General features: G+C 46.1%; 5 protein-coding genes, 1 long non-coding RNA gene and 1 other non-coding gene across 14 annotated transcripts; 4 read left to right on the forward strand and 3 right to left on the reverse strand.

Annotated features, from left to right (window-relative positions):
- Positions 1–8,964: 8,964 nt before the first annotated feature.
- On the reverse strand, positions 8,965–18,075 carry ZSCAN21 (zinc finger and SCAN domain containing 21). 2 transcript variants are annotated; one of them, XM_006181255.3, is made up of 4 exons: positions 17,963–18,075; positions 11,849–12,331; positions 11,380–11,572; positions 8,965–10,200 (listed from the first exon to the last, which is right to left on the reverse strand). In XM_006181255.3, exons 2-4 carry the CDS (start codon positions 12,236–12,238, stop codon positions 9,365–9,367), a joined length of 1,419 nt encoding a protein of 472 aa, XP_006181317.2. In that variant the 5' UTR covers positions 12,239–12,331; positions 17,963–18,075; the 3' UTR covers positions 8,965–9,364. The 2 variants fall into 2 exon arrangements, with proteins under 2 accessions (XP_006181317.2, XP_032315639.1); XM_032459748.1 differs by having other exon boundaries at positions 17,888–18,009.
- Positions 18,076–21,962: 3,887 nt separating this feature from the next.
- Positions 21,963–41,886, reverse strand: ZKSCAN1 (zinc finger with KRAB and SCAN domains 1). Of its 3 annotated transcripts, XM_006181247.3 has the most exons (6): positions 41,755–41,886; positions 34,154–34,671; positions 33,759–33,912; positions 31,546–31,637; positions 31,149–31,275; positions 21,963–29,037 (listed from the first exon to the last, which is right to left on the reverse strand). In XM_006181247.3, exons 2-6 carry the CDS (start codon positions 34,577–34,579, stop codon positions 28,145–28,147), a joined length of 1,692 nt encoding a protein of 563 aa, XP_006181309.1. In that variant the 5' UTR covers positions 34,580–34,671; positions 41,755–41,886; the 3' UTR covers positions 21,963–28,144. The 3 variants fall into 3 exon arrangements, with proteins under 3 accessions (XP_006181309.1, XP_032315637.1, XP_014411829.1); XM_032459746.1 differs by lacking the exon at positions 34,154–34,671 and having other exon boundaries at positions 41,755–41,873; XM_014556343.2 differs by lacking the exons at positions 31,149–31,275; positions 31,546–31,637.
- Positions 33,254–33,325, forward strand: TRNAA-UGC. Its single transcript has one exon. It is a non-coding gene; the product is annotated as a tRNA-Ala (tRNA).
- A 20,813-nt stretch (positions 41,887–62,699) lies between the features above and the next one.
- Positions 62,700–72,662, forward strand: LOC116657474. 2 transcript variants are annotated; one of them, XR_004312577.1, is made up of 4 exons: positions 62,700–62,802; positions 70,288–70,412; positions 71,410–72,087; positions 72,466–72,662. It is a non-coding gene; the product is annotated as an uncharacterized LOC116657474 (long non-coding RNA). The 2 variants fall into 2 exon arrangements; XR_004312576.1 differs by having other exon boundaries at positions 71,410–72,662.
- Positions 72,663–74,079: 1,417 nt separating this feature from the next.
- On the reverse strand, positions 74,080–100,829 carry AZGP1 (alpha-2-glycoprotein 1, zinc-binding). Its single transcript, XM_032459755.1, has 5 exons — positions 100,710–100,829; positions 79,738–80,267; positions 77,607–77,867; positions 75,402–75,677; positions 74,080–74,650 (listed from the first exon to the last, which is right to left on the reverse strand). Exons 2-5 carry the CDS (start codon positions 79,802–79,804, stop codon positions 74,325–74,327), a joined length of 930 nt encoding a protein of 309 aa, XP_032315646.1. The 5' UTR covers positions 79,805–80,267; positions 100,710–100,829; the 3' UTR covers positions 74,080–74,324.
- On the forward strand, positions 78,256–96,888 carry GJC3 (gap junction protein gamma 3). 3 transcript variants are annotated; one of them, XM_032459753.1, is made up of 3 exons: positions 78,256–78,354; positions 83,640–83,784; positions 95,495–96,888. In XM_032459753.1, the coding sequence occupies exons 1-3, from the start codon at positions 78,333–78,335 to the stop codon at positions 96,315–96,317; spliced, it is 990 nt and encodes a 329-aa protein (XP_032315644.1). In that variant the 5' UTR covers positions 78,256–78,332; the 3' UTR covers positions 96,318–96,888. The 3 variants fall into 3 exon arrangements, with proteins under 3 accessions (XP_032315644.1, XP_032315645.1, XP_006181319.2); XM_032459754.1 differs by lacking the exons at positions 78,256–78,354; positions 83,640–83,784 and adding an exon at positions 83,850–84,434; XM_006181257.3 differs by lacking the exons at positions 78,256–78,354; positions 83,640–83,784 and adding an exon at positions 90,040–90,385.
- Positions 100,830–100,903: 74 nt separating the features above from the next.
- Positions 100,904–118,251, forward strand: TRIM4 (tripartite motif containing 4). Of its 2 annotated transcripts, none has more exons than XM_032459751.1 (6): positions 100,904–101,579; positions 106,085–106,180; positions 106,849–107,079; positions 109,322–109,344; positions 109,595–109,692; positions 112,314–115,378. In XM_032459751.1, exons 1-6 carry the CDS (start codon positions 100,917–100,919, stop codon positions 112,334–112,336), a joined length of 1,134 nt encoding a protein of 377 aa, XP_032315642.1. In that variant the 5' UTR covers positions 100,904–100,916; the 3' UTR covers positions 112,337–115,378. The 2 variants fall into 2 exon arrangements, with proteins under 2 accessions (XP_032315642.1, XP_006181320.2); XM_006181258.3 differs by lacking the exon at positions 112,314–115,378 and adding an exon at positions 115,406–118,251 and having other exon boundaries at positions 100,910–101,579.
- The last annotated feature ends 458 nt before the right edge of the window (positions 118,252–118,709 follow it).

A 118,709-nucleotide genomic window follows, 5' to 3' on the forward strand; every position in this document is an offset into this window, starting at 1 on the left:
CCTCAGCCCCCTCTCTGCCGGGTGCTGGCTCCGCACCTGGAAAAGCCTTCATGACTCACTCTTCAGAGCATCGCAAACAAACCTGAGGCCGATCAGGCCATTGCGTGGAAAATTGTTTTCCAGGTGTCTTTGAAACAACCTCTGGAACGTTTGGTTCACCTGACTCTCCTGATTACTCGTTCCCGTTTCTCATAGTGATTCCTCTTCTCAAGTGCCCACCTGAGCATTCCTTAATGTCCAGTCATGGTATTGGTGGTTTCTATGCCAAGGGTTATTCTTCGAACCCATTTACTCTCATGGCCTCAACTATTAACCTCTATTTAAATACATTTTAAATCTACACAGTGTGGTACTGACCTCTTCCAAGCTCTGGTTTCAGGTCTCTAGCAGACTGCAGGGCATTGACACTTGGGCCTCTAAAAGTTTCAAATTACTTCTTTCAAACCAGATACATTTTTTTCCCCATAAGTACCCCTTCTCAAAATCTCTGTAAACCTCTCAGGGTCAAAACTTTCAAGTTTGTTGATGCTCATCCTCCTGCATCGAACCAGGGTCAAGTCCTGGGCACGTTTCCTGAGCAGGGGGTGGAAAGATGGACTGCTGCGGGGGGAGGGTGTTGTGGTTGAGGTCGTGGAGGCGGTGGGGTTTCCAGGTGAAGGTAATAATAGCTGACACGTGGCCTAAAAGGGCCTTCCTGGCCCTTTTCCAAGTAGTTTTCATATATGAAATCACTTAATCTTTACAACAACCTGTGTGTGAGGCAGGCGTTAGTGATAACTGCGCCTTACAGATGAGAAACGGTTGAACTTGCCCTGTGGTCAGCGCACAGAAGGCCTCGCCTGGGTTGCTCTGCTTGCTGGGAGGCTGGACCACGTGGCCTCCGTGCCTCTGATGTGAGGGGAGCAGGCACGTGTGAAGAGTAAACCTCATCCAGGCAACTGCCTCGTCCTGTCAGAGGATTCTCCAGTCTCCTTCCTAGTTCCTCAAACTTCCTTTGCTGCAAGTCCCAGAGTTCGAGTCCTCATGACTTCTCCCTGGATGACACAGTCTCCTAATGCATTAGTATCTTTATTTTTTCTCAAGCTTACCTCTCCAAAGCACTACACCCATCTTGTCACTCTTTTATCAAAAAATTTTCAGTGGCTTCGCCCTTAAAGGATAAAATTCAAACTCCTTAGCCATAGAGTCAAGGCTTTCCTCGAGCTGGTCTCTACATAACTGTATTGCCTTCTCTTTGAGCTCCTCCTCACATTGGAAAACCAGATGTTGAAAACCCGGGGATGGAGAGTCGTTAGGGCGGTAAAAACAGATTTTATTCACAGCTGTTGTAACTGGGCTCGATTCTGAGCACAGCGCAGTCTGTGGGGATGCACAGTAAGGAGCAGGCTGGGCGTCAGTGGGTGGAGACTCTCAGGGGAAGCATCAGGGGTAAGGAGTCTTGCTGAAGACAGGCTGGGGTGGTCAGACATCACCCTGGGGCGACGCAGCAGGATGAGGTATCTGATGAGATACTGGGGCGGGTCAGATGTGAAGGGCGGAGGACTCTTGCCAAACTGATTTAGCACGGCTCTCGCTAAAACTAGAATTTACAGGGAAGCACACACGTGGGTCTAAGAAAAGGTTTGGGAGCGTGAGGAAGGTTTGTTAAAGCAAAGAAATCTTTGTCACATCAAATAGCACGGTGGTAACAAGGCCCCAAAACATACCCGCCTCCGTGCCCTGTGAGTTTGTTCACTCACAGTGTCCCCATGTCCTGCTCCAGCTCCTTACCTCCCATCAGTGAAAATCGGAGTCCAGGAGGGCCTTGGAAGCCACCTTCAGCCTCCCGCTCCGTGCAGATGCTTCCAGCAGCAGCCGCGGCGAACGGCTCTCCAGTCTCTGGCGGCGCCTTCAGGGAGAGGCGGCTCGTTGATTGTGGCACCGGGCAGAGGCAGGTGACTCCACTGATGAGCATTCCGATGGCTGGGAGTTAAGGAGGGCTGAAATCTGCCTCCTTGTAAGCTTCTGCCTTCCACTGTTAGCTTTGCCTTCTCACCTGTGAAATGATTTCCAAGGACATTAGCAGTCCCAGCAAAGGCAATTTGGTCCCTGGTGCCTCCAGCCCATCCCGAGTCATGCCTGTTCTTTGAGATAGAACTCAAGATAATTCTGAGAGAGGATATGTTCTAAGTTTCCAAGTAAAGGGAAAGCTTGGTTTTACCTGAACATTTCAGCCGACAGAAATGTGAACCATGGAGTGGTGGTGGGGAACGTCTTAACAAATTGTTCCTTTTTAATTAAAAGATTGCTTTTTAAAAGCTCCCCAAAGATATTTTCCCCCCATAAGTTGTTTTATATAGAGTTTAAGTTTTTTTCCCCCACTTCAGAAAATAAAAGAAAGCCCAGTCAGGTGCATTATTTTAAATATAGCAATAATGAAGAACTGAAGTTTTTTTAATGAATCAAAATTCCCATGGACTATTTTCTACCTACGTGGATAAATGCGGCCACCAGAGGGGCTTCTTCACGAACGACAAAGGATTCTTAGCATCTTCCTCCACAAGCAGTGTCCCTTGAGTTATCCCTGCTTTGGTTGCTGACATCATCAGCTTCCCAGTCAGCCACGCCAGAAAGCTGGGCCTGGTTCTGGATGCATGGATTCTCCCATTTCCTCTCCCCTCCAGTCTGTATCTCCCGCCCACCCGGTCTTGCTCACTCCTGTGACTCCTGCCTTGGCCCAGGCCGTTCCTGACTCGTTCCTCGTCCCCTCCCACGTGGGTTATGCTGGAGCGATGCAAAGCTGGGGTGACAGCCTCGCGAAGACAGTGCAGTCTCTCTGTCTCTGCACGTGCTAACACCCTCCCCTCCTCGCCCACCTAACAGACTCCTACTCATCTGTCAAAACCTCCTCCTAAGCTTCACCTTTCCGGGCATGGTGGATGCCACCCTCCACCCCCACCAGGTCCATCATTTCCCTGAGCTGCATCTTGTACACACGTTTATTACCGGGCTTGTCTCCCCATGTCCATCTTTTACTTATCACTTGTTCATACCTCTGACTCCCTCCCTCTGGTGGGGGTTTTCCTACATTTTCACTTTTCTACCAAAAGTAAGTATGGCATTCATAATCAGAAAAAAATATTTTTAAAAAGAGATAAAAGTAGTAAGAAGTAACATCCATGGAGCCATCACTGTGTGTCAGGCATTGTTCTAAGCGCTTTATATGTTAACTCCGTTCATCCATCACGATTCTGTGAGGTAGGTACTATTATTGCCCCCATTTTTATTCCCTTTGCTTCAGGAATGAAGGAAGGAAGGAGAGGAGGGAGGGAAGTTCTCCAGGCACAGTAACTGATACAGTGAGATTCGAAGCCCTTGGAGCCCGAAGCCCGGGCTTGACCTCCCTCATCGCCCTCTCCCCAGACCCCAGAGGGGATCCCAGCCCCTCCTCTGACGCCCCACGCCACTCCCTCGTCCTTGAAGCTCTTGGCCAGCAGCTCAGGGAGCACGTAGGGGATACAGAGATGAACAGTCCGTGGTTCCCCCGCGGAAGGAGGCGCCAGTCTCGTCGTCATGATGGCTGGTCTCACTGACAGCTGAGCCCCGTGCCAGCGCGGACTGTCTCCAGTACCGTCAGCCTTGTCTCCCACAATCACAGGGGCTGTCAGTCCTATTAACATCCCTCTTTTTACAGATGAGAAAACCGAGACATGGTTAGTAGTAGTGGAGCCGGGGTTCAAACCTAGGCAGTCTGGCTCCAGAGCTTGGGCTCTTAATGACCCTGCTGTCCTATCTCTTGATAAATGAAATGGGGGAACTCGAAGAAAGCTAGCTTGTGTTCTGCTTGGGGAGGGACGAGGCACAAGGTGGTCACAAAAGGCTTCACTGAGGAAACAGCCTTAAAGCTAAATAAGAGAACGGGATAGCTAAAATACAGTCAGCCATTCCTCGTTTATTCTCCAGTGTTTGACTTCTCTTTCCCTCAAGGCTCCATCAGGTTCCCCTAGACACTGCCACAGGCTCTCTCAGCACCACACAGACACTGCCATCTTCTCACCCAGGAGTCCCTGTGCTGCGTGCCATCCTGTGCGGTGTGTTACGGCCATGGGCAGGCCTCATCAAGACAAAACTATCCAGAAACATGAAATGGCACTGCCACCCCCACCTCCCGTCCCTGTCTGCTTCATCACAATGTGGGTGCCAGATGAAAAGTCCCAGTGCAAACGAAGTTTAGATTGTCCTTCTGTAGGAAGACACCAATTCACCATCAGAATCATAGGGTAGCAAGTGACTCCCCCTCAAATGCTTTCAAAGCCACTTACATCACCTGTCTTGTACCCTGAATTAAGCATATAGTTTCTTCATAATATTGTTCTGCTCTGATTACACCATAGAGAAACCTTACCCCAGCTGCTGCCCAGGGTGCCCTGGTGTAGCCCCTTGCCCCATTTTCTTCACGTCTGACACCCACGCAGGACCGTCGCACCACCTTGTCACGGATTTCCATCACCTACTCCATGATCTGCCAGTAAAAGCCTCTCAGCTTATAGCCTCCCCAGGGCCCCCAGCATCTTCTCGCACAAGTGAGACTCTCACCACCCGGCCTTTGCTGGTGCCGCTCCCTCCTTTCCCTGGCTGAAAATCCTAGTATATTAACATCCAGGGAAAAAACATCTCACAAAGAACAGCAGGTGCACAGGCCCTTGGAGAGGACCGCGCTTACCACATTCCAGGAACAGCGAGGAGCACAGCGATCCAGGAAGGGTTGCATCATGAAAGTCAGATCATCAGATGTGAGGGGCTTTTCCACACAGAATCCTTGATCCTTCATTCCGTTGGAGCTCTGGTGGAGAATTTCCCTACAGCTACCGCATGCAAGGGTGACTGCTAGTACGAATCCTTTCACGTCAAGCCACGCCTGAGCCCCGGTACAGCTCCTCCCAGCACGCAGTGGCACGCCTGGGCACCCGTGGGTCTGTTCAGTGTGAATCCTCCACCGCTCCACCAAGGCTGGCCCCTCCGCGAAGGCTCTGTCTTACGCCCCCAAGGTGTATGTGTGCGTGACTGAGTTTGTGTTTTTTAAAATAAAACTTTATTGATGATTCACACACCATACAACTCACCCATTTCAAGTGCACAATCCGGTGGTTTTTAGTATCCAGAATTGTATAACCAACCATCACAATTTGAGAATAGTTCATCACCCTAAAACAACCCCATACCCTTCAGCAGTCTCTCTCCATTTCCCCCCTCCTCCCCCATCAGCCTGCTGTCTGTCTGTGGACTTCCCTGTTCGGGACACTTCACATACGTGGAGTCATAACCATATAGTATGTGGCCTTTTGTGTCCGACTTCTTTCACTTAGTACAATGATGTCAAGTTTTATCTGTGTATGTTGCAATGTGAATCTGTAATCTTTTTTTTTTTTTTTTAACAGCTGAACAATACCTTGTTTATCCTTTCACCCATTGATGGAAACATTTCCCACTTTTTGGCTTTTATGAACAGTGTTGCCTTGGACATTTGTGTACAAGTTTTTGTGTGGTATGTTTTCCTTTCTCTTGGGTATATACCTAGGGTAGGAACTTCTTGGTCAAACACTCTTTTTAATCTTTTTTTTTTTTTTCCAGTGGAGGTACTGGGGATTGAACCCAGTTCCTCATGCATGCTAAGCACACGCTCTACCACTGAGCTATACCCTCTCCCCTAAGCTTTTGAGGAAATGCCAGACTGTCTTCCACAGTGGCTGTCCCACTTTACATTCTCACCAGCAGCGTATCATCTCCGGATTCCTCTGCCGCCTCAACAACACTGGATGTTGTCCTTCTTACTACAGCCAGCCTCGGGGGTACAACGTGGCCTCACGGTGGTTTAGGTTTGCGTTTCCGTCACGGATGTGTTGAGCGTCTTTCCATGTGCTTCTTGTCCATTTGTCTTTTTTGGGGAAATGTGTGTTCAGATCCTTTGCCTATCTTTTAACTGGCTGTCCTTTCATCACCGAGTTGTAAAATAGGTTTTCCCAGCGCCCTAGCACGTACACATGCTTTGCAGGGATTGGCTACCACTCGGTGGGTTGTCCTTTCACTTTCTTGATGGTGTCCTTTGAAGCACAGAAGTTTTTAATTTTGATGATGCCTAGTTTGTCTATTTTCCCTTTGGCTCCTTATGCTTTTAGTATCTGTATTAGATTAGACAGAGAGGTGGCATTGCTGCTCACGCATACTGGGGGTAGGATTTCCAGATAAGATGTCCAGTTACATCTGAATTTCAGATAAACATTGAATAATTTTTTTTAGTATAAGAAGTATGTCCCAAATATATTGTTTACCTGGAATCCAAATGTGCCTTTATTTGCTTAATCTGGCAGCCCTGGCCAGTGGTCCACTGTACGTGTGTGTGCGCGCGCGTGTGCGTGTGTGTAAATGTGTGTCTGTGTGATGTGATAGGTGGCAATGCTCACAAGCTTCTTCAGACCAAGCCAGCCTCAAAGTCCCCCAGGGACAGTGTCCTTCCCCAACTACCAGGGAGGCCTCACCCACTCCCTTGGAGCCAAGCCAGCACTGGCCTCCTACCCATGGAAGGTGGGCACCAGGACTGGAGCAGAGCTCACATATACCAGCTTCCCTTATTTGGTACCGGATGCCTCTGAAGGTCCCCGGCAGAGGTGAGCACTGGCTGTCTACAGAAGCACCAGCTCAGTAATGCGTCCATTACTGGCTTTTCCTCCTCCCTCCTCTCTCTCCCTGCTTCTTCACTCTTGCTTCCTTGAGTCACCTCCCTATGAGCTCTCCGCCTGCAGCCCTGCTCCAGGGGAAATCCAAACTGCGGCAGTTGGTACTGGAAGTGGCCCTAGAAATCAAGCCCTCTGGTCAGATGGCAAAAAAGTCCGGTGATAAATGCATCCTATCCCTTGGCAGTGACTACGATTCTCACTAGTTATGGCAAGAGATGAGGTTCAGGTCCAAGGGAAGCGCTGGCTTAGGCGATAGTAACACTGCTGGGACAGTGGCAATCCTTAGGGCTGCAGAGCTTCTCACGCTTTGAAGAATGAAAATGATGGGCCACTGTCGACTCAGGGCGTCGTGAAAGCCAGAGCCCCCCTCCTGCAGCGAGAGCAGGCTGGCCTGAAACCAGGCGCAGGACTGAGTCTCAGGACAGTGGAACGGCAAAAGGAGCTCGCCAGAGCACTGGTGCCAAAGCTCTGGGCCGACTGGGAAAGATCAGGACCCTGATATGCGAGACACTGAGGCAGCTGTGCTCGTGTACCTGGACCCCTAAATTCTCCTGAACCCTCCGGCCTAACAAAAGCCTCTCTCTTGACGCAGGAGACCATGACTCTTTCTGCCTGGAGACCATGCAAACGTCACACCAGAAGCAGGTGTCCCTCAAGATAATGCTCCTTCTCCTCAAAATCTGTCCCCACCTTCCCCAGTACATACAGACTGCAATCTTGGGATTTGTAAGAAGTATCTGTTTGGTCATTCAGATGAGCTGAGCAGGCCCAGAAGTCACAGGCGTGTCAGCAGGAAGTCAGACCCCCGTGTCTCCTACCTTTGCTGAGCTGATGCCTCCCCCTCTGCTCACACCTGTGGGTTCACAGAAGGCTCCCTTTGACTTGATGGAAGAAACAACTAGGGTGTTTCAGAGAGGGATCAGCTCAGTATTCTGGGGTGTAACCAAAATGTGCCCATTCACATGGCCTTCTTCAGGAGTGGCCCTGAAGGCCAGAGTGAGGGCACCTGGGGGGCTATGCTGAGAGCAGGCTACCTGGCACCAGCTTCTCATGGAGGAAGAAGGGGCCCAAGGGAAAGACAGCATGGCCTCCTGGGCTGCAGTGAATGGCTTGTCTAGACAAGCAATAAGGCAAAAAGTCTGGAGACTAGGAGATCTGAGGAAGACTTCAGCTCACAGATGGACCGATGGGGGCTGAAACGAAGCATGTGGATCTCGTGTCTTCCGTTAATGCCTATCAGAAAGTACCACTGCACAGTGTCAGGAAGATCGGGGGCAGCACAGACTGGGGCCCGCGGCCTGCTCACGGGTAGGACAAGAGGCAGGTCTCCGGGCTTCTCCTCCCCTCGTCAGCTGGAGCAGCTGCAGTGGTGGCCCACAGACCATGAGCTGCCGCCCAATCGCTAGATTGTGTGTGGGCCCCCGTGCCAGTCAGGACACAAAAGGACAGCACATGTGTAAGGCAAGGATACCCAGGCAGTCTGCAGGCTACCGGAACAGGAAGGACATTTCAGACTCCGAGCACTACTGATTCTTTTCCACTAGTGACCCCTTGCCCTGATATACCTGGCCGGTGCATAGACTCGTTACCTGCAGTCTGATCCTAGGACGGCACAAAAGGCAGTTTGCAGTGATCAGAGCTACACCAGACGTCACGCTTCCTTGCTGTCCCCAATCCTGACGCGTCGTCTGCCTGACCACTATGGCTACAGCAGTAGAGAGAGAGAGATTTCAGTGACTACTACTAAGAGGTAGAAAAAACTGAGAATATGAAAATAAGTGACATGAGGGAAGAGCGAAGTCGCTGGGTTTCTAGCTAACAGGAGGTCCCAGGGGCTCCTGGCCACTCTTAAATCTAAGAGCCTGCAGGCAGAAGAGTCAGGATGGATTTAAGGTAATCATATTGTGTGTTGTTGGCTCCTGGAATTCAGAAGGAAGCATCTCAGGGAGAGTCAGATTTTCACAGACTTTGGCAGAAACAGAGCACACATGACCAAAAAGCACACAGGCTGACAAAATGTTCCCAGTGACGGAAAACGTGCTCAGTGTGCAGGAAAAAAGCACGACGTAGGCCAGGATGCAGCTACGCCACCCAGTGTACCGCAACCTCCTAACACGCATGTTTGCAAGTGCTCAAAGTTCTATTTACCCCAAATCCAAATTTTCTAAAAGTAAAACCAGTAGGAATAGTTCTCTCTCTAGAATAGTATTGAATAACTAACATTGTTTTTTATAGTAATAGTCCTAAGGCATTACAAGATGTTATAAGTTTATTCTAAATCCGATTAAATTGTGTTCCATGTGGCTCAATTCTTTACAAATCGTAAGTCTTGAATATATGTTAAAACAGTTAAACAATTTTAATGTTTCCTCCTTGATTATACTGGATACACAGCAGTTTAACTCAACAAAAGGCTACAAAAGGCGAAGCCAGTGTGGCTTTCGGGGCCTGTAGTGCGGGGAGGGGACCCTCCCCCACAGGCTGGTGGGTCAGGAACCCGCTGTGCCCCGCCTGAGCTCTCACTCCTCTGCCTCCCTGATGTTGAGTGAAACAAAATCTACCCTGGAGTTTACACTGCAATTACTGGGCTTTCTCCCTAAGACTCACGTTCTAAAGGTAAAAAACAAAAACCACCGAGAGAGACTTGAGCGTTAAGGCCCTTCACTCTCCGCAGTGTGGACTCTCTGATGTTTGGAAAGATTTGACTTACTGCAGAAGGTTTTCCCACAACTATTACACCAGTAGGGCTTTTCCCCGGTGTGGATTCTATGGTGTTTATTAAAATTTGAGCTGTGGTTAAAGGCCTTCCCACACTCCTTACATTTATACGGCTTCTCTCCAGTGTGGAGCCTCTGATGAGAACTCAGGCCTGCGTGCTGACTAAAGCTCTTCCCACACTCGTTACACTGATACGGCTTCTCCCCGGTGTGTATTCGATAATGTCGAATGAGGCTGCCTTTCCCGCTGAAAGCTTTTCCACAATCTTTACACTGATAAGGTGCCTCCTCAGTGTGCATTCGCTGATGTTTAAGGAGGTCCGAGCTCTGACCGAAGGCTTTTCCACACTTACAGTCATAGGGCCGGTCTACCAAGTGTGTTCTGTAGTGAAGGGTCAGGTTTGAGCTGTGGCTGAAAGCTTTCCCACATTTGGTGCACACGTATGGTTTCTCCCCAGTGTGTGTTCTCCGGTGTTTAGTGAGATTTGAGCTATTACTAAAGGCCTTCCCACACTCAGCACATATGTAACGTCTCTCTCCTGGAGCAGGTTTAGTAATTAATTCTCTACCTTTTGGGGAACCTTTGTCTTGGAGAGGGGATTTTGTCCCTCTTTCCTTTTCAAGACTTACCCACTGCCTTTCTAACCTGGCCTCACACTTATTGGCAATAATCATGGGAATACTGTCCCTGACGAATCCTTCTGCATGAGATTCTTCAGAACCTTCCTGCTTATCTGTTGATTCCTCATTCTGGGTGTTCAATTCACAATCTGAAACAATAAGGAAATAGGACATGTCAGTTGTTTCCTGTTCTGAGAAGAAGCTGTTAAATGAGAACTAAAATCACCAGGTGACACTGGCGGATTCTAAAGGGTAACCAAGTATCGCTCTATGAAGTCACAATATCACACTGACACACGTTAAGTCATCGTCAAATCTAGTTTACAATGCCAGACTTTCGCACAAGTCCCCTAGCAGACACTATTATGGTCTGAGGAGTACGTGGCTATCTCTGCCAGGAGAACTTCACACACAGAGGGCAGTCAGGAAAAACCAAGCATGCTGGGGCAGCGGCAAAGGAGATGGGTGATGCTCAGGCAGAAAGAAGCAAGCAAGAAAGACTGTAGAGGGTCAAAGTTGATTAAGGAAAATAAAAAGAATGATTAAGGAAGAGGAGGCTAGTGGCAAACTCACATTTCACCAGGCAGTTGTACTTCTTAAAAGTCCATCTAACTGCCCACATACACAGAAAAGTGGAGTAAGAGAAATTTACACTGAAAAACGGGCTCCCTTTGAGAAGTGTCACCCCTCCGCAAGTCCAAAAGCTTTGATCAACTAGGTACTTTCCCTGAACCCCTTTCTCCTCGTCCCTGTCTCTCTCCGCACCCGACCACCTTCCTTCCTCTGCTGTCAGAGCTTCCAGGCCCACCCCTCCTCACTGCCTGCGTGACTGCAGCGGCAGCAGCTAAAACTGCTTCCAGCCTCCATGACGAGCAACCACGTGGCTACATGGACAGGTTTCCCTCCAAGTTGCCAAGAACTATGTGTGGGAAACAATTAACCTCTTAAGAGTTAAACATTTTAAATGGCCTAATGAGGCAGAAGTTGGAAAAGAATTTACCAGGGACCATTTCTGCATAATCCAAAAATGATTATAGCAGGTTCACTAAGTCATGAACAAATGAACCAGTACCACCTCTTACTGGTTCATTCACCTGTCCTCACCTCCTTTATTAAAAGCTCACTTCAACTCTCCCTTTATGAGGGTGTCATCTGTTCCCACGCCAGGACTCTGTGACACTCCGAGGGAGGAAAGGTACTCATTCTGCCTCGTCAGCCAGACCCGTCGAGTCAGTCTAGGGGGTCACCCCACAACCAGGGATTAGTTATTGTTTCTTCAACCACAAAAGCCTGGGGCACTGAGCAGCAGCCCAACAGATGGTCCACACCTTGAATCTTTCTCAGCTCTGGAGTGAGATCCTGTTCTTCACCAGTCTCTTGGATGTAGAGGGGACCCCAAGACTCGTATCTGTGACTGGTCTCCACAGACTGTGCCTCTGGGCTGCTCAGGGATCCCTTCATGGTTCCTGAAGATGACATCTTCTCCCACGACTGTTTCTGTTCACTTGGAGGCGGTGAGGCCTAGAGACAATCAGGAGTGGCTGGGTCTGTGCACAGCTCATTTTAAAAACCAGAATGAAAGAAAATCTCTGGAGAGCTATGTAGAACCTCTAGGAAAAGAAAAAGAAAAAAAAAATCCATCCCACTCAATTCCCAAGGGCAATTCCCTAATTCCACCTAGGACAGCAGAAGAAAAATAGGAAGAAGCTGGTCTGACTCAGCAGGCGGTCATTCAGCTATTCTAACCGTGGGCAAACCAGCTCCCAATCTCACAGAATAAAAGGTCCCCCAGCCCACCTGCTGTGCTGGCTCATCCAGTTCTCGCTCCAGGTCTTCCAGCAGAGTGACGGCCTCTTCAGCACTCTCCGGGCAGTGCTCCTGCACCCAGGCCTGGAGCTCCTGGGGCAGGATGGTCAGGAACTGCTCCAGCACCAGCAGCTCCAGGATCTGCTCCTTGGTGTGGATCTCAGGCCTCAGCCACTCACAGCAGAGCACCCGGAGTTGGCTAAGGGCCTCCCGGGGGCCTGGCGTGTCATGGTACCCAAACTGCCTGAAGCGCTGGCGGAACAGCTCCAGGCTGGGAAGGCACTTCCCTCTCTCCTCCTCCTCAACCTTCACAATCACAGGCCCCTGCTCCCGTGGAGGCCTAGGGCCCAGGACGGTGGCCATGCTCAGCACCTTGGTCATCACACAGGCACTCCAGAGACTGAAGCTGGGGTTCTGTGTAGCAGGAGTACTGGTTCCTTCGGGTTTCTGGTTCTTTAGGGCTACACGTTAAACCTATGAAAATACGGTTACCATAACATTAGCAAAAAAAAAGGTATGCTTTTTGGTGTTTACAGCCACACCTTTAGCACAAGAAATTGTGGAAATTATGGCCACCATAAAACTACCATATAACAATGACAGTCAGAATCTTTCTGGAGTCAGCTCAGGATATCCTGCTTTGATCTGACTTTGTCTCCACTCTCCAAAAAAGTGCACTGTGGCTCAATTCCAATCTTGTGTATATATTCACAGGAAATGAAAATGCTAATTCAAAAATACACAAAATACACATGCTAGCCACTATACATAAAAATAGGTTAAAAAAAATTTTTTTGTATAGCACAGGGAACTATGTTCAGTATCTTGTAATAACCCTTAATTGAAAAAAATATGAAAATGAATATATGTATGTATATGCATGACTGGGACATTGTACTGTACACCAGAGATTAACACATTGTAATTGATGGTACTTCAATTAAAACACAAACAAACAAAACAAACAAAAATACACATAAACCCCAATGTTCACAGCAGCATTATTTACAATAGCCAAGATATGGAAGCAACCTGTGTCCATCAACAGATGACTGGATAAAGAAGATGTGTACACGTGTACACACACACACACACACACACACACACACAGAGGAATACTACTCAGCAATAAAAAGAAGGAAACTTTGCTATCTGCAACAACATGGATGGACTTGCAGGGTACTGTGCTTAGTGAAATAAGTCAGAGAAAGACAGATATTGTATGTTATCACGTACATGTGAAATCTAAAAAACAAAACAAACTAGTGAATAACAAAAAAGAAACAGACTCACAGATACAGAAAAGAAACTAGTGGTTACCAGTGGGAAAGAGGTAAAAAGAAGGAGCAAGATGGCGGTAGAAAATTAAGAGGTACAAACTACTATGTATAAAAGAAATAAGCTACAAGGATTATTATTGTACAGCAGAGGGAATACAGACAATATTTTATAATAACTATAAATGGAGTATAATCTTTAATAGTTGTGAATCACTATGTTGTACACCTGTAACTTACATAATATTATAAATCAAATATACCTCAATTTAAAAAATGCACCATGGCATAATTTTAAAATTAAATTTAAATTAACCTTGCTCCAAAACTTGTTTCAGAATCTTAGAACTCCCGAGATCTCAACAGGCCATCTACTGGCCAAATGCAATCTGTCTAAACCTACAACTTTTAGCTTCAGCATTAAAAATTTACTAGTCAAGTGACTGGACTAGTCAGCATAACCAGAAGTCATGTTAGAAGGCTAGACTAACTAGCGTATTTGTAAACAATTGAGCATAATCAGGGATGTAACTTGAGCTGCACTTGACCCATTTTAAGAGGAGCACACTCATGTTTTTAAATGCCCTTTACGTTTAGCTTTCACAGAAGGGCAAGTGGAATGACAGATTAGACTAAAAGTAACCTGTGTTCTGTCAGAGGTATTTCTTTTGATGAGATACTGCTGAGAAGAAACTGAAGGGAAAAATTAAATCACAATTGACGATACAAACCAAAAAATGTTCAAAAGTATTATTTCTTTTAAATTTTAAATATTCTAGGTATTTCAGTCAGTTGACACATTAGAATACTGAAAACATCTGTAGTAAATATAATTACTTCCTGTTTCTTCATTTGCCAAAAAAGTGAGATCTATCCACTCAACACTTGCTGAATAGCTGCAATGGGCCGGATGCCAGGACGGCAGGGATGCACGAGAAAGACACATCCCTACCCTCACAGAGCTTTCAGGCTGGAGTCAGGCGCTGGGGGGAAGCGGGGAGGGAAAAGTGAGTAGACAGACAACAGACTCAGTCTGTCACTACTGGCATTCACTAACCATACATTTTGAAAGAAAACTACTTAAGTTAGTTAATCTTACAGGCTTGTGACTGGCCTTCCTGGTGAGCATGTTTTCAAACTCTAAGCAGCATCTTTCCCACCACATAGGTGTTCCCACACTGGATTTGAATAATCTAGATCAGGAAAGCCCCAGTAGTCTCAATAAAGAGCCAAACACATAAAAATCTACGTGGGTGCTCGTTACATGACATTACATAGATAACAATGGTAGAGACCATAAAAAGGATGTATAAATAGTTTATAAAAGCTGAAGATGAGGGAATAGGAGTTGCAGACAATCTAAATTTAAGGCGTTTAAAAACTTGCTCATTTCTAACATGCATGTCAATCTCCATGGATCTGGCTTGATAGCACTTGAAATATCAAGTCTCACACACTCATAATATTTACACAATCACACTGAAAGGAACAGGAAAAATCACTAAAAGTGAAATTTCTGGGTTACAGAATAATGGATGATTTCAATTTTTTTAACTCTTTTTTTTGACTTCCCAATTTTCCTATAATGGGTATTATTACTTTTGTAACCAGAAAATCATAAAATCTTTAAAGGGATCATAAAACAATTTTTAGCAAACAAAACAGATTTTATTTCTAATGCCCCAACTTCATGGCCTTCAAAGAAAAGCCCAAGAAAACAAAAAAGCAGCAATTCCAGCCCATGCAGAACCTCCCCAAAAAGGTACATTTATGTTACAGCTGTATTAAAAATGTGTATTTTCTATGACTATTCCCCTTTGTTTACTTTTGTGACCAATTTTGGTAATTAAAAACATACAAAATGGGATTCTAGGAATAAAAGCTTAATACACAAATGTACATGTATAACTGAATCACTTTGCTGTCCACGTGAAACTAACATTGTAAATTGACTACACTTCAATAAAAAATAAGAATTAAAAAAAAAAACCCTTAATATGCAGCCTTGCTTTTACAAGAAAGTAATTATCAGCTAATTAGTTCAGAATTCTAGGGATGCTAGCTGGGACTTCCCTCCACCAATTCTGAAGCACCCTATGATGTGCCAATAGGTATTCTGACACAGTGGACCAGAATCAGCATGAAACACTCCCTTATGCTGTCCTCTGCGTCCAATACACTGCTGAAGCTCCCAAGTTCAGGATTACTTGAAAACTGACCCAGGGGAGAGGCACAGCCATTTAGCCTCTTAAAATAAAGGCACTAGCACCAAATGCTAAAATAACCTAAATATAAAGGTAGTAGTGCTGGGAGCATTCCTTAGAAATGCTTCCAAGGGGACTTCCTAAGTGTTGGAATAACTTTACATAACTGGTTACAAATTTTCCCACTCTATCCAGAGGAGGGCACCCCAAGAACAAAAAAGACTTGGAACTTGTTTGGGCAGCTCAGCTTCTGGGATCCAGCCTGGGAAACTCAGCAAGACACTAGGAGTTATAATGCAGGCAGGCAGCATTAAACAGGGAGTCTCCTATTATCACCTTCATGCGGGATCTGTTCCCAAAACTTAGTAAGTCCCAACTCAGAGCTGCCACTGTACCACATGACGGCCTTTACAAAAACACATACACAGTCACAATTAAAGAATACAAAGTTTCCCTAGATGCTGCTGCTTGGCAACCAGCTGGGCTGGCTCACCAGCTCAGTGATTTATTCTACGTACCAGTTTCGTAGTGCCCAACAGTGCAAATTCACACCCCAGAGAGGCCACAGACAAGTGGAAGACTGGGTGCTTGGACCCTTACTGCACTCACGCTCCTTGGAGGTTTCATCCAGTCACCTGGCTTTAATTACCATCTATATATTCACAACAGCCAATTTATCTCCAGCCTGGACCTCTCTTCTGAACTCCAGATTCATACAACCAGTATGTCTTACGTATTTCAAGCTTAACATGCCTGAAACTGCACTTCCCATCTTTCCACCAAAGCTGCTCAACTCCGTTAATGGCAACTCCATTGTTTTGTTTTTTTGGACCAAAAGAAACCCAGTCATCTGACTTCTTCACATCTACACAAAATTCATGAGCAAATCCTATTAGCTCTGCATCTGAGAGATTCAGAGTTCAGCTACTTCTCACTACCTCCAACACTGTTGTCCCAGCCCATCATATCTTGCCTGTTACACACAAATCAGATAACAACATTCCTCTGCTCACACCTTTCAAGGCTTCGTCTCTCAAACAGGGTAATACCCAAAATCACAAGGCCAACAAGGCCTCAAAGATCTCAGACCCTGTTGCCTCTCTGACCTCATCTTGTCCCTCTCTTCCACCTAACAGACTGGCAAAGTTTTGTTTTTGTTTTTTTTTTTTTGATAATGTTCTATCCACTGTGCCCCACACCCTCACCCCAACCCGAGTAAAGCCAGTATGAGGTTATGCTGAGTTGTCTAAAGATTCCTTTAGGAATGACTTCCAGTCTTGGATTCTAAGTTTTTCTTAATAAAGCATTTATAAAATTAAAAAAAAGTATATGAACAGAAAACAGAGGCTTCATTACTCATATTGTCCTCAACCACAATGAACTACTTTCTTTAAGATATCTAGAGTATTTAGCACAAGAGGCCCATCAAGCAAAAGTTCATGGTCTAGTACAAGCAGCAGTCTTTATTCTGTTCCCAGTTCCCCTCCACCTCTTTTATGCTAATTTCCCAAAGCTTATATGCCCTTATGAAAGTGCCCCAAAACCATTCTGGAACAAGATGAGGCATAAATAAACCAAATTATCATAAATTCTAACAACTTAATGGGACTTAACAATTAATACCAGACTGCTTTTAACATACTCGTTCTGTACCTGAAAACTCCTATGCAGGCAAATTTGACCATTAAAAATTTTTTTGGAGGGGGAGAGAGGTAATTAGTTTTGTTTGTTATTTTAATGGGGGTACTGGGGATTGAACCCAGGACGTCGTGCATGCTAAGCATGTGCTCTACCACTGAGCTATACCCTCCCCACAAATTTGATCATTCTTGAGGCACAGATTTCTACTGCTGGACAGTTCTGATTGTTACAAAGTTTTCTTTAACCCGCATCAAATTCTGCGTCACTTTTCATCTTCTTTCTTTACTGATCCTAGTTCCATCTTAAACCAAAACTGACTTTTTTCCATAGTTGCCTTTCAATACCTGAAAACAATTTTCTTGCCTTTTAACTCTTTTCTTCAGTTTTTTTCAACTGTTCCTTATGTAACAGGAGATTTCCAAGTACCCCACTCACCAGATCACCTTTCTCTTGACAAACTATAAATAAATGGCCCTTTAAATAAGTGTTTCCAAACTTGAGGAAAACCTGTTATGTGCTTTCGAACCTGAACAAAGCCCAAAGGACTGTTTCTTCCTTAGATCAGACACTGCCCCAAACTTCTGAGGCTATTTCTCGCAGGCGGTCCCTAATCTCCTCGGGCGCATTCTTATCTATTAGCCTCGAGTTCGGGCCGCCAGTTGAGAGGCAGGGAAAAGAAGGCAGCCCTGTTCAGACTGACGGACGCCTCGGCTCAGGGAGTGGAGAGAAAAACTGCTCTAGAACGCGAAAGAGACCAACTTTCAACTCTTAAACCCCTGGAGGTGGAAAAGTCTTTCAAGGCACAAATGCCTCCGCCGTCTGGGGCTGGGCAGGGACAGAGGGCTCCTCCCACCGCCCTCTCAGGACCGGTCTGGGGGGTCCCCAGGGGACACAGCTGCCTAACACACCCCTCCTTCTCCGCATCCTTTCGACGGAAACTCCCTCTTCCGCCTGCCACGAGAACCGGGGACCCGGAGGCTCACCGCGAGTCACAGCCGTTCAGCGCGCTGGAACACCTCGACGCTCACCGCGGCCGGCGCAGCCGGAAGTGCGTAATAGCCCCGCCCACGGAGAGCTGTAGGGTAGGGGTCCGCAGCGGCCCCTCTAGGAATCTGGGAGGTCTTCGGTCATCTCGGTGTCTCGGGTACCTGGGAGGTTGAGGCTCAGCAGCAACTAGAGTTAGGCGCCCCCGCAATGTGAACGGGCGGGGACCACGTCCCCTCTCCATTTTTTTTAAACCAAGGAGGAGACGACCAGATGAAGGCTTGGGGGTTCTCGCAGCCCGCCCCCGACGCCCAGGGCCAAGGAGAGGCGTGAGCTCGGCGCAGCGACCTTGGTCCCCTTCGTGGACTTCAGAGGCCCGTTCATCTGTGACCCTCAGGTCGGTCACGTGATGAACCCGGTCCCCGTTTACAGACATAGAGCCCCACGCTTATCCCACGAAGCCAGAGATTCAAGTACCATCCTCAGAACCAGGTCACAGCGGCATCAACCTGAAGTAGCTGTGATCTTGGGGGCTTTGCGGGTTCTAAACTTCCTGGACAGAAATGTCTGAGGCTGCCGTCTAAGTGCTCCTGATGCTGCAGGACTTTGTAGAAAGGTCTTTGCCTACCTCCACCCCCACCCCTCGGCTCAGCTGCGGGTTTCCAGACTGTACATTCTCAGTGTTTTCGATCTCAGCCCCACCCCTTATGGCCCCCACTGAGTTTGCTTTTGCCTGGTCCCTCAAAAGGCACACGTGTTAAGGGACAGCAGCGTGCCTGCGCACTGAATTCCGTCTAAATGCATTATAGATTTGTAGAGATGAGACAGCATTTTCCCCTATGTTTTCTAGGATCATTTAAATTAAAAAAATTTTTTTCAAAGACATACAGAAGTATGTAAAGTAAAACAGGTTAACTTAGGTGGTCCATTATCGTCTCGCATTAATATTACCATGACCAGATGACAAAACCACAAGAGAGCAAAGGAAAAGTTAGCCGGTGTGACTGGTGGCTCACTGTAATGTGCATTTCCTCTTCAGAATGGTTTTGATTTCCAAGAACCTCCTACTCTTCCAATGAATTCATTCAACAAACTTAAAGAAGCTACACTCTATCAGGCACTGTGTGAAGGCACAAGAAGAAAATGAAAAATGAAAAATACACGCAGTTCTTGGCAAATATGTAAACAAATAATTATGGACATGGTCAATGGTAATAGAGAGGAGACCATTAAATGGTGACTGAGCGAACGTGTCATCTTGGGGATGCACAGCCTAACATCTCCTGACATGCAAACATCCTTTCTGTGACAGCCCTCTGCTTCTAACTGCTTCTGTGGCTGGGAGCTGACTACTTTAGAACAGTTCCCTCCTTTTGGAGAGTTCTGATTGCTAAAAGTCCCTTAAATTAAAGCAAAAACCTGCTTTCCTGTAATTTCAACTCACTGACTTGATTGTAGTCCTGATTACTTCTTTTCTCTCACAAAATGGCATGTAGTTGTTCTTGTCAGCCCTTGAAAATATTTGAAAACTCTCACGTATGATTGTCCCAAAGATCACCAACAAGGGGGTTCCATGATCTTGTCTGAAAGTTGCTTCTGGGTCTTGGAATGTAAAACGTAAAACGACCCTGAGAGTCCATGGCTCCTCATTTAAATAACATCCCTACTCTCCCGCTTTACTGTCTCTACATTATTCAGTTCTCTTTTGTCTTGAAGGATTATTCAGTTTGAAAAAGAAAGGGACCCCCTCCCCTTTGTAGCAGAAATCCAAACGGGGAAAAGCTATCACTGGTTACTTAGGTCCTGGTTCCCTCCCTCTCCTTCCAGCTAGGTGTCACGGTTCTCTCTAAAATGGTTGCTTTCTGGATTTTCCTCTCTCAGTCTCACCATCACTTATTTTTGCTGCCATCCCTACGTTTGGCCAGCAGAGGGCAATCAAACCTTGATTTCTCTGCGAATTTGCCAAGCTCCTCGCCTGTTACAGCTTCGAAAACGTCCCTTTTCTTCTTCCCAGAGGAAGTCCACCTGTACAACATGTTGAGAAACTGCAAAGACATTCATTAGGGTAAACACAATGAAAGGAAGAGAATAAAGGTGATGTCGTTAGACAACCCCCATAGATTAGAGCTGGAGCTCTCTTGCTAATGAGCCTTGGGGACCTTGGATATGGAACTTAATTGTCTGGAAAATGGGCATCATAATAATCTGCTCTGACAACGTTAAAGCATTTGGATCACATGAGATCACTCTGTTCACACTGGCTTTGTAATTTCCTATACCAAAAAGGACAGGGAGTTGTACAGTTGTCACAACTGGCCAGCAGAGGGCAGTCAGGTGCCTTGAGGAAGGGGTGCTTTTTTTCCAGTTTGCCCAAAGTCCTGGTAGCGGCTGGGCAGAGCTGGTTTCACTTACCTGCCTTACTCATGTGGTCTCTCTTTTTTATTATTCCTGACACCCAGCACATGGCTTGATAACATTTGTTGAAAGGGATTCAGGTCTATTTCTTGGAGTCATGCAGACTAAATTGAATCCCTCTTCTAACATGACAGATCTTTAGATAACTGGAGGGCAGGGACCAAGTTCTGATGAGTTTTCTCAACAAACAAAACCCTTTATTGCAGACATGAGGTGGTTTTGTTTTTACCATCCTGCAGTTGGTCTGTCTCTCTTTTAAAATGTGGAGTCCAGAACCAAATGCAGGGCGCACGATGACAGATAACCCAGGCAGGGTAGAGTCAGACTAGCACCTTCCAGGTTCAAGGATCTGCAGTGGTCATACTGAAGACATCTCAGAACTGGAGGCAGTGGCGGTGACCACTGGCAAAGGGACATGAGTAGTCTGGGAAGAGAAAGGCCTCTTAAACCTGTGTGGCACTTTCCAGCATTCCAGAGGAAATACCGTTCCTCCTCAAGAGGATCTGGATTTGCAAAAGGTCGAGGACTGGGGCAGGGGAATGGACTGAGTAGAGATTGGGGCAATTTGGGAGAATCACAGAGGCCATGTGAAATTCTGTCCATCACATGAGATTGTAATGGGGCCCCTGTGTTCACAAAGGCTTGATTTCAAGGTTGTATTTTTTAGGGACTCACGGGATGGGGGACACTGCCAGGATGTTTCACTTACAAAAGGGAGATTTTGGGGGAGGGTCTAGCTCAGTGGTAGACCATGTGCTAAGCATGCACAAAGTCCTGGGTTCAAGCCCCAGTACCTCCATTAAATAAATAACTTCTGTTCTCTGGAATTATTTCCTAAAATAAACCATCTTCACACAAGCCTTCACCTCAAGTTCTATCTTGGAGTCCAGGACAGGATGACAGTTGGACAGGAGAGGGTAAAGTGCCCCGGAACTAAGGTTTGGCCATGAAGTTACTGTAGTAAAAATACACTGTTTTTTCACATGTGCACCTTTATTTACTTTAAAAAATGTTTATCCCACCATAGGCCTGGAAAGCAAGCAGGGCAGGGGGTTAGTATTCCTTAAGGATCCAGAAACTGAAGCACAGAGGAAAACAGAACACTCTGCACCTCCCTCTGGTTTCTTAATAGGGTGAAAAAAACTTATATGAGACAAAGTGGGGAAGAAAACCCAAATGGAGTGTTTCTATGAGTTATGAAATAACAAAGGTTTTTAGGTTAGAGGTCAGAGTTTGAAGGTCTAAACTATCAGCTTTACATGCTGCTCCTGCCATTAGGACGTCCAGCTTTCTAAGTTTCATAAATTGGTCAAAGGTTATTTTAATGGTTCTATCTTATGAGAAAATTATGTTTTGGGGGGATCGTTAAAAAGCAACTTTTATTCCACGGCTTTTCATTCTGTGGCCGTCTTTCCAAAAAGCTTCCTAGAGCTCTCAGCTCTTGTGAAATTACTTAGAACGTGACATTTGGTGAGGATTGTTTTGGGTCACAGTTCTAGTTTTTGACTTTGAAATTATACTTTTCTCTTTACCCAAAACACGCGTTTTACACAACCAACGACAAAAAACAAATGCCACAAACACTGCCACCTAGAGATGATTAATTTATTGTTTTACCATGACCCAGAAGAGAAACAACATAGAGAATATTACAAATCCCCACAACTTCCTTCCCCGACCTCACTACTCTAATTTGTCAGACACCACTGGCCTCCTAAAATGGACCACTGACTATAAATGCATATAAATTTTATTTTGCTGCCATTTCTCACGATTGGAACTTTAGTCCTTGATCAAGTTTTCAAATTATTTTCAATGGAGGAGTTTCCCAGCTTAAAAAAAAAACATTTTTCTCTAAGATTTCATTATTTATTGAAAGCCTTTCTAGAAATGTTAATGAGGATTAAAAATAAACAAATTCAATTAAAAATCATTTATTGAACATCTACCAAGCATCTGGACTCTATGAAGACTAGAGAAATGAAAAGGCCAGGTTTTAACAGCAATAACTTAACTCTGCGGGGATACAAAGACAAGTAAGTTTCTTTTGGTCTAATTTATTCTAAACTAAGAAAACCAGGAACTGACAAGACAGGAAAGGTTTGTTTCAGCCAGTCTACAGATAAACAAGACGATGCCTGAGTTAGCGCTATATATAGATTTAGGCTTATGTTGACCTGGTTGTAATAATCTATATTTAACTAAAAGTTAATAAAAATATGTTTGTTTTAAAATAACTGCTGCTTTTGTTTGCATATCCCACCCTTTCCCCCCAACCGGTATCTTTTTAGACCAAATTCTCCTGTGTCATCACAACCTACTTCCTCCCACCCACCTCCTCACATATTCATGCTAGAACCTCTGCGGCCGGCGGAAGCACCTCTGTCTAACATGCGTTGTCCTTGCTTGGATGGACTAAAACCTTATTCACACTGTGAAGCAGCTGAAGTGGGGGGAAGGCGGGTGAGCACTGCTCCGCCCATCACACCCAACAGTCTCTCTCCCCTCCTTCCCCAGGTTGCCTCATTACCCTGCCCAGTTGGGAGTCCCGGCCCTTCCCACTCTGCCTCCCATCTCCTTGCTAACACACCTGACCTTATCAGAAGACCAACTGATGGTGACATGGGGCGACTGCAGCTGCCCAGACCCTTCCCTGGACCCGAGAAGCCTGAAACCCAAATCTGAAGCTGGAAAGAGATCCCAGTTTCAATACCACCTTTCAAACACTCACAGAACTTATTCTTTGCATCTAAAACCCCTCAGCCTGACTGCTGAATGAATGCCTGCTGAAGGGAGAAAATTTAACTTTAAGACCAATTAACTTTGCTAATTACAGTGTAATGTGAGGTGAGTCATGATTCTTTAGTAAGTGTAGGTGAGAATCTCAAAGATTAAAAGGGAGAAAAAAAAAAAAAGGTTAAAACAACAGCAGACCATTGTCCAGAAGTCAACCGAATGCCCCTTCTATACCTTCCACTGTTTTAGGATAAGAGAAAAACATGAGGTTTGTGGTATCTGCTATTAAACAGAACCAGACACTGTGAAGCTAAGTTCTCGTGTTAAGACATTCTGTATTATGAGATGTCCAAAGTATTTCCCAAACTTTTCTTTGACCTGCAGAATTGGAGATGGCTTACCTCCCCTAGAACTTCAAGTTTGCTTTACAAAACTTTGAAAAGTAAAACAGATAATATCCTTCTCAGATATAATAAAAAATTAATTTGAATAGCAAAATAAGTAACTACTTTAAAATGTACAGTAGCATGTCCATTCTAAAAACGAAACCTAAATGTTAGGGAAACTTCTCAAATAATGCTTTTTATTATATTCTCCAGTAGTAGCTGAAATAAAAAATCTACTCTAACTTCTACGAAAAGATCTATTTATACCATTGAGTATCCTTTTCTCCACGTTTTCACTTTGCAATCTGCAGACCTGCACTGGGCTTCCCACTGGGGAACCACAGCCCCCTCATAAATGTTTCTGAGAAGTCGCACAGAGCGGGACACAGAAATAGGGCCCCTCTGACAAGAATCGCTGTCCCTGCTTGACTCCTGTTTCAATACCGTTACTCCAGTTTGCACAGTGAGCCTTCCAGGAGGATGGGAGGATGAACCTGGTCTTCAGGGGAGGACGTCAGGAGGACCAGACCCAGAGTAAAAGGTGATCAACTCCAGGATGAAAAGTAAGAAACAGTTCTTTCACGGCTATGAATCTTCACAAGGCCTCCTTCCTAACAAGCAGAAACCAGGGCAAGTCCGTCGGGGGAAGGGAAGCTACACAGGAGACAGCCAGAGGGAACACTGCAAAATGCTTCTAGAACCTTCCTGCCACGCCAGGAACTAGACACATCTGTGCCTGTTTTCTCCGTCTTGGTGTCTTCCTGGCTCTGATTTTCTAAGCAAGGATTTACGAGTTAGTGGGAGAGGCAGGCCTATGGTTAACAGCATCCAGTTAAGGTTAAGGGGTCCCACTGGTCTTCCTAAACACCCCCCACCTCAATGCAAAACGAAGACCTTCTCACTCCCCCTGACAAGCTCAGAGGACCCCCTTCTCTTTGCTTGAAACGCTGATCTGGCAGCTAAGAGGTCAAACTCCTGGCTGTGACGAGGGAAGTCCCAGGAAGCTGCAGATGTTTGGAGGAACTGCTCCATTTTAGAGCCTTGTGAACCTGCCTCTCCTAACCAATCTGCTCATCTCTCTTGACTTGATAAACTCCAAACTCTGAAGGTTTTTTGTTTTTTTGTTTTCTCTTTTCCCCCCTCCTCAGTTCTTGGAACTGACTTTTTTGTCTATAATCACAATCTTCTTCACTACTCACTCCCAGACGTTGCTTTTCTGGAGTGATGTGTTCTGTCAAATAGATTAAAATAAAATACATTATCTGTTTACAGGGGCTGTACAGAATAACAACGGGGCTGGAGGTACAAAACACAGACACTGACACCACGGTTGTACAAAACATATAGAAGTACCTGACATTAACAGTTCTTGTCAGAAGTCGTACATTTTGCTATTTCTCTAGCATTTCCCCACATTTTTTTTTTCTTCCGTGGATCCTTTGGAGTTAAGATTGAGCTTCCTCTGCAGTGTTTCTGAAATTCATTACATGATTGGAACAGACTGACGGAATTCATTTTCTGTCCAAAGCAATGAGTGCTATACAATAAAGTTTTCCTCACACATAATATTAGCAGTTTATTTACAGTGTAAGCTTTCTGATGCTAAGGGCTGAGATGCGGTTCAAGGCTTTGCCACACTCATCACATTCAAGAGTTTCCTTCTCGGAATGAACTCTATGATGGGAGATGTGACTTGTCTCACATCAAACGTGTCCACCTCTCTGTGCATACTTAGCACAGTTTCCCTTGTATGCCCTTAATAAAATCCTAAGTGCCTTACATATCAAGATGCCTCAAACCTCGACCGTCTCAGGCTTCAGCCTTGCCTTCCAGGATGAAGAAGACGCAACCCCCCCACAACCTGAAGGATTTCACGTCTCTTCCTGGCAAGATTAAGGTGTAGTTTTAAAAAACCTCCCACAAACTTCCACTGGGTCAGCCAGCATGCTAATGGTTAGCTAGAGAGCACTTCAACTGCTGACAGACTTCAGCCAGTCAGGAACTTCCGAATGACTATCCTGAGCACTGATTAGATGCTATAAGCCTTTAGGACTATGGCCCAGTTGCACTCTGCACTGAGCAGTTGATAAATGAATGCACTGTACATGGTTTTAATAAACAGCAGGAGCCTGTTTTCTTCAGAAAACACAACTTCAAATAGCTGCTTCAAGGAGTGTGTTGCTGAAGACCTGAAGCAACCCCGAGGGGCCATCCCCCATGGTCAGTACGATGTCCCAGTAAAACAGGAATTAAATGTGGGGGCACAGATTTTCTTTAATTTCCATTAAAGAAAAAAAAGAGGGATGAATGATGTCAGCGTGTAGCTGTGGCTCAAAAGGTGTAGCCAACGACCCTCCCCTCCTCAGTGCGGCCGGCGCTCCGCTCAGGGTTGAGGAGCCAGGCACCTCACGGCTGGCGGCTGCTTCCCGGCAAAGTCTTTGCTCAAGAGCACCGGCAGCTTTCTATGCTTCACTCTCTGAAGAAGATTCCTGAAAGCATTTCTTCCACCTTCGTGTTACTATAAAAAGTTACTTAGGTTCGCTCCTCTGGAGCATCTCTCCTGCTCTCCTCAGACTGGAGGGCACTCCGGCCACCAGCCGCCTTCCCCCGGCAGCACCGACGCAATCACCAGGAAGCCACAGGGCAGCTGTAGCCGGTCCAGGCCGCAAGGAGAGGCCAGAGGACAAGTGTCGTGCAGAAGTTCAGTTTAGCCTGGAGCCAAGGCCACAGCTGCCCCCACCTCCTTGGGTCCTCGTGAAGCGACGCTGTCTCACAGGTGTGGGTTGCTGCTTAGCGAATAGCTGACAAATGACAGTTTCAGTTCTTGACAGAAAATCTCAAACTCTGAAGGGGGTGGGGTGTCTCCCGTCATGGGCATGGTCTTCAGGTTGTGTTCTTAGACTCCAAGTCCCCGCAGGGCTGTGCAGGATCAGCCGCACACTCTCGTGAGCAGGTTCATCTCTGCCTAAGGCCCTGACGCTTTCTGACGGAGCCCACGGTGCTGTATGTGGACCTGAAAACGGCCTGTCACTAGCTTCCACACAGAAGCCAATGCAACCTCCTGCACAGGTGACGGGAAAGGTCAACGTTACATAACCTCGCCTCAGTCTTTAGTGACGAGAAACAGAAAAGACACCGTTGAGTATGACTGTGATACAACCAACCACAGCTTCACATGTTTGTGACTTTCTCAAAGCAACAAACACGTTTAGGTAATTGCCAGCTAATGATGTCAATTTTTTTAAATGTTTCTGTAAAGTGCAGGGAAAAAAATGCTCCCTACAAACGTTCCTCTTTCTGAAAGGCAACAACAATCACATCTTCTGAACCGTATTACTGAAAGTTACAAATGATTCAGAAAGTGCCCAGGTCATGTTGTTTCTGCAGGGGGCTGAAGAGGTTCTGGTTAAGATCTTTGCCATTGACAGGTACCAAAAAATGTCCTTAGTAAGTGTTCACATTTTTCTTCTTTAAGGTGATGACAGTGAAGTCATTTCTGACAGTCCAGTGTTTACTCGCTGATCCATGAGTAGGTGCAGTCTGTGCAGGCAGCTAACCAGCGCCTCTCTTTTGTGTTTAGGACGAGAACAGCATCGGACTCTTGAGCCTCGGCAGGCCTGGAGCCCTGAACGCCCCGACTGCCAGCCGGGCCAGGCTGGCAGATTTCAGGTGCCCGTGACTCACAGGGCTTTACCGTAAGTGTGCAAGTCCGGCTCAAAGTCAGGCAGGATGAGCGCTTCTGTGCTCGGCCCTGTGTCCAGGGCTGTCAGGGGTATGAACACATCCCCTGATGACAGAAGCATCTCTTCTGGGGAGTGATGGAAACTTTCACACACGGAACAATGAAGGGTTCAAAGACAGCACACAATCAAGTGCTAACTTGTGGAGAAACGCACCGAGGAGAGCGACAGTGCTTAGGGGCTCGGGGATTTCATGAAGGGAGGGAAGTGTTCTGAGTCACTGCTGCCGTTTCCGTAGAGCTGATCTCAGTGATGAGGACACACCCGTCTACGTTTGTGGCCATCCTCTGGAACCGCAGACTGGCGCACATGCCTCTCTTTCAGGAAGAGACAGAAATCTTTGGTTTGACACTGATCAGCACGGTCCTAGATCCCGATAGCTTTGGTAGGCCCCCAGTGCCCGTGTACATACCTTACCGTATATGGAACTAGTTCGAGCAGCATGTCCCAATGTGGTTTTTGTGTGGACTGTCCCTCTTTTTTGAGAAATAAGGTTCAGCAAGATGTTGGCCAAGTAGGGCTTGTTTGCGGCAAATAGGTTTTTAACCTCGGTGTCATCTTCACAGAGCCGATCTTCACCTTTCAATCCCATGTGTGGTTGTGGAGAGTCTGAGAGTGCCTGAAAGGTATCCTCATTTCTGAAAAGCCTGACGTTGGCCTGTCTGTGTGCTTTTATCTGGTGTGGAAACAGCATGTGGGTTATCCATGTGGTCAGCTTGGAGCAATCACACACCCGCAGGCCAGACAAAGGAAGAACACTGCTGATGTCACTGGAAGGATCCCAAGTGTGATTTTTTTGTCCTTTTAAATCTGTTGAGGCTGTTTTTTTCCCCTCCGTGGGCACACATCTCTGCAATAATTTTAGAAACAAAAGGGGGAAATGGCTTGTTGACAAATTCTCGCACTAGACACAGCTTTTCAGGAACGCTCCGAAGGCATCCAGGGAGGCGGGGCTGTACTCGGAGGCTCGCTCTCTGGTGTGGATCCTGTGGTGCAGGGTGAGGGTGGAGCTGCGGGTGAAGGCCTTGCCGCACTTCGTGCACTTGTAGGGCTTCTCTCGGGTGTGAATTCGCCGATGCAAAATAAGGTATGAGTTTCGGTTGAAAGCTTTTCCGCATTCGCTACATTCGTACGGTTTCTCCCCCGTGTGGATCCTCTGGTGCTTGGTCAGGTCTGAGCTCTGGCTGAAGGCCTTCCCGCACTCGTTACATTCGTAAGGCTTCTCCCCGGAGTGGATGCGCTGGTGCAGGATGAGGTTTGAGCTGTGACTGAAGGCTTTGCCACACTCGTTACATTCGTGAGGCTTCTCCCCTGTGTGGATGCGCTGGTGCAGGACGAGGTTGGAGTTAAGACTGAAGGCTTTCCCACACTCGCTACATTCGTAGGGCTTTTCTCCGGTGTGGATTATTTTATGGCGAATAAGGCTGGAGCTCCTTGTGAAGCATTTACCACATTCATCACACCTGTGGGACTTCGTTCCCGTCGGAACTTCCTCAGGCGCGTTGAAGTTGGAGCTCAGGCTGAAGCTCCTCCCCAGCGCCTTCCCCTTCTCCCGAGGGCCTCGACCTTCCGGGCTGGGTTTTTTCTCCTTGACTGCAGCTGGCCCCGGGTCTCTCTTTTCTTTCCCGGTTTTCTCCTCAGGGTTTCTTTGCGGCCTTTCTACTCCTCTGCCCTGCTGGTCACGTTTTTCTCCGAAATCTTTCTGGAACTTTCCTGCTGTCTCCCCCTGTGACGCTGGGTCATCTGCAATTTCAGCCTTTGAGGTGGACTCCTCATTTTCATTCCTGTTTTCACAACCTGACACAATAAACAGAAAACACAAATAGCACCTTTTTCTTTCGGAGATATGGGTTACTCAGGTGACACTGTTTTCCCAGAAGCTTCTACATGCCTGCAAAATGGTCTCACAATATGAACTGGAGATAAAATAGTAGAAAAACAGGGCTAACTGAGGGAGTGTGCAGAGGGCGGGAATGAGCAGACACCCCGGGGACTGAGCAGAGGGAACAGCATCCCGGAGGGAAGGGAGGGATGACGGACTACGGAACACAAGAGGTCGCAATTCACTATTCTGTAATTTGGTCACCCGATGATTAATTTGAAAGAATAAATACACATTAAAAAATCATGTTCCAGTTCTAACATAAGTATTTATGAGTTAAAAAGAGAATGGATGGGTCTTTCCTAGAAAATGTTAAATGGTATTAGGAGAAAGGAAGGAATATAGTTAATAAAGAAAAATCGAACACTGCCAATTCTGTGAGACTTTAACTGACAAGGCGACAGTTAACCGGTAAGACAAGGAACGCTGGACCTGGCAGGTTACTGGGACCTGGAGACACAGGAAAGAGCGTCTCTCCACTAGGGAGAGCAGCGCAGAGCTGACGGTGCTCAAGTGACAGGGATGAGGGCGAAGACGCTGGCTGGGGCATTAGTAATTGTAATTAAAACCTTCACTGATGGACAACTGAGAATTGCTAAGAACAGAAAATAAACTGAAGACAATTTCGGGGACAGACCATGAAGGATTTTACAAATGCAGGGCTGATCCTCTGATTTTAGCAACCTGCATATTAAAACACCGGAATATTTTTATTGTGGACTGCTGGATTCTGTGTACCATTTTGTTTTTCAGCAGAGACTGAAAACTGTTCAGTAAACATATTTTATATATGTTTACGTTTGTCTAGGAAAAAACCAACTATCCCAAATCTATTCTTGATTTACTTGGCCTTAAGAAACCATTCCAAGTGGGTGTGTTATCCCAAACAGGTCCCTGAAGGCAGCCACTGAAGGAGCTGAGTAACATCCAGCCCCTGACTTCAGTGATGGCATCGCCATAAACACTGACCCGATCACAAGGAAGAGGAAACTGGTCTCCTTCTTCTGAATTCCAAGCCTAAGTCCTTGATGATCTGGATAGTTCCCTGGCTGTTCCCAATGTTTTGTTTTGCTTTTAAGTTAGTACAGGGTGAGTACTACCTGGCTCATAAACACAGATCAAATTTTTGGCTTAATCTTCATCTGGTCCAAAAAGCAAGTACTAGGAAACCAACCACAAACACCAGTTATATCTATGGTTCAAAACAAAACTCAGAGTTTCTGTAGTAACATCCTTTCCTCACAGTTTCCCTTCCTCCCTGGGCAGAAGTCTTAGGAAGTGGCCTTGCCCAGGACAGGACTTATTTAAGAGCTTCCTCCACTAGTCTCCTGGGGGCTGAGATCTTACGGAGACACGTGCACTGCTTGTCAGCTGTGTCACCTTGTCTTGTCTGGCTGAGCCTCTTAGAATGTCACTGTTCATACTACACACTCAGGAGCCAGAGCTCTTCACAGAAGATCGCCATTAGGTTTAGAATCTGGGAAACCTGAGCAGAAGGGAGGTACAGGCACAAGTTCATGGAATCACACAAAGCTGTCTCAGAGCAGCGTTCCCAGGATGCAAGAAGACCGAAAGCCCACGGAAGGATGCTTGGTAGCTGCAGGAACACGTCCCAGGGTAGTATTGGACCAATGATCCGTTCTCACCTGGCCCTCTATACTAGGAAATACAGACACCTCACCCCTTACAAAAGCACTCAAACTGTAATCCACAGGGAAGGAGCAGATCCTCACTGGTGACAGAGTGGTTGAAGAGGTGGAGATTCAGAACACAATAGTATTTCTGCTTTCAAACAGCAAAAACTACCTAGAGGTGAAAAAATCCACCTGAAACCAGCAGTCCCAGTACCAGGCTTTTGGGATTAAACACGAACAGATGTTCTCATTCTCTCTCTGGTCTGAAGAAAGGGGCTCAGTTGTCTCTAAAAGCTTGTCAACACCCAACTGAACACATCAGAGGTCCCACAACTAACCAAAACAAAAGGGCAACACAATCTCATCAGACAGTAATCCTGCATCCGTCTTACCCTGGGAAATCACGTTCCCATAATTCTCCTGCCTGTTGTCCCTACTGGGATTCCTCCGAGCCAGGTTCTGACAGCCCCACTCCTCCAGGATGAGGGACACGGCCATGTCCTCGATCTTCACCATTGCCTGGAATAACATGAGACCCCCACACTCAGTTCCCCAAAGCTCAGGGACAATCCCACTGCCCGAACCTGGAGTCAGGGATGGAGGGACTGCAAACCTACAGGATGCTGGGGAAGAAAAGGTGACCAGGCTGGGCTCCGGCAGACAGGCGGGGAGTGGGGCTACTCTCTGGGCAGAGGGGTTAAGAGCGAGTGCCCTGGGTGAAGACTGCTGAAGAGCTCTGGGAAGAGAGGCAGACAGGGACTCCGGAGGGCAGAGGGGCCCACAGCTCACCTGGGAATCTGCCGTGAATAGTGCAGATGCCATCGCCTGGTCTCTGGGACTCCCCTCGTGATGAGGGGCAGGAACGTGGGTGGCAGGGAGAGCTGGGGGAGGAGAAAGGAGCTGTAAGTGAAGCCAGCTCTGCCCTGGGATCCCCTCAACGAAGGGCCCAGGGGCACTCTCCTTCTTGCATCTGGATGTTTGATGCTCAATATTTAATTACAGAATAGACAACTACAGAGAATATAAGAAAAAAAAAAAGCAAAACCTCTGACTTCCCGAGACCTCTGTTCTTAAGCAGGAGTAATAAGGAGTCATAAAAGGGTCCTTAAAATCACCTGGTCGAAACTCTATTTTAAAGAAGGGAAAACGAAGGCCCCGAGGAGGTAAATGACTTGCCTAGTGTCATACTGTTAAGAACGGCAGAGTTAGAACTGGAACCCACGCTCCTGTCCGCAGCTGCAGAAGGAACAGTGTACCAGGACTTCAGAATCCCGCTTAGTTGTGAAAAATGCAAGTGTTAAAAATCTTTAGTAGTACTGTCTTGAAACACAGGGTAGGAAGTGGGTCTTAGTACTTCTGGGTTAAGTTTTTGCCCTTTTTTGTCCCTCTACTTTTCTCCTTCACTTAGCCACAGTTTTTTTGATAAAATGTGTACATGGTTCACGTGCCGATGAGACATTTACAAGTGTGGAAAGGCATGGGCTGACACTCACCTAATAAAAGACATCTACATTACAGGGTCACGCTAGCTGCAACGTGTAAGAAAAACGGGAAAATTTTTAAACTGCAAAATTAAAATCCTCCCTTGCCAAGTAATGCTAGATTTGGAAACGTTACTGGTGATGATGTTACTGTGCTGCAAAGATACCAGAAAAATGAATTTGAAGTGGAATCACTAAATCTTGTAGCTATTTCAGACCACAGTGATAATGTAAGCTAAAGCACAATGTGCAAAAAGATCAGTACGCAGCTCTTTAACCTTCTGAGGGTTAGGAAGTACTCTGGAAGATGAGCAGCACAAAGGGGACACTGAGAGTAAGTGCACACGCCTCAATTCCCCGAAGAACTATTTACCAAGTGACAACTGTATGTGTCCCGGCCTCCAAAACTGTTACTCCGGGAACCTGAAGCCCTAATCCTGGCAATTTAAAACCTTTTAGATTTCCTGATTTCACCCTGCGGAGGGTGCAGAGAGCTCACAAGCCCTCGGAGGACATAACGGGACTGGGCTGACAGCAGTGGATTAAACATCATAGCACACTGGTTTACACAGATTTCTCCAGCATATGAATGCTGGTTATCCTCCCAGAATTCACGGAAGAGAATGCTTCCTTAAGCTCTAATATTCCTACCCTAAATATCATCATATCACAAATACACATTGGCTGAGGAATGTGCCTTTACCAACTCTTGTTGAACAACCATACTTTTAGCATGTTATTTTTTTAAACTCATACTCCATGTACCTACTTTTAAAAATTGGGTAAAGATATTGTGAGTATCTCACTCAAAGGAAAAAAAAGTTAAACTGATTTTTATTTATATGATCCTGAAATGATTGTTTTGGTCTCATGTTCTTCAACCAAAAACAGTTTTTTCCCCCCCATCCTTTCCCCACTCCTGGAATTTCTGAAAGTAATCTAGGCAAAGAGTGATGTTATACAGTATTTTATACGTTTTACATAAAATGAATTTTAAAATGACCCTTTTAGGAGGGGAGGGTATAGCTCAGTGGTAGAGTGCATGCCTTGCATGCATGAGGTCGTAGGTTCAATCCCCAGTACCCCTATCAAATAAACAAACCTAATTATGTCCCCCTGCAACAAAACAAAACAACAAACAAATGAAGAATGTATAAAAAAAATAAAATGACCCTTTTAGAGATAATTTATGACACACTAGAGTATTGTATATATATATCATCTCTTCCCAGCACTTTCCTGTGGAAAAAAATCTGCTAGACATCCAGAATGCTAATAATTCAATAAATAATACAATGTTCACCCAAGTTCATTATGCACATTTCATCTACTTCCTCAGTAACATTACTTAACTCCTGAAATTGGTCTGTAAGTTATATTTCCTCTGATATTTAGTAATAATGACAATAGAAACCAACATGCTTCTTTATTACAGGCACTTCGCAACACAGAGAGGTCACCCCCATCCCATATAGTCTGCTCCGCCCGCCCCTCTGCCCCGTGTGAAACCTTGCTTCTTACCCCGTGGTTGTAGGAGGCGGGGTTTCCGAGACGAATGTCTGAAATGGGACTGGGTAGCCTCATGATGAAGGTCAAAGCTGGAGGACTCCTGTACTGGATCCAGAGGCACCATCCCCCTCGCGAGCATCTCAGGTCCATGAACTTGACCTGGGACCTGAGGACAAACAGGTTGGGCTTGTGGGTAAATTACTTTTTAAACAGGAATTTAAGCAAATGAAGGGATAAGTGTACCAGTGGGTGCCGAAGGGAGAGGGCGGAACACTTTTCAATATCGAAGCAGAGCAGGATAAAAGCACCACAGAAACCATCAGAACCTGCTTTAAATCAGTAACCTCTTTGCTCCGGTCTCAAAGTCCACGCGATGCTCACACATAACAGGTTTCACCCCTCCTTACCTGCTGCCCTGACAGATCAAGCTCCAAATCTTCCAGAAGGGTCACAGCCTCCTCCCCACTATCAGGACGGTACTCCTGCAGCCAGACTTGGAGCTCCTTGGGCAGAATGGAAAGGAACTGCTCCAGCACCAGCAGCTCCAGGATCTGCTCCTTGGTGTTTATCTCTGGTCGGAGCCACTGGTGACAAAGTTCCTTCAGTCGACTCAGAGCCTCTCGAGGCCCAAAAGTGTTCTGGTAACAGAAGTGCCTAAAACGCTGGCGGAATATCTCTGGGTCGGGAGGAGGAGACTCCTGCAGGCTGGCGTCCTGCCCCCACATGTGCTCTTCCTCATCCTCCTCCTCTACCTTCACTATCACGATCCCGTCCTTCTCCTGGGCAGCCTGGGGGGACAGACCAGTGGCTTCCCTCGACTCAGCTGTCATCATTCAGGCTCAGGGACCTGACCTGATCTGAACAGGACGTGCGCTCTCCTTTCTGTCCCAGGAGATGTCTTCTGATACCTGTTTCCACGCTCTTCCTGAAGTAGTAAGAAACAGTTATGAGTGCCTTTATGAAGTGACCTGCGCTGTTAACACTTCATACGAGAGGCATCAAGGCACTAAGAATGCTTCTGAAGAGGAAAGGAAAGGAAAAAAGCCTCCAAGCCGCACTCTTTTCACTGTCACTTCACACACTAAGGTTTGCAAACAAACCTCCAACTGGTGGGTTCCACCCTCAGGGTGTCTGCCTGAGTTGAAGCGCCTTCCCTCCAGGTGGGGGGCAGGTGATGACATCATGTGTTTACAAGCTTAGCCCAGTGAGCTGAAGGTCAGCAGGCTGCCAGGGACTAGGTTTCACGCAGCACCGGCACCCATCTCCTGTCCTCCCAGGACTACCACAATCCAGGCCAGCACCTTCTCACAGAGGACACAGCCGAGGCTTAGACAACGGACAGCGACGTGCTCAGGAGCAGGGGGCTACCCACCTAGCGGAGTCAACAGTGGAGGCAAATTTGAAGCCCCGGGCTTGCTTGTCAACCATCTAGCTATTTTTATTATCTTTATGGGTGCCTTGGTCAGTACAAAATGATCCACTTTGGATACAGAAAGAAAGAGTCAGAATGTCTATTTGTATTTTAAAATTGAGAGAAAATAAACCATATTTAATGTGCAAAGTGACACTAATGAGCTCATTTGGTTCAAATGCTCAACTGTCGCACATCACACAGGAGACAAGCAATGGAGGGGAACTAGCAAAATGGGTCAAGTGATACAAACTTCTAGCTATAAAATAAGTCCTGAGGATGTAACGTACAGCATGGTGACTACAGTGAATAATTCTGTATTGCTTATTTGAAAGTTGCTAAGAGAATAGTTCTTAAAAATTCTCATTGAAGGAAAAAAAGTTTCATAACTCTGGTTACAGATGTTAACTAGATTTGTGATGATCTCTTTACAATATATACAAATATTGAATCATTATGTTGTACACCTGAAACTAATATAATGTTCTGTCAATTCTATCTTAAAAAAAAAAAAAAAGAAAAAGAGAGACAAGTAGTTTTAAAGATTCTTGCGGAGAAACTAGGTTTAGGGGAAATACTAATGATGGAAACACACAAACAAGAAAATGGCACAGCTGACGCTTCTATCCAGAGAAATTTTTTACTCAGCCAGATTAGCAGGTAAAAACTAATGCTGATCTATATCAACCAAGAAGTCAACCGATCAGTGAGAAAGTAGCAGCTAAAAAAAAAAAAAAAAATTTGAGGAAAGAACTATTATGAGAACAGATGTGTGTTATTACATAATTTTAACTGCCCAAAATGATATTAAGTATCCTGGAAAATCCTAATTACCTACACATTTAAAAAACTTGGAAACATTTCCTAGTATGTTTTAAAATCTTTCAAATGAAGAATTTTAGTGGGTCTTAAACCTATCTGTTAAAATGATAAAACATCTTTTGATTAGTTTGTAAGAACAGCTGATTTAAGGGCATGGAAAGTGGAAATGTACTAGCATACTTGGTGGAAGGATCAGCCATGAGTTACTAAGCAGAGTCAACAATGTGTTTCTTCCGTCTGAATTGACAAACCCTTGTGAAGCATCTTTTTCACCTCTACCGCCATCAAAATTAAGCATCAAGTTCATGTTTCAGAGGCAGTGCATCCAACTGTTGTAGCACAATGAGATAAGCCAAGAGTTTTAAGCGAGCAAAGCATTTTTAATTACATGGCTCTCACTAAAAAATTGTTAGTAATTTTGGTGGAAAAGGGATCATGTACATTTAAAGCACAAAAATTATTTTCAAATAGCACAGCTGAATGCATTTTTCATTGTACAAAACACTGGTATAACAGTACATGTCTGTAATTTTTGTAAATAGATTTTATTGATAGGAACGTGTAACCAGAAAACTTTGGTGATGGCTGTTTTAATCACAAAGAACATGATTTTAATCTGAGATTTATCACAGGAATACTTTCTTTCTCTTTTTTTGGTCCTTAATAAAGAACAAAAATCCTTATATAGCAGTCTATAATAACAATAAAGGACATTATATTCAAAAAGGCTTTCTGCGTAAATGTAAAAAGAATGTAGGAATTAAGTCACTTCTCCAGTTACTTTAAACTGGTAAAAGTCCTGTTGCAAACTATCTTCTAGCCCTTCCTGCTGACTCCTTCAGATTTACTTTGCACCTCTCCCTCCTTGCTGCGGGTAATAGATTTTGTTTTTCAACTTCAGAGCAGCTTTATCTGTAAAGTCCTTACAGCTACAATTATGCAATTTCCTAAGCACTTCTGCAGATCTACAACATGCAAGGGGTCCCGCTCGACTGACGAATAGAAAGACGAGGAGCACGATTCCTATTTTTACACAAATAATTATAGTACAAAGCAGATGTGCCAACGGTTCTAAGGAGGTTTCAACACCTCCACAGAGTGCTGGAGGGGCCCTGAGAAGTAACTGACAGCTAAAACGGCAGCTTCTGGGACCCCCCTCCGCCCCCCTCAGAACAGCCACAGTCAGAAAGGACCTCGAGAGGAAAAGGCCACAAGTAGGGAGCCCAAGAGACCCCTCCTTCGGCTAGCGTTTTCCCAAAGGGAGGCTAAATGGTTCCTATGAGCCTTAGTTTCCCTCATTTCATTCTGAGAAGTGAAAAGAAAGACTATCTTGCCCTGCTACGCGGCCCACGATTATTTCCCACCGCCCTAACTCAGGCTCCACATCTCCTGCCTAGACTAGTGCATAGCCCCATATGGTTTCTCTAGCTCCAATTTCTCCCTGTTCAAAATGAACAACATGCCAAGGTCAACCCAGTACTGCCAAAGTACGCTTCTGGTCCTTCCCTCCTTCCCCTCGGTTACTCTCAATGGGCCCTTGGTATCCACCAGTTGAGCCTTCAAACACCACACCCGACTCTGCTCTTCCACTTTTACCTCCTGTTACTTTTCTCATGCGTGAGCCCCTATGTTTCAGCCTGTCTGGCCCATTAATGTTCCCCAAGCGTAGGGTGTGACTTTCCATCTTCACCCGTTCGCTGTGAACAATCTCGCACCTCTAACAACTCTATTGGTCAAATTTCTACTCGCCCTTCAAGATGTACGTCTCCTGACATTACAAGTTAAATAAGATACCTTCCTCCTTTGAACACCCTCAGTCTTTTCTCTGTTCCTATCTTAGGGAACTTACACTCTCCTCGTGTTATCTTTACTTGAGCTGCAGTTCCTACCGCTGCCTCCCAAGTAAATCTTAAGCCTCTCAAGGACAAGGACTCTGGTCTTCTTTGTACTTATTTCCTAGAGAACTGAACAGACTTTAATTGTGTTACACTGAACAGAAGAATAAGAATTATTCAAACTATTACAGCCCCCCTACCATCTTCTTATTTAGTGGCAATTAGTGGTCAGATAGTCTACTAACATCTCCATCACTCAGGCTCAGAATCTCACCTTCCCTGACTCCTCTCTCCTCACACGCATTGACTCCAAGCACCAGAGAGAAGTAATGCTTTGTTCACACTTATTTTTCTATCTAGTCCTTGAAGTCCAGCTGCTTCTCTTTGGTTCCCTGCCTTCACTTTCTCCCTCCCCTCCCCCTCACAATTCGTCTCCCACCTTACTCTCAGATTCTTCCTAAAACTCTATCGCCCTGCAGTCACCTACTCCCAGCACCTGGTCCCAGTGTCCCCTCAAGCTTCAGTTCCCATCAATTTCTCCCCCTCCCCTGCATGAACCCTCTCCATCCTGGGTTGGATGAGTCTACTCAGCATTTACAAAACAGGCCTTCTATTTTGATCAGTCCTTTTCTCACATCACACTCAATGCCTGGGATTTTCTTCCCAGTCTTCTCTGCCTTTTCAAATCCTACTTATTCTTCAGAGTTAAGCTAAAATTCCATTTGCCCCTCATTGGTTCAATTCAAGAAGTCTCTAGTAGGCATAACAGCACAAACCAATGTTTACTGAGTGTTTTCTATGTACTTGTCATTAGGTACGACTATCATCTCACTTTATGAAAAACCAAGGTTTACAGATGTTAAATAACATACCCAAGGTCACAGAGCAATTAAATGACAGAGCCAGGATTTGGAATTAGGTCTGTGGGACCCTTCAGTTTACGCTCCAACCACCATACCAAACACGTGGGTAAGAGAGGGCTTCTGTGAACACACAGATTCTTTCTAAGAGGAAGGCCTATGAAGGATGACCCCTCAGCAAAGGGCCTCATCTGCCAACCACTGCTTTCACTGCAGAGCTGGGCGAGTTAAGAGACAGAGCAGGAGACGCAAGTGGGTATCATCTAAACTCTAACCAGGTGGGACCTTCAAACGGGACACCTGACCAGTGCCAGGGAGCCAGTCTAGCACCAGGAGTCTCCATGAAGATACTGCTCTGTCTCAGGTATATTAAGGAGAATACAGGAAAGGAATCTTGATTTTGTGCCCACACCTCGGCCAGAGCTTTAAAGAGCAGGAAACCCCTTGGGTCAGTGGGATTCAACAGGAAGAGATCCTGAGGAGAAAGTGAGCCCCAAAGGGACAGAGAAGAGGGCACGGGGACATCCTCTCCTCCCCCAATTGTGACAGGTCCTCCCCTCATCCCCCAACACTTCTCTGCTCCTACTCTGGGCAAGAGAAAAGCCACAACAGCAGTGGAAGGGTGGGGTTTTATTTCAGGTTTCAGATCACCTGAGCACACACTCTCTTCTCTCTAAACTCCCAGCCCTAATGGTCTCCACCAAGCATTTGCTATGAAGTTCTTACACTGGTTCTTTCTCTGTAATTTAATTTTTCATGCCATCCTCTTCAACTGGATTATTGTTAAGGGTACGCTTCTCTGTACCTCTTAGACCACTTAGTATGACCCCTTGCGAGTATTAATTTTTTAAAAAGACTTGACTGAATTTTAATAGTGTTACTCTTTTTTGCCCATGCATACAACTTTCAATGTTGCCCTCAAATTACAGGCAATTTAGAAGAGTTTTATTAAACTGCAAAACCACTTCCCAGCTGATCTTAGGTTAATCTATGTACAGATGTTTCCTTATCTGTACGATGGGGTTAAAAACAGTATTTATCTCATAGAGTAGCTGTGAGAATTACTGAGTCAACATATATAAAGCACTTAAAACAGTGTCTGGCATCTAGTAGGCACTAGAGAAGTGTTTTAATTTTTCTCAATGAACTTAAGAAATGTAACTGTACTTTCCAATTTTCAGCCTGCTTAAAAATTTAAGTGATGGGAGAAATCCTGTAATAGTGAAAGCAGCACACGTTGGAACACCTGAATTCTTGTCTCCCACGAATAAGGTACACATCCCTGGGTGAGTTATTTAATCTCTCTGACACCCAGTATCTCTACCTGTCATATGGGGAGGTGGGCACAGAGGGGGAGAAAACTACTTCCAGGGTCCCTCTGGGCTGAAAAACCATTCAACACACTATCTGATTTAGATAAGATTAACCCCAGAAACTGGTTCTCACCAAAGGCAAATACGAAAGATTTTCTTACAAAAAAGGCTTGGAGTTACAAGTGCAGTTTATTCCAAAGGCTATTTTCCAAACAGGCTGGTCTCTTTTCCAGGGTGTAGCCTTGAAAAGCTGAAACAAACTGCCTCCCTCTCATTTTTGAATAGAGCTCCAAAACGTTTTAAAACATGAAAGAGCTACCTTTAAAAAACAGCTGGCTACCCAAAGAAATACTGATACTATCTCAGAATGCAAAGGTGAGATTTAACATAACGGTCATCTGCCTTTAGATACAATATAAAGTCAGAGATGTAAATGCTTAGATCAAGAAGAGAATGAGCAAAAGACTATATCGTATTAAGTAGCCAGCTTCCCTGTTTATTTTTTAAGATTGGTGAAAACTGCCTAAAATAATGAACAAGAATCTTAGTAATTCAGAGACAACACAAACTTGGAGAAACATTCTGGGGCAAATCATCATTTTGGTTCACTATGTAATAAAGTTATTTCTTCACATTTGGTTAGCAAATACAGCAACAGTGCTTTGTTGACTGGTTACGATGAAATCGCCACAATTCAATTCAACAAGTATTAATTGACCACCTCCAATCCGCCTAGCATTGGTCTGTACAATAAATGCTTTCTTTGGTCCCAGGCCATGTAACAGCCACTCTCTAGAATGAAAGTATCTTACTGTGTACTGGTGGCACTGCAGCAAAGGGAGGGGAGGGGGGCAGTGTCAGGCTGAACTGTAGCCGAATTCTTCAGTTACATGGACCAAATCGAATCATCTCAAAATTGGAAGGGCTTTTTGAGAAAACCCAGTTAAACTTTATTTTTGACAAAACAGACTTGGCGGAAGTGTCTTGTCTAATTATCCAAGGTCACTCAGTTAATCAGTCTCCTAACCGCCCGGCAATTTCCACAAATTCCCTTCACTCTTCACCCATTCCAAGTCAAGCACAGTAACTACTTCCCAGAAATGAAAAATCCACCTGATCTTCCGGACAGCTCGTTCTCAAACGCCTTCGAAATATTCCATAAAGCTTAAAGAGTGGGACATACGTTATCTCTACTAGATCCCAGTGACTTCTTTATCCACTCTGACTAGGCTTCACTCTTTAACCACCGCTTGAGGGTGGGGTGCGGGGGAAGCAGGTGATCAGGAAACACGTATGCGACACCTCGAAACGTGTCCATATCTCGGCCTTCCGCATTTTTCACCTCGAGGTCCTACAAGGACCCCGAAAAAACTCTTTCACTGGAATCAAAGCAAATGGCGACGAAGGCAGGGCAGAAAAATCAGACAGGGGTTTGGTTCGCTAGCGACCGGGTTCTCAGAAACGTCCAGCGACGATGACGACACCGCAGGCCAGGGGCCCGCAGACGGCCTCTCCCCAGGTCTCCCAGGACCCCCAGCCAAGGACCGTCGCCACCTCCCGACCTGGACCCGGGGAGGAGTAGGAACGTCTCCCCGGGGAACGGCGCTGCCTACGGCCGGGACTGCGAAGGGGTCGGGGGCACGGACTCGCTTCACGCTGTGCCCGGGCCGCCCGGAGGGGACCCCGGGGCCGCAGCTGCAGAGCCCACCCCACGCACACGCCCCTGCGGCCCCACCCGTCCCCCCAGAGGCCGGCCCCAAGTCTCACCGTGAGCCCCGGGAGCGGCCTGGGGGCGCTGGGCGAGCAAGGGGAGCTGACTCTGGGGCTCAGGCCGGCCGAAGGGCGCCGCACACGGACCTGGGCCCTCCCGACGCCTCGACACAGACACAATGAGTCACAAAGGCCGGAAGTGTGTCAACACCTCGCCTTCCGGGACTGCGCCACACTTCCGCGTCCTCTCTAGGAGCGCGGGAGGATTCGGCGTCTCGGTTGCAGAACGCCGGCCCCGGCCCATGCCCTGCAGTGGTCAAGCCTCCCCCTTTGGGGTTCCCTCCCTCAGCCTGTGCGCCCCGAATTAAGGCTGGGAAGGAAGGAGGAGGGGATTCAGGCTTTCCGGGATACAGACAGACTGTCCAGCACAGGCACCAGTCCATCTAATAATTCGATTTCTCCTGTCTCTTCCACCTCGGGCAGCCCTTGTAGTAATTACAGTTATTATCCAGCAATAATAATACTTAGTAATTATATGTCTGTGGGAGAGGAGCTGAAAGAAGGGTGTAGACAGAGGAAGATCAGAGTGAAGCCAGGGGTGGCTGGTTTCATAACCCTGCCGTGTAGTTTCTCTCGGGCTCTGGCGATGTCTGCCAATTGAGTGGGTGGTATTTTCAAATACTTGGCCTGTGGACAAAGGACGTCTTTCCACAACCAAGCTAGTTCTAAGGTTCTGTGTTTTGCTCATGTGACATATGCTATTATAGCAGTTTAAAAGTTTTCAGAGTAACAGCAGACGCTTTTGCCTTACCTACAATTATGGCCTTCCCTTTTAACTGGCCTGATACAGCGGAACCAACACTCCACCTTCTGTGCCAGGGTCACCACGGGCTTTATGGTTGTGACTTTGCTCTGCGTTCCAAGGCACATTCATGGCAGGGACTGAACTTAGTAGCTTGGTTGCAGGACTCCTATTGCTTGGAAGAGATTACTTAAAAAAAATAATCTTGAAAACTGAAAGGCAATTACAGTATCATTAAATGACAATTGCAAAATGGAGAAAAAGAATCCCCTGTAATCCCTCCACCCTAACTCGACTATGATGGCTTCAATTTATCCCTTTCCTGTTTTCGTATGTATATGTTTTTATTTATTATTTTAGACATGGTTCAAAACTATGGTTGTATGCTTGAAGAACCTGCCACATTCATGTTGTGTGACCACTATTTGGACCCAGGCCAATGGGCTCAGGTTTGGGCACCTGATGGGAGCACAGCTTATAAAATATACATATGCTGGCCAGTGGATAATGGACATGGTCTGGTCTGAGAGCTCTGACTAATGGAACAGTAGGGAACTTAAGCAATCAGATCTCTTTTCTTGGGACATTTAAATGTGAGACACACAGAAAACTGGGGTGAAGCAGAAATCAGTAAGCAGAAGTCATTAGGTGATAGAAGCCACGGAGGTCATGAGTAAGCTGAGGTTTGAGTAGAGAGAAAAACCAACCGAGCTAGAGAAACAAAGAGGCTGGCGCATCCCATGGCAGAGGTCACAGAAGGGAGCCCAGCCACCTTGAACTGACGGCCCACAGCCTAATGAGATGACAGCCTGAATAACCTCCAGGCCCCAAACAAGGTTTTATTCTCTGCATCACTTGACTTGGCTGCAGCTGCCATTTTACCCTGTCTCCTGACTTCCGCGTGTGTCCTTACAATAAATCCTTCACCAGCAAAAGTCTCACTTTGTTCCTTGCCACCTGGGAAAGCCCGATGTGACTGATGTGAAATCACGTGTACTACTTCAAAATGCTTAATATCAGGCCATTGACATTCAAAATTTTCCTACACTTCCTCTGTTTCCAGACACGTCGAATATTTCCAAAGTTCTGCGACGTTAAGAAATATTTAAATGAAGATTTTTGTGCAAATGTCTTTTGGATTATTTAATTAGGACAGATTCTGACAAGTGGGTTTACTAATTTAATAGTATGAGCTTTAAAAACATATATACTACCATTATTTACAAATTGCCAAGATATGGAAGCAATCTAAGTGTCCATTAACAGATGAATGCATTAAGAAGATGTGATAACATATATATATGTATGTATACACACACACACACACATACATACAATGGAATACCACTCAGCCATAAAAAAGAATTAAATTTTGCCATTTGCAACATCATGGATGGACTTGGAGGGTATTATGCTTAGTGAAGTAAGTTGGACAGAGAAAGACAAATACCGTATGATATCACTTATATGTGAAATCTAAAAAATACAACAAGTTAACTAGTGAATATAACAAAAAAGACACAGACTCACAGATAAAGAGAATAAACTAGTGGGGACTTTATAGATACAGAAAACTTACCAACGGTAAGAAGGAAGGGGGAGGGACAATGTTAGGTGTGGAGGTTAAGAGGTACAAACTACTATAAATAAAATAAGCCTCAAGGATATACTGTACAGCAGAGGGACTAGAACCAATATTTTATATTAACTATACATGGAGTATAACCTTCAAAAATTGTGAATCACTCTACTGTACACTTGTAAATTATATAATATTGTACATCAACAATACTTCAATAAAAAAATATAGCCATATTTCTTCGCCAAAGAGGTTCAGTTCTTATCTTTATCTTGCAGCAAAGTTAATTACACCAGAAGGGTAGCAAATGTCCTTCCATTAACCTTACTTAACCTCTTGGGTCACATCGGAGTTATGGCAGAACTTACTTATTTACTCATAGCCATTTATCATCTATTATGTATCAAGGATTAATTTTGGAGGATACAAAAGTGATAAAGCACTGGTCTTCAAGCAATTTATTTATTTATTAAAAAATTTTAAAATCGAAGTATAGTCACTCACAATGTGTCAATCTCTGGTGTACAGCAAAATGCCCCAGTCATATGCATATACACACATACATTTATTTTCATTTTCTTTCAAGCAATTTATAGTCTGGTGAGTACAGCAGACCAATGTGTGGGTCACCAAAATACAAAGTGAACTGCTGCATATATCCAGAGCCACATAAATAAACCTGGCCCGGCTGCAGGTTTCCCAGGGCACAATTAAGGGTTCCATGGGGCCCCACTCCTGAAGGGTGCTCGCCGGTAGCAGGAAAAGGGTTGCCTCAAGCTTGCTCTAAGGTCAGCTGTGTTGCCCTTTCCCCTCCTGCTGCCCCAGCCTGCTGCTGTCTACTCTGGGTCCCCTGGTTTGGAACAGCCTGTTCTTCAGTTTCTGGACTTATGAAAGGTCCGTAACACATGACCGTTGTGTCCAATAGATTTCATCCTCAGTTTCTGAATCAATGAAAACGATTGTAACAGTGCAGACTGGAATCAAACTCAAGGTTTTCAACATTGGCAGCCATCTCAGCCATCAGGAATTTATACCTGCACAGCTCTCTAGAGCTTGGCCCCCTTTCAAGCCCTCTGTTTCATCCAGATCCTTCCTCACATCTTTCTTCTGTGATCCTAACGATCTCTTGGAGCTTATTCTATTGAACGTTGATTTCTCTTTATGTATGTCTGATGCAGGAAAATGGGGCATGAGAGGATGGTCATGTCCAAGGTCTTGGTCGTGGTCTTTCAGAAGAGAGAGAGGGAGAGGGAGAGAGAAAACCAAGGGGTGTGGGGTTGCTAGTTTTTATAGGCTGGTAACTTCATATGCTAACAAGTGGGAGGATTATTCCAAATACTTTGGGGAAGGGGCTGGGATTCCCAGGAATTTGCCGTCACTCACTCTTTGGTCTTTTACAGCCAGCCTCAGAACTGTCATGGCACCTGTGCGAGTGCCATTTAGCATGCTAATGTATTACAGTGAGTGTATATTGAAGCTCGAGATCTACTGGGAGTTCAATCTTCCGCCATCTTGGTGCTAACTGCTGTGTTATTCTTTTAAGGGTTGTGCCCTGCCCCCTTCCCTCCTGTCTCATGTCCATCGGCCCTACCCCCAAATGCCCCCAGGTGCCAGGCAGCCAGTGGCTGGGATAAATTTGTTACCTGAGTGTGAAGTGGGTCTATGGGTAACTGCCCACCTGTTGAGCACAGGCACTAGACGAGAGAGGTGATCACTCAGCGGGCTGCTGTTGCTGGGTGTGGACTCAGAATTACCAGAAAGGCTGATTTTTCCAAGGGGAAAAGAGAAGTGGGATGTTTCAATGAAGTGTCTCAATTTTCATGTGGTACTTAGCCAACAAACATGGGGCACACTTTGCACAGGGCATGTACCCATGCCCCCTCTGAGTTGGGTGTAGATAGATTTGCATGTAGGTGGCCATGTGTTACCTCTTGTCTAAGGAGCCCTATGGCCGAGGGGCCTCCCTTTCCTTAGATAAATTTCCTGGAGGGGTTTTCCTGAACAAAAAGCCATCTGCTCTGAGAAGTGAATGCTGGTCCTCCCCAACAGTATGGAAGCACTGGTGCAATTCCGCCCCATTCAGAAAATAGTCTTTCTTTGCATCACATGAGGAAATTGTACATCCTGGAGGTGGACTATCAGGCTTTCTGTGAAGGATATTGATGGTTGCAGCTGGTTGTTCTTAACCCTTGACATCACTGTCTTAGACCAGAACCAACCTTCCTGACTTTTTGTGGCCCTCTGCACACGGGGAGGGTGATGATCGTGAACAAACTCTCACGGAGTCTGCAAGCTGCCCTGCTTTTGGATGGCGGGGATGGAAGAAAGCCACAAAGGCGCCCTTGGATGGGTCTACCTGAGGAGACCTCAGTCAAGTCCTAGTCCACTTTCTGATTTGTGTGACCCCAAATCTCATGTCTTCCAGCGGCAGTAGGTCACGAAGAAAATGAAAAAAATGTAGTCCCCTTTCCACCATCCAGGACAAGATGAGCCAGCACTTGGGAAAGCTTCTGAGAAGTGCTACTCAAATATTGACTTGTACCGTGGTCAAGTAGGTTTCACTGAGACAAGCCTGTGTGAAGCACCTGTCAGGGGTGTGTGATGAGGGAAAGGGTGGAGACAGGGTGGGTGAATAACAGAAAAACCTTTCTCTTGCCCAAAGAGATGGAAAACATTTCCAGAAACCATAAGGAATTAAGAAACCCAGCTTGGAAGAGAAAATACATAAGCTTTGAATTTTTTTCCTGCTACGTCTGGTGGCTGCATATGAAGGACAGCAAAGCACACGATCCACTTGATTCTTAGGGTCAGACTGGGGTTTAAATCTTTGCTGAAATACTAACTCGCTGTGTGAGTTTGGGCAGTTAGTTAACCTCTCTGAGTTTCTGTGTCGTGGGTTGATTTGTGTCCTCCCAAAAGGTATGCTGGAGTCTTAGCCCCCACTACATCAGAACGTGACCTTTGGTGGTAGGGTCTTTAAAGAGGTGATTAAACTAAAATGAGGTCATGCGGGTGGGCCTTACTCCCATAGGACTGGTGTCCTTAAAAGAAGGAGAGAGTGGGACACAAACAAAGGGAAGACCACGTGAGGACACAGGGAGACGATGGCTGTCTACAAGCCAAGGAGAGAGGTGTCAAAAAGAACCAACCGTGCCAACACTTTGGTCTTGGACTTCCCGCCTCCAGAACGACGAGACAGTACATGTTTATTGTGTGAGGTGTGAGCCCCCCAGGGGCGTGGTGCTTTGTTACGGCAGCCCTAGTGGCTACAGTTCCTCAGTGACAAACTGGGCTCAATGGTGCCTACTGCCAGGCGACTGTTGAGGGTAACATAGGTCTGGCTGTTGAGGAAGGGACACCTTGGTTCTCACCTGAATCCACTTTGGGATTCAGGCATGTCTGGGCCTTTGGAACTGGAGGAATGTGTCCTCTGCAAGTTTATTTGCACGAAGGTTTGCGAAGCCTCCTGAGACAGGGTCCACCTCACCAGAGAGGCTGGCAGACAAGTCCTGCTCGGTGACGAGGCTTCAGTCTTCCGATGGGACTGCCCTTCTGGGCATGGCATGATGCTGCCTCTCAGCCTTATCCTGGAGCTAACTCCCCGTGGTCTCCTCCAGTCTCACAGCCCTTAGGGCATATACGTAGTAATAAAACCAGATTAAGCAGTTTCACTGAATGCTAGTGTGACTGGCCTGTCAGCCAACTTCTGCTGGCAGATTCCCAGACGTAGTTTCTAGAAGCCTTTCTCTGGGGCAAATCGGTTTCTGTGTTAGTTTCCTATTAGTGCTATGATAAATAATAGCAAATTTAGTGTTTTAAACAATACAAATTAATGTTCTTAAAATTCTGGAGGTCAGAAGTCTGAATTGAGTCTTACAGGGCTAAAATCAAGATGTCAGCAGGGCTGCGTTCCTGCTGGAGGCTTGAGGGGAGAATCCATCTCCTGTTCTTTCTATCTTTCACAGGCCACCTGCATTCCTTGGTTTGTGGTCCCTTGCCACTATCTTCAAACCCAGTAGCATAGCATCTTCAAATCTCTATCCTTCTCTCTCTGACCTCTACTTCCACCCTCACATCCTTACTCTCTGACTCTAAGCCTTCTGCCTCCCTCTTACAAGGCCCCTTGTTATTACATCAAGACCCCTCACCTTGAGATCCCTGATTTAATCATACCTGCAAAGTCTTTTTTTTTTTTTACACCACAAAAGAGAACATATTTACAGGTTTCAAGATCAGGACATAGATATTTGGCTGTGGGGGGGTTGTTCTGCCCACTAGTTTCCTGAGGGAAGAAACCTTCAAACCCTCGCTGTGGGCTGGACATCCAGCTCCCAGATCCTGGGCATCTGTGGACCTGGACCCCCGGGCCATTGCTTCAGCACCAGCTGTCAGCTCACAATCACCAACACCAAAGCTGTTGCTGCTGCCACTACCCCGCAGGAAATGACACCAGAGTCACCTGTTGGCAAAGGAGTCTGGAAAATGTAATTTACACAGTCCCAGATGTTTTCAATACAGAATGAAACCCAGAAGGGAGAGAATCAACCTTGGAGCTGAGAGCAAACAGGCAGAGTCCACCACACTCATTCTCACGGTCCATCCAGATTTAACTTCCACACGTCCACAGTAACAACAAAACATGTTACACTTTCCCTTAAGATGACGCAACAGTCCCTCATATGAATGAGATGCTTTCGCCCTTTTCCACAAAGCCCTGTCAGTCACTGTACTCACCACTGGGTGTGAATTTCTGGCTCGGTGCCAAGCTCACCTGTATAGTCTGTAACCCAAAATCTAAACTGCAAGTTAACCATTTCTGATGTTAAGATTAATAACACTCTTTATAAAATAGTAGGAGAAACAGAGAGAAGAAAAAAGACAGATCGGTGAATGCACAGAAATATATAAATACATATGCAAATATATAGTACAGGTAAGGAAGAAAACACGCGTAGTTGCTGCAGGTCTTACTTCCGTGACTCGCCGTGTGGGCGTGTGTTGGGGTAACTGGCAATCAATTTGGGGAACATAGAACATTAGATGTGTACTTACATCAAAATAAACTCCAGAAGGATTAAACCCTTACATGTCACATACAAAGTCACACGGGTAATAGAAGAAAAGAGCCATGACTGTCTGCACACTTTGGGAAGTGGGAGGTTGTTCAGCACGGCATCGGAGGGGGTAGGCATCCACTGGCTTGTCTGCCCAGCAGCCTCCTGTCTTCTGAGGAACCTCCCCCATCCTCCCACTCCCCTTTCCCAACCCTACCTCGCCCCGCCAGGGACATGTGGTTTGAACAGAGGGGTCCTCTCCTTACGTGACTCCATCTTTCTGGCCATGGCTGCTGGTCTAGAGGTGAGCTCCTCCTCCCATCTGAGCTAATCACTCCCCTGGCCACCAATCTGAGCTGCTTTGAGAGTCCTTGAATGCCCATCTCTGATCATGAAACTGAGGAGGTGTGTGCTCTGGCACTGCCTCTGGAGGTGATTCTAGCCTTCTGCATATAGCCATCATGAGAAAAGAACACTGATAAGGAGAGAAAAGCAAGGTGAGAGGCAAAGAGGTGGTGCCTAGCCCCTGCTTCCTGCACTGCTAGGTTACACCCTTGTCCTTTCCTAAATTCTGTCTCTTGCCTAAGCTTATTTTAGCTCAGTTTCTATCACCCAAAGTTCCAATTCAAACAATACCAGAAACAGGAACCATAAAAATGAACATTTTAAAATGAAAATACTGTTAAAACCAGTTTTTAAACAGAAAAAAAAACCTTGTACAAAATTAAAAGACAAGTGAGAAAAATGGGCAACATACTTGACAGTTACTTCTGGCAGTTTCCCCTCATGGTCCCAAGATGGTTGCCACAGCACCAATCATCTCCTCTTCATACCATATCCAGAGGATGGAAAAGGGATTGGGCTGTCTTCTGTCTTGCGTCCCCTTTTAAGAGTAAGAAAATTCTCATAACTCTTTCCCCCTGCCTCCATTCACCATAGACTTTCATGCCTCTTCAGCTAGAAGAATGTCAGCTCATGCCAACAAGCACCAGAGCACAGAGGATGAAATTACCATGACTGACTAAGACATATGAAGATTCACTACCTGGGATATGGTACCTGTGAGTTCTGTGTAAAGTGAGAGCCTAAACAAAATCAGGGCTCTACCAACCGGGGAGAAAAATGGGACAGCTGAGACCTGAGGGGCAGTAGGATTAGAGATCTGAAGAATAACCAACTGATCCTGCCACATTAGACAAGAAACTTAAATATCTAGGACACTCTTCTCTGAGATACTGCCTATTTCATGGAGTGATTAAGAGGAGGGGAGCTCCTTTTAAGTTTCATACACCAGGCACAGCGGACTTACTGAAAACGTAAAACTCCACCACTAACTAGTTATGTGTTTGGGGGCTTTTTAATAACCTCTCTAAGCCTTCAGTTCCTTCATATGTAAAATGATGATAGTTAATAATGGATCATTACTATTTTTAGATTTTTTCCTTGAGGCAGAGGGGAGGTAATTAGGTTTATTTGTTTATTTATTTTAATTTTTTTAACGGAGGTACTGGAGATTGAACCGAGAACCTCATACATGCTAAGCACATGATCATTATTGACAACAATTGACAATGGTGGTAATTATACTAACCTCATAAAGTCTTTGTGGGAGTTAATGACATAATGCATAAATAATACATAAAGTATATAAAGTACATAGCAAAATGCTCGGTACACAGTCAACACTCAAGGCACGTTACCTATCATTGTCATCATTATCATTATTCTATTCTTATCATCCGAATTAGAAGAGACAATAATGGAGCTTACACCCACATGGGGGAAAAGAGACAAGTAAATAATCAGGTAAGACAGTCCCACAGTGATGCTACGAGAAAAGCAAAACATCTTTGTGCACAATCACTAAAGGCATCTCTCATTATTTCCTAAGGGCAGATTCCAAGAAATGGGATTGCTGGTCCCACAAATAGTCAGAGGATCTCTATGAGATAGTGCTGGTAGCCCTGAGGTTCTAGACCTTTGGCAAACACAGTCAGCTAATGCGATCAGGTGGCATCACCCGAGAGTTTTGAAAGAACTTGAAGGTAAAAGTGTTGCACATACCGCTCAATGTAATGATTTCCTATTATAAAGAGATACTGTCCTCAAGGACTGGAGGGTTGCCCTGAACACATAAACGTTTCTGTAGGCACTCCAGAAACCATGGGCTCCCAAGTGTGACTTGGTGTGAAAGCTGGTGGAGTTAGTACTGAAAGGATGCAACCTTGAAGGTGTTGCTGACACCAGGCACTAGGGACCTTGGGGCTGTTTCATTGTGCGTTCCTGAGGGTTCTCTCTGTAGAGCCAGTTGAACCCTGGGTTTATAGTGAGAATCTGTGCTTGATTCAGTCTTGTGCCAGGAGCATTAGTAAGTCAGCATTGCTATAAGCCAAATTTAGCTAGAGATCGTTGGGGTCACTCAGAGAGTGTGATTTCAGGCCCCAGACCTTTGTGAGGGTGGTCTTGTGGCTGGGAATTCTCCAAGGCCCAACCAGCCACGCCACATTGTTTTCTTCTTTGGTGTGGCTCTCATTCACCCTTCAGAGTGTTGTCTCTTGAGGGTCGTAGCTTTAGGCAGAGGTCTAGGGCCCCCAGCTTTGTCTCCGGTCCCCGTCATGAGTGGCCTGTTAAAGCCTATACTCTGGCTGCCAGAGGCGAGCAGACACCTTAGGGAAAAGTCTCTCGAGGGTGTGCTTATTCCTCCGAATCATCATTTCCAGCCTCCAAGGAATTCCCTTACTTTCCAATCAGCTCATTCACCCATTAATAAAAGCTGCCTTTTTCAGGGAAGCCATCATTTTTCCATACATTCAATAGGGAGGGTTTCTCTGACCATCTTGTCTGCCAAATGGCCAGAAGCTGAAGTCCAGGAGGATATTATATGTAAGACTTGTAAGTCTGAGAAACTACAGGCTGTGTGGCTGGAGTAAAAAAGGCTTCATCACTAAATCTTGGAGCTCTAGAATGAAGAAGCTCGTGCAAAATACAAAGCACAAACACTTGGGGACAGTGCTTTCTAGAGAAGACAGTGATTTTCTGATCTTATTTCAGGGGGACAGGCTGGAGCAGAGTGGTCCTCAGTGAGCATTTGCTATATGAATGGAAGGCAGGTAAGGGCAGAGTTGGATGGATTTTTTTAGTTGGTTGAATTACCAGAACCAAGTTATATAAACAAATTCACATCACCTTTGAATGGAGTCTCCGGAGCCAGCTACCACTGGGTTCTGTTCCATTGTTTCCTGTTCAACAGGATCCTCTTACATGAGCTTTATATGACCAGCTTCCTGTTTTATCAATGTTTTGAGAATGTTGGTGTCATAAAGGTAGATTAGCACATGACCCTAAGCTAACAGTGTTAACTAGTATGCTGAAGGCAGAGAGGCAATTTCTGTCCTTCCTCCCCCATCTCCCCACCCCACCAGATCCACAAACAGGGGATGGATGAGTTAAAATGGAATAGGGCCAAGAGCTCTCCACGTAGGTGGAAAAGTCTATAAAATACCCCTGTGGCCACCATCCAAGATGGAACATCGATCTGGAAAAAATAAGTATGGAAGGACTGGAAATGGAAAGTGTGGCTTCCTGACAGCAATGTTAGTGAACAAGACCCAGGGCTCTTCACGGACTGAAAGCTCAAAGTGAGTCAAGAGCGAGTCAGTAAAAGTTAAATCGATCTCAGGCCCCATGAGCAGTAGCACAGTGTCCAAACACGAAGTGAGAGGCATGCCTTCCTCCTCAATGGTCGGGTCAACTGGGTGCAAGTCTTCACCTCTGAGCACTGGAACTAACCAGAGTGCAGGGAGGGGGAGGGGAGGGGCAGCCACATGGGGAAGGAGCAATGGAAGATCCTCTGGAGTTCAGCAAGAAGGGAAGGCTGAAGGTGGGGCTTGAGTGGGGAGCCCGTGCTAGACTGCTGGGGCCGCCATAACACAGACATGTATTGAATTATCATCTGAAGGCTAAAGTCCAAGTTCAAGGTGTCTGCACGGTTGGTTCCTTCTGAGGCCTCTCTTCTTGGCTTGTAGACGGCCATCGTCTCCCTGTGTCCTCACGCAGTTTCCCTCTGTGCTTGTGTCCCAATCTCTTCTTCTTTTAAGGACACCAGTCCTATTGGATTAAGGCCCAACCCTAATGACCTCATTTTAGTTTAATCACCTCTTTAAAGACCCTACCTCCAAATACACTTACATCCTGAGGTGCTGGGGTTAGGACTTCAACACACGCATTTTAGGTGGGGGAGGTACCTAATTCAGCCCATAACAGTGCCTGACTCTTGTTTCAACGTGTAGAAAAGGAAACAGATTTCTCTTTTGTGAGTCCAGTAGACAAAGCAAAGGTCACTGTGTGGAAGTTATTAAGAAAGCCAGTCGGGCTCAATAGGAAAATCTTTGCCTACCTGCTTCCCCATATCACCTACCCTGGGTTCCCAGCTAATGTCAGAGCCTCCAGCTACTTTGTGTGAGATTCTCAGTACCAATTCTATGTCTATCTGTCCCAGACCCTTGGGGCACTCAGTTTCACACCGGTAGGACGTCCTCCTGGTGTCCTCATTTGGGTTTCTTTCCTCTGCACCTTGACCCACCCACCTAGAAAGCCTAACTCCAGATCTCAGTCCTTCAGAGTGTGGCCAGTCCTTCCATGGGAAGGTGGGTCATGTCCAGCATTGTCTAAAGATAAGTCATCCAACCTGGCTTCTGAGACCTGAGAACAAAACGTTTCCCTGGAGAAGCACTTCCCTGCTAAATCATAAAGGCACCTGCCACGACTTCACCTAATCTTGTGATAGTTCTCCTTGGAACTGGCGTATAATGAGCTCTTCCTCATACACAAACTGCTCCGGATGTCTTGGTTGCTCTCAGTATGCAAAATCCATGGTTTTCCCCCAGCTCCCAGCTAGGAGGTCACAGAAGACTTGAAAAGGAATGGAACAGAATCTGCTTATAACACAGAGTTATTTTCATATGCAAATTCATCAGCGTTGATGATGAAAGAGAAGTGCCCAGAATGGGTATGTGAAACAAATCCCATTGGACGAGGCAAAAGCCCTCTGTAGGGGACTGAGGAACATGGTCTGTCCAGCCTCAGAAGACAACGGCCTGTACTTTCTTTCGCAAAGGTGAACCATCTCCAAGGATATTGTGGGGAAAGAGCTGGTCTGTGGGGTGGGAAGCAGAATCACCTGATGGCTGCTATAAATGTCAGAAATAGAGAAGATTCAGAGAAGAAGAGAAATCGACAATTTCTAAATAGATATAGTTTGGAGCTCCAGGTAAACTGAGAACAGAACTCCTGCCTATCTCAAAGAAGAGATGAGTGTCTCTGAAAGGCTGCTGTCAGGGGGTCGCCTCCCCAGAGGCCCTGGAACACAGACAGTGCCTGACCTGAGAATGTCTCTCCCCACTGCCTCCCCCCACCCCCAGCCAGACCTGCCAAGGCTCCCCCGCCCCAGCCAGAGGACAGCCAAATGGCGCAGCCCCCTCCCTCCCTGTGCAAACAGCTCTCACCCCGCCGAGTAAACAGGCCTCCCCCGGTAGCGGCGCCTCTGCGCTGCCTCTGTATGATGTAGCCCAGAAACAAGGAGGCCAAGCCCTGGGCTCTGGACTTGGGTTCTGTTTTTAATCCAGGCCCCCAGGCAACAGGGGTCATCCGTCTTGGCTCCTTCTCTTTTTATGTAAACAGGGCTGGGGGCCCATATGGTTTGAGTACAGCCAGGCCCCTGCTCTCACTCCTCCCCATGTAAACACATTACAAAGAATCTTTGTAACTGTCCAGGCGGAGCAGCCCAGCCCAGAGGAAGGGAGCCTGCATCAGGAAGGGAGTGAGGGTGGAGGCAGGGGTGGCTTGGGGAGGGGGGAGGGGGTGATGCCCACCAACACTCCCTGTACGGTGGGATGCAGATGGTCAGCTTTGCCCAGTCTGACCATGGGAGGAGAGGGTCTGTTACCTGCAGCAGAAACCAAGAGGAGGGGTATGAGAAAAGGGGGAACAGACCTGACATCCTTCAGCCTGATACCTTCCCTGCTGTAGTTCAGGCGAGGCTGAAAAAAGAAGAAAAAAAAAAAAAAAAAAAAGAAAGAATGAAGGCCTCCTCTTCAACCATGGCAGGGTAGAAGAAGGAGTATCATTTGGAGAGTCAAGAAAACAAATTGTATTCCTGCGTCCACCCTTAATGAGCTGTGTGACCTTTGGATGGTGCCTTAACCTCTCTGAGTTTCCTCATCTAGATAAATTGGAACTCTACTATCTGCCCTTGATGTGACAGGGACTTTAGGTATGTTATTTTACTAATCCACACAACTACCCAATGAGGCAGGGAATGATTATCCCCATTTTCAAGATAAAGAAATTGAGGCTCAGCAGGTAGAACTGATTTGCCCCCAATATGCACGTTAATAAGTGGCAGCTCTTTTCTCTGCCAAACCCCATTCTGCTCCTGCAGCTGAGAAAGGTGGGATTCCTTTCCTTGACCATTTGGAAGCTGAGACTAGAAGGTACTGGCCTACTGAAAACAACCTTTATTGCTGGAGACAGAAGTTCTGACTCAGATAAGCTCAAGGTCTGGGAGTCAGGGCTCTGTCTCAGGCCCCCCCACCTTCCCCAGCCATCTCCTTTCACTGCACTCCTGTATCACCTTGGGTAAAATCCAGGGAAAGAGAACAATCAACAACTTGTTCCACCCAGGGAAGGACTTGGCAGGGACTCTTGGCATCACTGTCACCACCTTTTCCATGCCAAGGCAATACCTAAATATCTAAATTTCCATAGCACGTCTTAGAGGCTGAGAGAACCAGGAACCCTTATACCTACAGACAGACTTAGCACTGGGAGGCATTGCTGAGGGGAGTAAGAAAGGTTCCCAGACCTTTGACAGTAAACTCTCGACTGTGATATTCCAGCACCAGGATCCGCAAACTTCTGCCCTTGGGCTAAATGCAGTTTGCCACTTTTCCTGTTGAGCTGGTGATCTTAGAATTTTATGTTTTTAAATGGCTGGGAAAAAAATAGTTGTTTATGACATGCAAAAATTATATTAAATTCAAATTTCAGGGTCTGTAAATATGATTTTAGAAGGCAGCCATGCTTTTCCATGTACACAAGTCTGTGGTTGCTTTTGTGCGACAAAGTTGCACAGTTGAGTGGCTGTGACATTGATCATGTGGCCTGCAAAGCCTAAAATATTTGCTATCTGTCTCTTTACTGAAGGAGTCTGCCATCTCCTGTTCTAGGAAAAATCATGTGCCTGGGATGGGGTTTGGGGGAAGGGTCTCACTATTCTGGAGGTAGATATTTATTTAACCCCTTGTTTCTCGTGCAGCCCCTCCCCCAACACACACACACCTCAGCAGTGCCTGGCGGCCCCAATCCAGCTGGGTCTAACTAGCAGCCTTAGGGGTGTGGCCTCTCAGACCCAAGGCTGACGAGCTCTTCACCCCCCCACCCTTCAAGGGTCAATTCCTTCCCTCCCCTGGCATCTGGAGTACTGGCAGCCAGGCTTCGACTCCTTAGGAGGGAGGCTGGAGGGTTTTCCCCTGGAGAAACTGACCAAGAGACAAGATCGAGATACTGACAGTTAGAAGTCCAGTTCCCACCAGATCTTCTAAGGGAAGCTCACAGTGGACAAGGCCTGCCCACAGCCAGAGTCTTCCAGGGAGCGTCCCAGAGTCCCATGACATGTGAGCGGACAACCAAAACGTGCAACAGTCTGGGACCTGAGACTCTACTGGAGTGCTTGCACCTGGACAAACACCTCCTCAAGCAAACAGAATACAAAGAAACTACAGGGACTGAAAATAACTGTCTGCATGCGGTGGCTGGGGCAAATTACCAACAACAAGATACAAAACGGCCAGAACCCAACTGTCAACTGCTGAGGTACCAGGAGCAAAAGCAGGGTACTGCGCATGATCCCTGCACACAGCACCACCCAGGGGGTGGGCCGACCACCTATACCACCCTTCCGGGCCCAAGCACTGATCTGCCTCCACCCTCACCCCATTTAAGAGACCAGCTCGCTGACTCTCAGGGAGCAAGCAATGGAAACTGTTACTTCTTTTCGCTCCCTTGGGCTATAGCGCAAGTCCCAGTAAAGACTTGCCTGAATTTCTTGTCTGATCTTTTATCAATGTCTGTTGATGAAAAAGTCCAAGCACCTGGGTTAGTATCACGATCTTCAGGTGTGAGAAGGGGGAGGCTTTTGTGGCTGATCCAGGAAGTGACAGGACGCGTGTCAGAATCACACAACAGGCTTCACTTGGGGGGAGCCTGGTCGGGACTGCATGAAAGAGACCTTACAAAGACCTTACTTACAGGGACTGATGTGGCACCCAGAGCGGCACAGGGCAAGGGGACTCCCGGGAGAGAGGAGACTCGGAGTGAGGTGGGAAGCCCCACTTAAAAAAAAAAAAAAAAGAGAGACCGGCAGGACCCCCAGGCAGGGCCACTACTCTGCCGGCACTACCCGGTTCCCTGGCCCAGGGGCTCTATCTCACTTCTTGCCTCTGAAAGGGCTTACTTCTAGGAAAGTGGAACTTATCCCTAAAATTCTATTGGTTCGCTGAGCTCACTCATGATTGGTTATTTTCTTCACTCCTGATTGGTCCATTTCTCTAACTTCTGATTGGTCCATTTGTAGTACTTTATTTGCATGTAGCTCACTCCTGATTGGGCCTTTCTTTTACTCTTGATTGGTCCATTTCCCTCACGCCTACTTGGTCCATTTGTAGTACTTCATTTGCATGGAGCTCACTCTGGTCCATTTCCCTCACTCCTGATTGGTTATTTCTCTTCCTCCTGATTGGTCCACTTCTACAAAGCTTATTCCTAATTAGACAACTTTTGTTATACCTTATTTGCATAAGTTGTAAAGTGTAAACTGGCAGCCTATAAAAGCCTGTGTAAACCAACAGATGGGGTCCAAAGCTTGGCGTGTTAACCCGTCTGGGCCTGTTGGTGTGCTCCTCGAGTGCTGCTTGGTCTCTCACCTGGATCCAGGTTGCTGCCACAACTGAGCTGTACCATGAAGCTGTAACATGTTTTTCTGCAGCAGTAGAGGGGATTTTTGTGTCTCAGTGATGGCATTATCGTGGGGAAGTTCTGGGCTAGAGAATTCTGGACGGCAGCAGCGTGTATGGGGCCTTTAATAGCCCAGGGTTCATCTCACCTGTGGCTGGCAGATGTTAAGTGCAGTTCTGCAAAGCAGGCAGGCTCTGAGTGGCTACAAATATCTTTGCTGGGGCTCCATTTAAGGCAATTGGATGTGTGGAGATTTGAGTTTAGTGCTGGTGGGCTCGGAGCCTGCTGTGAAGAAGTACAAAACATAGGGGTCATCTCTAGCCTACTTAAATAACAGCTTGTCATACAACAAGAGAAAGACCCAGGAAAACATGATGAGGCAGGCAGCAGAAGAAAACACTGAACAAAAAGCTCGCTGTTAACCTCCTCAGAGATAAGAGAAGAAACTGCAGAATGGGCTATAGAAGGTATATCCAGAAAACAAAAGGAGTATCTTAGAAAGGGAAAATATTGGAGTAAAAATGAAAAATTAAGTCGAAGAGAAAGTGAAGGAAATATGACAGCAATAGAACAAAAAAGACAAAGACTTTTAAAAATGAGTGAAAAAGTGAAAATCAGAGAATCAACCCAGGAGTTCCCACATCCGAACTTCAGGAAATTTGGAAGGAGAGAACAGAGAAAAATGAAAATTATCAGGAAAAGACTTTAAGACAATTTTTCAGAAATAGAGGACATGGACAGACCCCCAAATGCTCAGCAAAATGAATGGGAAAGAAAGAAAACCAACTCACTGATGTGAAACTTTAGAGCCCAAAGATTTCCAGAGATCAAAAAGAGGTCTCATACAAAGGACTGAGAATCAGAATGCTCCTGGGTTGCTTAACAGCAATTTTGGAAGTTAGGGGACAAAGTTCCAAGGGAAGATAATTTCAAAACTAAGAATTTTACACCTAATAACTCAAAAAGGGTTATTTTTAGAGGGGAGCAAAAAGACCTTTCCAGATATTTAGGGTCTCAAAATATTTACTCCAACAGGCACTGTGTCTCAGGAAGCTTTTTGGGGGATATGTTTCACCGAAGGGAGGAGTAATCAGGAGGGAAATGGGATCCAGAAACAGGAGATCCAAAACGGGGGAGGGGCTGGGGTTGGCGGGTGGGTCACGAGGTTCTCCAGGGGGCTGCTGAAGGGCAATCTTGAGATGCAGGAGCTGAGAAACAGCCTGGCTGTTTTGAGAGGAAGAAAGAGCTCCAGGATTTTTCAAAAGAGTAAAATACACATCTGTCTTCAGGCAATAAATCGAACTCTTAATCAAAACCTAAAGAAAACACTAGCCCCAATGTAAAAGGATTTCTTTACATTTCTTAAAAAGTTTTTGTCTTTTCTTGTTGTTTATTAGCAGTTTTCAAAAAAACAATCAAGTCCTTATGTTTTTTCACGTCATGTGTGCATCTCCTTGATAATATGAAAACGACAGAACTTCGGGTAAAGAGTAGTCCGCCGTCTCTGGCTATCTCCACAACTTAAGATCATACTACCTCCTTGTCTTAAATACTTTAATTTTCCTCTTTTATATCATGCAGTAGAACTCCACCCAATGCATGGAGCCTGGGGCTTGTTCTAAAACGTGAGCATCAGCCGGCCCGTCGTGGAGCGCTGGCCTGCTTCTCAGCCTGCTGTGCTGAAGCAGCGATGAGACTGTCGGTTAAGAACTTGAAACGCAGTTCTTGTCTTCATTCTGGGTAGGGAGGAAAGTCAGAGCCTGGATCTGGAAAAGGATTTTAGTGAAAAGAGCCTGAGCTTTGAACCCACACTAACTTGACTCTGCCACTCTGTAGCTGATCAGTTTTGGCAACTGTCTGCACCTCTGTTTCCTCATTAAGGTACCAGGCATAATAATCCCAATCTCGCAGGGCTGTTCTGAGTTTTAAAAATGATGCTATCGTGGAAACGAAGCACCAGAATTATCCCTGGTTCCTAGTAGGTGCTTAACACCTTGTGGCTGTGACAGGTGTTAATGTTTTGTAGTTTCCACCACGATTTCATCCATCCTTTCTCACTGCATCTTCGATGAAATGGGAGGACAGGTTTGATGCCCCCACTTAAAAACAGACAAAACCAAGGCTAAGCAACAGGCTAGCACTCTGGGACGGACCCTTTGGGGGCTAAGCATTTCTGGTCACTGGGCAATGCTCTAACAGAGACAGAGCCATCGGGAAGCGAAGTTCCTTCAAAGAGCAATCGTCTCCGATGCCCTGCCTTTCCAGCAGCAAGACCACAGGGTTAAGAACAACAGACTGTGAGTCCAGACTTGCTCCCAGAATGAGAGCATTTTCACATCCCAAGTGGGATCAGGAGGCAGAAGAAATGACAGGAGACAGAGTGGGTCCATGAAATCATGTTTTTATGTCCAGTGCCCAAAAGGAAATTGGAAAACAAGTGTGTGTGAATCCCTTCACTCTGGTAAATATGTTTACTACGTAGATGGGATAGGAAATACCAAGGCAGTCTGCAGTAAGGTTTCTGAAATAAAGATTAAGCCCCAAAGGATAGAGCTTTGTATTTTTAAACAGACTTAGAGTTCCTCTTTGAACATGACTAAGTAATCATTTGTGTCAAACTAGGTTTTTAAAGTGGCAAAAGGAAAGGGTGGTGTCAAAGATGCCATTTTCAACAAATTCAGACTTTTCAAGTTCCTTAGAGATAACTTAAAATATTTAGAGACTATTCTAATACCTGGATTCATATTTAATTGTCTGAGTGAATTATCTATGTATATGACGCTACTATTTCTTTAAAAGAAATGTAAGTGAAACTAAAGTTATGTAGGTAAGACTGTTTTGTGTAGGGCAAAGAACCCTGAGGGCATCATTGTGTAAAGGATGTTGACTAAGTCAGAAAAAAAAAAAAAGAGTTAAATCATACCCACACAGGAAGGTGTCATAAACTTTAGAACGATTTCCATGCAGAGTGATTAAAAGTGTTATTTCTGAAAACATTAGCAAGAAGCCAATAAATGTGGGTTGAATGAAGAAAAATTATTTACAGCAGTGAAATATCAAAGACTAAAATACTAAGATACATAACTGGTTATCTCTGACATACAATAATGTTCCAGTAGTCCATTTACAGATTGACTCGAGAATTTGGAGCTTATTTTCCCAAATAAACAGTGCTGTAGACATCAGTTACACTCTCACGAAAGTAAACGGGGCAAGGAGACTAGCTCAATGGTAGAGCACATGTTTAGCATGTACGAGGTCCTGGGTTCAATCTCCAGTACCTCCATTGAAAAAAGAAAGAGAGAAACCTAATTACTTAACACCCTACCAAAAAAAAAAATGTTTAACTAAAACATAATGTAGATAAATCCTTGTGCACCTGCAGTGAAAAACAGTAGAAATTCTAGCATCTAAGCGCAAAAGGAAAACAATAAAACTGGATTAGAACCACTGCATTATTTTGGATGCTAGTATTCAAGGATCAGAGGACTACTGAGAAAAGAAATTACACCCGTGGGGACTCTGAGCGAGGTATCTGGGCTTTCAGGTAACTGAGGTACTAGCACCCATGTGATTTCATTTCAGTCCCTAAGGCCTTCTCCTTTCTTGTTGCATGCATGCCTATGATTCTTGTTAGTCAAATCAGCAATAATTCTGGCTGTTTTGAAGTTCACAGATGAAATGAAAATGGGGAGAGGAAAAGGACAGTGTATTTTTTAAGATAAAAGGTAAGTGAGGAAAGAGAGGGGCCCATTGCAGGGACATGAAAGGGGAACTTGTGCACTCTTGTGAAAGGGCCTGAGGTGGCGACTGAATGGTAAGCAGGGATGGATAGGAGAAGGTGGCAATGAGCACATGGTTTCCCTGAGCTGGTGAGGAAGAGATGCCACGTCAGACGCCACCTTGAGCCTTAACTCTTGGTTGCTGTACATCACACTCCCAGAGTTTATTTACCTTGTGAGTTTGTACCTTTGGGCCGCTTTCACTAGTTTTAGCAGAAGGGATCTAACAATCTTAGAGCAAGGACTTGTGGCCACACATTCTTTAATCTTCACCACCTAGTGCAGAATAAACATTGATCACAACGGCGTTGAAATATTTTCCTCTCGCTACAGTTTCCCCCACCCTTTCACCTTAGTGCTTTTGCACCAGCTTCACTTGGAATGCTCTTGGCTGGTAAGGCATTTCCACAGATTCAGTTCTTACCCTCCTCCTAATACACCACCCACTTAGCAAGGTTTTCTGATTTGATCTCTGCCCTCGCGGCTCTTTATCTGTATCTCTCCACAATCTCTCGGTTGTATCTCACACTTATATAGACAACACACACAGGCCAGTTCCCTTGCGAGAGCGTCCCAGTCTGGGAAACCCAATAACCTAACCTGATCTTTATTTTGCCTATACCCTGGCCAACGCTCAGCTGGTTAAGTGGAAGAATAAAAAACACGGAAAGCCGAGGGATCCAGCGTGCGTCTTGCCGTTCAACAACCTGGAATTCCCATGTGGTCGTTTTAAAAGGAGTTTCTGTGGACAGCAACACGGACCCGGGGGAGTGGGGGTGGGGTGGCGGCCGCCTGAACTCCGCGGCCAGACTGGCTCCAAGGGGGCCTGAACGAGCGAGAGCTCGAACGGCCGACTCCGCCCTCGCCGCAGTCTCGGTAAGTTCCTCGACGGCCGGGGGCACAGACGGAGGGGAAGACCGAACACGCAGGAGTAGGAAGAGCGCCGTGGAGCCCGCAGCGGCCGGCCGGACCTCCTTGAGCTCCACAAGCCGAGGCTGGCGCCGCGTGTCCGGGGAAGCCACGCCTTCACCCTGGGCCCACCGCCTTCACCCTGGGCCCACCGCCCCCACCAGCCTCGCCTCACCGCGAGGCCCCGCACGGGAGCGCGGAGAGCTGCCCCCCTGGGGCCGCCGTCCATGGCGACACACAAAGGCCGGAAGTGCGCCCGCGTCGGCCTGGCGAGGCGCCCTCTCTAGGACCCCGGAGGCCCCACATCTCGGTGGTTCTCCAGACTTGAAGGTTGTGGGGTGGGGGTACCAGACCCCGCGAAACCCCGACGCCCTGAGCTTTTCTGGCCCGCTCTTTGGGCGGCAAAATGAATCGAAAGGTACGAATTAGAAATCAAATCACTTATGTGTGTGACAGAAACCCCACTTAAAATGTATCCAGGCCTGTTTCGGCCCAGGGGATTTCCCGCTAGCTGCCCCCAGGGGACGAGGGCACGGAGGGCTGGAGAGAGTCCTCCCGGCTCAGGGTCTCCCAGTGGCACAGAGGGTCAGAGCGCTGGGCGTGTGCTACAGCGGTCGGTGCGCCTTCCACTGCCGGGGCTGCCTCTCCTCAGAAACGAACACCGTTAAAGCTCACGCGGTGGGGGTGCAGCGCAGTTGCAGAACGCCTGCTTAGCCTGCATGAGGTCCTGGGTTCAATCCCCAGCACCTCCATTAAACAAAACAGAACAAAACTCATGCTTTCAAAATGGCAGGAAACACGTAACAGTTTCAAAGGTGACCAAATGGAGTGGAAAAGTCAGAGAAGCCTGCCTCATACCCATTAAATGGCTGGCTACTATTAAAAATATCCACCACCACCCACCCCATCCCCAGCCCCACCAAAATACTAAATAACAAGTGTAAGCAAGGATATGGAGAAATTGGAACCCTTGTGCGTGGCTGGTGGGAATGTAGAATGGTGCAGCCACTGTGGAAGGCAACATACACTAAAAACAAGACACCTGAAAGATAAAGTGAAATAGTCACATTCACAACAGCATCAAAAACAGTAAAACAAGAATAAACTTACGAGGGAGATGAAAGAGCTGAAGACTGAAAACTATGTCTTTGATAAAAGAAATTGAAGAAATCACAAATGGAAAGACGTCTGTGTTCAGGGATTGCAAGAATGTTGTGCAGACATTAAAATGTCTGTACTACACATTGCCCTCTATATATTCATTGTAACCCCTATCAAAATTCCAATGGGAGTCTTCACAGAAATAGAAGAAAAAAACCCCTAAAATTCATATAGATCCATAAAAGACCCCTAATAGCCAAAGCAATCCTGAGAAAGAATGAAGCTGGACGCACCATACTTCCTGATGTCAAAACTTGATTACAAAATATAATCAAAACAGTATGGTACTGGCACACAAAAAAGACACATAGACCAATGGAGCAGAATCAAGAGCCAGAGATAAACCCACACATAGACAAGATCTTCAACACAGATGCCAGGAAGACTGAATGGGGACAGAAGGGTCTCTTCAATAAATGGTGTGGGGAAAACCGGATTTCCACATGCTGAAGAATGAAGCTGGACCCCTATCTTATACCACTCACAAAAATTAACCTGAAATGCATTAAAGACAACTGTAAGACCTGAAACTGTAAAACGAATTAAGAAAACACAAAGGAAAAGACTTCCTGACATTGGTCTTGGCCACGTTTCTGGAGATGACACCAAAAGCACAAGCAACAAAAGCAAAAAAACTAAGTATTAAACTAAGGGACTTCTGCTCAGGAAAAGAAAATCCACAAAATGAAAAGGCAATCTATAGAATGGGAAAAAATATTTGCAAACCATCTATCTGTGGGCCAGATCTGTAGCCCAGGAGTGGGGCTAATTCTAGACTAGTTTTTCCTCTGAGCCACTACATGAAGCTGCCTCAGACTGATTTTCAGTGGCGAAAGCCACAAAGCCATGTTTGGAAACTCGAATACTTCTTAGGTGAAGCTACTCCCAGTTAGAAATTGGAGATTGAGAACTTCCCTTTCTTCAGAAATTAAATTCAATCCAGAATTTTCACTGAGTTAAAAATGGAAATTAGAGACTGAAGAAATAGCTGATTTAAAGGTTTGTTTTAAATCAGTATATGTTTGACGTTGATCTCTGTCCCACTATTGGCCATGTGTTGAGACTTCTGTCCCAAAAGCCAGATCTATTGGTAAAAGTATCTGGGTCCAACAGCCAGCTCTGGATTAAGCCAAGTTCTTCTGTTCCTTAGCATAATGTCCTCAAGGTTCATCCATGTGGCAGCATGAGTAAGGATTTCCTTACTTTCTAAAGTTGAGTAATAATATTCCATTGTAGGGATACATCACATTTTATCTGTTCACCTTTTGATGGACAATTGGGTTGTTCCCACCTCACCTTGTCTTACCTGTGTCTTCGGAGCACAGGGGATGATCGGAAAGGAGAGGCTTGCGAGGGCTGTGAATACCTGACTGAGGCGCAAGACAGGAGCAGTCTAGGGGGAGGATAGGGCCAGAGTCAGAGCATACATCCAGGCTGTCTGGGATGAAAGGGAGGGGACAGGAACCCCCTGTCCAGGTCTTAGCTTGGGAGGCTGGGAGGAGAAGGCGGAGGAGAAGGAGCAGGAGGAGGAAAAGGAGGATGAGAAGTTGTTTTGGTTTTCTTTGGGGATGGGGTTTTCTTTGGGGAAGATCAGGCTGGAATTTGGACTTGTGAGTCTGAGACATCCTCAGGACGTCCAGGTGGAAATACTGGAGGACAGGTGTGAAAATGAACTGAAATGACTTCATAATTATAAAAGCAATCAACAAATATAGTTGAAAAGAAATGTCCTTTCTCCTTTTACTCAGGGTTCCCTGTCAAGCCCCGCAGGTTCTTAAAGCTGGGAGTCCGTTGGCTGGACACACAGTGCCCTCTCGTGGCCATAAGATGCATCTGCAACCGAGCCTACCCACTAGGGCAAAAACCACTCTCCTCAACCCTGAAAGACGGCACTGACCCACACGATAGGTTTTAATATCTTGCTTGTAGGGATTGGGTGCTCAAGAGTCCAGAGAAGCTGGTCACTCCCTCAGCAGGTGCTGTAAGCCTAGGGGCACCTGTGGGACTGAGGCGGGAAGCCCCATGAAAAGACCAGCAAGACCACTAGGCAGGGCTGCTGCTCTCCTCCCAGCACCGTCCCGTTCCCCGGCCAAGAGGCTCTATCTCACTTTCTGCTTCTAAAGCGGCTAACTTACACCTGAAATTCTATTGGTTCCCTGAGCTCATTTCTGATTGGTTATTTCCTTCACTCCTGATTGGTTATTACTCTCACTTCTGATTGGTCCACTTCCCTAACTTCTAATTGGCCCATTTGTAGTCCTTCATTTGCATGGAGCTCACTCCTGATTGGTTATTTCTCTCACTCCTGATTGGGCTATTTTTACAAAGCTTGTTCTTGGTTGGTCAACTTGTTATACTTTATTTGCATACGATGTTGCAAAATGTAAAACTGGCAGCCTAGAAAAGGCCTGTCTAAACCTACAGACAAGGTCTGGAGCTTGGCGTGTTAACTCCTCTGGGCACGCTGGCATAATAAACCTGAGTTCTCCAACTCTCTTGAGTGCTGCTTGGTCTCTCGCCCGGATTCGGGTTGCTATTACAACTGAGCTGTAACACATTTTTCAGCAACAGGACAGCGAAATGGGAGACTAAGAAGGGAGGAACACCTAGCTTAAAGGAGTCCAATACTTTTTCTGTAAACCTTGTTGTTTATCTGAAATGTTGCAGAAAAATGTGTTACAGCTCAGTAGTGACAGCAACCTGGATCTAAGAGACCAAGCAGCTGCACTGGAAGAGTTGGAGAACTCGGGTTTGTTACACTAGCAGGCCCAGAGGAGTTAATACTCCAAGCTCTGGACCTTGTCTGTAGGTTTACACAGGCCTTTATAGGCTGCCAGTTTTACACTTTGCAACATCGTATGCAAATAAAATATAACAAGTTGACCAACCAGGAACAAGCTTTGTAGAAATAGCCCAATCAGGAGTGAGGGGAATGGACCAAGCAGGAGAGAACTATCCAATCCGGAGTAAACAAAATAACCAATCAGAAATAAGCTCAGGGAACCAATAGAGTTTTAGAGGCAAGTAAGCCTTTTCAGAGTCAAAAAGTGAGATGGAGCCTCTGGGCCAGGGAACCGGATGGTGCTGGCACGAGAGTAGTGGCCGTGCTTGGGGGCCCTGCGGGTCTTTTCATGGGGCTTCCCGCCTCAGAAACACATACAAGGAACCCCACAAACAAGAAAGAGCCTGGGAGGCTAGCGCTCGTTCATGCCTGTGGTCCCTGGTCCCTCGAGGGCGGTCAAGGCCACTGTGGTAATTCTATCATCTTTCTCCTCCAGGACCCTCCCGCAGCCCCGGCTCCTGCCTCCCTAGTCACACCTTTCTAGGAGGCCTGGGATTTAACATCTTATGTGTGGCGGGAATCCCAGCAGCTCCGGCTCCCATCTTCTCCCTCACTAGGAAACGTGCTGCGTCCGCCCAGCCCGCGGTCAGATGCCTGGTCAGATGCCTGGTATCTGCCGGGGTTCCCTCAGAGCTGAGATCTGAGGTGCCCAGAGCTGGCTGCAGCGCTTGGGGATTCGGAGGAGAGGAAGGGAGGGAGAGAAACAGCATAACAGAACCCCGGGAACAGTTTGGACTGAGCTTGTCGTCTACATTCTGAGCATTCTCCCTTGTCCCGTTGTCCGCAAAAGACCACGGTTTTGTCCTGATTGGGAGGCTTCGTGTGGCTTAGACGAAACGCTCGTTGCCAAAGCTCCGCGTCCCCCAGTGCGTTCTCTGCACAGATGCAGCCAAGCCTCCATTCCTCCTCCCACTCCTCCCTCCGCGGTCCCCGAATGTAGTGCCCGGCTCCCTGCTCCCAGCCACGTGGGCCAGCACCCACACTCTGAACTCAGCCTCCACCATCCCAGCCACAGACCCAGGGCTTCCCCTCACGTGGGAGCCTCAAACCGCATACTCCACGACCCACTGGGGACATGGAGTGTGTACAGGCAAGAAGGGTGTAATCTTGCCAAGGAGCCAGGGCTGCTGATAAAGCAAGATTTCCAGGCTCTGGCCCAGTTTACAGAGCAGAGAGAGGGACCCTCTGCGGGGGTAGGGGTGGAGAGGCAAAATCAAAATTAGGTGGGGTGGTGTTGGGGTACTCACAGCAAAGACCCCGGGGATAGATTTTAAAAATATGTCAATGTTGAAAAACTGTAATGTGGCTTAACGTAGGGCATTTCGCAAGCCTGATGGCCACAGGGGGTGACAGGTGGGAGAAGCAGTGAGAGGTAACTTAGTGGGGGCCTGTGCCGTCCTGGGCACCCTCCCCTGGCTCCTCTCTTCCCGTGTTACTTACCTGGAGGCCCGAGCAAGGGCTGGTCTGCAGGTAGAGGTGCACAGAGAAAGGAATCTTCCCCCTGTAGCCCACCTGAACCCCAGCTCTCCCCCAGGCCCTGCTCTGGCCACCACTTGGGCTTGCCTCCTGCCCTTTCATCTGCGCAGCCTCAGTCGGAGGAGGGAGGACCGGCAGCTGGAGAGCCGGGGGTGGGGGTGGGGCTGGGGGCTGCAGAATTACTCCCGGAGATGTTGGTGGTGCAAGGGCGGTGCCAGGAGGTGACGGCTGGGAGGGGCACCCTGGGTGTGGCTCTGAGTTTGGCCATGTCGGTCTCGGAGCCCAGGACGTGGAGCGGTCCCAGGCAGCAGGAAGGAATGCAGCCTCCCTGTTACCTTCCTAACCTCCCCAGCTTCTGTGTCACCTCTTTGTTCCCGCTGTCTACCGCTGTTCGATTCTTAGACCTTTCAGAAAAAACCTGAGCACTGACCATCTCCAGTTCTTGCCTCCCCATCCTTGCTCAGGCCGCGGCAACCTTGGCTGCGTTTGGTTCTCTTAACCAGTGGGGTGGAGAGGAAGGCTAGGCTACATGGGAGATGGGAGATGCCTGACAGCTGGAGCCAGGAGGGCTGGGGGAGCCACTGATTCTGGTTCCTAAAGAGAAATGGCATCAAGGAGTGGTCCCTGGACACAGCTTTGCAAGATCGGGCCTGTCACACTGACCATCGTGTTCTAAGTTGGCTGCCTCACACGTGGCACATCTGAAGTAACAAGAAGGCACAGTAAATAGAAAAGAGATGAGATGAAAGCAATCAATTTAACTGTCAGTAATCAGTATATTTAAATAGGTTAATTCCCAAGATTAAAATAGAGATGTTCAGGACTTAATTCTCCACTCCCCAAGATCCTTAAGAAGATATACTCTTACCCAAAAGCTTTTTCCTGTTTTGCACTGTGTAAAATAAGCATCAGCCCAGAGCAGAGGAGGCTCTGGGGCTGAGTCGCAGGAGTCCGCAATCCAATGGCTTTGTGATGGGCTGAATTGTTCCCTCTCCCCGAATTCATCTGTTGAAGCCCTAACTCCCAGGACTTCGGCATGTGACTGTATTTAGATAGGGCCTTTAAAGAGGTGATTTGAGTTAAAGTGAGGCCATTAGGGGGGCTCTAATCCAATACGTGCGGTGTCTTTACAAGAAGAGGAAACGTGGACACAGACAGCAGGGCGGCGCAGGCACAGAGGGTCAACTACAGGAAGACACGGGGCAGGCAGCCTCTGCAAGCCAAGGGGCGAGGCCTCAGGAGGTACCATCCTGCAGACTCCTGATCTCAGACTTCTCCCTCCAGAACTGGGAGAAGTGAATTGCTGTTGTTCACGCCGCCCAGTGTGTGGTGTTCTGCCCCGCAGGCCCAGGAAACAAAGCCCGTCTATGTGCAAGAACAGTGGGTGCTGAGAGGTTACAGGCAGGCACCAACAGCATCCGCCACAGGGGCCAGCTCATTTCATCAGATTCTCAAGGGAGTGATGATCTCCCAAAGTTGCAGAGTCACAGAGTAGAGATTTCTAACTCAGGTGGAGACAGAGAGAGAAAGGTAGTAAGTGTGCACCACCCCAGCCTCTGAGGCTGCTCACCCGGAGTCATTTGCCCGGCAGGAAGAGAACCCACTAGGAGGTGGTGTGTGGGGCAGAGGCTGATCTCCTAGAAACCACCAAGGGGCTGCGTGAATGAACTGGGACAATAACTACATAAAGGAAGACCCCAGCAGCCTTAGGCTGTCTGTGCACTTCCGAGTTATGATGAACTTCATCTCCATGCTGGGAAGAGGGAAATGAAATACAGTGAGGCTGCCTGTGGCGGGGCGGGGCGGAGTCCTCCCCCTTCTGCACTCTAGGGCAGCCAGGGACGAGGGCAGCCCTCTGACAAGGTGGCTTCTGGGAAAATTCAGTTGGGTCTCCTCAGTTTGGGACACCTGGGGTTCCTTCCTTTCTCTGCCAGCTCTTTAAGAATGATTGATAGCAGTTATTCATCTCCCAGGAAGAAGGTATTTCCACTTCCTGGAGCTCTCCTGCTGTCCTGGATCTTAATCCAGCCACCTTGGCTTCGCCAGATTCATGGGAGCCAGTGGATTTCCTGACACTCAAGTGGGAGACCTCGCCCGGGTGAGCGCAGCCTGCCTGCACCTTTGCGTTTGGACCACGAGGGGGCGCCCAGGGCCGTGCTGAAGCTGTGTCTGACCTGCCTGGGAGACGGGGCTGTTGAGGAGGATCCTGTCAGAGGGTTTGCAGGCAGGGTCAGACCAGGGAAGGAGAGGATGCGAAAAGCGGGGCGGAACTGGGAACTTAGCTTGCAGCTCGGGACAGAGGGAGAGAAGACGGAGGTCTGAGCTGTAGGAGCGAGGAAGAGCGCAGAGGGAAATGGCATGGATTGGATTGGAGGCTGATTCTTGGAGGAGCTATTCTGGGAACCCAAGCAGTGACTAGGGGCACCGGAAGTACGATTCCGGGTGGGTCATCTTGAAAATTCTTCCTCAGGCGGGAAGCAGGGAGTTGCTTTTCCTTATAACAGGGCCAGGGTTCAGAATGTCCCAGTCTCTGAAGCCACGTGGACCCCCAGTCACCGAGGACTGGGTGGTGGCTGTGGTTGAGGAGGGACATACTGTGGAAATAGGACCCACCGACCTGGTGATGGATCGGGCTTGGTGGGTAGGGAAGAGGAGAGCTTGGGGAGAACGTCTAAATATCTGGTTCAGAAGAGAAGTGAGGGCTGAAGAGAGAAAATTGGGAGCTTCCAGCAGATTGATGGTCTCAAGTCCATGGGAATGGAGTGAAAATCTTAGGCGAGGGTGGGAATGGTAAATAGAGGAGGGTCCCTGCATTAATAGTGAAAGGCAAACCGAGTTACCAAAACCCCCTCTGCATCTCAAAAGGCTTAACAAAATAAAGGTGTGCGGCCATCCTGTGTGTCCAGGAGGACTGTGGATTGGTTCGGTGAACACACAGCATTGTTTGTGCCACAGGGCAGGACCGAGCTTCCATCAAAGGAGGCTGAGGGAGGAGGTCTGTGTGCAGCGTGACAGCCTACAGAGGAGGGAGCTGCAGGAAGTGACTCAGATAAAAACCCTGGGATGCAAACTTGAGTCATGCCTTGTCTCCACAGCTCATATCCAACCCATCAGCAAGCGTGGTACTCATCAGACCCTTTTCTCAGCAAGTCCTGTAGACTTGAACTCCAGAATATTTCCTCACCTGGCTGCTGACTACCTTCTGCACTGCTGCCATTCTGGTCCGAGCCCCTCCCAGAGCTTGGATTAGTTTCCATGATGCCACCCTTGCATCACCGGGGTCAGTTCACATAGCAGCAAGAGGGACGTTTTAAAAAACTTAAACTAAATGATATTGCCATCTTGGTTAAAACCCACCAGAAGCTGCCATTTACAACAGAAATTCCTTCCCAAGCGGTACGTGGTCTGGCTTCTACCTGCCTTTTCAACATCTCTTGTGACTCTGGCTCATGATACTCCAGCCCCACTGGTCTATATTCTGTCTTTCGAACACTGAGACGGCTTCTGCCCCGGGGACTTGGCATTTGCTGTGCCCTCTGCCCCAAATGCTCTTCCCCCAGCTATCCCCATCTTTTATTTCTTCACTTTTGTTTCTCTTTCTTTTCACTTGGGAAGGAACAAAAAAAGAGAATCGGTGACGGCTGGTCTGGGATGGCTTGCGACATCCTTCAATGGTGTGGACAGTGGCTTCACTCAGATGTCTTTCTTGAAATCTCCCCTGATATTTCTATCTGAAAGAAATCTCAGCATGAAGACAATGCATGTTGGAATTGGTAATTGTCGCAGTGGTTGCGGGAGGAGGTGAGATTTGAGCTGGACCTTGACAGTGGGTACTGTTTCAGTAAGCAGACTTGGGGTAACCTCCATGCAGGGACGGGCTGTACCCACCTTGTTCTGCTGGGTCTCCAGTGCTTCTTAGGGGACCAAGCAGAAAATAGATACTCAGTATATGTTCTTGAATGGACCAGTAAATGAGCCAAGGAAACAGAGAGAAAATGCTAAACAGGTTTGACGACAGATAATAACGTCTGTTTGGCTGGAAGAGCAAGTTCTAGTGGGAAACAAGGGCGGAAAAGCAGCGTTCAGACTGCAGAGGGCTTCAGCAACGAATGTAAGTCCTCTGTCCAGCTGGTGTCTCTTGCCTGTTTCAGAGCACCCCACCCCTCCAGTCTGGCTGGTGGACTGTCCCCAGAGGAATCCTCCAGAGAGAGAAGGTAGTACTGAGGGGCAGAGGAATTGCTGAGGAGACAACTTGTGGCAGCGAGCCCCTCCTGTGGTGGGAATCCTCAAGCTGCACTTGAAGTTGGTCCTGCCTGCACGAGAATCTGTTGGTGGTTCTTGGTTGGGTGGGCAGGAGGGGACCACGGAGGGACCCACGTTGGTTCTCTGGACCCCTTCATCCTCCCAGGTGTGACCAGTCAATGCCCACGGCCCGGCCCCACCCTCAGGTTGCTTCCCTTGTCAAGACCTTGTGACTGTCACATCTCAGCTGCCTCACTCCTGAGCGGTCAGGAACGCTCTTTTTACCTCTTCTTGGCAAGCTGTCTTAGGCGTCCTCTGAAATCTGAATCCCTCCAGGAAGTTCCTCTGGGAGTCTGAGTGGCTCTGAGCCCTGTCCTTGTCCCCACACCTGGCTAGGACTCAGGTCTTCTGAGGTTTCCTCCCAGCTGCTCACCCCCACCCCATCTCTCCTGTTGCAGGGTGGGGCGGATCTCACATTCCAATCTGCCTCAGCTCTCACCTGCTCGCCTGACTCTGGGTTTCCTCACTGATCTGAAAATTTTCCCCTGTCATGTTATTCTTGACTTGTTCACTGTCTCAGAATATTTTGAGGTATCAATTGCTGTACTTTCCCATCTTGGCTATTTGAATTTTCTTCTTAGTACCTCCTGTGGGTCAGACAGGACTTTTGTTTTGTTCCAGAGGAGGAAAACGTGCTAGCACGTAGACTAAGGAAGCTATTTCTTGGCTTTGATTTTCAAACTGGATTAAAGTATTAAAAAAAAAAAAAGTATAGCCTTCAAATTTAGGATCTTAAGAAACAGAATTCTGCAGGCAGGGAATGACTTTTCTAAGGAGTTCAGCTTGGCAGGCTGCCTTTGGGGTAGTTGGGAGTGGGAGGCGGAGGCTGAGATGTGAAGGAAGGTCTTATGCAGGGAGGGAAAAACAGCCCTAGGCAGGCGAGTCTTAATAAAAAGATAAGGTATGAATGTTTTGCTCTGTCTTTGGGGCTTAAACTGCTGGATGGGGGTGGGTGACAGTTAAAAAACACACTCAGCTGAATTTGGAGGGTCTCCAGGAACATCAGGGCTGGTTCCTGCTTCCTGGAAGAGTGTCCTGAGGGAAAGAAACCTCTCAGATAAGCCCTGGTGTGCTGTTCCAAGGCCAGCGTGGTGTAGGGCCGGCCAGGGAGCTGGTGTGGAGGGCAGCGTCTCACAGGGACCGAGCGCGTGTCAGGGAAACTGAGGTGCAGAAGAGGCTTGGGTTTGAATAAAGAGAATGCAGAGTCCTACGGCTTCATGGCCAGAGGGGACACCAGCAGTGGGCACCCGAACACTGCCCAGGGGACCCGGTGGCCCGGGCCATGCTAGGGTGGATGCCACAGATGAGATGCCCAGTAAACACTGCCTGGAGTGGACACCAAGAATTTCAGATGAATCCAATACCTTGTTCTAATGTTAATACAAAATTAAAGTAAAATGTTCCTTGGCAATTAAAAAAAGGGGGGGGCATGATGCATGATAAACTCCCACATTTCTACAGAATTTGCAGTTTAAAAATACCTTTTTATATGCACGTGCTCAGCAAGGGGATGATTGTTGATTTGATTTTACAGATTAGATAACAGGGCTTTGCAAGGTGGTTTGGCAGTGAGTCCGCTCAGCGCCCGGCGCCCAAGCTTCCCGTCTCTGAGTCCACCACCACCTCCTGTGCGCTTCCCCGGGCCCGGCTGGGGATGCCGAGGGTGGATTCCAGAGTTCAGCTCCCTCACGACCCGCAGAAGGGGTGGCTACTGGGTCTGAGCGCCCACGTCGCCTTCAGCCCTGGCTTCCTGCCTTGCATCCCACGGGACGGTGAGGGGCCGGGCCAGGCTGCTGTGTTCCACGTGGCAGGAGTGGGGGGCTCTGTCCTGAGCGGGGACTCCCACCACCACCCAGGACTGGTAAGAGCCATTTCCGTTGGGAAGAACGTCTCCCCCTGACTCGGTCTCCTGCACGTTGCCGGGCTGAGTCCAGTGTAGACGGATTCCTCGGGGGTAGAAGTCATAGGCCAGGCACTTGAGTGTCCTGGTTTTTCCTGGGGCCACGTGGCTGGTGACTGACATAGAGGGGGATTCTGCGGAGGGACAGGGCGTGGATACCGAGGGCCCAACGTCTCCCTGGCCACGGCGTCCCCTCCCCGGCTGCAGTGGTGAGCGGAGCTCTAAGCGCTGTATCTGCCTCCTTGGGGAAGCCTTGTGAGGCTCCAGGAAGGCTGAGGCTTCTCACGATGCTCACCCATTGGAGCACGGAGCGTCTGTGGCTGCTCTCTTCCTTGCCCCCTTTCCAGCATGTACTGATTTTTTTTTAAATGGAAGAACTGGGGATTGAACCTAGGACCTTGTGCATGCTAAGCATATGCTCTACCACTGAGCTACACCCTCCCTGCTACCCCGTATTAACTTCTGATGTCAAGAAATTGTGAACGTGCCAAACATTTTCTGTTTTTTTCCCCCAAACCTCTGAATGAGCTCTGTGGCGCCATCTCCCCCAGTCAGTCCTCAGTCCCCCGCGTTCTCCATCCATCAGACCCGTCCCTGCTCCCTGCCACTTGACCCTCTTCCTCATTACTTCCCAGACCAAAGTCTCAGCTTGTGACAATCAATCCTGCTCACACCGATCCACACCTGTTTTCATCCTTCTGGGGCAGACGTTTTGCACACCTGCCTCCTCTCCACCAAGCCGGGAAGCACCATCGCGGAGAGGAATGACCAGAGGATTTGCCTGAGATGTTCCCTGAGCTCCCAGCCTGAGATCACCTTGGTCTTTCTCAGCTGAGTGAGGGAAGGGGGAGGTGGGGAGAGCCGGACGTAGGAAGCAGTGGGTACCTTGTCGGTCCAGGTGGGTCCTGCTGTATTTCAGGTACCTCCGCAGCATCCCTGGGCACTCCTCCTCCAGGTAGGCCTTGGCCCGCTGCACGTACACTTCTTCTGCCTCCCACTTCTGCTTGGTGTTCAGCGCTGCTGGGTCCAGAGCGACCCAGGCTGGGATTTCTTTGTTGAACTCGATGAAGTCCTGACCGTCGTAGGCGTACCTCCAGAACGCTCCACTGCTTTTGTTTCTCCGGAGCTCACAGCCAAACATTCCCTGGAAGGTGTGAGACCCTGCATCCTCCCCCCGCCCCCGGAAGTCAGCCAGCCCGGCATCAACTCTGTCTCAAGCACTCTGACACTTACTCCGCAGTTTGCAGCCCAGCGGGAAGAAAGGGTTTTGAAATCTAAGCGTGCGATCCCTTTCTTGTGGCAAATGGGTTATGAGTCAGACGCGCAGCAGATAGAGAGGGGGAGGCCGGGTTTGGTTTGGTGTTCTCGGCCAGTCTGAGATGAGATATATTTTTCCCAGCCAGAGAATCTCAGAGAGCTACATCCTTCAGATAGATTTTTTGGCTGCTCTGCGTTGTCTCATTTAACAATCTTTGTCTGAATATACTGTGCGTTCAGGAACCTGACGTGGCTACACTGAAGTGTGTGTCCATGTTCAACAGAAATTATTTGTTGCGTTATAGAGATTACAAAATCTCTCCTTTTTTTCTCAGTTCTAGGTGGAGTTGATGGCACCGCTTGAGTAAACATACTTTGCTCACTTCTCCCCTCTTTCCCCATGTTTGAAATCTTTAAGACAAATCTCTCAAGCCCCACCTCCCTTCCCTACTGGCAACAACTCTCAGAAGCTGGCCTCCTTAGGGAAAGGGAACACAGCCTTTTATTTTGATTATGAAAGTAGGTGTTTCCCCGAGGCTGACAAGTGCTGTCAGCCCGGGCTCTTGTCTCCAGCTGCCTGGGCTCCAATCCCAGATCGCTCCGCCCCACTGGGCTTGTTGCATGAATTTGAGCCACTGACCTCTCCGGGCTTCAATTTTCTCACCACTGAAATGGTAGTGGCGCTGGAACTGTTAGAGGGTTATTGTGAGCGCTGCGCGTGTTGATCCCTGTGCCTGGCACATAGTAAGTGCTCAATAAATGTTAACGACTGTTATCTTCCAACACCCTGTGCTCCTCTCTTCATTCTCCTTCCTTGTAATTACTCACTTCCACATTTCTATTCCAGCCAGTTGGAATGTCTCCCAGCGTCCTTGCGGGCATCTGTGCGGTATTCTTTCTTACTTTGGACACAGCCCAGGCCATTTTCCCACCCACCCACATCCTTCTCATTTCTGCAGAACTCTTGCCTCTTGGGGGAAACTTTCAGATACCACATAGCTTCTTGGGCATTTTTGTCCTCAGAAACCAACCCTATGGTAGGGGCAGTGTGGTTCAGGAGAAGGTGCTGGGCTGGGAGACTGCCCAGCTCTGTGCTGGCCCCTCACACCATGAGCCCAGATGACCCCCCCCCCCCGAGTCTGCTCGTTATCATCAGGAGGGTCTCTGTGGTCCCCCGTAACTCTAAGAGTCTGAGGTCTTGAATGCAGGCCTTACTGAGCTCCTCATGTGGGCCCTGGTTTATGCCAGCTCCTCCCGCTCAATCGCTCAGTAGATTTCATTTGAATAAGTCTTATTGGAGCCCTAGGGGAGATCCAGACAGACTATGTGCCAACCTTTATGGAATTTATGTAGGTAAGTTTGACCGATTCTCTTGGAGGCAGGTCTCAAGGCTCCAATTTTTACAGATTCAAAACAGATAACTAAGAAATGCATTCATTGTCAAATAGCTCGTGACTGGTGGAGCCACCGTGAACCCAGGACAGACTGACCCCAAGGTTATCTCGCTCTCCACCCCCCATCCCCAGGCAGGGGTGAGTCTGACACTTAGAGTGAGATCAGCCTCAGACAGGTTGGGGTGTGGAGCTGAGGGGTCAGATGTGCCTGGCTTAGCGCTGACTCTGCCATCACTTCCTGGGAGTGAGGATGGGGGAGCAGGAAGGCAGATGTGATGTGGGGTCGAGGGGGTGATGCAGAAACGCCTGTGCATTTCCGCCTGTGCTTCCCCATCCTCCTCTGGGGCAGGAGTTACTTCCGTCCTGTGGACATCCTGCTCACAACAGTGGGGTTGCCCCTTGAGCTAAGACCCTCCACCCCAGTCCGTGGTCCACTGACCTTCTCCGTCCTTGTAATGGTCCATGATGTCTTTCAGGGTCACCATGAAGATGTCCTCCCTGGCCTTCTGAAGTTCACTCTCCTTCTCCCAGTCCTCCATCCCTTCCACCTGGCTCCACGGGCCCAGGGGCTCGGCCTTCCTGCCTTCACTGTCGTAGTGGAAGAAGGGCTGGTCATTGAGGTAGGCGGTGGCCTGGAAGCTTGGGAAGCCTTTGCTGGGCCTGGACAGTCCCGTGTAGAGGAATCTCAGAGAGTAAGGTCCTGCAAAGGAGGAGAAGACTTTGAGGAGTGAGGTCCATGCAGGGGAGTCCCTGTGCAGGGCAGCAGAGGGCCAGGACAGGAGAGGCCACGGGGTCTTTTCCTCCTCAGCTCTCTCCAGCTGGCTGTCAGCCTCGGACCACTGGAGGCCCCCCCGAGGGAAAGGGCCCAGCTTCTGTCCTGGAGATGCTATCTCAGAGCCCGCTTTGTGCCTTTGCTACATCATTTCTTCTTCTTGGCATCTGAAAGGATAGTGTTTCTCAGCCTCCTTGTAGGCATACTGGGCCCATGTGACTGGGTTCTGTTGAAAGGAAATGTGAGTGGAAGTGATGTCTTTACTTCAGTCTGAGCCCCTGGGAGCTGCTTAGGCCCACCTCTCTCCCCTCCTTTTAGGCAGTGACTGTGGAGGCCACGGGATAAAACGGAGAAGTCCCAGGATGCAAATAACCTGGACCCCTGAGTCACCCCATGGAGGAGAGGAAATTGTGTGGTCTGTATCCAACTTTATGTGAGCAAGAAATAAATATTTTCTGGGTTAAGCTACCAAAAACTTTGTCACTGGACAAGTACACATAGTTAGAAAGTGTAGGAAGGGAAATTTACTAGAAAACTCAGGAAATGACCTAGAGTAGCTTGGCACAGGGTAAGACGAGGATGGCTCTCAGAATTGCCAGGGCTGTAACCTTGCATTTTGGTATGAGGGGAGGGCTTGGGGGGCATTCCCACAATTAATTCCATAATTAATTCATGATATAACTCACCTGGGTGTTCATAATATTGGAGGTCATATGGTAGATTCCTAGTTCAAGCACTGAAATTGTTTTTGCTAATTAGCTTCTGAACGTGATGACCATTTAACTCAGTAGACCTCAAGTAAAGCAGATTCCCCTCCAGAATGTGGGTGGGCCTCATCTAATCAGCTGAAGGCCACAGAGAAAAGACTGAGGTCCCCCAGAGAAGAAGGAATTCTGTCTCCAGACTGCCTGCAAATTCAAGACTGTAACATCAGCTCTTCTCTAGGTCTCCAGCCTGCTGACCTATTGTGCAGATTTCTAATTTGCCAGCCCAGCCCCCACAATCATGTGAGCCAATTCCTTAAAGTAAATCCTTTTTCTCTAACATCCGGTTAGCTCTATTTCACTGGAGAACCTTGAATAATACAGATTTTGATATAGGATGTAACAGTCTAAACATGATTAGTCATTATAGAACTAACATGAAACTCATACTGTGACAGTTTGTATGTGTAATAAACTTTAAACATGCCCAGTTTAACTTACATTTCTTCATCCTGAGACTCTGTATGCCAAAATACAGCCTCGCTCCCCTGTCCTAGAATTGGCCCTTGATCTTCCCAAGCTCCAGCTGGCTTCTTTCCCGAGCCACTCACTTGGCAAGCCCAGTGTAGTTTTGTCTGACTGTGGAGTGAGGGAGTGTGTTTCCTTCTAGACTCACCTTTCCAGTTAACCTTCCTTCACAGCCATCCCTTGGGGCTGCTTTTTCTTTCTCTGAAATTCAGACAGGTACATCCAGTGACTAGAAGGTGGGAAGGGAGGAGAAGTTCTTCCTGTGTGGCTCCTGCTCTGTCTTGGCTGTGTGACCCTGGGCAGGTCACTTCACCCCTCTGGGTCTTAGTTTTGTTTATCTGTAAATGAGGAGTTTCTGATTCTGATTCTGATTCTTTAAGGTCTTACTTTGCCCGAGTCCAGAGGCTCTCTGAGTTCTTCTGGAAGTGTTAGTTGACAGCCTTGGACACCCATTCCCATTGTACAGTTGGGAATCCCGGCTACATTGGAGCTCTTCTCCCGGCCTCGGTGTCCAGTTCATTACCTCCCCTCTGTTCTCCACACCCACCCCTTGCTTCCCCACTCACCAGCCTGGGTCTCCTCGGGGACTGCAGGACCGAGAAGGAGCAGCAGGGACAGCAGGACGGGCGCCATTGTGCCCACTGCCCCGCTGGGAGGTTCTGGACCCCTCGGTCCCGGAGCTCGGAGCGGGCTACCTGGAGACAGAGCCAGGTGTAGTTACGGGAATGGCTGGGCTTTCAGCCCAGTGCAGGGGAGGGGTGTCCGCAGGCCAATGAGAGGCGCCAGGACGGGCTCCTCCCCTGACAGCGAGAGAGAAGGATGCGCAGGCTGGGTTGGGCAGAGGGTGTGCTCAGTGAGTCCACAGCTGAACTGGGCTTGGGTTCAGGGAAGCAGATGCTCCTTCTCTGAGTCACATGTCAGCGCAGGAAAGAGGCACGCACAGCAGACAACCCTTTCGTGTGGTCTTGGCGGCTCCTGGGGGCAGCGGGGCAGCAGTAGCCCCGGGGGCATCCAGTGTCTGCTGGGTGATGTCACCGGTCCAGGCTGCGGCATCTGGTTGCCCCTGGTGGCGGCAGATGTGCTACAGGACCAGTGCCTGGCAGAAAGAGGACAATCAATGGACACCTAGAACAACAGATCAATGGACAAACGAGCAAAGTTGCAGAGAGATGGCATCAGACCTGCTTGAGGGTCTTTGAGGCCAGTTTGGTGGAAACAGAGTTCAGGAAGAAGCCTGAGGGCTTGGGCAGCTGGGATGATAAATTCAAAAGAAAAGTTGAGGTCAGAGTCTGGGGGCCCCATCCAATGAGAGGCCAGTGTTCAAAGAATGAGACGCGTTCCACGAGCCATCTTTTCCCTGCCAGCCCGCGCTCTCTCCTGCCCCAGCCCTCTCGGTCAGCACTTAGCCTTCTATGCCCCCTAGGCCTCTGCCAGTTATTCTCAAGATCATTTCTGTTCTTTTTAACTTAAAATTTTTATTTATTTATTTTCCTTCAAGAGAATTATTAATGCATAAAACAAAACACGCAGGATGCAGAGGAAGCCCATCACATGGAAATGCAGTTCTCTCTGTGCACCCTGGGGGCTGACGGGCTGTCTGCAGAGGGGTCCCCCAGATACAGAGCAACATGCTGTTCTGAAGCGGCTGGGGAATTGTCGAGAAGGAGACAATTTGTGGCAACAAGCCCCTACTGGGGTGGGGAGAGTCTGTTGGTGGTTCTTGGCTGGGTGAGCAGGAGGGGAACACAGAGGGACCCACGTTGTTTCTCTGGACCCCTTCCTTCTCCCAGGTGTGACCAGTCAATGCCCACCGCCTGGCCCCACCCTCAGGTTGCTTCCCTTGTCAAGACCTTGTGACCGTCTCATCTCAGCTGCCTCACTCCTGAGTGGTCAGGAACGCTCTTTTTACCTCTTCTTGGCAAGCTGTCTTAGGCGTCCTCTGAAATCTGAATCCCTCCAGGAAGTTCCTCTGGGAGTCTGAGTGGCTCTAAGCCCTGTCCTTGTCCCCACACCTGGCCAGGACTCAGGTCTTCTGATGTTTCCTCCCCCCTCATCCACCCCCGCCCCATCTCTCCTGTTGCTGGGGGGGGGGGGGGCGGATCTCCAAACTGCCTCAGCTCTGACCTGCTCACGTGGACTCTGGGTTTCCTCATTGATCTGAAAATTTTCTCCTGTCACATGCTTTTCTTTATTTGCTCAAAGGTCAGAAGTTTTGAACTATCACTGGCTGAGTTATTTCCTTCTGAGTTATTTGGTTCTTCTTCCATAACTAAATGTCAAAGACAGCATTTTCACATATTGCCCGCCGAGCACAGTGTAAGAAAAATCACTATTGTGAGAGAGAATTATAGGATCGTGGGGCTTATCCAGGTCAGTTTCTCCCTGGGGAGCTTGGGACAAGGACAGAATTTGAACTCGGGCCTCTTCCTTGAGTCTTAGGAGTGGGCTGGGAATGCCCCTCCCTGTCTCCATCCTTGTCCTGAACCCAGAGCTTTCGAGAGTACTTTTAGTGGGTTAAGCAGGATTCTGAGGAGCACTATTCCACACCTCTAAGCCCTCCTCTTTCTCTTCCACTGGTTCATCTACCCATTTACGTCCCCCTCCTCAAGGTTCCTTGTTCCGTCCATTGCTCATTGCTGGTGAGTAGAACAGAAGCAGTGAACATTTAGTCCAGGTAGTATGTGATCTCAGGGCACTCCTCCTCCAGGCAGGCCTCAGCCACTTCCATGAGATGCTCTCCGAGTCCCACTTTTTTTTTAAATTACTTTTTTAAATGGGGGGAGGTAATTAGGTTTATTTGTTTATTTATGCTGATTCCCACTTTTGATTGGTGCCCGGGGCTGCAGAGTCCAAGGGGACTCAGGCTGGGATTTCTTTGTTGAATATGATGAATCTGTCCATTGTATGCATAGTTCCAGAACTCTCAACCTAACATTCCCTGGAAGGTGTGAGACCCTGATGGGACAGCCTTCTGGACCCCAGTGTTCTGATGTCATTTCCTGCTTCATTCATGGCATCACTTCCATTTCTCTTAAAAATTTTAATGTTTCATTTCTATTATTTATTGTATCCCAGAAAGCTATAAAAGCAGCTGAGGCTTGAGTCAAATTTCTTGTTTTAAATACATTTTCACACAGGTACCTCTAATTACATGAACTATTTGCAGCTCTTCTCCCATACATCCTGGGCAAGTTCTAAATGCCCAGAAATGTCGTTGGCATGAAGGTCCGGGGTAGATCAAGAGATGCATCACCCTTGTCCTCATGAAGCTTACATAGGCTAGTTTTTAAAAACTGAATTCCCATAACAACCACGAGAAGACTTACTAAGGCAATGCAACCCAGATGATTCAGTCACCAAGAAACAGCCAGTGACTGGTGGAGCCACCACGTGTAAACTCAGGTCTGACTGACCCCAGGGTTGGCTCACTCTCCACCCAGTCTCCCTGGGCTGGGGTGAGTCTGTCATCTTCTAGAGCGGGGTCAGCCTCAGACAGGTGGGAGTGTGGAGCTGAGGGGTCAGATGTGCCTGGATTAGCGCTGACGCTGACATTGCTTCCCGTGTGAGGCGAGGCCTGGGAGTGAGGATGGGGGAAGCAGGAAGGCAGATGTGATGTGGGATCTCGGGGTGGGGGGAGGGGATGCAGAAACGCCTGTGCATTTCCACTTGTATCTTTCAGGAGCTCTGATATTTCCTTCCTGCCAACTCCCCTTTTCATGCCTATTTGGGATTGACCCTTGAGCTTCTGAAAACAGCATATCCTTACCTCCCAACCACAGCCCTCAGCCCACAGCCCACTAGCCTTGTCTGTCCTGGGAACAGTCCATGATGTCTTTCAAGGTCACCATGAAGACGCCCTCTCTGGTCTTCTGAACTTGACTCTCCTCCCATCCTCCATCTGCACCGCTTGGCTTTAGGACCCCAGGGGCTTCCTGCCCTCACAGTCGTAGAGAAAGAAGGCTTGATCGTGGGGGTGGGCAGTGCCTAAAACTTGGGAAACATTCCATGGGGCCCAGAAAATCCGGTGTACAGGAAGTCACAGAGTAAGGACCTACAAAAGTGGAAAGACCTTTGAGGCGTGGGTCTACTGCGAGTCCCACGGTGGGGCAGCAGAGGGTCAAGGAGGAAGACCTGGTTGTTGGGATCAGCAGTTACCCACAGCCTCTGGTCTCTAGCCATTTATTGCTGTCAGCCTCCCAGCACTGCATGCTCATGTGGGCGAGGACTCGCCTTTACATAGTAGAAAGCTCAGGACAGAGAAATCTCTAGAAATTTAGGTAATAAACCAGATGGGGTAGAGCCAGGACGCTGCTTCTGTAGCACCAGTCCTTTGAGCTAAATTTGTGGCTCAGTAGTGTCCTTGCCATCCTTGTGGGAAAAGAGTTTGCCGACTATTTGTAAATGTTACAGATTTTAAATCTGCACACTATTTAAACAATTATTAATTTAATATTTTTGTGTCCTCCAGATTTTCACGCGTTGGTGGGTCCAGGACTAACTAATCTCCTTCTGCCCCGGCTGCTTGGCATCCCTGGCCCAGTGCCGTCCCATCTGATTCTCTTTCCCTCCCTGCCCTTGGATGACCCCTGCACCCGGGCACCCTGCTGCTCCAGGTCTTGGCACATTTCGTCCACATATGGCTGTGGGAGGAGGCTGGTCTCATCGGGTGGGAAGAGGGGCGACAAAGAGGGCATTGTTTGGTGGAATAAAGACGTGGGATGGAGTTCTCTTTACCCTTGGGGGCTTCTTTCCTAGCACCAACCCTTAGAAATGCATTGTGAAAGAGAAGTTTGTCTTGGTGCTTTAGGCTTCGGTCAGAAGCTTAGAAATCATCAGGCAGAAACCGCCCTGCCCCTGCCCTCCAGCATCAACCTTCACCTCCTCCCGATACCCACACTGACCCGGGCACTGTGACATTTATAAATGGAGCCATTGAGGAATCAGGAGAAATCCATGCAACTCTGAAAAATGTGCCTGTTCCCCAAGTCCTATGTGTGTCCCCGCTTTCCACCCCCACTTCAGGCATCTGGACAAGGTCTCTGGTCCCTGTGGCTGGACCACCCGCAGAGCCCCGAACGGTGGGCTCACAGGTCTCTGTTCCCAAGGAGATGGTTACATGCCATCAGCAAAGATGTGCTGAAGGCACCTGACTCGGTGGCTCCTCCTTGAGAAGCATCTTAGCAGAGCGGGGAGAGGCTGACCCTGGAGTCATCTTTGGTTCCCAGCCTGCGTCTTCCATTCGCTGCCTGAGTGACCTTCACAGGTGGGTCAACCTTTCTGAATCTCTGTTTCCTTACTCAGCATCTAGGATGGTGAGTAACCTCTGTTATTAGGTAGGTAAGTGTTTAGGACTTGATGAATTGACCTCTTTATCATAACGGAATGACCTCTTTATCCCTGGTAATATTTTTCTGTGAAACCTAATTTGATATGAATATAGCCATTCAGGCTTTCTTTTGATTAGTGTTAGCATAGTATATTTTCCCATCCTTTTACTTTTATGTGAATTTATATTTAAAGTGAGTTATTTGTATATAGGTCTTCCATTTGTTTTTACTCAGTCTGTCTCTCTGTCTATACATTGAAGAGGTCTGACCATTTACACCCAATGTGGTTATTTATATAAGTCTTCCATGTTGTTATTTGTTTGCTATTTGTCTCATCTGCTTTATTTATTCTCTTTTCCTCCTCTTCTGCTTTCCTTTGGATGAAATGATCATATGCTTATAACTCTATTGTGTCTCCTTGGTTGCCTATTAGCTACAATCCTTTTTTGATTATTTTATACTGTACATCTTTATCTTATAACAGTTTACCTTCTAGTGATGCCATACCATTTCACACACAGTACAAGAATCTTGCAAAATACACCCCTATCTCTCTCCTCCTGGCCTTTGTGTAATATGGGGTCACAGCATACTCCACTGTGCCCTTGCCACAGTTGAAGGTCTTTTCTTTTAGAAGTCGGTCTCTAAAGTCTGGAAAAGGAGGGAACACTTCCAAACTCATTTTACAAGGCCAGAAATACCCTGATACCAAAGTCAGATAAGAATATCACAGACACACACAAACTATCAGCCACTTTCCTTGACGAATATAGATGCAAACATTCTCAACAAAATACTAACATACTGAATTCAGTAGCACACGAAAAGGATTATACAGCATCATCAAGTGAGATTTATTCCTGGGATTCAAGGAGAATTCAACATACGCAAACCAGTAAATGTGATACACCACATTAACAGAACGAAAGAGAAAAATGTGATCATTGCAATAGATGCAGAAAATGCATTTGACAAAATTCAACACCCTTTCATGATAAAACTCTCAACAAACTGGATATGGAAGAAACATATCTCAACATAATAGCGGTCATATATGACAAACTCACAGCTAACATCACACTCAACAGTGAAAGGTTGAAAGCTTTCCTTCTAAGATCAGGAATAAGACAAGGGTGCCCACTCTCACCCCTGCTATTCACACAGTCCTGGATGTCACAGTCAGAGCAATTAGGCTAGAAAAAGAAATAAAAGGCATCCAGATAAGAATGGAAGAAGTAAAATTGTCTCTGGTGGCAGATGACATGACCTTATATATAGAAAATTCTGAAGACTATACCAAACAACTGTTTGAAGTAATCAACAAACTTAGTAAAGTTGTAGAACACAAAATGAACGTATCCAAATCACTTCTGTTCCTAGACACTAAGAATGAACTAGCTTAAAAAGATATAAAAGAATCCTATATACAATGACGTCAAAAACAATAAAACAGAAATAAGTTTAAATAAGGAAGTCAAAGATGTGTACACTTAAAACCATAAGACGTCGATGAAAGAAATTGAAGAAAACACAGATAAATGAAAAGGTATCTCATATTCATGGATTGGAAGAGTTAATGTTAAAATCTGTAAGTATCTACAAATTCAGTGCAATCACTATCAAAATTCCAGTGGCATTCTGAAATTAGAAAAAACAATCCTAAAATTTGTATGAAACCACAAAGACTCTGACTCAAGACTCAAAGTAATTTTGAGAAAGAAAGTGTGGAGGCACCACACTTCTTGATTTCAAACTAAATCACAAAGATACAGTAATCAAAACTGTACAGTACAGGCATTAAAAAAAGACCCATGGACCCGTGCAACAGAATTGAGAGCCCACAAATAGACCCATGCATATACGGCCAACTAACATTTGACAAGGGAGCCAAGGGTACTCAGTGGGGAAAGGACAGTCTCTTCAATAAATGGTGCTGGGAAAACTACACATTCACACACAGAAGTGTGACGCTTGACCCACATTTTACACCACTCACAAAATTAACTTGAAAAAGATTAAGAAACTAAATATAGGACCTAAAATTATAGAAATTCTCAAAGAAAATATAAGGGAGAAACCTCTTGGACATGGGTCTTGGCAATGACTTTATGGGTGTGACACCAAAAGCACAAGCAGCAAAACCTACATAAACAGACGGGGCCACATCAGGCTCAAAAGCTGCTGCTCAGCAAAAAAAAAAAAAAAAAAAAAAAAAAAGCCAACAAAATGAAAAGGCAAACTATGCAGTGGGAGAAAATACTTGCAAACCATTTATCTGATACAGAGTTACTATCTGAAATATATAAGAAACTCACACAACTCAATAGCAGAAACCCAAACAATGTCTGTCCTACCAAAACAACAAAGTGTGTCTATCAGAAAAACATATTTTATGGAGTTTTAGCTTTTGCCTTTAAATAAAAGTTAATTATGCTTAGATAAATTTAAAAACCCAGTTCGTCAGTTGTACCAGCGACATTTCAGATGCTCAAGAGACATGTGTGGTTTACGGTTACCACACTGCGTGGTACAGATACAGAGCAAGATACAAAAATAATCTAGTGATCCTAATGGGTACATTGTACTCAGTAACCAAAGAAAAGCATTATTTCTGAGCATGTATGAAATATACAAGAAAACCGAGCGCAGGTTAGGCCACAGAGTAAGTCTGAAATTAAAGGGCTGCTACTACACAGCTGATTTTCTTTCAGACCATGATGCAACTAGCACAAAGACGAGCAGAAAACTCCTATACATTTGGAAACTTAAAAACATACTTCAAAAAAAAAAAATGAAAACATACTTCTGCACATTTCATGAGATCCAGAAGAAATAATGATGGAAATTTTAAAATATTTTAAGCTGAATGATAAAAATTCTACAGGTCAAAAATACCATAGCAGGATAAGGAAGAATATTTTAAGACACAAAAAGTACACACTATAAAAGAAAAATGTTGAAAGATTTGACCATGTGAAGAATGTTTGTTATCAAAAATCTCCATAACAGAGTGAAAATTCAGCTCATTTACTGGGAGATGATATTTGCAAAATATATAACTGACTGGAGGAAAACATATACATAATATAAAAGACTCCTACAAATCTTTAAGAAAAAGGAAAGGAATGAAAATCTGGGCAAAAGTCAAGAACAGGCATTATATTCGATTCTTATTGCAGCTATAACAAATTGCCAAAGACTTACTGGCTGAAAACAACACAAATGTATTCTTTTTCAGTTCTGGAAGCCAGAAGTCGAAAATTCAAGACTAAAGAGGATCACAAGAGTTTACCCATTCTCTAACACCATACAAAAATACACCCAAAATGGATTAAAGACATAAATGTAAGGCTGGAAATCATAAAACTCCTGAAAGAAAAACATTGGCAGAACACTCTTTGACATAAATCACAGCAATATATTTTTGATCTGTCTCCTAAAGCAAAGGAAATAAAAGCAAAAAGAAACTAATTGGACCTAATTAAACTTAAAAGCTTTTGCACAGCAAAGGAAACCATCAATAAAATGAAAAGACAACCTACTGAATGGGATGATATATTTACAAATCATATGACTGATAAGGGGTTGATAGCCAACATATATAAACATATATAAACTGCTCATACAGCCCAACATCAAAAACCCAAAGAACCCAATTAAAAAATGGGCAGAAGATCTGAACGGACATTTTCCCAAAGAAGACATATAGAAGCCGACAAGCACATGAAAAGATGCTCCACATCACTAATCATCAGAGAAATTCAAATCAAACCCACAATGAGATATCACCTCCTACCTGTCAGAACAGCTATCATCAAAAAGACCACAAACAACCAATGTTGGCGAGGATGTGAAGAAAAGGGAACCCTTGTACACTGTTGGTGGGAATGTAAATTGGTGAAGCCACTGTGGAAAACAGTATGGAGATTCCTCAAAAAACTAAACATAGAACGATCATACCACTTAGCAGTTCAAATATTTGGGTATATATCCAAAAAAAATAATGAAAACACTAATTTGAAAAGATACATGCATTCCAATATTCATAGTAGCATTATTTACAAGTGCTAAGAAATGGAAGCAATGTAAGTGTCCAGTGACAGATGAATCGATAAAGATGTGGCATATACACATGTATGTACATGCAATGGATTACTACTCAGCCATAAAAAAGAATAAAATCTGCCACCTGTAGCAACATGGATGTACTTGGAGGGTGTTATGCTAAGTGAAATAAGTCAGACAGAGAAAGACAAATACTGTAACATCTAAAAAATAAAACGAACTAGCGAATGTAACAAAAAAGAAACAGACTTACAGATATAGAGAATAAACTAGTGGTTACCAGTGGAGAGAAGGAAGTGAGGAAGGGCAAGATGGGATATATTAAGAGGTATGAACTACTATGTATAACATAAATAAATTACAAGGATATATTGTACAACACACAGAATATAGCCAATATTTTATAACAACTATATGGAATATAACCTTTAAAATTGTGAATCACTATGGAATCTCAGGGCATCCTCTCCTCTTGTCTGGGAGAAACAGGCGTCTGCTCCTTGTCATCTCAGCAACTCAGGGAGCCCCGCCCCAGTGAGAACTGCAGCACCTGGGCTCCCGATCCCGCCCCTGGGGATTTCTGGGCCACCGAGCTTTGGTTCATCTGCTGGGTATGCTGTCTCTTGCCTTGTTGATTTATCAGACAGGCATCAACACATTGGAGCCTGTCTCACTAAGCATGAGATGTGGGAGGCAGCAGCCTCACCCCTTGCCTGTGGGGAGAACTAACAGCACATCTCTTTCCAAAGTATCTTCTCTCCAAAGTTAATCCTCTCTCTCTCTAATTTCCAAACACTCTACTGTTTTATACAACTTAGATGTAGGCGTAGAGTTTAAGGGTGACATAAATGTTACTGATTTGGTTTATTTGGTTATTTATTTGGTTTTCCTTTGAAATTTTGCATCTCAGGCTAACAAATCACTTTAGAATGTCATGTGCATCGTAGTTTCTAAAACATTGCATCTCGAAATTCCAGTCTAGATTTTCAGTTTAATATCTTGTTGCACTGACATTTATTCAGTGCTTAATAAATAATGGATATTGATTACTTAATAGATGATGGATGATGGATATTCCAAGTCTAAATGGCTATTACTCACTTACACTTCATAACAACTTTATGAAGTAAATACTATTATTTATCCTGGTACAGAGGAGAGAAATAAAGCATAGAGAAGTTGAGTAACTTATAAAAGGTTGACCAGCTAGTGAGTGGAGAAATTGGGATTTGAGTAAGCAATCCAGCTGTGGATGGCAAACCTCTAAACTATACTATACTGCTAGCCTCCTCACGTTTCAAATTACCAGCCTTTAAAGACCTCTTGATGGTAAATCCACCATAATTTTATACCCTCAAGAAAATGAAAAATCCCTGAGTTTCTGAGACGACAAGGAGCAGATGCCCATTTCTCCCAGACGAGAGGAGAGGATGCCCTGAGATAAACTTAGGGAATTCTATCTGCTGTGGCCTGCAAGCCCCCACACTGGAAACACACTCCAAGGCCACTGCCCCCCCTTTACAGATTATCTGAAAACCTCCGTTTCAGCTCACTTAGAAGACAGACGCCTCGTCCTCCACAACAGCGGGTTGTTCTCCAGATTCCATTCTTTAGCAGCAGGGCTGCCTGCCCCTCCAGCTGCATTTTTTTTTTTTTTTAACCCGCGTGAAGGCTGCCAGGAATGAAAAGGGGAGGGCGAAGATGTGGGTGGTGGGGGGAGGCAGGGCCTGGGGGAGAGCTGGGACCCTGTGGGGCTCCAGCCTGACGGCTCTTCTCTCTGCCTCTTTCCTCTGCTGTTGGTGCTTCTGCCCGAAGCTGCCAGGTGAGTGCTGGGGCAGAGAAAAGCTGGGCTGGCACAGGGCCTGGGGGTAGCGGAGGTGGGGGCTGGCCAGCGCTCTAGGCTGGCATCTGCAGCCTAATGCACCCACCTGTGACCTGGGGGTATTATTAACATTCAGACTTGATCTAAGCCCAGGATGTGGCCTGAGGTCCTGCATACCTGCTGAGGCCAGGGCTGCTGCATGTGGACTTTGAGTAAAAGTCTAGGATGCTTTCCAGGCCAGGTGGGGTGAGACGTGGGGCAGTGAGCTGGGTCCAGTGAACTAGGTCCAGCCCTGTCCTCAGTGGACATTCTGCCCTCACACCTTAGCTCTCTGAGATGTTTTCTACCAGGAATGGAACACTAAAAATTTTCTCCCAAAGAACAAGAGATGCTTAGAAAAATGCTTTAAAAATCATGATGGAATTAAAACAAATCTGTTTACATATTTGAAAATCCTCTCAAACTCTGGGCTTTCCTCCTTCTTCCAATTCCTTTTTAATGTTTAAAATAGACATTTATTAAAAATATTTTTACTTTGTTAAAACGTTTTTTTGGGGTAGGTAATTAGGTTATTTACTTATTTAATGGAGGTATTGGGGATTGAACCCAGGACCTCATGCATGCTAAGCACGCACTCCTTCTCCCTCATAGGTATTGCTTCTAAAATCTTGACAGGGCTCAGATCCTGCTAACCTACTCCCAAATACATTTATTTGCAAATGATTTCTCCATTCCTAGAAACAGAGTGGTGTCTCTGGAGCTTCTTCAGCAATGCTGAGCCCTCAGCTCCCTATGTCTCCAAGTTTGGCCTGGGGTCTCTGGTCCCCTGTGGGCAAAGCTGCAGACATGTTTGTGGGAAGAGGATGCAGGTCTCAGAGAATGAGACAGGTGGGCTGGGAACGGCTAGACTAGATCGGGGAGACCACATGATCTCAGGAAAGCAGGGGATGAAGGAGGAGGGACACTTGTTCAGAGTGTGTTCAGAGCCCAGGGCTGCATCCCCTAAGTGCAGGGACACTTTGAGCTTATAAAGCGGGGAGGGGCTGCAGGCACCCTCACAGGAGGATGCACGACCAGCCTGGAAATGGGCTGATTATCATGCCGTACAAAAGCCCTCTGAGATGCTCTGCTACAGACGTCCTGCTTGACAGAGCTGGTAACTGAACCCAAGAGTGGAAGCGAGTGGAACCCGAAAGCAGTGGTTCTCAACCAGGGGAGAAATGTGCTATCGCCACCTAGTGGATAGAGGCCAGCAATGCTGCTAAACATCTTCCAATGCCTGGAATAGCATCCTTCCTACCCTCAAACAAAAATGATCAGACCCCAAATGTCAATAGCGCCAAGGTTGAGAAACCCAGGACCAGCCTTGAAACTTGACCTTTCTTTTGGTCCTCTTGGAGCTGAATCTCTCTCCAAACAAAACTTAAACATTTATTGAGAAACCACTTCTTTCCCAAGGCACCTCACTAAGTGTTTCTCATCCGGTAAGTAAGCTACATTTGTTGTCTTGATTTCCAAGTTAGGAAACAGATTTTGTTCCTTATCTATTTACCTTTTATTATTTTCAATTATTCATCTTCTTCCTTTGAATTCTGGAAGAATTACCCAATGTGCTTTCTAGCACCCTGACTTAATTTCCCCTAGAATCTGTTCTATTGCTTTCTAACTGATGATCTGCCTCCTGCTCTATTTGTGGTGGGTGTACACATTTAAATACCCATTTACTCTCATTTTCAAGTCCTAGGGATGAGAGGAGATAGATCTTTATCTTCAATCTGCCATCTTTAATCATGGTCCCAGTTTTGCATCTTTCTAGAGACTGGAAATAAATTTCTTCTAAAAATTTTAATCCAGTTTTATAGAAAAGAATTTTCAGCAGCCTGATACCCATCAGAGTCTTCACAGTCTCCGATGGAAGCAGAAAGACAGGGACAGAGGGGCAGGCGGGGAGGTTCAGACTCTGATTCTTAGTGGCTCAAAATATGGTTTCTCACAGTTGGTGGATGGTGACAAAATTCTCTGGTCCATTGAGACCCTTTGAGCTTTCCCTTGGAAGTGTCTCAATCCAGCCTCTTTAACTGCATGAAGGCGACCATTCTGCCTAACTTTTGGCACGGGGTCTGTTCTTATCTACAGTTTATAAATTGTTTTGTGCATCTCCCTGGGTCTTCTAACTGGGAAGCTGATATGAGATAAATCACGCACGTCTCAGCTGCTGCCATGTTAACTTTGAAATTCAACTTATTAGTAGTATTATTAGACTCAGCAGGAAGCAACCTAAGCAAGTTCCTGGTCAGAGAGGAAACAAGGGTGTTCTGAATTACAGGAAAGATAATTGGGGGGTCAAATCCTTGAAGAAGCTGGAAGGAACGACCCAGAGACATAGCTTTGAAAGGGAGAGTAGCCTTGGACAAGTGGAAAGACACTTCCTTCTCTAAGATGCCACAGCAGGAAGTGACTACGGAGATAAGAGAAGATGCAGATGCAGGGTCTCGCATTAAAGAGTCTCTGTTTCCTCCAGAATAAGAGGTTTGCATGGTCCTCTGAGACTGAGGGGAGCCAGGTACATGAGAGTTTGGCCTGAAGAGGGAGGGCTAACAGAACAGCTGGGCACTGAGGAAGGCTGCTGCTGGGACAAAGATAAAGATGGTAAATTGGGTTTGTAGCCTGATGGTATTTTGTCCAGTGAATTGAAGGTTTCTGAAGCCTGTCCTTGACCATGGTCACCTCCCAAGCCCAAGGAGCGATGACAAAGCAGAGTTGAATTTTGAATTTTTATCCCATCAGCTCTGGCTTTGGCCCCAACCTCATTACATTTATTTAGTGGATTCTGCTGGGTTTTCTTCAAAGTGTTCTCCTTCCCTAAGCCATTAGGTCTAAAGAACATCAGATGAAAGCAACTCTTGACACTCACTGTTTCCGTGATCCCCCCTAACCTAACCTCATCTCAGTCTCACCACTGCAGTGGAGGCAGAGGCCAGCTGACACACCTGTGAGCACCAGAGGGCGTGGAGCCAGGGAAAAGCAGGTGGAAAAACGCACGTGCGTCCCCCCGGGGTCAGCACTGATACTGACAGTAGCATCAGACCCCGGCAGCCATCACCCGGGGAGCAACATTTTTTTTTTTAACATTTTTTTATTGATTTATAAACATTTTACAATGTTGTGTCAAATTCCAGTGTAGACCACAATTTTTCAGTTATACATGAACATATATATATTCATTGTCACATTTTTTTCTCTGTGAGCTACCATAAGATCTTGTGTATATTCCCCTGTGCTACACAGTATAATCTTGTTTATCTATTCTACAATTTTGAAATCCCATCTATCCCTTCCCACCCTCCGCCCCCTTGGCAACCACAAGTTTGTATTCTATGTCTATGAGTCTATTTCTGTTTTGTATTTATGCTTTGTTTGTTTGTTTGTTTGTTTTTTAGATTCTACATATGAGCGATCTCATATGGTATTTTTCTTTCTCTTTCTGGCTTACTTCACTTAGAATGACATTCTCCAGGAGCATCCACGTTGCTGCAAATGGTGTTATGTTGTCAGTTTTTATGGCTGAGTAGTATTCCATCGTATAAATATCCCACATCTTCTTTATCCAGTCTTCTGTTGATGGATATTTAGGCTGTTTCCATGTCTTGGCTATTGTAAATAGTGCTGCTATGAACATTTGGGTGCAGGTGTCTTTTTGAAGTACGGTTCCTTCTGGATATATGCCCAGGAGCGGTATTCCTGGGTCATATGGTAAGTCTATTCCTAGTCTTTTGAGGAATCTCTATACTGTTTTCCACAGTGGCTGCACCAAACTGCATTCCCACCAGCAGTGCAGGAGGGTTCCCTTTTTTCCACAGCCTCTCCAGCATTTGTCATTTGTGGATTTTTGAATGATGCCCATTCTGACTGGTGTCAGGTGATACCTCATTGTAGTTTTGATTTGCATTTCTCTGATAATTAGTGATATTGAGCATTTTTTCATGTGCCTGCTGATCATTTGTATGTCTTCCTTGGAGAATTACTTGTTTAGGTCTTTTGCCCATTTTTGGATTGGGTTGTTTGTTTTTTTTTCTTATTAAGTCGTATGAGCTGCTTATATATTCTGGAGATCAAGCCTTTGTCAGTTTCATTTGCAAAAATTTTCTCCCATTCCATAGGTTGTCGTCTTGTTTTACTTATGGTTTCCTTTGCTGTGCAAAAGCTTGTAAGTTTCATTAGGTCCCATTTGTTTATTCTTGCTTTTATTTCTATTGCTTGAGTAGACTATTCTAGGAGAACATTTTTGAGATGTATGTCAGATAATGTTTTGCCTATATTTTCTTCTAGGAGGTTTATTTTATCTTGTCTTATGTTTAAGTCTTTGATCCATTTTGAGTTTATTTTTGTGTATGGTGTAAGGGAGTGTTCTAGCTCCATTGCTTTACATGCTGCTGTTCAGTTTTCCCAACACCAGTTGCTGAAGAGACTGTCTTTATTCCATTGTATATTCTTGCCTACTTTGTCGAAGATTAGTAGACCAAAAGTTTGTGGGTTCATTTCTGGGCTCTCTATTCTGTTCCATTGGCCTGTATGTCTGTTTTTGTACCAGTACCATGCTGTCTTGATGACTGTAGCTCTGTAGTATTGTCTGAAGTCTGGGAGAGTTATTCCTCCAGTCCCTTTCTTTTTCTTCAGTAATGCTTTGGCAATTCTAGGTCTTTGATGGCTCCATATAAATTTTATTATGATTTGTTCTAGTTCCAGTCTTTAGAGGACTCTGGTCTCTGTCTCTTTAGCCTTTGGGAAAGGGTGAGAAGCAGGGAGGGCAAAAGAGAGACAAAGACAGACCCTGGTCTCCCCCCATCCGAGAGTTCCTCTCCTCTACAGAGGGGGACAGGAGAGAGAGCCATGCCCACTGCCACTCACTATTCATATTTTACATATGACTCCATTAACCATAGACAATGCAATCAGAGTCTTGGTATCTGATCAACCAGATTCTAGGAGAGGAGTGAGGAAGCCCACCTTACACATCCTTGGATTGGGGGTGACAAGGTGGCCTGCCGCTTCTCTAGAGGACAGTGAGCGGCACACCTACACTCACCACTATCCTCTGCTCCGTAACAGGATGTGTGGTGGGTTCCTGAGGCGGCTGGTGGTGGAGGAGAGCCGGCACGCAACCCCTGTGGGGCGCCTCCTGCTTCCCGTGCTCCTGGGATTCCGCCTGGTGCTGCTGGCCGCCAGTGGGACGGGGGTCTTCAGTGATGAGCAGAGCGAATTCGTGTGTCACACCCAGCAGCCGGGCTGCAAGGCCGCCTGCTACGACGCCTTCCACCCTCTCTCCCCTCTGCGCTTCTGGGCCTTCCAGGTCATCCTGGTGGCAGTGCCCAGCATCCTCTATGTGGGGGTCACGCTGTATCACGTGATCTGGCAGTGGGAAGCAGGAAAGGTGAAGAGGGAAGAAGGGACACTGAGTGGCCAGGGGGAGGAGAGCCAGGGTGCCTCGGGGGCTGGGAGCCCCAGGCTGCTCTGGGCCTACGTGGCACAGCTGGGGGTGCGCCTGGCCCTTGAGGGGGCAGCCTTGGGGGGGCAGTACCATCTGTATGGGTTCAAGATGCCCAGCTCCTTCTCATGTCGTCAAGAGCCTTGCCTTGGTAGTACAACATGTAATCTGTCTCGCCCCGCTGAGAAGACCATCTTCCTAAAGACCATGTTCGGGGTCACTGGGCTCTGTCTCCTGTTTACTCTTTTGGAGCTGGTGCTCCTGGGCGTGGGGAGATGGTGGAAGACCCGGAAGGACAAAGCTCCCTCTTCTAACTACTTCCCACCTTCAGAGAGCACCAAAAGACACCGGGAACCAACTGGTAACTTCCCAGCGGTGGAAACAAAAGAACAGTTTCAAGAAGCAGGTGGGAGGGGCACCGATGTCCCTCTTGCTTCCTGCCCCTGATGCATCCGTCCTGGTGATCTTCCACGGCAGGTCCCTTGCCCTCTGGGAAGTACAACTCCCACGTGTTACAAGGGAGAAAACCAGGTTCTAGGCAGATGTCTTCTGACCGCTGCTCCCAAACCACCCCCCAACTGCCATCTCCATCAATTGGGCGGTTCTTTCCAGTGAACCGGGACCACAGTGTGCAGTCAGTTGTACCTCTGGCTTTTCCATTTAGGTCTCTTCCCACTTAGAAGAAGTCTCAGCTTCTGCTTGATTCTCTACTTTGCAGAGTTATGAAGACACCTGGCTCACCCGTGAAGGAAACCCTATGACTGGATCTTCTTTGGAACATCCAGTGAGTGGGGATTTATCTCCAGGGCAAATCAGAGGCTATTGATGTATATCCAAGAGCCACGGTGGGCCATGCTGTCTGCAGCATGTCCTTGAAGGGCTCCTGCCTGTGCCTTCTCACCAAATCCCCCGGTGTCAGCATCACAGTTTTCATGGGTTTCACTCCAGAGCCAGCCAGCAGAAGCCTCCATAAGATCATGCCTCTCCCTGTCCTGTGCAATAAATATTGGTCACCGTTGTTGGTGTTCTTGTGGCTGAAGACACTCCTTCTTCCTGTCTCAGTGACTCTACTTCTCTCTCCTGCTCCCCCTGCCTTCAAAGTTCTGTAACCTATAAACGCCCCTAGCCCCGCAGCAGATGGCATATCCAGACTCTGCCCTTCCAAGAATATATAACCAAGTGTCCTTTAATATGGAGATCAGATTTGTTCAAACACCCAGCCGAACTATTTAGGGAGATTACTGTGAATTCAGAGGCTTATGTCCCTTGGACCACTGACAGCTCTGATTCTGCTCAACCCTCCTTCTCTGCTTTGTGCCCTGCAGCTGCTCCACTGTCTCCAGCACAGGAACAGCCCATATGGGGAACCAAGTCCTTACTTTCCAAACCCATACCCCTCAATACCACACAGAAAAGACAGCAGTTTTACTGCTGATTCAGGGGTAAAAGTAAGGGACATTTATATCACAGTATGATTCAGCAGGCTGAATAGCAGCCTTCTTTTCTTGAGACTCTCAGTCATTTCTGCCCCAAAGCATCCTAGCCTCCCACTGTTTTGTAGAAACACCTCCCTTCTCAGTTCTTCCTTGCCTTCAAATCCTCAACAAAGAGCAGTTACCTAGTTTTGTTTTCTCCTCTGAATCACAAATGATCCTGGAGTAAATTAGGAAGGCTCATTCCTAAGAAAAGGTATTTTGTTCCCTAAGAGACACTTTGGCAACAACCAGTAAAATAATATATATTTTTCTTTCTGCTACACAGTGTTTCATAAAGAATCCCTTATCTACCATAGCCAGAACCCAGCCAAATCACCAAGAGCAGAAAAAAGCAAATGTCATCATTCTGAATTCCTCCTTGATGGCACCCCTTTTCAAACAGCTTTATTGAGATATAGTTCATGTACCATGTAATTCACCTACTTAAAGTATACAATTCAGTGGCTTTTAGTATAGTCACAGAGTTGTGTACCCATTAACAAAGCAATTTTAGAACATTTCCATCAACTCAAAAAGAAACCCTACACTATTTAGCTTTTAACTCCCAAACTCCCATACCCCCCAAGCTTAAACAACCACTAATATACTTCCTGTGTCTGTAGCTCTTCCCAGGCTGGGCTTTTCATCACACAAACAGTCATACAGTACGTGGTCTTTTGTGACTGGTTTCTTTCACTCGGCATTCTGGTTTTGAGGTTCATCCATGTAGTAGCAGTATCATCAGTACTTCGCTCCTTTCATGATTGAATATTATTTCATTGTATGGCGATAGCACATTTTATTTATTCATTTTTCAGTTGGCCATTTGGATTGTTTCCACTTTGGGGCTATTATGAATAATGGTGCTATGAGCACTGATGTACTAGTTTTTGTGTGAACATATGTTTTCAATTCTCTTGGGTAAATACCTAGGACTGAAACTGCTGGGGCATATGGTAACACTTTAACTTTTCGAGGAAGTGCCAAACTTTCCACAGCAGGTATACTATTTACTCATTTACATTCTTAGCAGTAATGTACAAATGGGTTCCAATTTATCCACATCTTCACCAATACTTGGCATTTTGTCCCCCCCCCCGCATTTGATTTTTAAATTCTAACCATCCTAGTGGGTGAAGTGGTATTTCACTGTGGTTTTGATTTGCATTTTCCTAATAAATAATGGTGTTGAGCATATCTTCATGTGCTTATTGGCCATCTGTATAGCTTCTCTGGAGAAAAGTCTATTCAAATCCTTTGCTCATCTTTCAGCTGGGTTGTTTGTATTTTTGTTGTTGAGTTCTTCATATAGTCTGGATACTAAACCCTTATGAGATGTATGATTCCAAATATTTCCTCCTATTCAGTGGATTCTTTTACTTTATTGACAGTGTTCTTTGATACACAAAAGATTTTAATTCTGATGAAGTCCAACTTATTAATTTTTTCTTTTGTTGCTTACGACTTTGGTGTTATAGTGACTAAACCGTTGCTTAATCCATGACAATGAAGATTGCACCTATGTTTCCTTCTAAAAGTTTTGTGGTTTTAGCTTACATTTAGGTCTTTGACTGATGTTGAATTAATTTTTGTATATGGTGTGAGGTAAGGGTCCAACTTCATTCTTTTGCATGTGGATCTCCAATTGTCCCAGCACCATTTTCCTGACATAACACGGTTTTAGCGTCCTTGTTGAAAAGCAAATGCTTGTAGATGTAAGGCATTGTTTCTGTACTTTCAATTCAATTCCATTGATCTATACGTCTGTCCTTAAGGCAGTACCACGTGGTGATTACTGTAGCTTTGTAATAACGCTTGAAATTGGGAAGCGTGAATCCCCCTACTTTGTTCTTTTTCAAGATTGTTTGTCCAGTTGGGATCCTCTGAAATTCCATATGAATAAAATTGTAAATTAGGGAGCCTCAATGTTTTCAGTGAAGATGGACATTAATTTCAGGAGTATGGCAGGATTGAAGACATTAAGGAGATATAGTTCAATATATAGGCAGACATACAGACACCCAGACACTCACACCACAAACATTCATAACAGACATCAGTAACTGATAAGAGCACCTCTTCCTGTTGGTCCGTATTAAGACTCAGACTCCTTCTCAATACAATATTCCAATTTACAAAGAAAATGCAGCTATCAGTTGTATAATTTGAAAATTTAAAAACAGACATTCTGTGGAACTTTCATCAAAACCCCAAAACAGAGCTCTCAGGAATTCCTTTCCAAATCATTTAATCATATATTCAGTAACCACATACTGAGCACATTACAGGACAGGCATTGTCTGATGTTGGGACACAAGAATTACAAATTTCATTCATAAGAAAAGGCATAGAGTGGGAAGAATGAAAGACAAAGCACCTCAGAAACACAAGATAAAAAATCCATTGAAGAAAAACAGATTAACACCCTGAAATAGGCAAGCATATTGTTTGTTGAAAGCCTCAGTGGATGTTACTTGGGATAACAAAACGGTTGCTGTCTTCAAGTTGGGTACCAAATATCAATGTACCTGCACTTCTGAATCTTAACCACTCTCACTTAAAACAGCTCATTTCCTTCTCACCACTCTCCCGGTTCTATCATGTCTTTTGCAACAGCCACGGTCTCAGCTCCACTCTCCAGGTATTGCTCTCACACTCTGGTCTTTACCTTATCAGGTAGGAGGGTCAGGATCTGCTCCTTCCCAGCATCTTAGATGACAGCTGCTCACAGCAGATCACCCCGAACTGGCTCAGAGCATCCTTAGCCCACAGACCTCCTGGGCACTGAACCACCTAAAATACTGGTGGGAAGTCTCAAACCTGGGGAAGACCTTCTAACCCTAGATTCTTTCCCTTAACTTGACGATTAGAACCCCAATCTGCACTGGGTGAGCGTGCCCCATGCTCTGAGAATGGGCTTCCTCTGCCTGGTGTATATCCTCTGCTTATGAAGACAGAGAGGGAAATCAGGGTGGCAGGGTGATCAGATAGCTCCCCACAAGGATGTGGGCTAAACACTCCCTTTTTTGCTCGCTTCTTAGAAAGCTGGCTCTCCACTTCGCCCGACTTCTCGAACACCAGGAGAGTCGGGGGGCTTCATGGGGGCAGCAAGAAATCCTGTCTTTATAGAAACTCCACTAGACCTCGGGGTTGGAGTACAAGAAGGGGTTCCTTTCCTGGAGAATGAGGCTGAACGAAAAGACTTCAGGAAGGGCCAGCCTACGAGGCACGGCGCGCCCTTTAGCCTCGCTCCAGGTCCCGCTGCACAGATGCTCCTCGTCCTCCTGGCCCTTCTGGCCACTAGGCTGCAGCTCGCCTAGGACTTCAGAACCTAAATCGTCCGGAGCGGCCGGCGAACACTGACCTCACTGAGCAAACTTGAAGGACTTGCCACGTTCATCAGCGCCCCCTAGTTTTGCTCCACCAGCCGCTGCTGTAGCTGCGCAGTCGCCGCACGCCCGGTACGCTCCCTAGACCTAAGGGCCCCGCGCGTCCCCGCGCGTCCTCTCTAGGACTGCCGGGGGATTTCCGCTTCTCTATTGTTGGTCCAGGAGCGGCCCGCTGTCCCGTCATGCCCCGCGCGGCCGGCCCGGGCGGAAATCCCACTGTTCGCGCGCTCTGCCCCCACAGAGCGCGGGGAAGGGCCGCCGCCCCGCCCGGCACGTGCCCCGCCCGGCACGTGCCCCGCCCCGCCCCGATCCCGGCTCCGGGAAGAGGCTGCACTTTGCCTTCTGGCGGGAGACAGCGGCCGCAGGTGCGAAGGCCACAGGCTTCCCGGGCCCGCCCGAGCCTGCAGGCCTCTCATCCGACCCCTACTTCGGGTCCGGGCTCGAGCGGCATGGAGGCCGAGGACCTCCAGGAGGAGCTGACCTGCTCCATCTGCCTGGACTATTTCGAGGACCCCGTGTCCATCGAGTGCGGCCACAACTTCTGCCGCGGCTGCCTGCACCGCAGTCTGGCGCCGGGCGGCACCCCGTTCCCCTGCCCCGAGTGCCGGCAGCCGTCCGCGCCCGCGGCGCTGCGGCCCAACTGGGCGCTGGCCCGGCTGACGGAGAAGACGCGGCGGCGGCGGCGTCAGGGCCCCTCGCCCCAGGGCCTGTGCGGCCGCCACTGGGAGCCGCTGCGGCTCTTCTGCGAGGACGACCAGCGGCTCGTGTGCTTGGTGTGCAGGGAGTCCCAGGAGCACCAGGCCCACACCATGGCCCCCATCGACGAGGCCTTCGAGAGCTACCGGGTGAGCCTGCCGTTACGGGGTATTGCCTGGGGATGTTTACTGTTTACACCCGGCGGCTGCTATTGCCATCTGAAGCGTGAATCCTCCCCCCGCCCCGCCCCCCGAGGCTGAAGTAGTTAAACGACTCACTGATCTCAGAGCTGGGGTTAAAACTGGAATTGGGAGGGGTGGTGCAAAGCTCAGTTAACACTGCAGAATTTTCAAGGGACAGGCCTCCGGAAGCTCCTCGTTTAAGATAAACATCCTGAGAAGTTATAAACCAGTGCTGTCCAATAGAAACAAAAATACAAACCACATATATTATTTTTTTTTAGTGGTAAAAAATAAACCAGGTAATGTTAACTTTAATAATATATCTTGTTTAACTCAGTTATCTAAAATATCGTTCAGCATCAATTGATATGAAAAATTATCAATGAGATTTACTTTTTTTTTCATGATGGGTCTTTGAAATCTGTGTGTACTTTACATTGACAGCACACATCAATTTGGACCATCCACATATCAGGTGCTCACATGGTCAATAGATGCTATATTGGACAGCCACAGGTTTATACCTATAGATGTCATACACATGATTTGGGAAAAGCCTGGCTTGGAGTGATGAGTCTGGATTTTGTTACTGGCTTCCTTCAACATCTGGGAAAATCACTTAATGTTTGAATTTGGAGATTATCTACTCTAGCTACCTTCTGAGTTAAGAAGCTTCAATTGAATAAGTCAGTGTATCATGCTCTCCTCCAGCCACACTGGCCTTCTTGCTTTTGTTTCAAGCCTGTTCTCTCTGTCTACCCATGCTTTCCATCCTTTACATCCTTTTAGATTTTAGCTTGAAGACCTTCCTTGATCATCCTTTCCAGAGTAGCCCCACCCCTTCCATTACTGACGGTGTCACTCCAGTGGTCTCCATCTGAATTGGTATCTAGTAAGTACTTGTTGAATACACGAATTTCATGATGCAAGTTAAAGTGTATTGTAAACTGTAAAATGCTGTACAGTTTTATCAGCTGACTGCAGACAGGAAACTGATTCAAAGTTAAGACTGGAAAGTGTACCTTCATGTCTTTATAGAGTAACCTTTATTGATACTTACTGTATGCTAGGCGTTGTTCTGGAATCTGGGCATAAATGGCCTTGTCTTGTAGGGGACATACTGTAGACCAGTAATTTCAGTGTGTGAGAGTTATGAGAGTTTGTGCTGAGCACCCAAAAGGTCCGAGGTTAGAGTGATCAGACAGGAGTGAGGAATGAAACGTGAATTCACTCTTGAAGGGCAAGTAAAACAAGGAAGGGGAGAGGATATTCAGGCCAAGGGAACAGCATATTCAACAGTGTGACAACATGGAATAGCATGTGCTAAACAAGAGGACTGAAGGTTCTCTAGGTACTTAAGGAGTGTAGTGCATGGGAGGGAGGGTGGTGGCAGTTGAGGCTGAAGAAAGAGGGGAGGTCCCTGTCACGCAGTATCTGTCCTTTTCTGCACCCTCCTTGGCTTAGTCCCTGCTCCATTCGTCCATCTCCATCCCCACCCCAAGTTAGTCAGAAAACATTAAGTTGCTTTTGGGGGGACCTACCCTGTTCCCACCATCCCGTTCCCAGCACATACTCAGATGGGTGCACTGTGTCTTAAAACTTTGGGGTTCCCTAAATCCACGGAAAATATCCCCCATCCTGCACCTACACCTGAGCCCAGCAAACAGTGTGCTGGATGCTTGCTCTTAGGATCTGAGCCCCTGAGCACTACCCCCAGGAACCCTGCTTTGATGAATCCCTAGCCAGCTCTGCTTGCTCTCTTGGGCCACCCCAATGACTCAGGATATGTATTAGGATTACCTGGAAGCACTTTTAAGAAATACTACCCCCTAGGGGGGGGTCTTGATTCAGTTGGTGGGGCCCTTGGCATCAACATTGTTTAAAAGTTCTCTAGGTGATTTGAATGCCCAGATAGGATAGAGAACCACGGAGCTACATCTTATTACCTTCACAGAGGGAAATCTCAGAAAATCTTTTAGAGAAGTTGTTTTTAAGAGAGTCATGCGTGCTGGGGGAGAAAAAGAGAACGGAGAAAGAGAAATGGCTTGATGAACCTCACGGAGCAAATTGTCTGCATGGAAAAGGCTTCTAAGCACAACTCTGCCTTCTCTCATGCCACAATTTAGTCTGCTGACTCTGGGAGCTAATCCCTCCGTTGCTGTGAATTCACTTAACAAATATTTCTTGAACCACTCATCTGTGTCAGACGCTGTACCAGACACAACGCTGGGAATACAGTGGTGAGAAGACCGGGGAGCGCGCAGTCTAGCTGGGATGGCGGTGGTAAGCACCAGACAGATAATCACAGATGGTGATAACGTGCTGTGAAAGAAAGAACGTGCCATGCCAGAGAAGTGATGAGGGCTTTCATAAGGGGACAGGGTAGCCTTCTCTGAGGAGGTGACATTTCAGTTGAGACTTGATGGATGAGGAATCAGCACCCTGAGGAACTGTGGGAAGAACATACCAGGCAACAGATAGCAAATCCCAGACCCTGAATCTGGGAAGAGCAGGACGTATGTACAGAGCTGAAGAAGAGCTGTGCACGTGGAGCTTCACGAGCAAGGGGAAAAGTAGCATGGATGAGCTGGGAGACGCAGGCGAGGGTGGGGGTGTGTCGGGCCACGAGGCGTTTGAATTTTCTTGGTGACGAGGAAAGCCAATGGAGAATCTTAAGCAGGAGAGTGATGTGATCTGACTGGTTTTCAGAAAGATTATTCGGGCTGCTCTGTGGACACTGGATGAGAGAAGGACAAGGTTGGAAGTAGGGAGACCAGTCATGAGCTGACTGTTGTCCAGACAAGAGGCGATGGGGGTTTGAACTAGGAGGTGGCAGTGGGGGACGGCCAGTAGGCAGATTTGACATGTATTTTGGAGGTAGCCTGCCTGCTCAGATTGAGCGTGGTGGTTACAGTGACTGAAATTCACAGACCCTGAGAGCTGGGATGGTGTTTAAGAAAAGGCCGTCTAGTCTAGGTGTCCTCATGAGGAAGCTGCAGCCCCGGAAACGTGAGGCTGACTTGATCACAGATCATAGCTAGTTTGTGAAGATCTAGACTGAAACTCAGATCTGATTTGAAGTTTAATGTCATTTGAACTACGTGATCGCAAGTCAGCAAATGTCTTCATTCTATAAATGTGTGCTCTACTTTTATTATAGTGTTCTATACAAACTATTGTCTGACATTAAATGGAGAGAAGTGATTTTTTTTTTTAAACTTCTGGTACCTCTACCCGGCTTTGAAATGCTTGGTGTCGTCCTCCTGCCGCCTTGTGGGAGTTTCTGTTATTGCAGGAAGTTTTCTGACCTCCAAAGACTGGGGACCTCTTAAGATCCCAACTGTGGCAGAATACAGAAAGACTTAGGTAGAGTCTTGGATAATGGAACAGGATAATTGATACACATTGGAATTAAGAACTTTTAAAAATTGAAAAGTTCTATTTACTCTTATTAGCAGACAAAAGTGAAAACTTAAAATCTTGGTCACATTCAGAGGAGCTGTTTAGCTCAGTACGGGCTTTACACATACATCAAATGTGACAGTGATTCGTGTGTGTCTCTCACCTGTCTACCTCTGTCTCTGAGGTCATGCCTGACGTTCTGCTGTTAGGTGCTCCCCCTCTCTGGCCTACTTTGTTCTAATTGACTCACTTAATTTTTTTAATAGCTTAAGTAGCTTTTAATAGCTTTTTTCCCGTGTTTTTAAATTGCAAGAAGAGTATATGCCTCTTATAGAAATTCAAATAAAACAGACATTTATAAAATTTCCCATCCTTTCCCCTGTAACTTCCAGGCCATTCCTATTCCCCAGAGATAAGCTGTGTTAATAATACTTAGGTACATATCCTTCCAGATTCTCCTTTTGTTCAAATACAAACACACACACATGCACAGACACACATAGATTTGTTCTTTTCAAAACAGAATTATACAGTATGTATTGTTTTATAGCCTGGTTTTAACTTAATATAACATGTAAATATATTGAGAGCTGCCTGAAGTTGATGCAGAGTATCAGTCTACTGTAATTTATTAATAATTCCCCCATTGATGGATAATAACGTCTCAGTGAACATTCCTATACATTTGATTATTTTTGCCTGTGTTTTGTTGGGTATTCTTGTTGGAAATAGGATTATGCATATTTTAAATTTTGCTAAATCCTGCCTGTTGCCTTTCAAAAAGGTGGGACCTTTTTACTCTCGCACTGTTACTGTGCCAGAGGCTTTCTCCCTTGCCAGTACTAGGTATTTATTAATCTTCCAATAATTTTTAGCTTTTGTCTATTTAATAGGCAAACTCTATATAGTGTTATGATGATTTTAGACCAGAATAGTTCTTAAGCATTGGCCTGTGGTCGTTTTCAGCATTTTCTCAATCTCATCCCCTGTTGGGATTAGGTAGCTTTTAGCTCTTGAACAGGGAAGATGCAGAGAGATGATTTCTTACTTAAGTGTGTTTCTGCTGGCAGGAAAAACTTCTGAAGACTCAGCGTAGTCTGACAGCCAAGATGAAGAAAGCCCTGCATATCCAGGACTTGGAAGTGAAGAATGCTACAGAGTGGAAGGTAACAGCAGAAGTGATTGGGCATTTATTGCCTTTGAGGTCCTTTCAGTCTGGGGCTGCTCAGGGGGTTTTGCTGGGAAGAGCTTGCAGGATGTCATCAGTTGTCAGGCCCCTTGCAGATGCGGTGACAGAACAGGAAGTATCTCTCCCTGCTGACCTGTGGCTTTGGGCAGCATGAGTTCCACACACTTCATCCCCATACCTCTAGGGCAGCACCCCTCTCCTTCCCACCTTTGCCCTAGGTTGGAGTTGATTTGGGTCTGTGGCACTGTGGAAAGTAAATGGACTTCGCTTCCAGAGATGCTGGTCTAGTTGGGAGGCACGTTGTGGGCCCACACACCCATCTAAGATTTAACATAACTGAACGGTAGGTGTTCTGAGGGCTAAGCTGAACAATAGATGTCAAAGTGCACTTTTGTTTAAAAAGTGTACCAACAAGGCACTGCTGTCTTAGTAGAGACCCAGATGCTACAAAGAATGAATTAATCCTCTAAAGACCAGTACAGAGACACCAAGTAGGTGTCAGTAAATGACTAGGGGGAATTTGCAGGGGGTGGGCTGGAGCTTTTTCTGGGGGAGGTGATTTGGATTGGTGGGGCGTCATGTGTGAGGAATTTAGGCACCAGGGCCAGGCAGAACAAGGACTGAGCAAATCTCACGTGGCTGTAGGAGAAAATGAAGAATCAGCGAATGAGATTCAGCGCCGAGTTTGCAAAGCTGCACCTCTTCCTGGCTGAAGAGGAGCAGTTGTTTCTCCAGAGGCTGAGCAAAGAAGAAGAGGAGACAAAGAGGAAGCATAAAGAGAACACAGTAAGGCTCAATCAGATGATCAGTTCCTTAAAGAAGCTCATCTTAGAGGTGGCGGAGAAGAGCCAGAGCTCCAGCCTGGAGCTGCTCCAGGTGAGACAGGCCGGGGCACAGCACTGCGCGAACTCACTGTTGCTTTTAGACCTGAGTGTTCTTCCCGGTGCGTGGGATTAATAGAAGACATTCACCTTCAAGTGGGGTTAATTATCTCTGTTGATAATTGTGTTGATATTGTTATTATACAATTAAAGAGTCAAAGGTTCACTATTCAAAGAAAATTAATGTGAAATTTAGGTCTGATGAACTTGGGTAATATGAGACACTTAGATTCTCCTGGTCTAATAGTTTAGGATATGAAGCACATCTAAAACTTTTCCACTCATTTTACTTACGTGTTTATGATTCTTTGTTAAGACAGTAAAACAAAGCAAATAGAAACGCACAAAGTAGATAATTGTGTCAAAAGTTTCTAAGAGAAATGTGTCTTTCTCACTGATTTTTAATCATTACAGTCATAGCTTCATATACCTTTGTTCTTAGCCCCAGATTTTGATTGGTACATTAATTTAAGTAATTTCTAATATCCAGCAACCTTTTAAAGATTATAATTCTAATTTATTACAATTCTAACTCATTAGTACTTAGATTTGGGTCATTAGATCAGTTTGTTATCTAAAGCCCTTTCTTTGAGTTAGTCTTTACCTTTATATCCTCTGAGGTAAAGGGGTCCTTATAGTGTTCAATTTTTGGGTAAGATTCTACATTTGTGACTATCCTTTTTTTTTTTTGGCTGAAATAATGCACCTTTGGTCTCAGATCCCTCAGAACTTCTCTTTTCCTCCATATCATGTGACTGAGGATGAAAGAACCATTGAAGGGAGCTCTCAAGAATACCTTCAATCTACATTACTTGTTTTTTCCCTCATCAGAAGGAAGCAACATTCTATTCTCTTAAGGAAGAGAGAAACATGGGCCCACCCACCTGTTACTTTCAGCAAGAAACTGCTAACCGGGCGTTACATGTTATCTAAATGTAATGATTTCCAAGAATTGTCTAGAACTTCTACAGCTTCCTAGAGCAGTGAAGTTCCAATTACATACCCAAATATATACTATAGCAGAATCTTTGAAATAACACATTTAAACACTTTTTAAAATATGGGTTCAACATTTAGTCAGAATCTGAAACCTCAAAGATACAACTGAACCAGCAGAATTCTTACCAAAAGGTGCATCAGCCAACAAATGCAAGGCTAGGGAAGTGGCTGGAGCAGGTAGAGTTGGATTGGAGGATCTCAGAGCCTAAAGTTCTCTTGAATTTGTTTTACTGATCTGTCCATTTGAATGGTGTATAATGTTGTCTCTGCCCTCAGTCAGCACCTCTTCCCTTCTCCCAAAAGATAGGTGTCATTTCCCTGATGACTAATGAGACTGAGTACTTTTCACATACTCTTTAAAAAACCAGCTTACTTGATGTAGGATGTACATATCACATAATACACCCATTTTAAGTGGACAAATTGAGTGATTTTTATGATTTTACCAAGTTGTGCAATCATTATTACCACAGTCCAGTTTTAGACCATTTCCATTGCCCCCTTAAGACCCCTTTGTGCTTGTTTACAGTTAAGCTCTGTTCCTACCCCCAGCCCCAGACAGCCTACTTTCTGACTCTACAGACTTGCCATTTCTAAATATATAAACAGAATCATACAATATGTGGTTTTGTGTGTGGATTCTTTCACTTGGTATGATGTTTCTGAAGGTCGCTCGTGTTGTTGCATATATTGCATTGTGGACTATTCCAGGTTTTTTTAGTCTGTTTACAAATCGATGGATGTTTGGGTTGTTTCCACTTTTTGGGTTATTATGAATGATGCTGCTTTGGACATTTGCCTGCCATTCTTTGTGTGGACTTATGTTTCCATTTCTCTTGGGTAAGTAGTAGGAGCAGAATTGTTATGCTGTATGGTTTATTTATATTTAACTTTTTGAGACACTGCCAAACTGTCTTCCAAAGTGGCCGAACCATTTTATATTCCCACTACATCCTCACTAACATTTGTCTGTGATTGAGAGAGGATAGGTGGAGAAGTAGGCAAAAAGCCAGGAGGAGAAAGAATAGAGTTCCCAGGAAAGGATTGGTCGACATTGTTAAATAGCTCAGTGGGGCCACATGGAAAAAAGACTGCATTGTGTTAGTCCATTGGCTTTGGCAGCATGAGATCATATGTTATGCTAACAGAAGCAACAGACAGAAAAATACCTGCTTACAAGGTTGGGTACTAGGTCTCAAGGAGAAGGTACGTGACTTATTTCTTTCTTCTCTTCACAGAATCCAAAAGATGTGTTGACCAGGTATGAGCTCTTGCTTTTCTCTGGGGGCTTGAGCGGAGTGGTAACGGTACAGGCCGAGCAGAGGGGAGACAAGGCCTGGGCTCCGTAGTGATCTGGGCGTTGATCTGAGGGGTTGGGGGAGGAATTCTCCTGTTCACTTTTGCCGGGAGGAATGGGAGAGAAGTAGCTGAGCTTTGGGCTTGGAACCTTCGGGTGGGAGCTGGGGGTCGTGGCTGTCTCCTGAGAAGTGCAGCCTTCTGTCCTTTTTTAGGAGTGAGAACCAGGATGTGAACTATTCCTTTGAAGTTCTGAAAGTGAAGACTCAGTGCCAGCTACCGATGATGAAGGAAATGCTGAAGCGATTCCAAGGTGAGCAGAATTTCTGGGAGTTGGAGCTCCCTAGAAACCTTCCAAATCAGAGAATGAACAGTGAGAGATGTCTGGAAAGGAAAGAGGAAACAAAGCATGCAGCTAACAGGAAGGTCAGGAAAATGGTAATAAGTACTTAGGAGTAAATGGATATATGCTTCATTCAAGGAACGTCTGTTAAACACACACAGTGTGTTGTAAGGTACTAGTGACACAAAAAGAAAAAGACCTTCCTGTGAATTCATAAGCCAGTCGGAGAGACAGACACATACCGCTTACTGTAACATGGTGGGATCCAGGGCTTATCAGTGGTAGAATAAAACAATTCAGAAGCACAGGGGAAGATTTCTGTTGGGGCTGAAGTGGGAGAGTTTTCCCGGCAGAGGTGACAGTTGTTTGGGCATTTGAAGGTTGAGTAGGAGTTTGCCAAGTGGAAAATGAGGGTCTACTCTTCTAAACAGAGGCAGCAGCTTGAGCTAAGTTGTGGAGAAAATGGAGGGGAGGGTGTCTGATGTGACTCAGCCATAAGGTGCACATGAGGAAAGGCAGAAACTAAGGTTAAGAAGATGAATGTAGGAGAGACTGAAGATAAACTTACTAGATCTCCAGGGAAGTACCAAGGCACACACGCATTGTAACGCTGTGCACTTAGTTCTCGCGTGCATCCCTGAGTGAGAACCATGCTGTGGATGTCCACTTCCAGCTACGATGAAGTAACAGGGACTAGAATGACTCACCTGAAACTTAGTTAACCGAAAAACCCCAAAACAGATGATACATAAAACAGCAGTTTTTAAAACAGTGGACATCAGGCAATGAAGGACAGAGATCCATGGGAAATGTGTGAAACAACTGAGGGGAGCCCTGTGATGGCCCCAGCCTACGGCCTCAAGGGAGTTTCCAGGCCACCTCGGGGAGGGTAACGGGGAGCCAGGTGGATCCCCTGAGTTGAGGATGGAGCTGAGAAGCCAGGGAGAACAAAGCAGTGAGAGTTTAGAGTCCTGGAGAGGAGAGAGCTGGACAGCGAGAGAACCCTGATCTGCAGAGACACCCCATGAGTACTGAGTGGAGTACTGAGCAAGCAGAGTACACGCTTGTGAAGAACTTCCAAGGTTGTGGAAGGAAATTTCCAAAATGATAAGTAATAGTTCTGGTGCTCACACAGGGCCAGGAGCCATGCCTGTTCCTACCAGCCTCTGGAAAACTCTTACATCACAGGGCACTGGGTAGAGTTCTTGGGAAAATCTTGCCTCATTAGTGGGGAATAATTAACCCTACACTGAGCACTGCTTTGGACCCACTTTACAAATCATGAAAGCAAGACCCAAAGGATGAAGTTACTTCCAAGGAACTGCATCCCAGGACAAAGCTCAAGAAGATTGAAAGGAATTTTTTAAAATGAGCACCAAACAATGTGAAATCACAATGTCTGGCATCTAGTTGAAGATTACCGGGCAGGCAGAAGGGCAGGAAAACGTGACCCGTGATGGGGAGAATAATCAACTGAAACCGACCCAGGATTACCCTGGATGCTAGAGTAAACACAGAAGGACATTGATACAGTTATTTTTAACTATTTTGTAAGAGGCATTAGGGACATGGAGGATGAAAGGAAATCCCAGATCTAGCATCTAGAGATGAGAACTACAGTGACTGAGGTGAAGAACAAGCTGGCTGGGATTCACAGGCGATTGGACCCTGCGGGAGAGAAGCTCAGTGAGCCTGAAGGCAGAGCAGTGGGAACTGCAGGATGAAGCAGAGAAACTTAGACAATGAGAATAGCTCAGTGAGCTGGGGACACCTTCCTGCAGCCTTACGTGTGGTGGGTGCTTGGGATCCCTCAAGGAGAGGAGTGGGATGGGGATGAGACAGGAAAAACGTATGAAGAAATAATGACCAGCCTTTCCAAATTTGATGAAAACTGTAAGTACACAGATCCAAGAAACTCAGCAAACCCTAAGCACGAGAAAGAAGATGAAAACACCAAAACCAGTGACAAAGAGAAAATTTTAAAGGCAGCAAGTAAAAAAAAGGCAGCAAGTTAACCAACAGTGGAACAAAGATAAAGATAACATCACTTTACTCAAGCAGTGCAGATGAGTGGAATCTTAAAAGGACTGAAAGGAAAAATTGTTAACCTGGAGTTTCATTCCTGGCAAAAAATTACCCTTCAGAAACAAGGGGAAATAAAGATGTTTGCAGATAACCTAAAACTGAAAGTGTTTACCACCAGCAGACCAACACTACAATAAATGTTAGATGAAGTCCTTCAAGCAGAAGGGAAGTGATACCAGGTGGCAGTCAGATTGACACAAAGGAATAAAAGATCTTCTGAAATGGTAATGACAAAGAAATACGTATTTTATATTAAATCTCATTAAAAGATAATAGGGATGGTTAATTTGACATCTGGTCAAACATTATTTTGGGTGTTGCCGTGAGAGTGTTTTTGGGTGAGATTAATATTTAAATCAGGAAACTTGAGTCAAATGGCTTGCTCTGTGTAATGCTGGTGGGCCTAATCTAATCAGTCGAAGGCCTGAATAGAATAAGGAGCTGATTTTTTTCCCGCTGAACAAGAGAGCATTCTACAGCAGACTGCCTTGGGACTCTACCTGCAGCTTTGGTTCTTTCTGGCCTTTGAACTGGAACATCAGTTTTCCCTGGGTCTTGCTGCTGTCACACACCGTGGATCTGGACTTCCCAGTCACCATAATCACGTGAGCCAATTCCTTATAATCTCTCTTTATACACACATCTCCTACTGGTTCTGTTCTCTGGAGAACCCTGACAAATACAGTAACTGTCTGTTTAAACAGATAGAAAATAACATTTTTGGAGTTTATAACACATTTGCAAGTAAAATGTACAATGGTTGCATGAAGGAGGGGAAATGGAAGTCTACCATTTACACAGGTCTTACACGTGGAGTGGTATAATACCACTTGAAGACAGGCTGTTAAGGTAGAGGTTATACTACAAACCTTATGGCAGCTGCTAAAATAAAACAGTTACAGCTGATAAGTCAACAAAGGAGATAAAGTGGAATCATAAAAATACTTGGTTAATCGGAAAGAAGGCAAAAAAGAGGAAAAAAGTAGGACAAATAGAAAACACAAGATGATAGACACAAACCTAATCGTATTAATATTAAGTATAAATGGCCTGAATATCCTACTCAAACGGGAGAGATTGGTTGGATTGGATTGAAAAAGCAAGACCCAACTATATGCTGTAAGAAACAAACATTAAATATAAAGGCTAACATATGTTAGAAGTAAAATAATGGAGAAAGATACATACACATGCTATACATTTAGTCAGGAGAAATCTGGAGTGGTTCTATTAACATCAAGTAGGTTTCAGAGCAAAGAATATTACCAGAGATAAAGTCAGTTCCTCACGATAAAGGGGTCAGTTTATCAGGAGGATGTAACAGTTCTAAACATTTATACGCCTAATAACAGAGCTTCAAAATATATTAAGCAAGAACTAATAAAGCTGCAAGGAGAAACTGAAAAATCCAGTTATAGCTGGAATTTTCAATATCTCTTAAAAACATTTTTTATAACAAGCAGGCAGAAAATCGTAAAGTAGACTGAGTAACACTGTCAGTCAACTTGAATAACACTGTCGACCAGCCTGACCTCACTGCACCAAACAACAGCGGAATACAAATTCTTTTTGAGTGTACATGGACCATTCTCCAAGGTAGAACAAGGTGGGCCATAAGATGAATCTCAACATTCAAAAGGATTCAAGCCATACAGAGTATGTTCTCTGACCTCAATGCATGTGAGTTAGAAATCAGTAAACAAATAAACAAACAAAAAACAAACTTTGGGAAATCCCCAAATGTTAGGAAATTAAGTAACACACTTCTCAGTAACCCATGAATTAAAGGTGAAATCAAAAGGGAATTATATATATATATATATAGGAAGTACTTTGAACTGAAAGAAAAGGAAAACACAACATGTCAGAATTTGTGGGAAACAGCTAAAGCAATACTCACGGGGAAATTTCTAGTCCTAACCACCTATATTAGAAAAGGAGAAGGTTCTTAAATCAGTGACATCAGTTTCTACCTTAAGACACTAGAAAAAGAAGAGCAAATGAAGCCCCCGAGAAACAGAAGAATAGAAGTAATGGAAATCAGAGCAGAATGGAATTGCAATGGCAGTGGAATACAGAAGAACAAAAATTAGTGGAACCAAAAGCGTTTTCTTTGAGAATATCAACTTTATTGATAATACTTTAAGCAGAATGACCAGGAAAAGAAGGGGAGACACACATTACTAGCATCAAGAATGAGAGAGGCCTCAACACTGCAGCTTCTATAGATATTAAAAGGGTAGTCAGAGGATATTACTAGCAATTTAAGCTGATAAATCTGACAATGTAGGTGAAATGGACAAAGTCCTAAAAAGACACAAATGGCCAAAGCTGACTCAAGAAAAAACAGACAACTGGACTAACCTTATTTCTACTACAGAAGTTCGTGTTCTAGTTAGAAACCTTCCCAATGTCTTCACTGGTGAATTCACCAAGCATTTAAGAAATACTTATTCTACACAAACTCTTAAAAAACTGAAGAGACTATATTCCTAGTTTGTTCTGTGAGGCTTGTATCACCATGATACCAAAATTAGACAAAGGTATTACAAGCAAAAAGAACTGTAGAGCAGTGTCCCTCATGAACAAAGAAGAATTCCAAAGAAAATTTTAGCAAATTGAATTCAACAGTGTATAATACATCACAACCAGATGGGATTTATCACAGAAAAGCAGGTTTGGTTTAACATTTGCAAACCTATGTAATGCACCACATTAGCAAATTAAAGAAGGACAATTTGAACATCTCAGTAGATGCAGAAAAAGCCTTTGTCAAAATCTAACATCCATTTCTGATTTTTAAAAAATGCACACAAACAACTCTCAATAAACTAGAGAGACATGGAGAGTCTGGGAGGGAAGAGAATTTGGAGGCAGGGAGCCCAGGGAGGATGTTGCAGACAACAGCTACAGTGAAAGATGCTGAAGGTCTGGATGAAGACACTGGCAGTGAGAAAGGAGAGGAAGAAAAGAGCCTGAGTGATGTTTCAGAGGGAGAGCTGACAGGACTTGGGATTAACTAGCCACCAAAGTCAGAGGAAGGATCAGATAAGCTCGAGATTTCCAAGTGCGTGTGTTCCGAGTGGAAGTAATGTTCTCACCCCTCAGAGAACACAGAAGACGAGATGTCTGCGGGGAGGGTTACTCTCAAGGGACTGGAAGGGACTTAGGATGCTCTGAATTGGGTTCTGGGTATCTTGTGGAGACGCCCAGTGAAAACTGGAACCGGGGCAGGGAGACCTTGTTCCTGAGGACATCTGTGTGTACCTGCGGAGAACCTGGTTCAACAAGTCAGAATTTGGTACCATTTCTCCAGATTTTATGCTGATGGTGAAGACGTGGGGCCATCAGATAATGAGCTCCGCATTTTCTCGGTCTTAGTCTTCTAGGGCAGAAGGGAAGTGAAGATTTCAGGTTGCTAAAGGCCACACCATGGCATGTTAGGCTCAGCTGAGGCTCAGCTGAGAGACTGAGACTCATCCCTGGCAGAACCTGATGGGAGAAGGCTGGGACTGAAGCTGGAAAGGACGGGCATTTCGGGAGGAGGGTGGGTAGCAGGCTGTTGTGTTACTGATCTCAGTTCTCATTTTCTGTGCAGTGGCTGTAAATGTGGCCGAGGACACAGCTCACCCCAAACTCATCTTCTCCCAGGAAGGGAAGTACGTGAAAAATGGAGCGTCAGCCAGTTCCTGGCCGTTACTTTCTACAGCGTGGAGCTACGTTACTGGCTGGAGGAATCCTCAGAAGACCACAGGCTTTGTGGAGAGATTTCAGCACCTACCCTGTGTTTTGGGGAAAACTGTTTTCACTTCAGGGAAGCACTACTGGGAAGTGGAGAGCCGAGATGGCCTGGAGATTGCTGTGGGGGTGTGTCGGGAAGACGTCATGGGGATTACCGATGGCTCCAGAATGTCCCCCGAGCTGGGGATCTGGGCCCTTTGTTGGAGTTCTGCTGGCTTTCGGCCCCTGACGAGCTCCCCTGTAAGTCCCACCAAGCCAGAGCCCGCTCCTCACCGGGTGGGAGTCTTCCTCGATCACGGGGCCGGGGAGATCTCCTTCTACAGTGCTGCGGACGGCGCGCACCTGCACACTTTCTCCTGTCCTGTGTCCCGCCTCCGGCCGTTCTTCTGGTTGAGCCCGTTAGCCTCTTTAGTCCTCCCGCCAGCTACTGGTGGGAAATGAGGCTGTGCTTCCCTGCCCAGGAATCTTTCCCTTACACCCCAGGCCCGGGACACACACACCCCTTGGCCCTCGTCCTTCACCTGCTCCATGTCGATCCTGGCTGGTGCGTCAGTACTAGCCACTCAGATTCCGACGTCACGCTTCATTCAGCTCCCTGCACGCCCTGTGCGCAGACATAAAAGACCCTGCTGCTTATTACCTTTCCGCTAGCCACCTGTATTACTGAGAAAAAGGTTTTTTCTTACTCTACCCATCTGATTAATAATCCTTTGTCTCTTTTCTGGGTCTTCATATTGGACCCTCTCTCATCTTAGGTGTGAGATGGGATCCATTTGTTAAAAATAAACTTCTGATGCTTCTGATGCACAAACAAGACAGAATAAACTTGCCACAGTCAGTTTCTTATTTTACTTAGTTTCTCTGAGTCTTTACTCTGTTAATGTGTTATGACTGTTCAGGAGGGGTATTTATTCAGCATTTCTCAGGTTTATTTCACCACAGAAACTCTAGCTCTGGGAGCACCAATGAAGACTCCTCACAAGATAGTTTGGCCGCTGTTCGTTCTGCACTTTCTCGAGATGATCTTGACCATCTCAGATTTCAACCTAGACTTGCCCCCACCCCCAGCCTCCAAAGCTGGTGGGTACACGTGTGGGTGCTGTAAGCTACCCACACTTTGTGGCCCTGGGTAAGGGTCTGCTGAAGTCTTTTCCTCTGGGGACCAGGGTTTTGTTACGGAAAACACTGGGCACATTTAAAAAAATATCCTTTCTCCCCCTGCCAGAGCCAGGAGGGATCTTTCTCAACTTTCCCCTCTGAGAATTTGATGGGGTCCCCGGAGGTAAAACCCATGAAAATATGCAGCTCCCCCAATACTGCAGCTCCCCAGAGTTTCTCACTGTGAAGCCAACCCACACTCCACCTCCAGCGATCCGTCAGAATGACCATGTACGTATTCCTCCTTGTTTATGGCTCCATTGGGTTTTGATTCTGCTGTTAACCAGATCTCAGTTTCAATTCTGTGGGTTTGCCTGTCCATCCAGCTTATGGGGTGTCAATTGGCCATTCAACCTCAGTTCTCTGATGAGTCCAAGAAAAGCCATTGATTTTTCAGTTTTCTCATCATTTTCTTACAAAGAAATGAGTTATGATTTCCAAAGTCTTTATATGTTGACACTGAAACTGGAAGTATCCTTTTATAATATTAAAATAGGTTTCTTACAGAGCTCTATAATGGTTAATTTTTTGTGTCAACTTGACTGGATTAAGGGGGTGCCCAGATAGCTGGTAAAACATCTCTGGGTGTGTCTGTAAGGGTGTTTCCAAAAGAGATTAACATTTGAATCCATAGAAGAAGATTGCTCTCCCCAACCTGCATGGACATCATCCAATCAGTTGAGAGCCTGAACAGAACAAAAGATAGAGGAAGGGCAAATTCTCTGTTCAAGCTGGAACATCCATCTTCTGCACTTGCACATCAGTGCTCCTGGTTCTTGGGCCTTCAGACTGGGACTGGGACTTACACCATCGGCACTCCCATTCTTGGCCCTGTGGACCTCAACTGGAACTTCCAGCATCAGCTCTCCTGGTCCTCAGGCCTTTGGACTTGGACTGAATTAAACCACCAGCTTTCCTGGTTCTTCAGCTCTCAGCACACTGTAGAGCTTCTTGGCTTCTATGATCACATGACCCAATGGCCAATGATCTATTCTTTCAGATCTCTCACTGAAGAACCATGACTAATACAACCTCATATAGTTGGGTCTTGCTTATTTCCTATACAGTCTGTCAAGTCTTAACTGTTATTTGCAAACCATTCCCTGTTAAAGTGACTGTTTGTATAGTTGGATTAAAATATACTGTCTGGCTAGCTGCTTTCTATTAGTTTCATTTCTGTTTCTTTTTTTCCCCTTTTCTGCCTTCTCTAGTTTTATTGTGCATTTAAAAATAAAATTCATTTTATCTTATTTACTTATTATTTACACTTCTTAAAAATTTTTGAGTCATTGCTATGGCATTTACAATGTACATTTTGAAAAGTCTGAATCAACCTTCAAGTAACACGTTTCATGGGTGGTGAAAGACTTTATAACCGTATCACCTTGATTCCCAGCCCTTGCTCTGTTGTCACACATTTCACTTTTAGGCTTGCAGTGAACACCCAATACATCATTATTAATGCCTTGAATGCTTATTTGCTTTAAACATCTTCTGTAAACAAGATTACACTGTATTGCACAGGGAAATATACACAAAATGTTATGATAACTCACAGAGAAAAAAATGTGACAATAAGTGTGTATATGTCCATGAATAACTGAAAAATTGTGCTGAACACTGGAATTTGACACATTGTAAAATGATTATAAATCAATAAAAAAGGTTAAAAAACAAAAAACAAACAAAAATCTCTGGTATGTTAAAAAGTGTTGAGGTGAATGAAATGACAAAAGTGGAAAGCAGATACAATGAAGAAACACAGGTTACTGAAGACTCATAATATTTTGGAAAGATACTTGTCATAGAATACTTACGCTGATGACTTAGAAGCTGTAGGCTACATTCAGGCGGCCAAGAGAGACTTTCAGGAAAGAGAAAAAAATCAGTTTCTCTGGAGCCCGGGTGCTGAGAGTCCAGCCTTAATTTTTGGTGACCTGGGGTCCTTTTAGGGCTAAAACAAAAATTCAGGAGACAGGTGATTCTAAAGTGGGAAAGATTTA

The sequence above is a fragment of the Camelus ferus genome, chromosome 18, assembly GCF_009834535.1.
Source record: "Camelus ferus isolate YT-003-E chromosome 18, BCGSAC_Cfer_1.0, whole genome shotgun sequence".
NCBI classification, from domain to species: Eukaryota; Metazoa; Chordata; class Mammalia; order Artiodactyla; family Camelidae; genus Camelus; species Camelus ferus.

Coding starts and splice junctions, on each gene's coding strand:
- ZSCAN21 (XM_006181255.3), bottom strand. CDS start 12,238: ATGACCAAGGTGCTGAGCATGGCCACCGTCCTGGGCCCTAGGCCTCCA. Junction 11,573..11,848: donor TGGATGAGCCAGCACAGCAG/GTGGGCTGGGGG, acceptor GATTGTCTCTAG/GCCTCACCGCCTCCAAGTGA. Junction 10,201..11,379: donor AGAGCTGAGAAAGATTCAAG/GTGTGGACCATC, acceptor TTATTGTTTCAG/ATTGTGAATTGAACACCCAG.
- ZKSCAN1 (XM_006181247.3), bottom strand. CDS start 34,579: ATGATGACAGCTGAGTCGAGGGAAGCCACTGGTCTGTCCCCCCAGGCT. Junction 33,913..34,153: donor TTGATCTGTCAGGGCAGCAG/GTAAGGAGGGGT, acceptor GTTTGTCCTCAG/GTCCCAGGTCAAGTTCATGG. Junction 29,038..31,148: donor TGGGAACGTGATTTCCCAGG/GTAAGACGGATG, acceptor TTATTGTGTCAG/GTTGTGAAAACAGGAATGAA.
- GJC3 (XM_032459753.1), top strand. CDS start 78,333: ATGGAGGAGAGGAAATTGTGTG. Junction 78,355..83,639: donor GGAGGAGAGGAAATTGTGTG/GTCTGTATCCAA, acceptor TGTGTCCTCCAG/ATTTTCACGCGTTGGTGGGT. Junction 83,785..95,494: donor CGGGCACCCTGCTGCTCCAG/GTCTTGGCACAT, acceptor GCTCCGTAACAG/GATGTGTGGTGGGTTCCTGA.
- AZGP1 (XM_032459755.1), bottom strand. CDS start 79,804: ATGGCGCCCGTCCTGCTGTCCCTGCTGCTCCTTCTCGGTCCTGCAGTC. Junction 77,868..79,737: donor CCCCGAGGAGACCCAGGCTG/GTGAGTGGGGAA, acceptor CCTCCTTTGCAG/GACCTTACTCTCTGAGATTC. Junction 74,651..75,401: donor GACCCACCTGGACCGACAAG/GTACCCACTGCT, acceptor GTCCCTCCGCAG/AATCCCCCTCTATGTCAGTC.
- TRIM4 (XM_006181258.3), top strand. CDS start 100,917: ATGCCCCGCGCGGCCGGCCCGGGCGGAAATCCCACTGTTCGCGCGCTC. Junction 109,345..109,594: donor CCAAAAGATGTGTTGACCAG/GTATGAGCTCTT, acceptor GTCCTTTTTTAG/GAGTGAGAACCAGGATGTGA. Junction 109,693..115,405: donor AATGCTGAAGCGATTCCAAG/GTGAGCAGAATT, acceptor TTTTCTGTGCAG/TGGCTGTAAATGTGGCCGAG.